This window comes from Xiphophorus hellerii, chromosome 23, assembly GCF_003331165.1.
Source record: "Xiphophorus hellerii strain 12219 chromosome 23, Xiphophorus_hellerii-4.1, whole genome shotgun sequence".
Classification (NCBI taxonomy): domain Eukaryota; kingdom Metazoa; phylum Chordata; class Actinopteri; order Cyprinodontiformes; family Poeciliidae; genus Xiphophorus; species Xiphophorus hellerii.
The window spans coordinates 1,079,647-1,201,320 of NC_045694.1; the positions used below are offsets into that span (position 1 = coordinate 1,079,647).

The 121,674-nt window shown below is 41.0% G+C and overlaps 4 protein-coding genes across 4 annotated transcripts; 1 reads left to right on the forward strand and 3 right to left on the reverse strand.

Annotated features, from left to right (window-relative positions):
- The first annotated feature begins 7,666 nt into the window (after positions 1-7,666).
- Positions 7,667-70,196, forward strand: fgfrl1a (fibroblast growth factor receptor like 1a). The gene is made up of 8 exons (XM_032555598.1): positions 7,667-7,952; positions 9,769-9,867; positions 29,150-29,422; positions 52,836-52,913; positions 63,661-63,954; positions 66,638-66,810; positions 66,881-67,061; positions 67,328-70,196. The coding sequence occupies exons 2-8, from the start codon at positions 9,804-9,806 to the stop codon at positions 67,717-67,719; spliced, it is 1,455 nt and encodes a 484-aa protein (XP_032411489.1). The 5' UTR covers positions 7,667-7,952; positions 9,769-9,803; the 3' UTR covers positions 67,720-70,196.
- Positions 70,197-75,789: 5,593 nt separating this feature from the next.
- rnf212 (ring finger protein 212) lies at positions 75,790-84,750 on the reverse strand. Its single transcript, XM_032554452.1, has 11 exons — positions 84,531-84,750; positions 84,380-84,454; positions 84,212-84,268; positions 83,967-84,025; positions 83,834-83,893; positions 79,354-79,412; positions 78,268-78,328; positions 77,919-77,961; positions 76,888-76,942; positions 76,541-76,610; positions 75,790-76,299 (listed from the first exon to the last, which is right to left on the reverse strand). Exons 1-11 carry the CDS (start codon positions 84,645-84,647, stop codon positions 76,179-76,181), a joined length of 777 nt encoding a protein of 258 aa, XP_032410343.1. The 5' UTR covers positions 84,648-84,750; the 3' UTR covers positions 75,790-76,178.
- A 4,202-nt stretch (positions 84,751-88,952) lies between these two features.
- LOC116714113 (transmembrane emp24 domain-containing protein 11) lies at positions 88,953-92,492 on the reverse strand. The gene is made up of 5 exons (XM_032554441.1): positions 92,334-92,492; positions 90,596-90,687; positions 89,570-89,695; positions 89,335-89,481; positions 88,953-89,253 (listed from the first exon to the last, which is right to left on the reverse strand). Exons 1-5 carry the CDS (start codon positions 92,461-92,463, stop codon positions 89,104-89,106), a joined length of 645 nt encoding a protein of 214 aa, XP_032410332.1. The 5' UTR covers positions 92,464-92,492; the 3' UTR covers positions 88,953-89,103.
- A 604-nt stretch (positions 92,493-93,096) lies between these two features.
- spon2b (spondin 2b, extracellular matrix protein) lies at positions 93,097-102,505 on the reverse strand. The gene is made up of 6 exons (XM_032555762.1): positions 102,382-102,505; positions 100,184-100,449; positions 99,208-99,431; positions 97,663-97,854; positions 96,510-96,696; positions 93,097-93,793 (listed from the first exon to the last, which is right to left on the reverse strand). The coding sequence occupies exons 2-6, from the start codon at positions 100,416-100,418 to the stop codon at positions 93,615-93,617; spliced, it is 1,017 nt and encodes a 338-aa protein (XP_032411653.1). The 5' UTR covers positions 100,419-100,449; positions 102,382-102,505; the 3' UTR covers positions 93,097-93,614.
- Positions 102,506-121,674: the final 19,169 nt, after the last annotated feature.

Sequence of the window (121,674 nt, forward strand, 5' to 3'; positions counted from 1 at the left end):
TGAACTGAAATAAAAATTGATCTGTATGTAGGCCTGTCACGATAGCAAATTTTGCTGAACGATTAATTGTCTCAAAAATTATTGCGATAAACGATAATATTGTTTGAAGACCTTTTAACACTGATTTAATGGAAATGACGTAATAATGCATGTGATTTCCTGCCAAAGATAGATACACTTTATTTTCAAAAGAATATTTAACACTGGAGCTGATAAACAAAATAAACAAAACAACCAAAAATAAAAATAAAATGGATTCTCAGTCTCCATTAACAAAAAATGTACTGGAAAAAAAACTAAACAACATAAAGCCAAAGTGGAAATAAATACTGCATTCAACCAAAAGAGTGCAGATTATGAAGTCTGTATATTATGTTGCCCTTCAGTAATAATTAGCTTTAAATAGAGAAGATGGGCACATCGACTACCTGATGCAATAATTCACACTACATGATTTTTTGCTCCTATTTTTCCCCTTAAGACAATCTTAGATCGTTGATCTTTCTAAGATTGTGTGGTGTGTTAAGGTAGATCTTCGTTGCCGCTCTGATCTAAATCAGGATTTTTCCCCGACTGGGATCTTTAACGCAACCTGTTGAATGTGACAGGCAGCCAATCAGAAAGCGCGGATTCTCCTTAGCGCTTTCTGAGGGGAAATTACGGAGGGGAATCCCAAACAGCTGACACGGCGCAACCCGAAGTCCAGCGGACATTGGAGATGATATGTGGAAACAATATTAATGTTTATTCAACATGCAAAGAATATAGAAATGACAAGGGGAGGAGTTGGAGCGAAATTGCTACCGCAGTTGATAAACCCGGCAACGTTTCGTAAATAGGTTCTAATGATTTTCATTCAGTCAGGACTTTACGCTGACACTAGCCACATGCATTGCAGGTAGATTGTAGTAAAGCATTGATTAATGCCTGGTTTTAAAATTAGTTAACTGGACTTGTAGCCATTATTTTGTGCCCATTGTTGGACACCACATGGCCGAACCGAACCCGGTCCGGAACCGTTATACCTAGGATTTCTGTCGGCTCATGTTTGGTCTGTCAGGTTTTGAAAATGGGCCGACAATCGGCCGACAGCTCTAAGATCGGGTCGTCTGCGCTGGGCTTTACACTAAGGAAATGAGGTCAGAGGTCAGTGGAGAGCACCGGAGTTGAGCCTTTTTTCATTCAGTGTCATCAACAGAAAGAGAAAAAGGCCGGAAGAGACGATAATGCCGATAATTAAAATGACGTCGATAGTTTTAATTTATCGTACGATTAACTGCTTTATAGTTTATCGCGACAGGCCTATCTGTATTTAATAAAAATTGATCAAAACAGAAACAGAAATGAAACTAAATTCTCCCAATAGATTGAAAAAACACGATTTGTGTCTGAAACAAGTCAAATAATGTCTTCAGTTGGTTTCCTGGTTGTGACGCCTCTGTCGTCAGGGAAATAATCAAGGATTGAAACTTTAATGTTAAATAAATTAAACCAGAGAGTCGTGACCTGAAACGCTAATAAAGATCAACTTTGGGTTTATTACAGAGTTTCTGTTTCTGTGTTTGGTTACTGAACGTCCCTGATGACCTTTATTTTTTATTTTTTTGATCTTTTAACTTATTGATTCATCATCCTGAGTGAGTTTATTATTTTGGCTTTATGACTCGGGTTTAATGTAAACTGATACAGTGAGTCAGAGAACAGACTGTTTCCTACTTATCAAAATGAAAACAGCTCAGCGTCCAAATTAGCCCATAAAAGCAAAACGCAGCAGAACCCTGAAAGTACGAGAGGAGAAACTGGTCCGGGTCGGGCAGCCCGGCACAAACAGAATAAAATTAACGGCTTTCCATACGGGAACACGCGCATACCTGCAGGACTTCCTGTGGACCTGCAGGCCGATAAATTCAGCACCGAGAAACTGAAGCTGGGAGTGGAAATAACAGATAAAGCTGAATTTACTGTTCGATCAACAGACCAGGTCCAGAAACGACAAAAACATCGACTCCTCCGAGGGAATTCAGCTTCTGGAGCGAAGAAGAAACAGATTTTATTTGCTTAAGATCAAACCTCCATCAGCAAACCGTTTGAAAAGGTGAAGAACAGAAACAAACAGGAGTTAGAGGCCATGAAGCGATGCGGCCAGAGGTCGTGACCCCGTGAGCGAGTTTCGACCAGCGCAGGGCGAAGGACGAGGTGATGAGGTCATGGTGAGAGGAGATCAGGAAACCATTTTCCTCACATTACCTCACAGGAAAAACCATCATAACGCTAAAACAACTTCTCAGAATGAGAAACACACACACACACACACACACACACACGGCGCTCTAAATACTTTGACTATGCAGGAAGAACTCAAACAGTGAAAATCAAACTTTAACTTTAAGTTCCAATCAAAATATTTACGTTCAACAAAAACTAAAGTTTAAATCTGAACCAGAGAGGAAAATCAACCTCTGGTGACCTCTGACCTGGAAGAGGAACTTCATTTCTCACTACTGATTACTCTTTGAAATAGTTACTGATTACTTGATTTTTGTAAAGTAACTAAGTTACATTAATTGTTACTTTATTGGTAACTTTTCCAACTTGCTGGTTAGAATAAAACTCAATTTTTCCAAAATGTTTGATAAAAAAACTCAAACATTCTGAGATTAATCTTGAAAATATTCTTTAAAAACATAATAAAAACATTTAAAACATAAAACAAACATTAAAAATATAAAACTCAGAAACTTTCTATACAAAACATGGAAATTCCTGAATTTAAAAAGTCACAAATTTTCAAGAAAAATTCTCAGAAATGTTACGTTTAATGTCAAAGTTTTTAGAAAGGTCCAGGAAATTTCTGAACTTGAAAAGCTGAAAGTTTGTTGGAAAAAATCTCAATTTTCCAGAAAAAAGCTCGTAGATTTCTGAGCTTGAAACTTTCAGCAATTTCACAAGTTGAAGTTTTGGAATTGGAAAGGTTTTATTCTAGAAATTTTCTAAGATTATTTTCAAAATTTCAGTTTTTTCTAATAAGTTTTTGACTTTTGAAGATTAATCAGAAATTTTCCAGAAAAGAAGATGGAAATTTCGCATTTGGAAAAGTCAAAAATCTGTGAGGAAATTGACGTAGAAACTTTTAGATTAATCAACATTTCTGGGGTTTTGGCAGAAATGTATTCCTCGTCTTTTCCAGGTTTTGGACTTTGCGGGCCGTTTTTCCGTCGCTGCTTTGGTACATTTTTCTGATTCTTCACTGAATGACTCCAAAATCTGTGGAACGGCTAAAAACTCCTGCATGGAAACGTCTCGCCACGTTTATTCAGATCGGTTCATTCTGGATGTTTCATTCTAAGCTCCTCATTCTGTCTGCTTCAGACATTTAACCGAACAAATTAATCGATGTATTTCACTGATTTCTAGTCGATAAAGCGACAGAACTCGGAGTTCACATGTGATCGTCTCCCATTAAATGTATCATTCGGTTCTGATTCTGTTTTCCTTCTGCTCCATTAAAATAAGATTTATTTTATCCGCGGAACACGGCCGGCCCGCCGTCGCCGACCGATTTCATGCATGTGTGTGTTTGGGATGAGAGAGAAACTGCTGGAAGTAACGGACTGGGGGAACTGCAGAGCGCAGCTGCGTGTCGCTCGCAGCCGTTTCCCATTATCAGCGCCAAAAGCAGCTTGTTAAAAACAACCAAACGCAAACCGCAGTTTTCAAAATGACAGAATTCCTTCATAAATCGGCTGGAGGTGAGACAGAAAACAGGCAGCAAGCAGGAAACAGTTATGATACGATACAGGAAAAAACGCACATTTATGCTCCAAAACACCCAAAACAAAAGAAACATGAATTTATACTCTGGAAAATTTACATTTATACTGAGGAACGGGAAAAAACGGGGAAAACCAGATATTTACAGTAAAACGCTGCTAAACTGTCATCAGAAGTAGAAAAATCAAACTGCAGATGATGATGGGAGGAATATGAAGAATATTTCACTTTAAAGTAAATGGATTATTTGAATTAAAGATGAATCATTTTTATGTTATCACCGTTCAGTGATTTTTAACTTTCCTAACTTGAAATTAATTTTTTTTGCCCAGAAAGTTTATGAGATAAAACTTATTTTTTTCTTTGCAGATAAAAGTTAAATCTTCTCTGAATCCTCCAGACGTCCTCTGAGGATTCACGTCACAAGATGGCGCCGTTGGAAACAGCAACAATCTGCACTGATGCTATTCTGTGAGAAATATTGATTATTGCTTCAGCAGCTCCTGTTTCACCATGAACCCGATTTACCGCCAGGATTCAGACCAACAGGAGGGATTAGGATTATTTACAGCCCGCTGATAATCCGCCTGTTCTCAGATTAAAGATCAGCTTGGAGGAAAAACGGAGAAATTAAAACAAAAGTCAAAATTCTGAGGAAAAAAGGAAAAAAATCTCAGACAAAAGCCAAAATTATATTTTTTTATCTTCTTCCATATTTATTAATATTAACGATAAAAATAAATCAGATTTTAGCAAAAACAGAGAAATGAGCCTGAAGAGCTGCTGGTTCAATTCCCCACAGCGACAGAGAGAGAACTGTGTGTGTGTGTGTGTGTGTGTGTGTGTGCGCGCGCGCGTGTGTGTAAACTGTAATCACTGTCAGCTGCTGCAGCCAGGCTGCCTCTTCATGCAACATTTACTGTTTGATACAAAGATGAAGCATCTGAGGCCGGTCCAGAGCAGAACCACCAGACCACAGACACACACACACACACACACACACCCACACACACACACACACTCTCTCTCTCCATGAATAATTCTGTTTTGCTTTGCGGGGAAATTGCTGCTCTTTGGCCATAATTGTTTGAAAACTGGCAGCTAATTCTGACCTTTTGAAAACAAAGTCTGCAGATTAAATGTGACGTTTTGCTGCTCCTGCAGAATATAAACGCCTCCAAACCTAATCCAGAAAACGATCCGCGCCGCCTCTGCCCTGCCGACCCCAGAATAAAACGTTTTGCTTTTGATTTCTCCAAGCAGAGGAGGGAAATCTGAGAAAACACTCAGAGTTTTGGACATTTCTGAGCTCCAAAAGTCAAAAATCTGCAATAAAAAACTCAAAAATGTTGAGATTAAAGTTGGACACTTTCTAGAAAAAACTTTGAATTTTCTGATTTCAAAAAGTCTAAAATTTGTGGGGAAAAAAAACTAAAAAATGTTTCAGTTTTAATGCAAACTGTATTATTATGAAACATGTTGGTGGCAGAATCTTGATGTGGGAAAGACGGATGGAGCAAAGTCCAGGAGAATCCTAGAAAAGAGTTTTGGGTGAGAAGATGCACGTGCACACCACACTTTTCAGATTCTTATTTTAAAACATTTCTATTCTTTCTACTTTGTGAGTTTGTTCTATTTTTTGTCCACAAAATCCTAATAAATTCCTTTAAAAAGAATCTTAAAAAGTTGGAGGCTGGAGTTTCTGCCCTGCTGTAGCATAATTAGAGTTTAATTAAACAGAAATAGAACAAAAGTATTCAGTATTTTCCTCAAAATATTCAGTATTTTCCTCAAAATATTCAGTATTTTCATCAAAATATTCAGTATTTTCAGCAGTCATTTAATGCGGTCCTCTGCCGCCATCTGGTGGTGAAAGTGGAGATCGACATAATTTCAGTTGAATCCTAGGCGCCATTTTTTCGTTTTTTTAAAATCCCAAATAAGTTTTTCAATTTGAGAAAAGTTACAAAAAATCCTTCATAAACTAAAAAAAAGCAAACAGAAATAATTTTGGTAATTATAACTGAGATAAAACAAGGAAGAAATTTTTCTGATTTAACTTCTGACAGTGAAAAAAAAAATCTCACTGTAAATAAAACCCATTTAGAGTTTAAAAACTTCACCAAACCTTATTAAAAACAGGTTATAATTCTTGATAAATATCTACTAAGTTATTTTTTTAAATTATTTTTATTGAAAAACATCATATTTCTGCAAAAAAGAGGACGATTCATGTTCCTAATATTAAAGCAAATAGTTTCCAACTTAATGAGAAAATAAATTGATAATAGTGATTCTTTGAATGTTTTTCTGATGTGGAATTTTACTCTCCTTTTTCTAAATAAACTGAAAATCTGAATTCATTATTATATCTGAAGCATAATTTGGTTATTTTTGTTTTACTCAATGTTTTTAGGGACCAGGCTGAAGGTCAAACAGTCACCAGATGTCCTGGGTCAGTTCAGTCACAATCTCCACTGAAAATATGTTTTGATCAATAAACCTACTTTATTTTTATTAATTTGTTAATAAAATCCATTTAATTAATGAGTTGATTAAACATGTTGTGTTAATTTTACATAAATATTCCAGTAACTTAGACTTAGACTGACTTTATTGTCATTTTGCATGCACAGGGTGTATACAAAACGAAATTTCGTTGCATACGGCTCAGAACAATGTTTTGAGGTTCCAATGTTATGGGGTTACTCCAGAATAAAATAAAATACAATATAAAATATAAATATAAATATAAGTATAAAATATAAAGTGCAGGAATGACAGTAAAATAGAAGTTATTTAGTTATGTATATGTGCAAGGTATAGCTTCTAATAATTCGAATTAAATTAAATTAAACGTAAAAGAAAATATTTTCTATTTACATTTTCTTTAAAAAATACAAAAAGATATTTTAAGATGCTTATTTTTTAATACTTTGTCATTATCATTATTCTACCAATAAAGAAAACTACATGAGGGTTTGTGCACCAAACATTTCAAAATGGACTTAAATTCATATTAATGGATTAGTTTCAATTTAAAATGTAATTATTCGGATGGAAAAATAAGGATTTTGTGATATTTCCAGTTTCTCAAACAGTTACTTCTATTTTGCAAAAGAAACGAAAACAAGGCCCGTTGTAGCTGCGCGTCATGTAACAGCTACGAAGCGCCACCAGGTGGCAGTATAGCGCTGTTACCTGGACCTAGCCGTGCGCTTTTACCGTAGAAAGAAAGGAAGAAAGAAAGAAGGAATAATTTTAAGCATTCATTTCTCTTAACTTTGATTTTCTGCTTACATAAAATGAAAACACATTTAAGATTTCAATATTACACCAATAAAAAAAGCAGTAAACAAAAAACAAAACAATAAAAAATCAGGCGGATATTAGTTCAGAAATAGCCATTTTTCTGTCGGTATATTGAAAGTATAAAGTATCAAAAGTATGGAAAAATGTAAAAGTAAAATTATAAATAAAGAAGTTAGGAAAATAATTATGGAATTAATTTTCAGTATCAAAGAGCACCAATAAATAAACATAATATACTAATTAAACCCACTAAATAGCATTAATTTTCACAGAAGTTAAATTGTTTTTCTTATTTTAGCTCATAAAATAATAATAATGATTTTAATGAATAATCTTGCCTTTACTTTAATAACAGAATGTCCCTTTAATAACTCCTGTCTGACGTGCTCCGCTGCAGTACTCGCATCTAATTTATTAATTTTAGTTTAGTTAATTTTTTCCTCCCGAACAGCTTCAAATTCGTCCTCCATCTTCCTGCTCTCTGATTGGTCGGCTCTCTGATTGAGCCGCTCCCTGATTGGCGGAAAGTTCCGGGCTGAGGCGGGTCTCTCCACGGACTTTTGTTTTCTCGCCTGCGGCTGAAATTTGGACGGTGCGGATCTGCTGGAGGCGGTTTGGACTCTTGGTTCCGCTGTTTGGTTGTGGATACATGAGGAGTTCGGTTCCGTTCTGGTTCCGTTCTGGTTCTGTGAGTGTTTCTGGGCCTCTGCCTGCTCTCTGTGAGCGCTTTCCGCTCGGACTGTCATTGAGAAAGTCCACATGTTGGCTGGCTGGAGACACTTTCTGCATCTTTTTCCATCTGGAAATCTGATTTGTTTGGAGGAGTTTGTTGGAGGTCAAAGTTTCTGCTCTGCTCGGATAAATTTACAGTAAGTCTGACTTTATTTTAAATATATTAAGCAGATTAAGCCTCATTTTTGTGTATAATCTCCATGAAACCAACTTTGTTTATTGTAAATAAAGATTGTACACATTTGTCCTAATGAAATTCTAATTTGAAAAGTTTCCCAGACATCTAAATGTCCTCTATTATCTGTCAGACCAATAAAGAAACTATAATCTAAACGTTTATTTAGTCCTGATTGAAAATAACAGTGAGAGAACCTGGACAACAGGCTGGTAAAAATCGGTACCGACACCGGATCTCCTCTAAGTTATGGGTGAGAATTTATGTTGCATAAAGATTAAAAGTGTCTGCTGTAAGGAGAGCCATGTGGACGGGATAAATCTGCTACTTCCAGAACATCTGGGCGATTTATCTCCGTAATAAACCCATCAGCCTCTTCTGACCGGACTTTTAAAACCCTTTAAAACCTTCAACTTCTGAAGCTTTACTTTTTACTCTTTATACTTTTACTATTACAAGAAAAAGAAGCTAAAACGTGACACAACTGATAACCGTTTATTTATTTAAAACGGTGGGTGGGAAAAAATTACTTTTATTACAGTTATGCTATAAAATTTAGCTACACAGAAAACATTTAGTTGTTGTCCATCAGGAAACATGTTTATTGTTCATAATTTATTGTTTATTGAATATATTCTGCTTCTATCCTTTTATTAGCTGCACTAGTCTGCAGGCTGCTGCTTTACAAAACTGATTAAAAAAATGAATCTAACATGTCAGCTTCTTTTCCGCTGCAGGAAATCTGCTTTTAACTAACATCTTACTTTAGTTTTAAGGGAAAGAAAATCATGAAAGGGATAAATATGTTCTACAGTAGAAATGATTCATTTTGATAGAAGTTATGCTAAAAAAGCACAAAAATGACTCCATAACAAAATAATGTTCCTCTCAGGTCACTGATGTTATTCCTTGCAGAAATGAAAAGAGGAAAAACATTTTTAGTAAGCTAAGCAATAATGTTAGCTCTGCTAATGCTAAACTGCTAAAACATAGAGATATGAGCAAAAGCTAACATTTAACCGCTAGACATGTAAAAAATTAGCAGAAGCAAATGATAAACCAATAAACACATTAAAAAAATTACAAAAGTACACAAAAATTTAGCAGAAGCTAAAACTAAACTGCTAAGCAAAGAAATTAGCTGAATCTAGCATTAAACCGCTAAACATGTAAGAAACCGCTAACGCAATAGCGTCACATATAAAGTATCATATGCTCACATCAAATCTCAAAACACGTAAAAAAAATAAGCAGAAGCAAATAATAAACACATTTAAAATATTAGCGGACGCTAACGCTAACCAGGACGACGTCTGTCTCTCATCTTCGTGTGTGAAACTCACTAACAGCAAAGTCCTCGGATTCTTATTATTACTTTAACGTCGTATTAACTGATGACAAACATTTGATGTCACATAAAGTTCATCCGTCTCATGAAAATGAGGAACATTTTATGGCAATAACTGGTTAAAAATGGCGGCCGGCTAAATGCCTGTCACATAGAAACCATCCGAACTGAGGGGTTAGCATGCTAATTTTGATGATTATATTCAGACCTGGTCGATTTTTACAGTAACGTGCTGCAGGCTTTAGGAAGAGGAACCGTGTGAATGTTTTACCTGGTTCATTTTGTAAATCGCAGCGGGTCTGGAGGTTTTAGTTCCGGTTCTCTGAGTTCGGGTCAAAGTCCGGAGGTCAACGCGGAAGATGACCTTTTCTTGGATCAGGATGTCGTTTCTCTGCATCAGTATGAACTTCTGCGTCTTCCTGCCGTCCAGGTCACCTCACCTCGCCTCTTCTCCGTAAAAACAAAATGGAGGTTCTGCGGATTGGTCTGCTGCTGCTGGAGGTGATGATGATGTCATCGGCGGCCAGAGGTGAGTCCGCCGCAGGACATGAACACGGAGACACTTCACCGGGAAGACAGACGGTCTGCGTAGTTCTGCTGTCTAACCTGATTACTTCTTACCCGCTGAGCCAGTGGGAGCATGTAGACATTTAAAGGGCCGGTATCAGATTTCCATCATATCATAAAGTTTTTCCCTCATCAAAAACAAACCTGGAGGTTTGCTTTGATTCTTTCATGTTTGAGAAATTGTTTAATCTCCATGGCAACCATTCACCTGCTAAATGTCTGGGTGGACCTAACCCCGCCTTAGAGCGCAACTCCTCCCCCACTCAGCTCCTTCAGACTAGCCAGCAGGAATTAGCAAGCAGCTAATTGCTGTTCGGTTCGATTTTCTGCCTCCTGCATGATCTGCAGCTGAAACAGAGGACAACAGCGTCAGGCATCAAGGCATCAGCATCTGGTGGAGTGTCAGCGTCAGGTGGAGCATCAGGCGGAGCGTCAGGTGGAGCGTCAGGCGGAGCGTCAGGCGTCAGGCGGAGCGTCAGCGTCAGGCGTCAGGTGGAGCGTCAGGCGGAGCGTCAGGCGTCAGGCGGAGCGTCAGGCGGAGCGTCATGCGTCAGGCGGAGCGTCAGGCGGAGCGTCAGGCGTCAGGTGGAGCGTCAGGTGGAGCGTCAGGCGGAGCGTCAGGTGGAGCGTCAGGTGGAGCATCATGCGGAGCGTGAGGCGTCAGGTGGAGCGTCAGGTGGAGCGCCAGGCGGAGCGTCAGGCGGAGCGTCAGGCGTCAGGTGGAGCGTCAGGCGTCAGGCGGAGCGTCAGGCGTCAGGTGGAGCATCATGCGGAGCGTGAGGCGTCAGGTGGAGCGTTAGGTGGAGCGTCAGGCGGAGCGTCAGGCGTCAGGCGGAGCGTCAGGCGTCAGGGGGAGCGTCAGGCGGAGCGTCAGACGGAGCGTCAGGCATCAGGCGGAGCGTCAGGCGTCAGGTGGAGCGTCAGGCGGAGCGTCAGGCGGAGCGTCAGGCGTCAGGTGGAGCATCATGCGGAGCGTGAGGCGTCAGGTGGAGCGTTAGGTGGAGCGTCAGGCGGAGCGTCAGGCGTCAGGCGGAGCGTCAGGCGGAGCGTGAGGCGTCAGGTGGAGCGTTAGGTGGAGCGTCAGGCGGAGCGTCAGGCGGAGCGTCAGGCGTCAGGCGGAGCGTCAGGCGTCAGGTGGAGCATCATGCGGAGCGTGAGGCGTCAGGTGGAGCGTCAGGCGGAGCGTCAGGCGGAGCGTCAGGCGTCAGGTGGAGCGTCAGGCGGAGCGTCAGGTGGAGCGTCAGGGGGAGCGTCAGGCGGAGCGTCAGGCGTCAGGTGGAGCGTCAGGCGGAGCGTCAGGCGGAGCGTCAGGCGTCAGGTGGAGCGTCAGGCGGAGCGTCAGGCGTCAGGCGGAGCGTCAGGCGTCAGACGGAGCGTCAGGCGTCAGGCGGAGCGTCAGGTGGAGTGTCAGGTGGAGCATCATGCGGAGCGTGAGGCGTCAGGCGGAGCGTCAGGCGTCAGGCGGAGCGTCAGGCGGAGCGTCATGCGTCAGGCGGAGCGTCAGGCGGAGCGTCAGGCGTCAGGTGGAGCGTCAGGCGGAGCGTCAGGTGGAGCGTCAGGTGGAGCATCAGGTGGAGTGTCAGGCGTCAGGTGGCGCATCATGCGGAGCGTGAGGCGTCAGGTGGAGCGCCAGGCGGAGCGTCAGGCGTCAGGCGGAGCGTCAGGCGTCAGGCGGAGCGTCAGGCGTCAGGCGGAGCGTCAGGCGTCAGGGGGAGCGTCAGGCGGAGCGTCAGGCGGAGCGTCAGGTGGAGCGTCAGGCGTCAGGCGGAGCGTCAGGCGTCAGGCGGAGCGTCAGGCGGAGCGTCAGGTGGAGCGTCAGGCGTCAGGCGGAGCGTCAGGCGTCAGGTGGAGCATCAGGCGGAGCATCAGGCGTCAGGCGGAGCGTCAGGCGTCAGGTGGAGTGTCAGGTGGAGCATCATGCGGAGCGTGAGGCGTCAGGTGGAGCGTTAGGTGGAGCGTCAGGCGGAGCGTCAGGCGTCAGGCGGAGCGTCAGGCATCAGGTGGAGCGTCAGGTGGAGCGTCAGGCGGAGCGTCAGGCGGAGCGTCAGGTGGAGCGTCAGGTGGAGCATCAGGTGGAGTGTCAGGCGTCAGGTGGAGCATCATGCGGAGCGTGAGGCGTCAGGTGGAGCGTCAGGTGGAGCGCCAGGCGGAGCGTCAGGCGTCAGGCGGAGCGTCAGCGTCAGGCGGAGCGTCAGGCGTCAGGTGGAGCGTCAGGCGGAGCGTCAGGCGTCAGGTGGAGCGTCAGGCGGAGCGTCAGGCGGAGCGTCAGGCGTCAGGTGGAGCGTCAGGCGGAGCGTCAGGCGTCAGGTGGAGCGTCAGGCGGAGCGTCAGGCGTCAGGTGGAGCGTCAGGCGGAGCGTCAGGCGGAGCGTCAGGGGGAGCGTCAGGCGGAGCGTCAGGCGTCAGGTGGAGCGTCAGGCGTCAGGCGGAGCGTCAGGCGTCAGGTGGAGCGTCAGGCGGAGCGTCAGGCGGAGCGTCAGGCGGAGCATCAGGTGGAGTGTCAGGTGGAGCATCATGCGGAGCGTGAGGCGTCAGGTGGAGCGTCAGGTGGAGCGTCAGGCGGAGCGTCAGGCGTCAGGCGGAGCATCAGGCGGAGCGTCAGGCGGAGCGTCATGCGTCAGGCGGAGCGTCAGGCGTCAGGTGGAGCGTCAGGCGGAGCGTCAGGTGGAGCATCAGGTGGAGTGTCAGGCGTCAGGTGGAGCATCATGCGGAGCGTGAGGCGTCAGGTGGAGCGTCAGGTGGAGCGTCAGGCGGAGCGTCAGGCGTCAGGCGGAGCGTCAGGCGTCAGGCGGAGCGTCAGGCGGAGCATCAGGCGTCAGGCGGAGCGTCAGGCGTCAGGTGGAGCGTCAGGTGGAGCGTCAGGTGGAGCGCCAGGCGGAGCGTCAGGCGGAGCGTCAGGCGTCAGGCGGAGCGTCAGGCGTCAGGCGGAGCGTCAGGCGGAGCATCAGGCGTCAGGCGGAGCGTCAGGCGTCAGGTGGAGCGTCAGGCGTCAGGCGGAGCGTCAGGCGGAGCGTCAGGCGGAGCGTCAGGCGTCAGGGGGAGCGTCAGGCGGAGCGTCAGGTGGAGTGTCAGGTGGAGCATCATGCGGAGCGTGAGGCGTCAGGTGGAGCGTTAGGTGGAGCGTCAGGCGGAGCGTGGAGCGTCAGGCGGAGCGTCAGGCGTCAGGCGGAGCGTCAGGCGGAGCGTCAGGCAGACTTTTGAGAAATGTGCCATTCAACAATCTGAAACTGAAGGCAGCACTAGTTGTGCATCTAAGTTTGTTTTGCACTAACACAGATTTCAGCCGTTTCTGATTTCTCATCATGTTGGTTTTTATATCTGTTTCATTCTTTCACTCTGTTCTGATCTTCATCTGTTTCCTCTGTTTATCTTTGCTGATAAAGAAAATATGGAGAAAAATGAATCAAAGCCAACAGATTCCTGCAGATTTTAGTTTCTTTTTTCCAGATTTAACGTTGCGTTCAGGATCAGCGCGTCCATTTGAGTTTAATTTATGAAGCCAAACAAAAGTTAGAAATTTAGAAAATGTATTTTTGAAAAATTTGTTTTGTAGTGATTCTGATTCCAGTCGTTTCTCCGTTTCTGTTTTTACACTCTGCATATCAGTAGAACATTTAACCAGCCGGTTGAACTAGCAGCTCTGATTTCTCACACATAATGTATAATTATTGTTACTAAAATACTCAAGCTGATGAAAAATGTTGCCAAATATTCAGAAATATTTTCATTTCACAATAAAATGATGATTTTGTTTTTAAAATAGTTACTGAGCTCCACAGTAAATCCTGTTTTTACCCAAATAAAGACTTTGATCTCTTTGAAGTACAGATTTAAAATCTCTCTGATCCTCATCTCAGTCAGATGATTAATTATTGATTGATGAATTGGAAAGTTTTAGTTTTCTGTCTGGCTGACAATGGAGGACATGTCGACTCGACGAACTGCAGACCGACGCTCCGAACGACGAACAAACGAACAAACGACGAACGTCAGGAAACGCCTTCTGCTGTAAATTCCCTCCGACGCGCCGGAGGTGTCGCTCTGCTGCTGCCACAGGGGTCAGAGGTCATTTTAGCTAACAGATAGCTCCTCCCTTCAGCGGGTTGGGTTAGGGTTAGGCGGACCAGAGCCGGGTCGAGTCGAGGCGGTCTCTGATTGGTTCTGTTCTGTTTCGCTCGTACCGAATTGAGGCTTCAGTCGGATCCGGTTCGACTTTTTGAGTCTGGGCCCAACATGGCCGCCCTGAACGGGACGCAGCGTGGGACGGAGCGGTCCGTCTTCATGCTGTCGGATGTCCCGGTGCGTCTGAACCAGACGGTTCTGCTCCTGCTGCCTTCCTGTTTTACCGCCGCCGTCACAGTTTTACTGCCCTGCTAACGCTGCCTCCTATAGACCCGTTTAGGCCGAGTCCCTGTTTGCTCTGGCTCCACTAATGGGGCCGTCAGGGTCGTCTGGCTCTGCGGGGGGCCGCCGATGTTTGCACAGCAGGAAGAAAAGCAGTGGAGGAGATAACACCACCGATGACTTTAACCTCTTCAGCTCTGAGAAACCTCCTCCATCCAGATGTTATCAGACCGGCTGCTGAAAACTTTCTTTTCTCACTTTGATTTGACCCGTCATCACTAAAATCAATATGAACAAATTATTGACTCAAAATTAACTCCTATATTTTGCTGAAAAGTTACTTTTAAGTTAGTTTTGTTTGATTTGAAGTGTATTTAGACTAGGCCTGTCGCGATAAACGATAAATCAATTAATCGTACGATAAATTAAAACTATCGACGTCATTTTAATTATCAGCATTATCGTCTCTTCCGGCCTTTTTCTCTTTCTGTTGATGACACCGAATGAAAAAAGGCTCAACTCCGGTGCTCTCCACTGACTCCTCCCTTCCTCATTTCCTTAGTGTAAAGCCCAGCGCAGACGACACGATCTTAGAGCTGTCGGCCGATTGTCGGCCCATTTTCAAAACCTGACAGACCACACATTAGCCGACAGAAATCCTAGGTATAACGGTTCGATCGGGTTCGGTTCGGCCATGTGGTGTCCAACAATGGGCACAAAATAATGGCTACAAGTTCAGTGAACTAATTTTAAAACCAGGCATTAATCAATGCTTTACTACAATCTACCTGCAATGCATGTGGCTAGTGTCAGCGTAAAGTCCTGACCGAATGAAAATCATTAGAACCTATTTACGAAAAGTTACCGGGTTTATCAACTGCGGTAGCAATTTCGCTCCAACTCCTCCTCTTGTCATTTCTATATTCTTTGCATGTTGAATAAACATTAATGTTGTTTCCACATATCATCTCCAATGTCCACTGGACTTCGGGTTGCGCCGTGTCAGCTGTTTGGGATTCCCCTCCGTAATTTACCCTCAGAAAGCATAGAGGAGAATCCCCGCTTTCTGATTGGCTGCCTGTCACATTCAACAGGCTGCGTTAAAGATCCCAGTCAGGAAAAAATCCTGATTTAGATCAGAGCGGAAACGAAGATCTACCATAACACACCACACAATCTTAGAAAGATCAACGATTTAAGATTGTTGTAAGGGGAAAAATAGGAGCAAAAAATCATGTAGTGTGAACTATTGCATCAGGTAGTCGATGTGCCCATCTTCTCTATTTAAATCTAATTATTACTGAAGGGCAACATAATATACAGACTTCATAATCTGCACTCTTTTGGTTGAATGCAGTATTTATTTCCACTTTGGCTTTATGTTGTTTAGTTTTTTTTTCCAGTACATTTTTTGTTAATGGAGACTGAGAATCCATTTTATTTTTGTTTTTGGTTGTTTTGTTTATTTTGTTTATCAGCTCCAGTGTTAAATATTCTTTTGAAAATAAAGTGTATCTATCTTTGGCAGGAAATCGCATGCATTATTACGTCATTTCCATTAAATCAGTGTAAAAAGGTCTTCAAACAATATTATCGTTTATCGCAATAATTTTTGAGACAATTAATCGCTGAGCAAAATTTGCTATCGTGACAGGCCTAACTTAGACGTTTGCAATAGTAAGAAGAGAAATTTGTTCCAACATTTTTAGAACAAAGAACATGTTCAAAAAATTTTAATTAGAAAAAAAAAGCATTTCACATTGACCAATAGAAATGCATCTTCTGGCTGGGACTTCAGAGGAAGTCCCGCCCCCAAAGGTGTGAAACGGAATCAGGAAAACGCGATTTAAAAAAACATAAAAATCCATTAGTAAAACCTTAAAAATGTTTTTAATTATTTAAAACTGAAATCTGGTTAAAAAATAATAATAATAATAATAATTAGAAAAAATAGCAAACTTTATAAATGAGGTTCAAGTACTCCCCAAACATTGTAAAATACTAAATGTATTTATTGTTATCACAAAATGTTCAAAGTTTCATTGTTAAAATGCATTTCTTTCCATGCGTTTGTTTCTTGCAATAATATTGGCACCAATTTCTCTCCATACAAAGAAATTAGACGTGAATACTTGGTAAGATTTTGTGTCTTTGCAGTGTCGCTCGTCCATTTTATGAACCTGCAGCACATTTAATCCTTAAAATGGAGTTTACAGATTTCAAACATCCATATTTAGTCAGCAGGAATATTAAAGGAGGTTTGGAGGCAATTCCTGCTGCTTGTAATTCATCAGTATCACGTTTCTCCGCCTTCGTCCCGACATGTTCAGAATACTGCGATGCATTTTTCCGTTTACTGTTTTTCAGAACCAAACCTGAGATTCATGAGTCTCATCATGAAGAGAACAGTCGGTCTGCCGGTCGGTCGGTCTGCCAATCGATCGATTGGCCGGTCTGCCGGGTTGTTTCGCTCCGTCTTTATTCTGAGGTTCATCAGAAGGACTGAAGTGGTTCGGAGCAGGGGTGTCCAAACGGCGGTCCAGGGGCCACTAGGGGTCCTCTGCAGGACTTTGGGCGGCCGCTGGCCTCAGAGACTTCCTTCTTTTAGAGAAAACTTTTTTACAGAAAATATTTCTGCATTTATCTTAAATTACTTTCACTCAAAAGAAATAAAACAATCAACCCCAGAGTTTTGAAACTTGTCCTGTGCTAGCGTCTTCTGCTACGATGATTTACTGATCCGCTTTCTGGAGAAATATGACTTTTTGTTGATTTCAATAAAATACATTTTTCAGTTTATTATTGAGCAGAGAAAATAAAAATGCAACAACAAACAGTTTTATTCATGTCTAAAAATCAATCAATCTACAGTCAGAGGCCAGAATCGACCATTAAAAAAAAAAAGTATTTATTTTGGGTTTGTATTATTTATTTCCTGGTTTATTTCAGCTGCCACCGTCATGCAGACGTCTCTGACAAGACAGAAATAAAAAGACGCTGAATTAAAAAACACTCTAAAAAATAAAAGTCCGCAAAATACATAGAGTGGCTTTACAAAATAAAAGTAGAACACCATTCTAATAAATAAATAATAATAAATTAATGAAATGAATAAATAAAACTGATTTATAAAATAAGCTACTCATTTAATAAAACATTTTGTGGACGTTTATTTATTTGGAGTATTTAATTTGGAGAAAAGTTTTTAAAAAATGACAGAAAAATAAACTCAGAAATTTAATTATTATTTATTAAAACTTTATTAATTTATTAATTCATTTAAATTTTAATAAAAAAACTCGTAGATAAAGAGATTAATCAACATTTTGCACTTTGATGCGTTTCTTTGGGTCCAAGAAAATCCAGAAAACAAGATAAAAACGGGGAAAATATAGAAACTCCTTCATTTCCCATTTCAGACTAAAATCCGTTTATTTTTCCCTGTTGGAGATTTTTTTGTTGGATAAACCGGATCAGAGCTGCGGGTCCAACGGGCTTTTTTATAATTAATTACTTTAAAATTCATGTAGATCTCAGAGTCCTGAAGGTAAAGAGATGAAATCCTGGAAGAAGCAGAAAAACCCAAATAAAAGTCAACAGAACCGGATGAACAGAACCGGATAAACAGAACCGGAGGAACAGAACCGGATAAACAGAACCGGAGGAACAGAACCAGAGGAACAGAACCGGATAAACAGAACCGGAGGAACAGAACCGGATAAACAGAACCGGAGGAACAGAACCGGAGGAACAGAACCAGAGGAACAGAACCGGAGGAACAGAACCAGATAAACAGAACCAGAGGAACAGAACCGGATAAACAGAACCGCAGGAACAGAACCGGATAAACAGAACCGCAGGAACAGAACCAGAGGAACAGAACCGGATAAACAGAACCGCAGGAACAGAACCAGAGGAACAGAACCGGATAAACAGAACCGCAGGAACAGAACCAGAGGAACAGAACCGGAGGAACAGAACCGGAGGCCATGGGTCCGGCAGCTGTCCGTCTTGGCGTTGTGTGAGAGTTCTGTGAGAAATGTGAGTTGGGTCCAACCAGCTGCTAACTTTTCCCTTCACAATAAGAGCTCAAAATCAGCGTCTAACAGCTGTTTCTGTTGCTACGGAAACGCCACCACTTCCTTTGTTTCTTTAACTTTATCAATCTGCGCTCACTGAACGTTATTTAATTTGGATTAAAAACATTTAAGATGCTCTGGGAGGGTTGACGTTTAATTTGATGTTTTATTATCTTAAGAGTTTTAAATATTTTCCTGGCTGTTGGCTAATCTGCATTTCAGTTTGTATTTCGTTTATTTTAATCCAAAGCAGCATTGATGTGTTTGTAAAAGCTGTTTTTATCGGTTTATTTGGATTGAAAACACAGCGTTTAATATTGTAAAGATGGACTGATCCCTCTGCCGGGTCTGATTTTCCTTTAACAACTTAAAAAAATCTTTAATAGCTTCCCTGAATACTATGCTAATGTAGCACTTTAGCATTAAATTTAGCCAAATGCCACTTTGGTTTAGCACTTTATTATTAGCTTATGCTAAATACCATGTTTGTGTGGCACTTTAGCCTTAGCTTAGCCCAAATGTGATGTTGATATAGCACTTTAGCATTAGCCTGGCTATATTTACAATTAGTGCTTGAGAATTAGCACAGCTAACGTTTTAGCTAGCGGTGTCCTCCACTGGTTCCAACCAGCTGTGTTCAATGTGATGTTTGAGTTAAATCCATTTTAGCGATTAATAAATCTTCCTGTTTTTGAACATTGAAGTTTTAGAAAATCTAGATTTTTTAAACCACTTTGAACTACAGAAACAGGATTTCTGTAGTTCAAATGAAAAAAAACAGTTTTTCAAAATATTTTCTATCGTCTTATTTATTTGTAAGAAAATGTGATTTGTTATAAAGAAATGTGTGATTTTAATTTTCTTACTTTCCCCAACGTGAAGAAGTTGTTTGGCTGTGAAAGTGTCTGATTTCATGACTTTATGAAATAATTCCCCGTCTGAGGAGCGGACGCACGGCGGACGCTACGAAGTTTCGCTCTGACTTGATTACTGGAAATAAATCGAAAAGCAACAGAGGAAAGCATGGCCGACGTTTCTGGCATTTTTTCCCAAAGCGAGAAGCCAAACACTGACCAGATCTGTAAAAGGTTATAAAAACAGATACCGGGTCCGATCTCCAGTGAAAGCGGGGGACGCTAATCCCTCGCTATGCTAACGTGTAGCTGGAAGGCCAGCAGACCAGTAAGCTGCGTTAATCATTCCTGCTGCTCGACCCTTCACACCGCCGGCTCAGCGTTCTGATTATCAGAGTAATCCCTGAGTTGTGCTGGCACCGTCGTCACGCTGGGACACAACAGGCCTTTTCTCTGCATCTAATTAGCATCGCTACCTACAAGGCTAATGCTTTCTGCTAATACTCTCTGCTAAAGGTTTTTGCTAATGCTCTCTGGGATTTAACCGCTCAGCTGCAGGGAAGGGACAGAAATCTTGAGAAGAGTTTGAATCAACCCAGTTTCAGAAAAGAAACTGGATTGATTCAGAACGACGAGAATCGTTTAAACTGGACCAGATTGATCTCTTCTCTGATTGGTTGAGCTTCCATGATGTCACCCCACGAGGAAATGAGTTTCAGGTGAAACAATAAAATGTATTCACTGGTCATCTATCCGTCAATCAATCAGTCAATCAATCAATCATGGACTCATATGTTAATTTAAAGACTTCCATCTTTAAATCTCTCCCAGCGTTTCTCCGTCCGTTTCTCGTCAGACGCTGAAATTCTTGTCTGTTATCTGCTGGACGTCTTGCTCTCTCTCACTCTGTGGCAGCCTGAATTTCTCTGACTTCTTTTCTAAACACAGAGAGTCTTCTTCTCTCAGTAGCAGCTTCTGCACTGAAGAGTGTCGACAGCGCTGCCTGGTGGCCAGACGGTGTAGTTCAATCACTGGTCATTCTGAAGTTTGATTTAGTGTGAAATAAATTATTTCTGAATACTCTGAGGAATATTTTACAGCTGTTATATAAACAGGACTCATGTTGTTCACTGCAAAACACTAAATATTACCAGGTAGTTTTGGTCTGTTGTCTCATTATGTTATGTTTTCTTAGTGCTCTTGAAAAACATAACTTAAGAACAACTTTTCTGCCAGGAAAAGGAGCTTATTTTAAGTAAATTATTTCAATCTTAGTGTAATAAGATATTTGCAGTAGAAACCTGACCAAAAATACTTTTATGTTTTTGCAGAGTTGGAATAGAAATGTCGTCCATCAGAGTTTACTGCAGAGGAATAAATGAAGGTAGTAAAACAGAGGCTGATTCCTCGGTTGTTTCCGTCGGTTTCCAGGAGCGTTCAGGTCGGAGTGAACGATAAACAAGGTCATTCAAGGTCACATCTGCTTAAAAACAATCCAGGTTTCTGTTGGTTTCTGTGTTAGCATGTGATAGAGGAGCTGCTGTCGCCTCATTCAGGCTCAGAGACGCTGATGACAGGAAATGAAGAAAACTGACAGGAAGTTCCTACCGTACCTGAGCCTGAAGCTGATTGGTTATTATTTAGCTGTTTTATGGTTTTCCTGTAAATAATATGCGGAAACAAACTAACATTAGCATGCTAACCACTCAGGTTGGAGGTTTTTCATATTTCCCAACAGCCACTTGAATTTCAGGATGACTGACCTTTCTCAAGATGGCTGCCGTTTTGAGCCTTTTAAGTCAGTCACTGGTGTAAAATGTTCCCCATTTTTGTGACTTAATGAATTTATGTCTCATCATGTTTTCCTCTTTGCTTGTCATGTTCATAAAACTTTAAAGTGATGAAATGCAACAGAATCAGAAACTGAAGACTGTTAGCGAGTCTCAGACCAGGAAGGAGATGAAGATGAGAAACGGTCGACCTAATGGTTAGCGTTAGCTTCCATTTATTGTTTTATGTGTTTAACGGTTTAGCGTTAGCTTTTCTAATCTTTTTTTGGTTTGGTGGTTTAGTATTAGCATCTGCAGATTTTTTTTAATGGGGGTTTAGTATTATTTTTTATGTTTATTGCTTTAGCATTAGCTTTAGATAGTTTATTTTCTGGCTAGTGGTTTAGCGTTAGCTTCTGGTAATTCTTTTGTGTTTTGCCGCTTAGTGTTAGCTTTTGCTAATATTTTTATGTATTTAGTGGTTTAGCGTTAGCATAGCACACAGGTGTCAAACTCCAGGCCTCGAGGGCCGCAGTCCTGCAGTTTTTAGATGTGCCACAGGTACAAAACACTGGAATGAAATGGTTTAATTACCTCCTCCTTGTGTAGATCAGTTCTCCAGAGCCTTGCTAATGACCTAATTATTCTATTCAGGTGTGGTGCAGCAGAGGCACATCTAAAAGTTGCAGGACACCGGCCCTTGAGGACTGGAGTTTGACACCCCTGGCATAGCAGAAAGGACATATTCATGGAGGATTTCCCTGCTTCTTCATTGAGAGATATTTGAGATTAAATGAGCATGTGGATTAGCATGTCACACTCACTCACACACACACACACACACACACCCACACACACAGGAGACTAAGACAGTGACCAGAGCTGAACAAATGGACTTAGTCACGGCTGAAGATTGGTGTGGAATGTGGGAGTGGGGCACGTGTGCGCATGTGTGTGTGTGCGGGTGTGTGTGCATGTGGGGGTGTGCATGTGTGTGTGTGTGTGTGTGGGTGTGTGCATGCCTGGAATGTTTGACTCCCCACCCAGTGAACCAGAACACTCGCTGGTGGAGGAGGAGGAAGTACAGGAAGAGGAGGATCGAGATGGAGATTTTATTTTTGTTTCAGGTTTGAATTTTTTCTCAGCATCAGTTAAAGAGGAAACGTAATTAAAACCAATTAAATAAAAAATTTATCAGTTTCAGGTATGAATATTTGTAATACAGAGGCTGATAAAGTAGATTTCTGATGAATTAGTCAAATAAGTGAAATAAATTAACCCTGCAGCTTCTTTCTTTAAGCTTGAACACAAAAAGTGAATCATATTTTACAAAACCCAACTGGAAGAAATGGGAACAAACTCCCAGTTTCCTCTGGTCTGAATCCACAGAAAAATATTTGGAAGAAAACAGTTTAAATCTAATCCTGAAGTAAAAACTTAATACGATAAACCAAAATGGTTCAACATTTTATTGATTTATATTTAGGGTTCCTTGTGAACACGCTGCTAAATGCGCCGAGAAATGACTTACAGTTACAGAAAAACCATTTATCCACGGCCCTCGGTGGCTATGCTAACTAGCCTTAGCATTCAAAACATGCTACTCTAGCTGCAGCGCTACAGAGAGCGAAGGACCCGCCTCCTTGCTTTATTGGTTGTTTCTAGTTATCCTTTGGAAAAAGAATAACAGATTTCAGAAAGAATCAAATTTCTGAGATTTTCATTCTGATACCAAACTGACACAGTTTCAACAAATATTTTTTATTAAAGCTACAAACTGTAAAAAAAACATTAAAAGGGGAATAAACATGTTCTGATGTCATCATGACAATCTGATCTCTGATTAGTGCGTCTCTATAATCCGCCTCATGCGTGTGGCGGTGTTGCAGTTAAATATTCCCCTAGAAACGATGATTGAGTCGCTTCCTCATCTGTATAGTGACTCCCAAACACCAAATATCCTCCTCTGTGTGTGTGTGGGTGTGTGTGTGTGTGTGTGTGTGTGCGTGTTTGTGTGTGTGTGGGGGGGTGTGTGTGTGTGTGTTATCAGTGTTAATGAGTAACAGCGTCGGCTGCTTATCTAAACAGGTAGCGGTTTCTGCTGCGGTCATTTTGACTGGAAACCAGTGGAACCACAGAACCCAGTGGTGTGTGGTTCAGTGGGTTCCTGCCAGAGGTGTGACCAAGTCACTGTGTTGCAAGTCTCAAGTAAGTCTCAAGTCTCTGTCCTCAAGTCCGAGTCAAGTCTCAAGTAAAAACAGGCAAAAGTCGAGTCATGTCTCAAGTCAGGAACCTTTAATTTCAAGTCATTTCGAGTCGTTTTTATTTATTTATTTTTAATAATTTGCAATTATACATAAAATTCAAATATTAGACCATTTGCTCTTTTTAAAATATGTATTTGAGGTTCATTTGTGATCCTCTTATTCATCTGGTATTCTTCAAATCTGTCAGAAGTAAACAGATGTCAGAAAATAAATTACCGCCTTTCATGAATTACATTTGACTTTAGTTTACTCCTTCTATTCATAAATAAACATCAACACTACAACAATCATAGTTTTCAAAAAATAAAATAAGTATAAATGAAGTTATCACAAGTAAACTCAGGAAGGTCTGGTGCATTTATTTTTCTGCTTTTATTTCTAAGTATGTTAGTTTCAGTCCTCCGTAAATATGGGACAGATATTCTAAACACAAAATTTATTTGGGACAGTCACTGTATTTGGTCTTTTTTTTTTTTTTTTTCCCCCAGCAAAGCTATACTACTTGGAAATGGGTTCTGTGCGACATGTGACAGTCACGCCGGTCAGTGCATTAAGTCAAAAACAGTTGACTTAATGCACTGACTGCAGTAAACAATATATTGTCAATATAATTTCCCAACGTAGATGTCTTCAAATACACCAACCATCCTTAGATGATACTAGACCCGGCTCATCATCATGATGGGACAGAGAGACTCTGTTCCCTGTGTTCAGGTCCAGAATCTGCTTTCTGTTCCGGAGCCCCGCTCACTATCCACCGGCTTCCTGAGCTAACACGGTGCACATTATTTGTGGAGGCATTTGAAGGACCGGATTTATGGTAAATAATCACCAATTTAACCCGGAGTACACATGCTAACACGAAGTTAGCTAAAGTCAGCTATCTTACAGCAAAAGAAAAGTGCCACCTACCGATCTTTGTGAAGCTTCAAATGCCGGACAAAGTTGGACGTCGTGGCATCTCCATCCGATATTCTCTTCTTGCATGTTTTACAAGTTGCAGTTCGTTTTTTAGTCGAAAGTTCATAACCTACGTAGCCAAAAGAAATTACTCGCGGAAGCATATTCGAGCGGTTATTTCGTATTTCGTTCCCTGAGCTCTGTAGCTTTGCCGCGTTTTTTTAAACGTCCAAATCCTGTTAATTTGATTGGTTGTGCTGCAGCTACGTACACATACATACATAAGGAGAGAGGAAAACCATAGTGACGGTCTGCGCATATTGATACGGAATGAGTGAAATTAATTAATGACGCCACTTTATAAATAATGTGTTTTAAATTTTAAGACTTTGAGTAAAAAATATCAAGTCTTTTCAAGTAAACAGCTTCAAGTCGAGTCAAGTCCCAAGTCAATGGCATGAAAGTCAAAGTCAAGTCCGAGTCTTTGAGCATTTTTTCAAGTCAAGTCTCAAGTCATGATTTTAACGACTTGAGTCTGACTCGAGTCCAAGTCATGTGACTCGAGTCCCCACCTCTGGTTCCTGCTGAGACGGATCCACAGCTGGTGACTGAAAACCCAATCTGACCCGGCTCAGGTTTCCTCAGCACCTGCTGGTCCACATGCAGCCGGACCAGAAGCGGCATGTTTGGTTAGCAGCATGCTAGCAGCGCTAGTCCGTTAGCTAGCTATTTAAGCTAATACCAGTTTAGCTTCGGACGCTTTGATTCGGTTTCTGCATCTTTGCTTCCTGTTTTTTCCTTAATCAGTGTCAGGATTTTCAGAAGTTGAAAAAAAAAATCTTCTCTCTGAAACCTTCAAACATTTATTTCTGTAAATGTTCCAAGATATTGCAAAAAGAAATAAACGTTTATTTGGCTTTCAGGGTGGAATAATAAACTAAAGAGGAATAAATCCTTCATATCAGCCTGTTTAGAAAAGTAAGAATAGTTTAAAATTGTTAGAATATAAATAGAACAGAGGAAATTAAGAATAAAAAAAATAAAGACAAATACAAAAAATTTAAAACAAATAAAATTCTCACAATGGCAATGCAAAAATATTAAAACAAATTCTTACTGTAAATCAAGAAAAGATTATAGAAAAAATAGGAAAAAAATCTTGTAAAAAAGAAAAAGGAATAAAATCCTAATAAAGAATGATAATGAAAAGAAAAATTCAGAATTTCTATAAAATAAAGGAAAAAGAAAAACTTCCTATTAGAGAAAAGTAAATAAAAATAAAATTAATTTAGAAAATTCTTACTCTAAAAATCAAATAAATAAATTAAAAGAAATTATTTGGTTTTTCCAAAGAAAACAAAAAAAATGCATAAAAAAATATTTCTAGGGATGAAAGAAAAAGTAAAAAAAAAAATTTAAATAAAAAAAAACAATAAAATACTTTATGTACAAATAAAATGAAAAGAAATAAAAGTATATATAAACTGACAGACAAAAAGACAACATAAGAAAATTGTAAATATAAAATCTTAATGAAATAAAGAAAAAAATTCTATAAAAAATCAAGAGAAAAAGTGTTGCTATAAGAGAAATAATCTGCCAACAGAACTAGAACTTTTTATTCCAAATTAAGAAATTATTCACTTAAACCAGCTCCTGTTTCAGAAATGTTACTTTAAATTCAATCATGAAGTTATTCTGTGCTCTTAATTTGAAAAGTGAGCGAGGTGTTTGGGTCTTGTTTGGGTCTTGTTGGTCTGGTTTGGGTCTTGGTGGTCTGGTTTGGGTCTTGGTGGTTTTGTTTGGGTCTTGTTTCGGTCTGGGTGGTTTTGTTGGTCTTCTTTGGGTCTTGTTTGGGTCTTGTTGGTCTTCTGGTCTTGTTTGGGTCTTGTTCTGGTCTTGGTGGTCTTGTTTGGGTCTTGTTGGTCTTCTTCGGGTCTTGTTTGGGTCTTGTTGGTTTTGTTGGGGTCTTGTTCTGGTCTTGGTGGTCTTCTTCTGGTCTTATTTGGGTCTTGTTCTGGTCTTGGTGGTCTTGTTAGGCCTTGTTTGGGTCTTGTTTGGGTCTTGTTGGTCTGGTTCGGGCCGTCCGGGGTTTTTCCTCCAGGTAGACGGCGCCAGGTGCTGCAGAGAGAAGAAAAGAAACGTCGAACAATAAAACCAGCAATTACAGCTGCTGCAGAAGAGGAGCTCAGAGAACATTCACATTTCTCCCCCAGTGTTTTCCTGAAACATGGTGACCAGGCTTCGCGTGTCGGTGAGAGTTCTCAGAACTGAGCGGTCCGGGCTGCACGGGTTGGGTTGCAGAACCAGCCACTCAGCAGATTCCTCCAAGTTTTTCTGGCTGCTGTGTATTTTTCTTTTCTGAGTGTTTGAGAAGCAAGAGAGAAAGTGAGACAAGCGTGAGTGTGTGTGTGTGTGTGTGTGTGTGTGTGTGTGTGTGTGTGTGTGTGTGTGTGTGCGTGTGTGTGTGTGTTGCAGCCTCAGGCCCAGTGTAAACTGTCAGGTTGGAGGAACAAGCAGCAGTTGACCTGCTGACAGACTGGAAGTGAGAGGTCAGGGTTACAACGTGTTGGAGTCGGCCTGAGGGTGGCGCTGTAGCCGGCGGCCGTCTCGCTGCGTCTGTCGCCTCCGGCTGCAGGAAGGAGGCGCTGGTTCTGGAACCCGAACCGCTCGGTGAACGAAAACACGACAAACTGAAACCGCTGCAAGTTTCTCTTTAATTATGGGACGATTTAATAAACATTGGGATTACAGCCGGGTGGCTAAGTTGACAAATAATCAAATATTCTGATGATTAATCGGCGAACCGGACAAGAAAGTCTGGTACATTCTGCTAAACCACTTCAGCATTCTTTATGCAATATTAGAAACACATTCAAAATGTAAATAAACAAATAATTTAGTTGGAAAGTAAACATTTTATTGACTAAATTTCAATGACATTTCATTATTTTTGTGAACTTTGATGTTTTGTAGTAAAAGATGCATCTGCAGCTAAAAGTGTGAAAAACTTAAACTGATTAATAGTTGGATGGATTTCAACTCTTTGCTCTTTCAGCTAGTCTGAGTCTGTTTACTTCAGTGAGCGATTAATTGATGACAAAGTTGGTTGACAATTATTTTAATAATCAATTAATCACTATTAATCGTTTCAGCCCTAAGCAAAGATCTCAACAGAAATTCAGAACCTTCTTCAAACTGTTTCAGATCACTTTAATAATGATTCACACACACACACACACACACACACACACACACACGCCTGCACACGCACACCCACACACACACACTCACACCTTCAGCCTCCATCCCAGCTATGTCCCGCTGTTAGCTCCTCTCCATCAAAAGCATTCCTCGGCTCTCCCCTCGCGCTCCGTCTGGCCCTGCTGCCAACAGCAACACCAGGCCGGGCCTCCAGAACCAGAACCAGCCGACTGAAGGAGTGGAGGAACGTTTGGATCTTTAAAAACCTTCAGGGTTTCTCTGTTCTCCCAAAGTGAAAAAAATCATAAAATAACAAATGAGCTTTCAGCTTTAATCTGAAGGACAAGGTGCCTCCAGTTTTCTGTTGGCTTATGACATCATACTTGGTATGACATCATAAACTCTAACAGAGCTCAAGGGGAAACTGGCCCAGAGCATGACAGATCCTCCACCATGCATGACGGTGGAGGATTGGATGAAATGCAGAGGAGCAGTTGCTTTTAGGACGAGGTTTCTCTTCCATACAGAACCAGACAGAAGTTCTGTGATTGGTCAGAAATGGGGAAGTGAGCGTGGCTTATGCAAAAAGGAACGGCGCAGTGGGTCGGTTCGGACCAGTGGGTCGGTTCTGGCCTGCGCTGGGATTTGAACTGGGATTTCCCTGCAGGTGTCTTTTGTTCCGTTGTTTTCAGGACGGTTTCCTCCCGGTGACCTCGGTATTGTTCCCAGCTGAGCCGCTGTAACGGGTCAGGCTGCCCGGTCCGGCAGCTAGCGGACTGCCGGTTCTGTCTCGCCTCCCTCCGGTTTCCTCCTCGTCGTTTCCTCCCACCTTTCCTCTCCATCCGCCCGCTTTGTTTCTGCAGTCTCACCGTCCGGCTGCTGCTGCATTATAACGAAACCTTTTCTTTTCAAAAACAATCAATAACTTATTAAAGGAAAATCCTCCGTTTGCCAAAACACGTTTGAAAATGTAGTTTGTTTTTTTACTCTGTAATATTTGACAATAATTTAAGCTTTTTAGACTAATTTTAATAGTGAATTGAACTCGGGTGGCACAGAGACTGTTGGAAAGTTGTGGGTTTGATTCCTGCTGTCACATATTGATGAGCTCAAAGCAGAGGTGAGGATGTGCGGCTCAGCCGTATTAATGGTTAGCGTTAGCTTCTGCTGATTTTAAAACGTGTTTAGCATTAGCTCCCACTAATTGTTTAGAGTTTACTTCTGTTAATACTCTTACGAATTAAGGGGTTTTGAGTTAGCTTCCAGTAAATGTTGTGCGTGTTTACGGGTTCAGTTATCAGAGGTAATATTTTTGTTTAGTGTTAGCTTCCGCTAATACTTTTTGTGTTGTTAGCATTACCTTGCTGTAATTCTTTTCGGTTTTATTTTTTGTTTGGTGGTTAGTAATTTTCGGGTTAGCAGTGCCCAATAACGACTGCTGATTATTTCAAAACACATATTCGCTGTTACAACCATGGCGGCCATTTTGCAAAATGTCCACCAGAAAAAGAAAAAACAAAAATCACAAGATCAAAAAATATGATTTCTACAGTTCAAAATATGTAAGCTATGATTTGACACTAAACACGTTTGTCTAACTGGTGATTTTAGAGCAAAAATTATTTTGCTACTATGACAACCATGGTGGCCATCTTGAAATATCCAAAAAATAATCTGTAAACATGATTTCTGCGGGTCCAGTTATGTATGAATTGACAGCAAATGTATTCCTCAGTGATAAATGTATTTTTAGAACCATTTTGAAAATTGGCGTCCATCTTGAATTTTCCTCAGCGGCTAAGGTGTTTTTGTTCTTCTTCTGCTGCAGGTCCTCCCAGGGTGGCGGGGAAGGTGGCCCATCGTCAGAGCGTCCGTCTGGGTCGCACGGCCAAGCTCCCGTGCCCCGTGGAGGGCGACCCGCCGCCGCTCATGATGTGGACCAAAGATGGCCGACACATCCACAGCGGCTGGACCCGGTTCCGCGTGCTGCAGCACGGCCTGCGCATCAAGGAAATGGAGACGGAGGACGCCGGCACCTACGTCTGCAAGGCCACCAACGGCTTTGGCAGCGTCAACATCAACTACACGCTGATTGTCATCGGTGAGCGCAAAGCCAGTTATGATTTCAGATGAAACGGAGGAGCTGGTTTACGTTTTCATCAACAAATCGCTGAGATTGTTGAGACGTTTTAATCATTTTATTCTTTGAGATCCTTGAGTAGTGGCAGCTCATCGTTTTGTTTTAACTTTTCTTTTAAATATATTTTTCTTGCCTCACATTTGCTGAGTCCTGCAGAATTTGGTCTGTTGTTCTCTGGGTGCGAGTTTGAGATCATTTCCATCATGTAGCTGCTGGTTTTCAGGATTTTCTTCGATTTACACAACGCGCCAGCATCTGACTCACAGCATGATGCTGCCACCACCAAGCTGGACGCTGAGGTCTGAAAGCCTCACAGCGATATTAAAAATAAAACCTCAGGTCTTTTCATACCAGGTCTGATTTCTGATTTTAATCTATTTTTTTCTTGCTTTCTTGTTTAAAAATTAAATTACAAATGCCAAAAATATTTTCCAAAAAGAGGATTTTATTTTGATCATCCTGTCTTTGCGTTTCGTGATTAAATTGGAAAGACTGAGCTCGTTTTAATTGATCATAGTTAATTGATTATTAAAGCTGTAAAGAGGATGAGCTAACGCTGTAAAGAGGCTAAGCTAACGCTGTAAAGAGGCTAAGCTAACACAGTTTGGGGGCTGTTGCATGTTTTGGCTAACAGCCTGGACCCGTCTCTGTAGTTCTGTAGAGTTCTGCTCCGGCCCGTTGCCGTGTCGACAGCTCCGGCACAGGTGTGTTTTCTTTTCTGTCGCTGCCTTAAATAGCCGCTACCCTGAACCCACGTCCATGTAAACAAAATACCTGCAGAAGGACATTGTGTCAGCGGACCGCCGCAGTGTGTGGGCGTGTGTGTGTGTGTGTGTGTGTGTGCGTGGGTGTGTGTGTGTGTGTCGGGTTTCAGCCAGCAGAGAGATTAGAGCTGTGAAGCGTCCCCCAGAATCAGAGCGAAGCATCTCCGGCGGTTCTTCAAACGCAGCAGGAAAACGCTGCGGCAGGAAGACATTCGGCCGCCGTTCCTCTGTTCTCCAGGCTTTATTTGACCCGACGGCGGCGTGATGAACTTTGTGTTTCAGTGTGAGACAGAATGATTGAGGTGATGTACATGTAAACGTTTGGAGCAGAGAGCGGTGAGGTGGCGCGGCGCCAGCAGATGATCTGCTTTCATGCAGGGCAGTAATCAGAATCGGTATGTGATTCAAAGCTTCATCGGCGCTGAACTGAACTTCAAAGCCGCGCTGCCACACAGACGGAGGGAACAGCTGCCGCTGAGGTCATCCAGGCAGCTGCCACCCCCCCACAGCCTCGTTCACTGTCCCTTTCATTCACACACACACACACGCCTACACACACACACCCTGCTGGTGTCGGTGGGCGGAGCCTGAAACAAGCAGCAGGTTTTATTAAACGGAAATATTCGCAACAGAAACAAAAATCTATCACCTGTTGGACACCAACAGCCGCAGAGATGAAGACGCGACCCGAGTTTTCATCGTCTGTCATTTTGACCAACATGGCCAAAAAAAATCCAAATGACTTTCATCCGCCAGTATTTAAAGGGCCAGTACCTCATAAAAAATACTGGTTATAAATTTTTCCCTCATCAGAAACAAACCTGCTTTGACTTTTTCATGTTTGAGAAATCCTTCAGTCTCCATGGCAACCATCCAGCTGCAAAACTCCTGGGTGGATTTAGCCCCGCCTTCAGTCGCAGCTCCTCCCCCACCCTTCTCCTTCAGACTAGCCAGCAGCAATTAGCAAGCAGCTGCTGAGCTGCTGCTCAGAGCAACGCTGGTAAAAACGTTAAAGGGTTAATAAAGAAGCCATGTTGGGACGACTTCCTGGAGGCGGAGCTTCAGAAACAGCAGGAGGTTCTTAAAGAGACGGAGGCCCAATTTGAAGGCTTTAAATCAGGAAGTTAAACTTCTTTTCAGTCATATAATATTCATATCATTTTTATAACTACTTTTATAACAGGATTGTGTTATAAAATGACTATATGCCTGGAAAACACAGAATCCTCCCCCTTTAAAATAACAATATAAACATTTTCAGTTTCATCCGCAGTGATATGAACCATTTCCTGTGGCAACAGAAACAACAGCAACGGAGACATGAAACCTGAGAACTTCCTCCTGGTCGGACGGACCCGAATGATTCTCCTTCCTGAGATTTAATGAAATAGTTTCTGATGAATCGACGCTCTGATGATCCACTGCAGTTAAAACGCCTCTGCAGATAAAAGTTTTAGTCCAAATTATTGACCGTTGACATTTGTCTGGTTCACTTCTGTTCCCAACCCTTAAGGAAGCAAGGTGCATTCTGGGAAAAAAAGACATGACAGTAGAGAGGAGGAAAGGCTGTTCATGAAGGAAGGATGGATAAACATTAAGATGGTGGTGACTTCCCTCCTCCTGTGGCCGCCTGCTGCGCTGCACTGCCCCCTGTTGGTCCTGACGTGTTTTGCTCTCACATGAAACATCAGGCTCTCTGGTCCCGACCCGACCCGACCGTATCCAGAACCGTCGTCCTCTCCCTCCTCGTTCTGTTTAATTTGTTTGAATATTTCCATAGTTTCCTGTTTTTCCCAGTCGTGTCGCCGTTCCTCTGATAGCTTCGTGTGATTCCAGGTTGGCTAAGCTATCGGACTCCTGCTGTTTGTGAGGCAGCGGTGTTAGCATATTTGTTAGCATGTTTGTTGGCATGTTTGTGTTCATCTGAAACTCTGAGCGTTTTCACTGGACAAACTGAGCCACCAGCAGAGGCAAGTTACTAAATCAGGTTTCCTCCTCCTGATATTATTGTATGTTGTCATGGTTACTGAACATCCAGACTCGTTGGAGCTGTTCCCTCTAGGAAAGGAGTGTCTAAACTTTTTTAAATATTACTTTTAAAATCTAAAATCACCAAGAATGTGATTATTTTTCAACCTTGTGAATAAACAAACTATGAACTGTTTTAACAAAATAATCAGATTTTTTTTAAAGGAACATCATCATAGATCCAAAACTTCAAACAGTTTTTGCTCCTTCAAAATAAAAATCCTTCAGTTTGCAAGGAAACCAGATCATCACTTTGTGTTGCATCTGACATTTTTATAAGTAGATTTAAGGGATATTTTTGTCCTATGTATTCTTGAATTGTGGTTTGGAGACCGTGCAGAACCAGCCCGTGGGCCGTAAATGGCCCCCGCGCCTCACTTTGAACACCTTTATTCCAGAGTGAAGGAAATTTGCTGTAAAAAGCAGCTTCTTGGAGCTGATTGTAGGCCTAAAGATGCAGCTTTATGAGTGATTTCTCCCTGTAATGTGGAACATCCGGGTTGGAAAATTAAAAGGGAAACATGCTAGAGCCCCAGTTAGGATCCAATATGGCCGCCGTTCCAACATTAATCAGAATAACAGCTGTTGAAAATTAAAAATCTGCTTTTATTGGTCATAGTGGTTAATCTGGTTATAAACCACAACAATCATCAAATCCCAGTTTTATGAAACTAAAATCTCAACACAGTTAAACTCAGATCTGAAGTTTATGACTTTAAATGATCATTTACTTCTTTATGAGACGGATTCAAGTTCACTAACTCTGTTTCAGTTAATGTCCGCTCCAAAAGCAGGAAGTGGACTACAGCGCAGGGCATTCTGGGTAAATTCAACAAAAACACTCACTAGCATTAGCAGGAGAAGTAACTTGTGATTTTGTTTGTTTTTTTTTTGTCAAAGACTAAAGAGAAATCCTCCAACCGCTAAAATCTGACGCCTCCATCTTGTTTCCATCTGGTGAAGAAGGAAGTTGCTCTCAGTGTCTTCAGAGGTTTTTGTGTCGTTTCCTTCAGTGGTTCTTGGTGCAGCGCCCCCACATGCCAGGAGGGGAACAGGTTGGTTTGACTCAGAACCACAACAGCTGGAGAAGTTCTGGTTCCAGTAGAACCGGGTCTACAGGACCATCAGATGAAAAAACACTTTAAGTTTCTCACTCATTGACAGCAAAACGATCTGATTCCAGGAACAAAACGATTTATTTGTTTTACATCGGACCTATGTTGGTATTTGTTGAAAATTCACCAATTTTGTCATTTTTCTGCAGAGAATATATGAAATATTTGAAAGAAATGCTAGCAAGCACGTTATTGGCTAGCGTTTGCAAAGCAGCCAATCCAGGAGCAGCAATCATTTCTCTTTTTGCCCATAAACTGAATATAAACTGAATTATGTGTTTTGTACCTGAGTGAGTTCAGAATCTACAGATTAAGAGATTAAATGTGATGTTTAAATCATGCTAACACCCTGAAGTAGCACAGCTCAGGTTAGCATGCTGTTAGCATAACGTTCTGTGCTTGCTAAATAATTAGCTTAGCTTTTGTTTTAGAGCTGGTGGGAAGCAAACCATGCTCCTCTTTATGCCAGTTTTCTTCTGCATGTGTGGAGCTGCAGCTGTTTTCCTGCCAGCAGCGCAGCGTCGGATCAGGTTGCAGCGCCGCCGCGCGTCGTCCCTGCGCTCCTCCTGGTTCCTCCGCCACTCTGCAGGTTTTAATTGAGATGTCTACCGCCTCAACTGGGAGGATGTGGAGGTGGCCCAGGGTTTTAGCTCACACACACACACGCACACACACATGCAGAGCATGAATCTCAAATAAGCCGCTGTCAGTCAGCCTGGCCGCCTGCTCAGGTTTCGCTCTGCAGCGTCTCGCTAATCGTAGAAAAATGCGTGCAGAGAACCTGGAGGTCAGAATCATTTTATAATTATTTACACATTATGAAAGTTTTATTCCAATGCAAATAAAGAAAGTTGCTCTTTAACCAAGTGTTGTGAGCATTAACATCATTTTAGGGCTATTTGTAATTTAGAAGCAGAATGAAAGAAAAACAGGTTCGAGTTGCTTTGGCAGAAACAAAAATCTTCTTAAATATAAAAATAATCCATCCATTTCTAGCTATTTTATTTACCTATTGTATTTAGTTTAATTGGATTAAATAAAAACCAAAGCTGCTGACGTGTGAGCAGAGCATCATAAGCACGCAAACATGAGCAAACAAAGAACAGTTCTCACTAACTGACTCGTTCGAAGGAATCAAATCTCTTGTAAACGACGATCCTGATGTTTTCTTTCCACCGATTCTTCAGTTGTTCCTGGTTTTAACTGATCCATTATTATTTTTAAACACAACAGTTTGATAAGCTAATTAAACTCGTCAAACTTTTAGCTCAAGTTTCGGTAAATTAGCGGTTTCTTACATGCAGTACCGTGTGGGCCAGTAGGGGGCGGTCTGGCCATTCTCCTCTTTATTTTGAAATTCCCCGGATCTGAACTTCAGTTCTCTTCCGATTCTGGGCCAAGTTTATCACCTGTGGACGTTTTGCTCAAAGGTTGGAAAGGATTTTAGTGAAAAACATTTTGCTAATTTTATGACTTTATTCTTGTAATTAAGCCAAAATCCTCAGATCGGGTCGTATACTGCAAAATATTTCCTGTTTTCATTCAAATCGGATTTTATTTTTTAGCCGTCTCGCTCTTATTTTGGGGTATGAAGGTAAAGCAAGATGAGCACAAATCCAGGCCACACTTTTCAGATTTTTCTCGTCTGCTCTAAATATTTACTATTTAGAGCAGATGTGAATATTTTAGCAACTTTTGGCCGCTCTGCTTCATGTTGCCGCTGGATGTAAAAGTGTGTGGGTGTGTGTGTGTGTGTGTGTGATGATGGATGTCCAGATGGGAGAGACAGAATCGGAGTCAAGTTTCCAGAGTTGTTTTCTGGCTGATAAACACACAGATGTGTATCTTTCTTTGCTTTTTCATATCAACAAGAACGACAAGAAAATATTTGTCCTTTTGTTCACACACACACACACACACACGCCCACACACACACGCCCACACACACACACACACACACACACACTGCTGGGCCTCTGTCTGTCCCACATCCTCTGGTTCTGCCTGGTTTCACCTCCAGCAGGATGATAAACGATAAACGAAGGAGGATTTAGTTTTTTAGTTTTTCTCCCTGCAGTCGTCAGCAGATCCAGAATAAAACCGGCAGGTAGAAAGTTGCTGTTGCTGAACAAAGGAGCGATTCTTACCTGACACACAGGTGGTCTCTGGAAAACCATCAGATTTTTTTCACATTTGTTGTTTTTTTTCAGATTTCTTCATCTTTCATTTTGTTTTTTAGTTTTGTGTCTCATCATCTTTCAGCTCCTCATTTTTCCCTCCTTCATGCTTCACTGGCTGTGTGTGTGTTTTCTCTGTGTGTGTGTGTTTTCTCTGTGTGTGTGTGTGTTTTCTGAATTGCGAGGCGAGTTGAGCTCTAGCAGACCCTAATGGCTCTTAAATACCCGCGGCTCGCTGGATGCCATCTGTCAGTCAGCAGGCCGTCCTCTGGAGGCACCGCTGCTGCAGCGCCGCTGCACCACCGTGCGCCGCTGCACCACCGCGCGCCGCTGCACCACCGCGCCGCGCCAACTCACGCTCGACAGGAAGTTCATAACGAACAGACCTGAGGCGCCATTTCTACCGTCAGACAAACTTTCACCACTTTCCACCTTTATAGTCAAGATACAGCAACTTTAATGCAACATCATCCAGGCTTTAATTGAGCTTTTTCAAAATAAACGTCTGAAAAGTGCGGCATGCTTTTTTATTAAAGCCCCCTTGAGGTCAAGTTCAGTCATACTGGATCAGTTTTCAAGTTTTTCTTGGTCTGAACTTTGGCTAGGCCGGGGCTCGTCAACCTTTAATAACAGTAGCTAGCTTTTATAGCGGCAGCTAATAGCAGCGAGAGCTAATAGCAGCGGGAGCTAATAGCAGCAGGAGCTAATAGCAGCGGGAGCTAAACTACCACAGCGATCACTTATTAATAATCACAAAATAAAATTGGAGCCTGAAAACATAAAATTGAGACCGACTGAATGTTCTGCTCTTTGTGGGGGAAATGTTTGACTTTTTTTGGTGTTGAATCCTAGAGGAGGTGTCAGTCGGTTGCCATGACAACGAGTCTGCCTGTGGCGTAGCCTAACAGAAAGTGAGGAAAAGGAGAATACAAGTGGTTTGGATTCGTTCTTAGATGTTTTTTCTGCGTTATTTTGGCCTTTACTGAGGCTCTGCGCTGATTTCATGTCTACGTCTCCAGGTTTCATGTAGCTAACGGTTCCACCGCTACGGATGGACAGGAAAGCAGAGACTTTTTGTCTACACATCAGGAATCGCAGGTTCAGGATGACGGGTTTTTTTCTCTTTTTTTAGCATTAGCTTCCTTTAATTCTCTTGTGTGTTAGCAGCTTAGCATTAGCTTAGGGTCATTTTTATGTTCTTAGCGGTTTGACGTTAGCTTCTGAAAATGTTTTCATGTGCTTAGCTGTTTTGAGTTAGCTTTCTCTAATTCTTTCAGGTTTTTAGCAATGTCAGAAATTACTTTGCAATGACGACCATGGCGGCCATTTTGAAAAATTAATCATTAGATATGATTTCCATCTGAGGAGAAGCAGAATGACGCTGAGCTGTTACCGGCTCGGCCCAGAAGAAAAGCTGCAGCGCCTCCTGCTGGCTGCTCCCTCTGGAGGCCATCAGGGTCGGCCGGGTTAGACCTGAGGAGGCAGCGGCCGACCGAGGAGTTTCTCATTCGGGTTGGGATTTGTCACTGGCCCCGCCGGCTCCATTGTCCCTCTGTAACGCCCTCCCCTCCCCCACCCGTTGCTGAATGGACCCGAGTGCGGCGGAGGGCAGAACCGAGCCCAGCAATTAGTGAAGACATGTTTGAAGAGAGCAGAAAGTTCTCTTTTGAAGTTTTAGAAACTTTTGTTTTGCTGCGGCTCCATCATCAAAGCTGACGGCCGGTCCTTCAGCACACAGTGCCCCTCCTCATCCTCCTCTTCCTCTTCTTCCTCGCTCACCGTCCCGCCGTCTTTTCATGTCTCTTCCCATTCGCTGCTCTCCTCCACAACGAGGCAATCGAGCGTGAAAAGCCCAGAATCTTCTGCAGATGCTTTGATGAGGAAACAGAAACGCTGCAGGTTTTGATTTTCATAAAAACTTTATTTTTTGTTTAAGGCACTGTTGTTGCTCCATATCTCAGCTGCGTTTTGATAAATGACTTTCTCACCTGAAACCATTTGCAGAAATGTTCACTTGTTTCGATCTTTTGTTTCACATTTTTCACAAAAACAAATTTAAATCTTATTATTAAAACTGGAAACAGAGGAAATAATTTAAAACATTTTCACTAAAAACAAATAAAAAGTGCAGCATTTATCTGTTAAAATGCTCTGAGTGAGAACTCATCTACATCTAACATCTACAGCTCACTCATCTGATAGCGTCACTTTACTGCAGGATTCAGGTCTGAACTTTGACTAGGCCACTCCAAACCATGAACCTGCTCTGTCCAAACTTTTTGTCACGTTTGCCAAAATAATTGAATCAAAAAGACCTGAGAGACAAAAATGTCCTCAACCAATAAGTGCAACATTTTATTTCAACAAATAAAGTCAATTATTCTCGATCCAAAAGTTGAAGAAGATTCAACAAGTTCACTTTTTTAAAAGTTACTTTGCATTTTTTTAGTGGAAAAAAAGAATTAAATAATTTCTGATCAATAAGATTTTTTCCTTGATGTAAATTTATCAAATTAATTAAAAGCAGATTTGGGTCCAGAAAAGTTTTATTTTGAAAGTTTCTGATTGAGAAAATAGAAACTCTGTTTACGTCAAACATCTGCGACGCATCAGAGCCATTATAGATGGAAAAAATTATATAAAAAATTAATTTCCACTTAACAACTCAGAAATTTGAGATTAATCTCAGAAATAAAATAAAAAACGTGGAAATTTCCAACGCCAAAAAATTCTGTTTTTTGTTCTTCTGAGATTAATCTCAAAGTTTCTGAATTATTACTAGAAAATTTTCATTGTCTGAAACCTTCCACGTTTATTTTTCTGGAAAATTAGAAATTTTTCAAACTCAAAAATGTCCTTGTTTTTTCTAGAAAAGTTCAGAGACAAATCTTAAAGTTTTTTATTTTTTCAAACAATTTTTTGACTTTTGGAGTTCAGACGATTCTGAGTTTTTCTAGGTCATTTTTTAAATAGTTTGGCAGAAAATTATTCCAGTTTTTTTCTATCTGCAGTGACTCTAATATCAACACGGTAAAACTTGCATCACTCTTGAACTGAAGCAAAGGGCTACATTCAACGTAGGGGCCACTAATGGCCCTCAGACCACACTTTGGACCCCCCTGACCTAAACCATCCCATAATGTTCTCCACCAGTCTCTTCTGCAGCCTCCAGCAGGTTTTCCTCCTGCATATTCCCACAGCATGATGCTGCCACCACCATGCTCCAGCATCACAACAAGTAACAACAACACATGTTGGTTTGTCTTATTTAAAACAAGAAAATGATTTTAAAAGCATTTTATTGTGAAGCATCAGGTGTGTGTGCTTGTGTGTGGGTGTGTGTGTGTGTGTGTGTGTGTGCGTGCTTGTACTCACATGCAGAATGTTGCTGCATTCCTGCGCGTTATGTTTCACATAAGTGTATTCACGGTATGTTTTGCTGTGTTTCAGGGTAAAGTGTGTGTGCGTGTGTGTGTGTGTGTGTGGGGGTGCGCGTGTGTGTGTGTGTGTGTGTGTGTGTGAGACAGTTTCTTGTGCAAACAGAACGATGGTTTTGCGGTGCCTCTGCTATCAGGCTGAAGTTTGATCAGAATGACAGCTCGCTGAAAACCAATATACGTGCAGAAACCCCCGCCACACACACACACACACACTGTCTTATTTGTCTTTTTAACACTTATCATTTCTCCATTTAGTCACTTTTTGTGCTTTAAGACGTAAACTCCTCTGCGGGTTTCGAACATGTGGGATCAGCTGATCGTCCTCACCGCTTTCCATCCGACAGAAATGTTTCAGATCGTTTCTCTGATGCAGAAACGACCAACGTTTGTTGGCTGGAAGCTGCTGAGGATACAGCAGCTGGCGCACAGTTTAAGAGACAGAACCTGAGCTCTGATTGGCCAATCAGAAAGAAGCTGAGCTCTGATTGGCCAATCAGAAAGAAGCTGAGCTCTGATTGGCTGAGCTCAGCTTGGAGTGTTTGATGAGGTTTGTATTTCAGAAATCAGTAATGGAAAGTCTTTTTTGCATCACACCAGTCATGTGATCAACTACAGGAAGTTACTACTGGCGGAAACACTGAAACACATGACAGGAAGTGGTAGAATTATTATTCACATGGAGGATTTTAATTGTGTTTCTTATTTAGTGTCAACACAAGTTGTTTTTGCCACATTAGTGAAATATTGACAACGTTTTGCTCATATTTGTAAAGTAAACAGATTCCAAAGGAAGTCATGGATAGAGATATTTCAGCTTTTATTTTATATTAGTTTATTAGTTTTACAGCCTGGATACTCCAGTTAATGATTACTTGATTACTAAACTACCTGATGATTATTTTTGATTAATCACGATTAATCTGATTAATTGTTTCAGCCTAACTGTAAATAAAAAGCAGATGTGAATTTGTTGCATGTTGCAAAGTGTAAACCTGCGCGGTAATGTTGCGCCCTGCGTGTGTGAGCTGCAGCCGCCATGTTTCTGAGGGAAAGATGGCGGTCGTTGGGTTGAAGCGGCGCAGCTGCACGGTGTGATGAGCTGTTTTACTTTGCTGTAAATTGTCGTTCATCAAAGGGAGTCTATCAGCTGCCACGCGGCGCGGCGGCCAGGCGGCGCGGCGGCCAGGCGGCGCGGCGGCCAGGCGGCGCGGCTTTGAACCTCAGCAGACAAAGACAGACATGCAGCAAGTAAACATGAGGAGCTCACACCAACAGGTTGAAGAAACAACTTGGAGAGCAGAAAAACTTTATGAAAAAGTTTCTTCCTGTTGCAAAAAATGAATGAAACCTGTCAGATGGTAACGGGGTCATGTGGGGTCAAACGGGGACTGAATCAGTAGACGTTTAACCGGAGGATCATTTGGTACGCGGAGCCATGATGGAGAGTTGAAAGTGGGATCCGAGGCCGGCGGTTTGTGTTTCAAAGGCGGCGCGTGGCGATGAATGTGAGAGATTTGTCAGTTCAGCGAAGTGAGTGGCGCCTTGATGTTGGCTAGAGTTACAGCAACGCCGCATGCACAGGTAGAAATGCTCTGAGACACACACACCTCAAGGCAGCTACAGGAAATTCAATGTTTCACATTCTTTCACATTCAGTCTAGGGAGACGACTTTAGCGCATTCATTTAGATTGACTAATGACGTGTTAATAATAGTTGTTAAATAAATAAATATCAGGGGTTGTTTTTTGTTTTTTAAATAAAACTGTTTGAAGTTGGTCAACTATCTCAGTCTGCATATGGAGAGCTCTGCATTACAAACCTCTGCAGTTTGAAATTAAGACTAATTTAGTACAAAGTTGACATTTTACACCACTTTAGCTCCTTAAGTTAGCTGTTAGCATTGCTGTCACAGTAATAAATCAGGAGTTTCTGTATTTCTAATATTCTGTTCCTTCCCCCTGAGGTGTTAAACGGAGAATTACTTCACCCTAAATGGAGCCAGAGCGTTCGCAGGTTGTCTGCAGCGGGTTAAAATGTAGCTTTGTTTTTCTCAACCTTCCTGTTAGCTGCTGTAAATCTCGCTCTCTCCGGCCCTGAATGAGCCACAGTCCAGCTGCTCATGCTAGCTGCAGCTTCTTGCGCCTCTCTGCTTCGTCTGACTTCATCTTAAACAGGAAGCAGCCGAATCTGAGCCGTCTTCAGTCAGCAGCAACTTCCACACCAATCCGTGTTATAAACCGAACCTGCTGAGTGTTTCGCTTTCACTGATTGGGAAAAGGTTGGATTCCTGAGTTCATGATCTTCAATTGACAATCGAGCTGAAAAACACCTGATTCTGGTTAACAAATGATTTCCTGGCGTTTCTCAGTTGAAAACAACCTCAGGATGAGTCAACAGTCTCTGAAACATGGCAGAAAACATCGAGTCGTGCTGTGAGATGTTTGCTGCGTGACAGGAAGTCTTTCTTTAGCAGCATGTGTGGAGCGTCTGTCTGCAGCATTAGCCTCGCAGCGCTGCAGACAACCTGCGAACGCAGCAGTGTGACTCGCTCTGGCTCCATTTAGGGTGAAGTAATTTTCTGAATCATTTCTGACCTTGACTCGCCTCCCGATGGCCGTCGCCTGACCCATCCAGGATGGGAAACCGCCAGCGTAGCGCAGCTCCTGGCATTTATCTCTTTTATTCTCCCTCTCTTCCCCAAAATATTCCTGTAGATTAATAATAATGAATAGAGAATAATAATAAAGCAAATTAGAATGATTTCTAGTGTTTCAAAGTGTTACTAGAGCGATTCCTGATTCCTGTACTTTGCATGACGTTATGAGAAGAAGAGGCTTTTTGAGCATGAAGTTTTCCCTCTGTCATCAGATTTGCATGGAAAGCAAATTAAAAGTTTTTAAAAATCTGGTTTGAACTTGTCAGCGTGAACTCAACCTGCTTCACTCTCAGGTTTTCTTAAATGTCCTTATAAGGATTCCTGGCTGCGGCGAGACGAGCTTCATACCTGGTAAAAACCCAGATCTGAAGCCGGACGGATAGAAACTTCTCATCTTCCTCCTCAGTGTGACGCCGCATCATTCAGTTCCCGAAAGCATGTGTAAAAGCGTGTGTGTGTACGGAGTAAAAACAGCAGGTTGCTTTTGTTCATGACTGTACAGTCAGCCTCCGCCCTCATGCCTCACACACACACGCACGCACACACACACCCACACGCCCCCCCCCCCCCCCCCCCCCCCCCCCCACCCCACCCCCCACACACACACACACACACAGGTGGCTGTAATTAGCGTATAAAGCCCATTCATGGCTGAGGATCAAACCTGCGTGCCGCTCGGCTTCAGGAAATACAAAGCTCTGTTCAAAGTTGGATTCACACACTCGGTCGCTCGCTTTCAGCTTCGCTCTTTATTTCTCTTTCTTTGTTTTGGTTGCGATGATTGCATGAAGAAAGGTTTCCCCGTAAACGGTTTTTTGTTTAGTCTGTGAGTGAAACGGGCCTCTGTTCTGCTGCCTGCAGGAACTAACCAAGTGCTCCATGTTTATTCCTGAGAGCGGAGAGAAAACACGGGATTATGGGTTAAAACCCTCAGCTTATCCAATCACACCGCTTGTATTTTTGCAGCCGTGTTGCAGATCTGTTTCTGTTGGAGACGCTGAGCTTTTCAGTGCAGCAGGTTACTGTACAAATCTGAGTTGATTCAATGTCAGAATGACAGATATTTTTCAACATGGCTGCCTTTTTTAGCCGTTTAAACCAGTTATTGTCATAAAATGTTTTCATGACTTAGATAAAATAAATGTCACATCATATTTTTGACTTTGGAATAGTATTACTGAGGACTTTACTGGTCCCAGACCAGTAAAGTCAACTACAGTAGGTGGAGATGAGAAAGACAGTTGTGTTAATGGTTATTGTTAGCTTCTGCTAATTTGTCATGAGTTTAGTGATTTAGCTGTAGTTTCTTCTTAATTTTGTTTTTAACGTTAGCTTAAAGTAATATTTTAGCTTCTGCTATTATTTTATATGTTTAACATTAGCATCTGCAAATTTGTTATGTGTTCAGTGGTTTAGTGTTAACTTACATTAATTTTCTATTTGTTTAGTGTGTTAGCTTAGCTTCTGCTAATATTTTTATGTTTCTAGCATCAGCTTCCTGTCATTTTCTATGTGGCTAGCTTAGCATTAGCAGAACTAAGATTCTTGTTTAGTGAGATAGTGGTTAGTAAACTTAACGTTTTGGTTAGCTGCTCCCACAACTGACAATAACTACAGCAGCTGATTTGTGTGCAAACATATATTCCCCAGTACAACCATGGCGGCCATTTTGAAAAATGTCCACCGGAAACAGAAAAGAAGAAATTAAGAAAATGTATATGATTTCTATAGTTCAAAATATGTAGGCTATGATTTCAAACCAAACACATCCATCTAATTTAGCTAATTTTTTTATTCCACAACAGCATTGGTGGCCATCTTGAATTTGTTGGTTGCTGCTGATCAGTGCTGGTCAGCTGGCTGAAAGAAGGCTCCTATATGTTTCAACATTGAGCTGCTTGGAAGTGAGTCTGGTTTGGAGAAACGTGGAAATCACAGCAGCTGGCTCGATTCAGGGAAAACTTCCACATTTAGACGCTTTTCCACATCAAACATTTCACTTTTGAGGATTTCTTAAATCGGTGTGGGTAGAGCATGATTTAATTAAGCCAGTTAGTCATTCAGAAATCAAAGAGCTCCATTTTATTCAGCTGTTCTTGCTTCTAAACTTCACATTTCTAAATGTCAGTAGAAGGTTTTGTATTTGTTTTGTTTAAATATTGTTGCTTCTGTTTACAGAGACGTTTAAAAATGTTCATAACAGGATTTATTTCTTAGAAAAATAAAGAACAAAATTATTTTTGCTTTTCAGAAGTTATAAGAGTTGAAACAATTATATTTGTTTCTTTATTCTTATGTTTGTTGAATTTTTTCAGTATTTGTTTAGAAAAATTCAAATGTCTATTTGAATTTTTGGATTTTCAAAAGTTGGGAATGAATCATGTTTCTGTCTTTTTGTTGAAAACTTTCTGACATGAATAAAATAATGTCCATAAAACTTACAATTTCTTGAGATTAATTAAGATAATTTGTAATTAAAGAACCAACATTGTGGTGCAGAGGTGAAGCACAACCCACACATGGAGGCCTCTGTCCCGTCGCAGGTTCGATTCCCGGCCTGGTGACGTCTTCCTCCTTCTCTCATTACCTGTTTTCCTGTCAGTCAAATAAAAGCCACTGAGCCAATAAAACCTTAAACAAAAAAAACATTGTAAAGCTGTAAAAAAAAAAATCTTATTTTTTAGAGTTGACTTTAACTTAGAAATAAAATATGCAGGTTTAATAAGCTTAATAATAATCAGTGCTGATTAATTCTTAGTTTTAAATATAAAGTTTTAAATATATAATTGTTCAAGCCCGTTCATTTCAATCAGTTAAAATGCATGAAATTATCCGATTTTTATTTTTGCAGCAGAAAGTCATTTCAGTGGTACTTAGCATTAGCATCTGCTAATGTTTTTGTACTTAGCATTAGCATCTGCTAATTTGTTATAAATGCAGTGGTTTATTGTTAGCTTCCACTCATTTTTTTGTTTGGTGGTTTGAATTAAGTTCTGGTATTTTATTTTATACGTTTAGCAGTTTAGCGTTAGCTTTTGCTATATTTTTCTATGTGTTTAGCATTAGCTTATTTTTGTATGTGTTTAGTGGTTTAGAGCTAAGATTATATCATAGCAAATTAGTGTTTACTGAAAAATAACTTTTTCAGCTATTATAAAAATGCATGTTAAATAAGCTTAATAATATAAAAACCTAATTAAATAAGTGGGGCAGCATGTAGTTTTAGTTTCTCAACTCATTTTTAGTTTAATATAGTTGCTAAAGACACTTAAGTCAACTATAATCTGATATAATCTGACAGTCATCAGATGTATTTTCCAGTGTAATTCTGGTTTTGGAGAATATTGGCGTTGGATCCTCTGACTGAAACGTGATGCATCGTCTTGTTTTCCCATCCCTACTCACCTTGAAGCTCTCGCAGAGAGGAACTCTGGGTAATCAGTCGCATGTGATTCACTGTGTGTGCGTGCATGAGCGCGATTTGCTCATTCTGTCGGTTTTCTTGACCAAATAAGCCGGAAAGCTGGAAGAGGCCCCGGGGCCGAGCGTTGCCGTGTGTTGTTCATATTTCAGAGCCGGAGCCCAGAACGGCACGTCGTGTAATCACATTTGTAAATAGCATCGTAAAGTTCTCCTCGTAAATGCTTGTTGTTTTCCTGGCGCTCCTCGGGGCGGTGGGCGGGGCTACAGGTGTGCGTGTGTGTGTGTGTGTAAGACGTGTTAATGAGCTCACATGTTCCACAAAGCGGGTTGAGCGTTTTTCACTCGGAAACTGTTTCTGTGTGACGGATTCATGTTTAAATGGAGCTGGAAGATGTCATCGCCCGACTCGCCTCTTTAACACGTCCACTCAGTAAATCCGCGGCGCTCGCCGCTCTGGGCGGCCGCCGGTAATAAATCTCTGGCCCTGATCCAGTCCGCCGCCTCTTGACCTCTCTGAAAGGCCGTCACATCCAGACTTGTTCGCTCTTTCTCTCTGTCACCGGCGCTTTCAGCGTCTCTCCCTCACGCTGGTAATGGCTTCCATACGGCGGGGCGGGAGGGCCGGCCGGCCCGCGGGACCCGGGGGTCCAGATGTGGACCGCGCTCCAACACGCGTCCGGACAATCTGACGGCTTTAGGGAATGCAAACTTTTCCATGTGGAGCTCGTTTGGGAACAGATGGTGTTTACATTTTTATTGAGAAGGCTGTTTAGATGTTGTGTAATTGTTTACAGAAAGGAAATCTGTTGGATTGGAGATTAAGGGGGATTTATACCCCAGATTTCCTTCTAAAAATCCCAATACTTCCTCATAAAGTCACAATAATGTTCAGTTATCAAGTGGAAAGCCAGAAACATCTGATGTTGATGAAGGAGAATGTTTCACTTTGTTTTACTGCTGATGTAGGTAGAAAACAAAGGAGTAAATTTCCACCAAATAGTTGGAAAAGTCAAACATTTACTAGAAAAACTCAGAGACTGAGGTTAATCTCAGACATTTTACAGAAACAGATGTGATTTTGAGTTTGGAAAGTCAAAACATTTCCTAGGGAAACAAAATCTGAAATTTTCTTTTTTTAAAACCCTGCAAATTTCTGAGTTTGAAAAGTTGAAAATTAGCTGGAAAACTCAAAATTTTGAGATCGATCACGGAAACTTTTGAGAAAAAAAGAACATTTATCAGATTACTCAAAATCTGAGTTTTTTGGGGTAAATTTACTCATCTTTTTCCCATTTTTCCTAAAATCGCTCTGATACTCCGTCGTAGAAAACAACATATTTAAAGAAGTTTTACGGTAATTTCACTCTTGATTTTCTGACAATCCAAACTTTCTGCTGATTCTTTTATTTTGAAAGTTTCTACATTCTTTAAAGTTTTTTGTTGTTTTTTTTTACACCCCTCCAGGGGGTCTTTTTGTGGGCTCTAGAGTCCCTTTTTACGAAGTAGGCTTACAGGAAAGGGGGAAGGAGAGGAGGGAAGACATGCGGTAAACGTCGCCTGGTCCGGGAGTCGAACCCACGACGGCCGCGTCGAGGACTTGAGGCCTCCAAATGTGGGTCGCGCTAACCACTACGCCACCACGGCACGCCCGAAAGTTTCTACATCCTACATAATAATCCGAGAATAATCCAAGTTAAGCCAGAAATTAAGCCAGAACTCTGCAAAATAAGTAAAAAAATCTTCCTTGTGTAAATCAGGTCTCCATGTTAGCTTTAGCTTCACAAACAAACCTTCAAAATGTCTCTTTTTTGCTAAGGTTGATTGTAATACAGCAGGATCCACAAACATCTTTCATATTTATAGTTTTCAAGCTTAAATTTGTTGAAAAAGTCTTAAATTTGAGCTGTAAAACCTGCATGTTGTAAAATTAACTTCAGCTTTAAGCGACGGTTGATTCCTGGTCATGAGAATCGATCTGTAACGTTTACTAGCTCAGGTTTGGAAGGTTTTTATTTTAACCTTTATCTCACCAGGATACAAACTGGCTCAGATTAAAAGCCTTTTCTCTGAGGGAGTCGTGGCCAACAGGCAGCAACAAAACAACACAGAAAACACACAGTTAAAAGAAAATGTCAAGCTATAAAAACAAGTACGTGTCATTGAATCTAACTCAAGAGCTTTTAGTTTGGATGTAAAAGCATTAAATGAGATCAATTCAGTCAGTCCCAGTTTCTTTTAGCAAGTTCCAAGAAGAGGGCGTTCTCATAGATATAGAGAACATAGACATAACAAGAAAACAGCTGATTTATCTTCATATCTTTGCTTAGCAGTTTGGTGGAGCTACAGCTGGAAAATAAATCAATAATATATACTGCAATAATCACGTGATAGTATCAATAGATCGTATGTGTCAGGATATTCAATATAGGGAATATTCAGTGAAGCCCGATCCAGAACCGCACAGCATTCTGGGAGATGTAGGCAGAGGAAAAACTATCAATGTGAGCTAAGCTAGCCGGTAGCATCAGCTGACTCACTAATGTTTCGGTTGCCTAGCAACAACCTGCTGAGTAGCTTGTGCAGCAGCAGTTTCAGGTTTTGGAAAAAAGCCTGATAACTTTTTTTAATTAAAGATAAAAAAACAAGAGCGTGAAGAGAAAGATATTAAAAAACCCTGAATCAATTACTATCAATATGTACTGATATGAAACGTGGCTGTAGTGATAAGTTTTTCAGCCATATTGTCCAGCCGTAGCGGTTTATGACAGCCGCGCTGTGTGATGGTCCAAACCTTCCTGAACGGGAGGAAAGCAGGAAACGGCGCGTCGCCTTGCAGCCAGAAACATTCTGGATCGTTCCAGATCCCACAATAACAGAAACCACACAGAGCGGCTTTCATTGTTTCCATGCTGTAATTGGATGATGGAGTTATAATGACAGTGTGTGTTTTGGTAGGGGGTCGGTGCTCCGACAGGCCGAGCCGCTGCTGAAGGACAAATGGTGTTTACTCTGCTGGTCAGGCTGGAGGATGGATCCAGAAGAGCCACCGGCCTCTCCGCTGCAGGAGTTCAACTTTTAACGCTTTATTCTCCCCAAACGTCAGCGGTTCGTCAGACCTGGACCAGTTCTTTACCCCAAAACAAAAACCAGCAAGAATTAAGTCTCTGTTGATGACAAAGAAACTTTTAAAGATGAATGAACAGGGAAGAAGCTGATTGGTGGTTGGGGTTGATCAAACGTCCAATCAGGTTCAGTTTTTATCATCTTTGTTAGAGTTTTCTTTAAAACTCCATTTAAGCCAGGCGCTAAATCTGCATGTAAACAATATTTTTCTGCCAGAACCTGGATGATAAAAGCCTCCAGGCTCCGTTTTGGTCTCAGCTGGAGACTTTTAATTTCTGAGACTTTATCATTCATTTCATTTGTTGTTTCGTTTTATTTTGAATATTTAAAATGTCTTCCACTTCCTGTGGCAAATGTTCGCTAGAATTTAAAGTTTATAGACATGTTGCATGGAAATTTCGCAGATGTGCACATGCGGCGACACAGACTCGTTGCCATAGCAACCGTCAACAACAATGGCACTATTTCAGGATTCATCAACAAAAAACATTCAGACATTTCCCACACAAAGAGCAGAACATTCAGTCCATTACAGTTTTATGTTTTCAGGCTGGATGTTTATTTTTTATGATTATTATTAAGTGATCACTGTGGTAGATTAGCTACCAGTGCTATTAACTACCAGTGCTATTAGCTAAGCTAACACTGTGGCGGTCGATCAGCTCATCAACACCTGCTCCACTGATGATCCGTCAGAGTTGGTGTTTTTTCATTTTTTAGCTGAACTGAAACACGTAAAATTTGACATCACATCTACATGTTAACTGTTGCCAAAGTCAAGCTAGCATACCTGAGCTACTTCCCTCACCCTCACTATTTTTTTTAAGAGTTTTTCTTGACATTGATATCTACACTGCCTAGCCAAAAAAAAAGTCGCCACCTGGATTTAACTAAGCAAATAGGTACAAGCCTCCTATTGGATAAGTGCTGCATAGGCAATTATCTTTCAGCTGGCAACAAGTTATTTAACCCCAGCTGATGCAATGAGTAACTCCTCATTTCTTAAACAACCATGGCAAAAGACACATCCTGTGGTCGTGGAAAAGACGTTAGTCTGTTTAAGAAGGGTCAAATCATTGGCATGCATCAAGCAGAGAAAACATCTAAGGAGATTGCAGAAACTACTAGAATTGGGTTAAGAACTGTCCAACGCATCATTAAAAACTGGAAGGATGGTGGGGAACCATTGTCTTCCAGGAAGAAATGTGGTCGGAAAAAAATCCTGAATGATCGTGATCGGCGATTACTTAAACGTTTGGTCAAATCAAATGGAAGAAAAACAACAGCAGAACTCAGGAGTATGTTTAATTGTGAACGCAAAAGCATTTCCACACGCACAATGCGAAGGGAACTCAAGGGGTTGGGATTGAACAGCTGTGTAGCCGTAAGAAAACCTCTAATCAGTAAGGCTAACCAGAAAAAAAGACTTCAGTTTGCTAGGGAGCATAAAGATTGGACTCTGGAGGAATGGAAGAGGGTCATGTGGTCTGATGAGTCCAGATTTACCCTGTTCCAGAGTGATGGGCGCATCAGGGTAAGAAGAGAGGCAGGTGAAGTGATGCACCCATCATGCCTAGTGCCTACTGTACAAGCCTGTGGGGGCAGTGCTATGATCTGGGGTTGCTGCAGTTGGTCAGGTCTAGGTTCAGCGACATTGTGTGCCCAAAGAATGAGGTCAGCTGACTACCTGAATATACTGAATGACCAGGTTATTCCATCAATGGATTTTGTCTTCCCAAATGGAACGGGCATATTCCAAGATGACAATGCCAGGATTCATGGGGCTCACATTGTGAAAGAGTGGTTCAGGGAGCATGAGACATCTTTTTCACACATGGATTGGCCACCACAGAGTCCAGACCTTAACCCCATTGAGAATCTTTGGGATGTGCTGGAGAAGGCTTTGCGCAGTGGTCAGACTCTCCCATCATCAATACAAGATCTTGGTGAAAGATTAATGCAACACTGGATGGAAATAAATCTTGTGACACTGCAGAAGCTTATTGAAACAATGCCACAGCGAATGCGGCTGTAATCAAAGCTAAAGGCGGTCCAACAAAATATTAGAGAGTGTGACCATTTTTTGGTGGCGACTTGTTTTTTGGCCAGGCAGTGTAGTTGTCTTAGTGTTGTTAATTAGTAGCAAAGCACTGTGTCCCTTTTTCTTTTATATATCGCACGTGAATTTAAGATTTGGTAAGTTATGTTGACAAGTTGACAACACCAGTGCTAGTTATCGTCGGTTAGCAGTTTCTTGACCTCCAGCAGGAAGCTGAAGACGTGGCGTCTCACTGCAGGGGCTCTATTGATCTTTGACAATCTCACATTATTGTTACTTGAAAATAGCCCCAAAACAACAATATCACCGTTTATTGCTGTGACCTCTGGGATGATTTATCGTCCAGAAATATCCAGAACTACACACAGATCTGGTTCTGATCCCGGTAAAAGCTTGTGCATCTTTTTCAGCTGCAGTCATGTATATCCAGAGCTAAATCCTGTGTGTCAGTGTTAAACCTTGGAGGAACCGGAGCCTCTTTGGATCCAAACGGACTCCTGTGAACGGGACAGCTGGGACTTGTATTTCTGGCTTCTCTCTGCAGACCTGAAAGCAAATATAAGGAGAGGTTACACAAACACGCTGCCTTCCACATGCGGCCGTGAATCTGTGAGACTCAGCGTGGCGTAAAGCCGGGCAGGAGAGAGGAAGGCGAGGGACGCTGGAACGAGGCAGAAACCGAGCAGAAAGATGGAAAGCCCCAATAAAACGTTAAAATCTGGAGCTAAACGCCACAAACTGAACCTGGAGCCGGGCGAGCCGCGCTGCCAACACCAGGAAACGTCTCAACTTAGAGATTTCTGCAGTTTGTTCCGAGTTCTCACTGAAGCAAAACCAGCAACCATTTGTTGTATTAATGAATGTGGATGCTATTACTGAGAGTTTATGAGAGGTTTATTAAAAACAGCTGAGAGGAGGAAGAAATCTGTGCTCTGTCTGAAGCTGAGCCTCAAACCCAACTGTCAGGTTTTATCCCAACCACCAAACGTTTGGGAAGAGTCAGCAGAGCTGGAAGACATGTTGAAGTCCGACCGTTCATCCAACCGTTCATCCAACCTTCCATCCAACCTTCCATCCATTAACATCTTATTATTGAACTTCTACATTGTCATCATTTCTGCTGTTTTCTCTGTAAACTGAATTATTTTCTTTTCTGTGTGGAGGATCTCTGGCTGATCTGGTTTACAGTCGATCCTGAGGGGGGAAGGGGTTCGCTAGCGGGGATTTCCTTTGACTTCTATTCATTTCTACATCCTGACTCTAATCCTAACCAGCCAAAACTCAATTCACACCTTAGTCCTAAATCTGACCCCTGACCCAAAAACAGCGTTTCCCCTTGTGGGGCCCAGGTCCGGTCTCACAAGGAGCAGTGGGTCCCCACAACGTAGTGTGTGTCAGGAAAATGGTCCCCACAAGGTATTAGAAGCAAACACACACACACACACACAACGCGGGGCTTCAAACAGCGGCCCTCCTCAGAAGTCGCCGTTCGTGCGGCGGCACCGAGGGACCAAAGAGGTAGAGAGGAAGGCGGTTTGCCGGGAATGCTGGGAGCCGAGCGATGCAGGACACATGCAGCCCCTCATGCGACGCCACGTCCTGCAGTAACTTATAGTGACCCCTCTGGCAGGACGGGAGCCACGCGGGCCGCAGGATGCTATTAATATTGGTCCTCACCAACCAACAGAGCTCCTTCAATACGACAGATTAACTCACTTCATGTCTGTTTGGAGCTAAAATGGAGAAAATTTAGTGGAAAGAAAACCCAACGCTCCTGTGGCGAGTGAAGGGTTGGTGGTGACACTTTGCATTAATTTTAAAGCTTTCATCACAGAAACGCTGCAGGAGGTTTGATCTGGTCCAAAGGTCAGAGGAGAAGTACCTGACCCCACCTGACCTCACCTGACCTACCCTAACCCTAACCTGACCTCACCTGACATCAAATGACCTGATTTGATTCTTTTAAGCCAATAAAATTTTCCCATCAACATGACATCAGAAACTGAGACTTTGCTGTTACCTGGTCTCACACCAGCTAATCACGCCAGTCATTAACTGGAAGGAGACTTAATGGTTAGTGTTAGCATTGCTAATTTTTTATGCTTTTAGCAGTTTAGCCTTAGATTCTGCAGATTTTTTTATGTTTAGCGGTTTAGCACTAACGTGTTAATTTTAAAATTTGTTTAGCGGTTTAATGTTAGCGTCTGCTAATGTTTTTAGGTGTTCAGTGGGTTAGCATTAGCTTCTGATAGTTTGTAATGTGTTTAGCATTAACTCCTAATTTTTTTTATGTGTTTAGCAGTTAGCATCAACTTCCAGCATCTATTTATGTTTTAACAACCAAAGATCACCACATAAATGGTTTTAAAATGATAAAGAAGCCTCCTTTTAGAAAGGACGACACATTAAAACTCTGTATTTCAGCATTTTAAATGTTTCCTGATTGTTTTTGGTTTGACATAAAGAAAAAATGAAAATAAAGTTCATTTTTTTGCATTTTGTTTAATTTTATGTGCAACAAGTGGATTTTACCATATGAAAGTTAAAAATCAGAGAATATTTAGTCGCTTCTGTCTTTCTGCCACCAGATGACTCCAGTTTGAGGAACGGAGAAGGCGAACCCGCCGGCGGCTCCATGCAGCCCCCAGACCTGGCTGGGAAACCGGGTAAAAGCTCATTAATTCTTCACATTAATGTGGAAACATTGTAAAAACTCAGTCATTATTAATATTGACATAAAACCGAACAATGACAGGCAGTCAGGATTCTGAGTCTGAGGAAATGTTGAGTTTTGCACAAAAACACCAAAACTGATCAAAGTAATAAACTGGACTTTCTCTGCTGACTCAGCAGGTTCTAATAGTTTTGAGTTTTTAATTCTTGTTTAGTTTTAATTTGTTGTGACTTTTGGTTAATTCAGTTTGTTTAAATTAGTTTTTAGAGTGCGTTTGCTAGTTTTTGTTTTTTAAATATTGTTTGGTGTTAAATAAAGACAATAACAAAATGACATTAGACCTACTTAATTAATTAATTTGGAATCTTTTGACAAACTAAAATTTAGTTAACTAGAAAAAATCATGTTGAATTAAGAAGCTTATCAGTTGATTTAAGGCAAATTTTAGCTGTTAAAGTAACAAAATTGGTTTATGTTGAGTAAAAACAGCTAAATAAGTTCAGAGTTTGTCAGACTAACATGAACTAACTTTTCAATCTGGTTAATTTATTAATGTTATTTTAGATAAAAGTCTTAAATTCAGGTTAGTATTTCTTTTTTGCTTTCCATTAACAAAATAAAGTCATGTGGTAAGTTTTTGAGTGTAATTTCAGTTTAGTCTTTACGAGTTTGACTTTTTTCATAGTTTGGTTCATTTTAGATGCAGAATTGAAAAAGGTCAACGGATTGTGATCATGTTTATATCGATTGGTTAAACAGAAGATACTCATTTTGAAAAAATGTATTTAATATTTGTTGATCCACCAGCTGTTTCTGGTGTTTTATTCCGACTTTTACTGTTTTATCTTCAGCACATCAGTTCGAAAGGCTAATAAATAGATTCAGAAACGAAGGACGTCATCCATAAATTCAGTATGTTTGAGTTTCATAAACGTCCAGTTAGTTTGTTTCTTTCCTTCGGTTAAAACATTTTTCTCCGTTTGGTGAATTAGTTTTAGTTTGCTGTAACCTCTGGGCTCAGGTTGAGGCTTTGGAGCGTCTCCAGCATCATTCATCCTCCTGATGGATGATGCTGTAACTGAAGGTCCAACAGGAACAGAACCAGAGCCAACTTTCTCTCTGCAGCTACCCGGAGGAACCCAGGCTTACATAAGCTCTCAGCTCCTATTAACACAGCAATCACTACTAACAGGAGCACCGAGGTCCAGGTTCTGTTGGACTGGAGTCTGGTTCTTTTCTGCTCTACGCTCTTCCTGCAGCGCTGGGAATAATGTCACGGTTCCTTCCTGACTGAAACCCGAATCCTTTGCTTACTTCACATTACCTTTAAATGCTAAATGAAATGAGAAAATGTAAATCTGTGAAACAATTAATCGGATTAATAATGATTAATCAATTTTTTAAAAATATATTTAAAATATAGAAAAAAATAACTGCAGTAACAACTTTTGTATCCAATTATTTATCAGTTAATCAACAAATGAATCCCCAAATCAGCCCAACACTGCATTCATGTAAAGTGCAGCAGCAGCAGCATGTTATTATTTTTTAGCTGCAGATGCATTTTATGCTACAAACATTATGCATTCACTGAAGGAATCTCATTTTTTATTTAAAAAAATGAATGGAATAATTTATTTGCATCTTTTAATGTCTTTCTAACATTGTACAAAATAAGCTTAAGTTACATGAAAATCTGCAGAAAGTGGCATTTTATATTATCTATTCTTTTGACGATTAATCATCAGAATAATCGATTAATCGTCAGGAAAACTCAGCTGAATATTTGATTACTGATATATTCTAACAGAAGCATCTCCACCAGCTCCTCTGTGATATCATTTAATTGCTTCATTCTGCAGAGTTTGAGGATTATTTGTGGGTTCTGCAGCAGAGATCGGACATCTTGCTGCGTCTCGGACCTCTTCTCCATCCCAGCATGTTCTCGTCCATCAGTGGGCGCTGCAGGCAGTAATGTGTTTCAGCCTGGCCTTTCCCCTGGAGACGCTCTGAATAGTTTCTGTCCTCCAGGGTTTTTTCCTCTGAACTTTGGTCCGTCTGAAATGAGCTCACATCCAGGAAACCCAGCAGTCTTTCTGCACCGACTTGCTTTATAGCTTCCTGCTTTTCTAAAACAGCTTCAGGTTTCGTTCCTCCATGTTTCGTGGCTGACAGCGGCTCTCTAAGGTACCGTCAAACCGTCCGCTGGGGCCGTTCGGACCGTGGTGCAGCCTGAGGTCATCTGCGTCCAGCAGGAAGACTCGGAGCGGCGCGGATGTTTCAACAAACTGAAAAATAAAACCGAGAGCCTCAAACCGTTCACTCTGGATAAAACTGAACCTTTGGCTGTTCCCAGTCTGGACTTTGACTAGACACACCTCCAACAGGTTTAGATTTTTCTTTGCACAACATTTCAGACTCAGGTTGGATGGAGAACATGTGAGATTCTCACCTGGACTTTGACTAGACCAGGGGTCAGCAACCTTTTCTACTCAAAGAGCCATTTGGGACCGCCTCCCAATAAAAAGAAAGCACTTGGAGCCACAACCCATTTTGACGTCATATATATAAAACCTATATGCTATGTACAAAAATCGATACTATGTTGCGTTTATGAAATCAACGAACTGCTGCAGAGAACACAAAATTTTATTTCTGCATGTAACAAAACGCATTTTACACTTTGTTGATGCTCAATTTCAAACAAAATACCCTCTGTCTATTTGGGTCTTTGTATTTAAGAAATAAAAATCGAAACTTACCCAACCAGCACTGAAGGAAACATAGAAACAGAATGCAGTCACCTGTCCTCCTCTTATTCAGGAGATAAAAATCAAAACTTATCCAAATATTATCCACCGGCACTGAACCAACCAAGAAAACCAAAAAATGCGCAGTCTGCTTCTGTGTCCCGTAGTTCGGATCCCTCTAGGGGACATGGGGAAGTTTTTTCTTTTGCGTTCCCTCGCAAAACTTTTGCGTTCCCTCGCAATACTGTACTGGTCAGTTATGCAGCATAATTGAATCCTGTAGCCTTTCTTACGGTGGGCGCCGTACTTTCTGCTTTAATATAAGGTTATGTGAGGTTTTTCCATGAATGTTAGTATCTTTTTGTGAAATATCTGAAGTTTTATATCTTTCTTTAGGATAGAAAGGCACCACAAACCTACGATATAAACAGAAACCTTCCGTAAGTAAGAAATAAAAATACATCCTAATTTGGACTATTTCTGAGTTATTATGGCGGGTAATAAATCATCTGACAGTTTTGATTGTGTCTCTGTTGTTCTAGTCTGAATGGTTTAAAGAGCTGCTTTCAGTGCCGCTCCATCTCAGCCTTAACAGACATAAACATGCAGGAAAAAATAAATCGATTTTCAATCAGTGTTTTGCACCAAACAGTTTTTATTATTAACAAGTTTTTATTATTAAAAACACGACAAACTAATGATGGTAAAGGGCCGCACTGGGTTAACTCGGGGAATCTCATCTGTCCGTTTATCAATCAAGTCCAGATCATTTCTTTGTTCTGTCACAATTATCGATTTATTCCATTTTGATGATCAGGCTCCAAACTTTGCAAGGACTGACCGCCCCGCTCACCGCTTCCTCATACACACAAAGCCAGCAGGTCAGTATCCTTCCCATTCACACCTGGTGACGTCACTCCCACGTCGACACACCTAAGTGTCAAAGCCGCTGCTCCTGTCATATCAATAATTACTTATTTCATTCATATGGCTCTTACAGAGCCTCAGTGAAAACTTGTTTATTATTATTAACTGTTTGGTGCAAAACACTGATTGAAAATCGATTTATTTTTTCCTGCATGTTTATGTCTGTTAAGGCTGAGATGGAGCGGCACTGAAAGCAGCTCTTTAAACCATTCAGACTAGAACAACAGAGACACAATCAAAACTGTCAGATGATTTATTACCCGCCATAATAACTCAGAAATAGTCCAAATTAGGATGTATTTTTATTTCTTTCCTACTTACGGAAGGTTTCTGTTTATATCGTAGGTTTGTGGTGCCTTTCTATCCTAAAGAAAGATATAAAACTTCAGATATTTCACAAAAAGATACTAACATTCATGGAAAAACCTCACATAACCTTATATTAAAGCAGAAAGTACGGCGCCCACCGTAAGAAAGGCTTACAGTGTTAAATTATGCTGCATAACTGACCAGTACAGTATTGCGAGGGAACGCAAAAGAAAAAAACTCCCCATGTCCCCTAGGGGGCGCCGTACGCTTCAGCATCAGCTCAGAAACAACCTTTTTTCTCTCCTCTCCCTCGGGATATTTTTTAGTGTTTGCTCTTGAAATGTCTTTCAACATTTGACTTCTTGTTGTTTGCCAGTCTGTCGCCACATATTAAGCAGAAGGTGAACCAGTTTCATCAGCGGTGAAAGCAAAATGATCTGTCCACGTAGCATTAAATGTTCTGCCATCTTCACAATGTTTCCTTTTCTTGGATTTATTCATGATGTATCTTCCAGGCAAGGATCAAAAAGTCAATAAATCAGTGCGCTAAAAAAACGCGGTCTGCCAGACATGTGGGGTTCGCCAGGAAAGCCTGTCGCACATCGGCGGACATGACGTATATTTTGGGTGCTAAAAATGTTCAAAACTTTTGTTACAAGTTTACCATAATCTTCAGATTTAGACATTTATTTTAAAATTATTTTAATTTATAATTTTTTAATGATTTAATTTTAATAAAATATTCTATTTCCCAAAGTCACTGGGAGCCACAACAGAAGGATGAAAGAGCCACACGTGGCTCCGGAGCCATCGGTTGCCGACCCCTGGACTAGACCATGGGTCTTGAGGGTTATCAGTAGCAGGAGTTTGAAACAATCGTGCAAACAATTTTCATTTCAAAGACGGAGCTGCTCACGTCAACTCAAAGCTTTTTTCTCATTAAAACAACTTTTCTCTTCTACTTTTAGGATGTTAATTTGGTTAAAACGTGTCTTTATTCTGATCATTTTATGACTGTTTTCTCAGAATTAAACAAGATTCTCGTAGCCTGACCCTGAAGGAGATCCTTTCTGAAATAAGACATTTTGAAAATATTTCATTTACAATTTATTTAAGAAAAACAATCAATTATAATCAGAAATTGGATCTGCTATGAAAAAAATCTGAAATTTTGTTGTAAGCCAAATAGCCGAGCCCTAGACCTTAACACTGCAGATTTTCCTTATGATATATTTTTAATGTTAAATATTTTTTTAAAAATGTAATCTACCATTTTTCTGAAATATAAGTGAAAATAATTCAATGAAATGTTATTTTCCACACTCATCCTTCTGGTTGGCTGCCAGTTAAATTTATCAAGCTACAGCATAGCAACTAAAACCAGGAGATACACTGAAAAAACTAAATCTGACCAAGTATTTTTTAATGCAAACATCTTGGTAAACTTGAAATAAGCAAAACTAAATTACATGTAGCTTTTCAGAGTGAAATGGACACTTGTTTTAACTAAATAAAAATATATAATAGATAAATATATGATATAATCTGCAGTGTACTTTTTAATCAATATTAAGGAATTACTGACTTAAGCTCCGATATTTTGCTGAAAAGTGACTTATAACCTAGTTTTGTCTTATTTCTAGTGTACTAAGGTATTTAGGAAACCAAACCAAAAATACTTGTTATGGTTTTGAGTTTTTGCTGTGAATGAGGTAATATTTATGCTAAATGGATGTAATAATCAGTGAATAGTGAATAAAAGTGAGAAAAAGAACGATGTTAGAAACAACAACTTGCTGCTTATAAAACTAAAAGTTTGGCAAAACATTACGACTCATTTTAGGAGAGGGAAATATTAAAGTGCAAAAACTGAAAACTGGTTGTGATTTGTTTGAAGAAGGAGGTTTTATGTGTTTTTAGACAAATACAAATTATGCATAATGTTTTACAGAAGCACTTCTCTGGTTTTCTCCAAGTCAGACAATTTATGAAACCGACGGTCCCCACCATAAAAAGAAATCTATTTCTTTTTACAACTAATGATCCTAAATTGTCTAACAACTCAAAGGCTCAGAACCTTTTGGGAAACAGATGAGGATCTCAGCAGTGAAACACGGTCAGAGACTTTTCAACGTTTTGTCAAACAATTCAAACAAATTGTTTGTTTTTGGTTTATCTGGCAGACTGAAGACTCCAGTCCGCTTTAACCCGACTCCAGTCCGTTTTTTTTTGTTTGTTTGTTTTTTTTACCCCTCCAGGGGGTCTTTTGTGGCTCTAGTGTCCTTATATGACAGCAGGCTGACAGGAAACAGGGAAGGAGAGGGGGGAAGACATGCGGCAAATGTCGTCGGGAGTCGAACCTGCGACGGCCGCGTCGAGGACTCAAGGCCTCCAAATACGGGTCGCGCTAACCGCTACGCCATCACGGCACGCCCACTCCAGTTCATTTCAACCTGACTCCAGTCCGCTTTAACCCGACTCCAGTTCGTTTCAACCCGACTCCAGTCCGCTTGCATAGAAAATCCGGTTCGTTTGGGGAGTTGTGAATCCATAATCAAACCAAAGAACTGAACTCGGTTTGAATACATATGTGAATGCTGGAGAACGCTCCAGGAAATGGACTACAGAGCAGGGCATTCTGGGTAAAAACAACCAAGACAAATACTCTATCCTAGGGCTAGTGGGAGAAATGACTTGATTAATCAATAACTAAACTAGTTTTTGATTATTTTAATAATTGATTAATCACGATTAACCACAATTAACGATTACTCTGATTAATCATTTCGACTCTAAGATAAATATGTTGTACAATTGATTAATTTCTTTTCTGAATATATTTTTGTATCTTTTTTGAGTCAGGTTACTGCAGTTAACAATTAATTACTAAAAAAGTTGACAATTACTTTAATAAACGATTAATCTGATTAATCTTTCCAGCCCTAAAATGTGATTAATTGGTTTAAAATTTGTGTTGGTCGTGTTATTGTGTTGAGTGGAAGGTGAACTTCAGGAGTCTCTCTCTCTGTTTCTCTCTCTCTCTCTCTCTCTCTCTCTCTCTCTCTCTGTTTCTCTCTCTCTCTCTCTCTGTTTCTCTCTCTCTCTGTTTCTCTCTCTCTCTCTCTCTCTCTGTCTCTCTCTCTCTCTCTCTCTCTCTCTGTTTTTCTCTCTCTCTGTTTCTCTCTCTCTCTCTCTCTGTTTCTCTCTCTCTCTCTGTCTCTCTCTCTCTGTTTTTCTCTCTCTCTGTCTCTCTCTCTGTTTCTCTCTCTCTGTTTCTCTCTCTCTCCCCCCCGGTCAGTAGGGGGCAGCAGTATTTTATCCTGTGAAGTGTGGCCCCTGACGTGGCCCCTGAGACCCAGGACAAGCTGCCCTTTGGCTCGCTCTTCCTCTCACCTCCCTCTCTCTGCTTCGCCCAGATCCTCTGTTTCTCATCTCCTTCACATTTTACATTTTTACTGTTTTGTTTCAGTTTTTCTCTTCTGTGTTGGATTTAATCGTGTTTTACCCTCAAAATGAACTTTATTCATGTTTTTCCTGACGTAGTTTGTTTCCTTGGTTTATTATTTCTCCCTCTCTCTGCAGTAATTTCCAGTTTTCACCAGTTGGGAGTCTTGCATCTCTTCCTCCGGTTCTGCAGGATTTATTGACTCAGGCTGGTCACAGTTCAGTTCTGGTCCAGTAGCTTTTCCCAGACAAAGGCGAAACTTAAAAGTCCTCCCTGCATGTTTGCTTTGTCGTCCTGCCCGGCTCCGAGCCGCTCGTCGGAGGCCGAACTCCGCTGAGTAATCTCCGTCACATAACTCTTGTCCGGGTTTGTTTACCTAGCGCTGCAGCAACAGTGGCGTCTGCAGAAAGAGACGCAGCAGTTTGGGCTGATTTATTCTCCCGGCTGATGGCTATCTGCTGCGGCTGGGACGTGAGGGCCATAAAATCAAGCGCTCCTGTGAGTGATTTCCTCTCCTCTCGGCCTACTGGATCGTTTTCCCGCTTTGATCTGGTTTTACTGATGGCTTTTCACTGAGGACGGTTTGTGTTCAACAGATCCTGGGGTTCAGATACGACCAGGTCGCAGTTCAACCGTTTCACGTTTTTATTTATGTACATAACAAACTTTGCTTGTCATTCTGTGCTTTAAAGGCATGAATTCATGTTTACTTGAAGCTAAATGATGCAAATTACAGTCAGTTAGATAAAGTGAGAAATGATTCTGTGACTTTGGATTCAAGATTTTCTGACCCAGAAATGTTTTTTTCAAACGTTGAACATTATTTTTGGCTCCTTTGAGGTTCCGTAGAGAACAACCAGCACCATGAACATTAACTCAGTTTGAAGTGAAAGTTGTTTCTGGAAACGCCTGAAGAGTCGCAGATTTATCCCACACTTTGTGTTTTTGTTTTGGAAAAGTTTTTCTCTCTGTTATGGACGACTTTATGTTTTGCAATGTGACAAAATGTGGGAAAGTTTAGAGTGTTACCATAAATATTCTTATTAATTCGCCCGACCGGCTGTGAGTCCGTCCAGCTCAGATCGACAGTGATCTCCTCTACTTTTGCTGTTTTATTTATTTCCTTTTCTGTCTTCACATTTTGTTGCTATTACTTTTATTTTTCAAATAATGTCCTTTGTACTCCTTTTTTGATGTTTTAATTTTCTTTTTAATCTCTTTTTTCCTTTATATTTTATTTTTTACACTTTTCTTATTTCTTTTTTCGTTTTGCTTTGTTTTCTTCATTTCTATTTTATTTCTTTACTTTCTTCTTTAAATTACATTTTCTTATTAATTTTTTCCCATTTTTTATTGAAATAAGAAAAGTTAAATAAAAGAATACATTTCTTTTTGAATTTTACTTTTTATATTTATTTTTCTCCATTTTCCTTTTTATTTCTCTTTCAGTTTTTTTCTTTCTTTTTAAATCTTCCTTTTTCTTTATTTATTAATTTTTCTTTTTATTCCTCTTTCCATTTGTCATGTGTTTTTTATTATTTTATTCCTTTTCCTTCCTCTGTCTCTTCGTTCATATCGGTGGTGTGTTTGTCGTCGGTCCCTCGTCCTTCGCTGCATCATTTCCCTCCTAACGTCTCGGCTGGTTTGACGCCGTCAGTAATTCATTCGTCATGTTGTCATATTTTCGTGGAGTCACGTGTCAGGATGATGCAACCGAACCCTTTTTGACTCCAGCGATGTCTGCTGATGTTTTTGGACTCGGATTAAAATGAACTTCAAACCGGCGGATTTCACGCCGCACAAAGACGAGCTCACGCAACAGCAGCGACTCTTCCAGAGCGGAAAATGAGTTTCTGATCGCAGCTGCTGCAGAAACAAAAGCTCCAAAGAAAACAAGATGACGATTCACGAAGCAGAAAATCTGACTGACGGACGTTTTTCCTCCCAGTTGCAGCAGCTTCTGCAGCTGGAAACAAACCAGTAGCTTCTTCCACGTCTCTGTTTGCTGACAGAGTTATTAGTTTGATGAAATCTGCAATGTAGTGACGTTCCACCGACTTCCTTTCCGATCCAATACGGAGTAAAATTCAAACAATATCGATCCGATGTTTTGTACAAAAACACCAAATGTGCTTTTAAAATAACGAAAAAATATTGTAATTCAAAATATGGCTTCATAAAGAACAGATCACTCTATTGTTTTCATTTTACTACAGCCAGGGTAAGTTAACAACAAACAATCATAGAAATCTGACAAAATGCTATGCAAACTAAAAAACAAAGAAAATCAGTAAAGTAATAATCTACTGAAATAAATACCTGTTTAATTATTAAGACTTACAGTAAAATGAAAGCGTGACTTCTTCTGTATCTGCATTTGATTTACAAATGTGTGCAAAACTTTGATTCATGTAAAACAAATTGGGCTGCACAGTGGCGCAGTTGGTAGCACTGTTGCCTTGCAGCAAGAAGGTCCTGGGTTCGATTCCCGGCCGGGGTCTTTCTGCATGGAGTTTGCATGTTCTCCCTGTGCATGCGTGGGTTCTCTCCGGGTACTCTGGCTTCCTCCCACAGTCCAAAAACTGACTGTTAGGTTAATTGGTCTATCTAAATTCTCCCTAGGTGTGTGTGTGTGCATGGTTGTTTGTCCTGTATGTCTCTGTGTTGCCCTGCGACAGACTGGCGACCTGTCCAGGTGACCCCGCCTCTCGCCCGGAACGTAGCTGGAGGGGCACCAGCAACCCTCCCGACCCCATTAGGGACTAAGGGTGAACAGAAAATGGACAGAAATGGATGGATGGGAAAACAAATTAAATTTCACAGCTGCGGTGTTTGAATATCTGTTCACTCAATAAGTCATTAAAATCAGGTACTTCCTGTCGTCTCCTTTGTCATTTCTGCCAGTAGTAACATCCTGTTGTTGATGCAATTCAGCTGAAAAAGAAAAACACCTCATCCTCAAAAAATTTTAGTGAGTTTTTTAAATTGCTGTGTATCCATTAAGCAAATTTATTTTGTATTTCCACTTTCTGCAGTTTCATGGTGAATGGAAACGCAGCAGCAACATGAGCGCCATTACTCACTTTACCAGGCGGAAGAGAAAGTAGTTCCCTTCAGCCTGTCTTGTTTTGGAAAAATCTCAATAATTTGACATTATTTTGCTTAGATACATCATCTCAAATGGCTGAAGTGTTGAAAGTACTGATATTGATTTGAGAATTGATTTTAAGCGTATCAGAGGTATTGATTAAGCCACTCTTCCCTGTCGTGAAGTTAAAATTTGTCCTCTTGTCCCGTTGTGTCTGCAGTTCGTCCTCGTTTCACCGAGCCGGCGAAGATGAGGCGGCGCGTCATCGAGCGGCCGGTGGGCAGCTCGGTGCGGCTGAAGTGCACGGCGAGCGGGAACCCGCACCCGGACATCGTGTGGCTGAAGGACAGCAAGCCGCTGGCGGAGGAGGACGGCGGCGCCGGCGGAGAGAAGAAGAAGAAGAGATGGACGCTGAGCCTGAAGAACCTGGCGCCGGAGCACAGCGGGAAGTACACCTGCCACGTCTCCAACCGCGCCGGACAGATCAACGCCACCTACAAGGTGGAGGTCATACGTAAGTCCGGACACTCACAGTTAAAGGGGCGGGCCAGAGTCATTAAAGGTCATGCTAACGCTAACATTTGTCATTTTAACGGGGTTTGCGTCTCATTGCAGCATTTTCATGTTTTAAAAAGAAACTTTCTTTCTCTAACGAGACATAAAACTAGTCTCATTATGAGGAGAAACGTTTTGCATCATAATGAGATCCTGAATTTGTTTCCATCACTGACAGTTAAACGTCATTTGACTGAATTAGTCCTGCTGCAATAAGCAATAAATCAATTAATGATGAATTAAAACCAGCCCAATAATTTATATTTGCATGATTTATTGTTTTTCTCTTTCTTCTAAAAACTGGATGATAAAAATTCTCAGTCTGGTGTTTTGGTCTCAACTAAACATTTTTTAAAGGATAATTTTGTTTACAGAAACTTCATAATTCATTTTATTTGTTGTTTCAGTTATTTTGTTTATTTATTTTGGGTATTTAAAAGGTCTTCCAGTTTCAGTTTTAAATATTCATTAGAATTTAAAGTTTATTGATCTTCTTGCATTATTATGCCATTTCCATTATGTGACTGCAAAATGGTCTCAAAACAACAATATCATCATTTATCGGAATAACGTCTGGGACAATTAATTGTCCAGAAACATCTTTTACCCTGACAGGTCCAGTCATGTTTCCTTCAGTTGTTGCTTTTTATATCAATATGACTTGAATCCACCTTTAAATTGGGCCTCTGTCTCTTTAAAAACTCCTGCTCTTCCTTTATTCTCGTGAAAAATCTAAAAATTGTAGCTTGATGTCAATATTCCATCATACAGCTGACCTGAGTTCAAAGTCCAAATAGTAGTTACATAAAGTTTAATGGGTTTTTAAGTCAGAAAAGATCAACAGGCGTGCATACTTTCCCATGATACTGAATATTTCTGAGCCGTTTTTCTTAAATGGAAATTTAACAAATGGTTTTTGTTAAGCAGAGGATAGGAGGTTTTAAATGTGTTTTTCTTCCAGTGTTGGTAGGAATGCTCTGCGGCGTTTCTCCAGCCAGAGGTTTTGTCTAAAAAAGGTTGTGTTGTAATGTTCTCAGTGAAGGCGAAGAGTCGAGCTCGTTGATGCATTAGCTTTTGTTGGACGGCTGCAGGAGCCGCCGATGATTTACCGTCGCTCAGTTCGCTCAACGTGTGTCTGTGTCAAACCAAAGGTTACATCTCTGTTGAGGCTTTCACTTCACTTCGAGCATCTGCTCTGCATTACACTACAGCTGTAGGCTTCCTCACACACACACCCCACACACACACACACACACGCACACACAGATTAGAGAGGACATAAATCAATCGGCTGCTTGCTGATGTCAGATGAGACATTTCGTCCTTCAGACGGCCGTAAGTCATGAACCAGCTCTTCCAACCGATCGAGAAAAAGAAAGAAGAGAAACTTTCTGCAAGTGGAGTCGTTTTAACCCGACTCCAGTCCGCTTCGACCCGACTCCAGTCCGCTTCGACCCGACTCCAGTCCACTTCGACCCGACTCCAGTCCGCTTCGACCCGACTCCAGTCCGCTTCGACCCGACTCCAGTCCACTTCGACCCGACTCCAGTCCGCTTCGACCCGACTCCAGTCCACTTCGACCCGACTCCAGTCCGCTTCGACCCGACTCCAGTCCGCTTCGACCCGACTCCAGTCCACTTCGACCCGACTCCAGTCCGCTTCGACCCGACTCCAGTCCGCTTCGACCCGACTCCAGTCCACTTCGACCCGACTCCAGTCCGCTTCGACCCGACTCCAGTCCGCTTCGACCCGACTCCAGTCCGCTTCGACCCGACTCCAGTCCGCTTCGACCCGACTCCAGTCCGCTTCGACCCGACTCCAGAGTCGCTTCGACCCGACTCCAGTCGCTTCGACCCGACTCCAGTCCGCTTTGACCCGACTCCAGTCCGCTTCGACCCGACTCCAGTCCGCTTCGACCCGACTCCAGTCGCATCGACCCGACTCCAGTCCGCTTCGACCCGACTCCAGTCCGCTTCGACCCGACTCCAGTCCGCTTCGACCCTACTCCAGTCCGCTTTGACCCGACTCCAGTCCGCTTCGACCCTACTCCAGTCCGCTTTAACCCGTCAATGTGAGCTAAGCTAGCTGCTAGCATCAACTAACTCACAGATTCTATGGTTGCCTAGCAACAACCTGCTGGGTAACAGGCAGTTTCGGCCCCCCACCCTCTCTTTGGTTACCTAGCAACAGCCTGTTGAGTAACTTGCGCAGCAGCAGTTTCAAGTTTCCAAAATTAAAACTGATTAAAAATAAAGAAAGGTGTAAAGGTTTTCTACCAAAAACTGATGTTTTGGTCTCAACTAAACGTTTTGATGAAAGAGACTAAATAATTCATTTTATTTGTTGTTTCTGTTTTTTTGTTTATTTATTTTAGATATTTAAAATGTCTTCCGGTTCCAGTGTTAAATATTTATTAGAATTGAAAGTTTATTGAGACTATTATATTACTGGAAAATAGTGGCAAAATGTCAATATTATCATAATAATTAACAATAATTAATGACAATAATGGATTTTAGTTATAGTGTACTTTATATATCTTGATCTCCAGTGGAAAAACCAAAACAAAAGAACATGTTTATCTGAGAGCATGGCCTAGTCAAAGCCCGGTGGTGTTGCTAACGGTCTCGGTGTGTCTCCAGAGCGGACCATCTCCAAGCCGGTTCTGACCGGAACCCACCCGGTCAACACCACCGTGGATTACGGCGGAACCACGTCCTTCCAGTGTAAGGTCCGCAGCGACGTGAAGCCGGTCATCCAGTGGCTGAAACGGGTCGAACCCGGAGACGAGGCCCGCTTCAACTCCACCATAGAGGTCAGAGGTCACGCCGCGCACACACAGGGCTCCAGTTCTGGATCTGACCCCTCCTCCCCGCCTCCTGCAGGCCGGAGACCAGCGCTTCGTGGTTCTGCCCACCGGGGAGGTCTGGTCCCGACCCGACGGGTCGTACCTGAACAAGCTGCTGATCAGCCGGGCCCAGCAGGACGACGCCGGCATGTACATCTGCCTGGGAGCCAACAGCAAGGGCTACAGCTTCAGGAGCGCCTACCTCACCGTGCTGCCAGGTCAGAGGTCAGGGGTCAGAGAGGCGGGATGGACCAACTGTTAGCCCATCCATCCACTCATCCATCCCGCTGACCTCTGACCTCTGTAGGAATATTTTCATAGTTTCATACATTAATGGTTTCTTAGTCTTAAAGGGATTTTAATCTCTTTTTTTTATGTAAAATCTGAATCATTTAAAGGAAAACCTGGAATTTTCTCAGTTTAAAACTTTTGGACGACCAATTTTCCGTTTATTAAAATAAATTTCCATGTTTCTGTCCTGCAGACAGGAAGTCCCAGCCCAGCTCCGTTCCCATGGTAACGCCCCCCGGCCTGCCCTGGCCCGTCATCATCGGCATCCCGGCGGGCGTGGCCTTCATCCTGGGCACCGCCCTCCTCTGGTTCTACCAATCAAAACGCAGCTGCAGCGGCTCCGCCTCCTCCGCGCTGCCCGCCGCATCGCGCCGGGAACGGGCCGGCCCGCCGCCGCCGCCGCCCCCCGCTGCGCCGCCCACGGGCTCGGACAAAGACTCGCTGACGTACGAGGAATACGCAGCGGCGCATCAGCAGCTGCTGCTGGCGCCGAAGCTCTACCCCAAGGTCTACACGGACATACACACACACACACACTCACACGTCAACGGCAAGGTGCACCAGCACATTCACTACCAGTGTTAGCAGACGCAGCTAACAGCACGCCACGAACTGCAGCAGGTAGAGACAGGAAGTCCTTTGCTTCAACCAAAGTCTGACCCGGTTCATACGAGCTTCCAGAACCGGGTCGCAGTGACTGCAGCAGCAGCTGCAGCAGCAGTGTTGGCGCTGCTTCGTCCTTCGCCAACATCAACCCGACTGCAGCGACTCTGGAGCCTCAAACTCTAAAAGTGTTTGCAGTTCATTAACTTTAAAAACACAGATAAAAAATGTTTCACTTCTTTTGGACTTATTCTTTGTGAATTGTAAACATAGACATGCCACACTTTTCAGATTTTTAAACTGTAAAACTGCTGAAATAATTTTATTCCCACTTTCTGTTGATTTTTCTCATAAAATCTTAATAAAAAGAGTTTTTAACATTGCAAAGTGAAGGTTAAGTCCAAAAGGTGTGAAAAGTTTGACCAGATTATCTGATGAGTTTAAAGTTAAATTTAACTCCTTTAAAGGTTAAAGTTAACTGTTATAGTAGTTGACTTTTACAACACAGATAAAAAAAACTCCTTCAAGTTTTCACACGTTTGGATTTTTTCTGCATTTTTCAAAGTTACATATTTCTTATTTTTTATTAAGATTTGATGAGAGAATCAACATAAAATGGAAATAAATTGATATAAATTGAAGATTTAATCTTTTCACTTTTCAGATCCTGATGTGTGAAAAATGTTTCCTGGTTATTTTCCACTTCCTGTGGCTCTGGAGACGATTGGAGGAAAACTGTTTTTGTGATCATAATGGATTCATTTCTCAGGCGAAACGTAGCTGAGCCAAAACAAACCGATGAGTGATGTCACTTCCTGCTCCCGTTGAGCTGAGGTGATGATGTCATCAGTTACATTTAAACAGGGAAACGTTTTAGCATCGCTAGCTAACTTTGTTTAAAGTGAAATGAAATCTTGAAGTTCTGCTTCAGTGAAAACGAATAATTTAGATTATATTAAAAATAAAACAGGTTTAAACGTTTCGTTTAGGCATCCATCTCACTTGGTGCCAAAATAATCATAATCCAATAAATAAACATTTGTTACATGGAAACATGCGATAGATTAAATTTTAATAAACAAATAAAAATATATGAACAAAAGATGTTACAATTTGTCAAAATTTTCCTGTTGTGCAAAACATCATGTAATAAGTTAAAGGTCCCATAGTTCGTTAAAAATATATAAATAAATATTCAAATAATATTTATTTCATGTTTAATATTATTGTTTTAAACAAAATTCAAATAAATGCATAAAAAACTAATTTTATGATTCAATATTTTCCAGAATAATTAAAATGTATTAACTGAAATCATCAGTATTGTAAATTAATGTCAACAGTAAATGTTGCTCATATGATAAACCCTAAAGTTTGATTGGTTACAACGGCTGAACTGCCGACCAATCAGCTTCTCTAACGCAGCATTAGCCCCGCCCACTGAAACAAAATGCTGAGAACCTGAAACAATTCAATGTTTTTAAAGTATATTTCAGTCACATATATTTTTATTAAACCACTTAAATAAACATGTATTTATGTACAATATTTTGGTGTTTTTGGCTCTTAATAATAATAATAATAATAATAATAATAATAATAACGTTACATTTTAAACGATGCGACCGGCTTTGAGTCGGGGGAAATTTCTCCAGAAAAATCTGAAAAATGTTTTGCTGTGAACCTCAGAGGAAATCGTTCGGTACCTTCAGGTTTTTGCACAAATCTTCACAATAAAGAAGGATAATGTAAAAATATATATATTTTTATAAATAATGCATATAGTACTGTTTGTTTGTTTGTTATCTCTAATATGTTATCAGCATCTCTACAGCCGCTGTGAATTAATTTATCCGTCTCTGCTGCCATTTCAACCCATTTAGTGAATAATAATAAACGCTTTGACTGCATCTAAACGTTACATTTCTTCTCCTGTGGGACGTTTCTGTTTTTATTTAAAGTAAAATAGATTATCAGGATCATTTTCATTGAAAATGTTTTTATTTTCTTTTAATGAATAGTTGTCCAAAAACAATAATTAGTTTTTCCATCATGTTGCAAACTGTGTTTATGTGAACCGACCACTAATGTACATGAAATATCATTAATATTATACATCTACTTTATATTTCTTTAAACAGTTCAGAAGTTTTAGCATCGGGATAAAAAATACTGAAAAAAGGAAAGTGTGTTTTTAATTTATTTCCTGTTATTTTCCATATAACTGGGCATTATTACTGCATGAATGGATTTCTGTTAGTCATAATGGAAGCTATGTAGCAAAAGCTACAATCATGATATTGTAAGATAATGTATATGTGCTGAGAAAATATACAAGTTTTATTGATTATCTTCACAATGACAATCCTGTACAGATGTTGGTAGTTTAGATTGAAAACTGTTTCCTGTATCGTTATAATCATGTTGTTGGTGCCATTAAAACATGAAATCATGTTCCACTTCTTTATTCAGATGCATTTTTTAAAACTGCATGAATTACTTTTAGGATGTTTTTATCTCAAATCTGATCAAACAAATACAGCTAAAAAACTCAGAATATTCCAGTTTTATTTAAAATGTTCAACAAAATGAGCGACAGGCTGGAAAAACGGACCGGAAGGAAAAAAGACTTTCTCCAGATGTGAAACGTGGAATCGACACGGAGCGAGTTGATCTGGAAACGCGGCAGGAAGGAGAGAAAACAGGGATGAAATGAAAAGAGGAGAGGAAAAATGGAAAAAAAGAGAAAGAAAACAGGTTGGGAAAGAGCAAGAGGAAAAAGAGAAACGATTTCAAAAAAGTGAATCAAGAGAACAAAGGAAAGAATAGAGAGGGGAAAAACTAAGAGAAAAGAAAAAGGAAAATTGGAAGAAAAAAAGGAAAAGAGAGAAAATGAAAAGATAAATTCGTCTGTTTTCAGTCTGGTTGGTTTTTTGTTTCTTGATTCTCAGTGTCTGACTGAGGATGATGAGGAAAACCAGGAGGAAGAGGCGAGGCGCTGAAAGATGTGATGAGTTCACAGAACATGGGCAGAGGTCAGAGGTCAACAGGGTGAACGAGTCAGAGACAAACGGAGAGCAGACCTCTCCTGTTCTGTCATGACCTTCAGTTCCTAAAGTTTTCAGGGAAAAAATCAAATATTCTGATTTCTGGCCCGGGTCTCAGCGATACCGGTCCAAAACCTGATGACAGTTAAATCCAAAAAACAGCATTTTAATCCATAAAGAATATGAATTTTTCTATAGCCAGGCTGTTTTAGCAGACAATCGTATGAAATGACAAAATGGTGTTGCAAACTAAAATAATACTAATAATAGTAATTACTGAAATTGTTTAATTAAAAACTAGTTTTTAAAAAAAATCTGCATTTCCTTTACAAATGTGCGTAAAACTTTGATTTTCCACAAAAAAATTGCTTTGTGTCCATTAAATAAGAAATGTAATTAAAACCACACGTGAATAAGTTTGTTCACGCGATAAGTCATTAAAATCCATTAACATACTACTTCCTTTCGTCGTCATTTCCGCCAGCAGTAACATCCTGTGTTTGATCACATGACTCCTGTGAATTTCTATACAGCCGAAAGAAACGCATCATCCGCACAAAACGTGAGTTTTTTTAATTGGCGTGTTTTTATAAATTTATTTTTGTAACTCCAATCTGCGGCATACTCACTTAACCAGGCGGAAGAAAAAGTAGTTCCCACCAAACCGTCTCTTTTAGGAAATATCTTAATAATTTAACGTACTCTTGTTAAGATACATTATGTCAAATGACTTAAGTATTGAAAGTATTGATCCCTGTATTTGAGAATCAATTTCAGAGCATAAATCGATATTTACGTGTCTGGATGAAGATTCCAGATTCCTGCGCGCCTGAGTCAACAGCAGCTGCGACGAAGGGAAGAAAGAGCCTTTTAACTTCAACGAAAAGGAGCGCCCAGGTGAAAGGAGTCAATGACCATGAAACACACACACACACACACCCCTCTGCTCAGAGAGACGCCGACGCACGCTCACCTGCAGCACACATGCAGATGAGAACAAGCGGACACCTGGCTGCTGTGTTTGCATTCCTCTCCCTCTAATCATCCTCCACTCCGCTGCCACAAAACCTCCATTAAAACCTGCAAAACAAAAACACAAAGCGAGGCAGCGGGCGGCTTCCACCGGGAGAAACAAAGAGACGCGGCTGAGAGGAAGGAAGCCCCGGCCTTTAAAGCCCGTACCGCCCGCAGCAGAACCGCGACAGGAGCCTCCTAATCTGCGGTTGTCTTCTCCCGCCACATCCTGCCAGGTTTGGGTCTGGCTGAGAGGAAGTAGCGGCTATGCTAGCTCAGCCAGGGAGTCCAAACTTTCTGCCACATGGGCCAAAATTATAGCTCTAAAAATGTTTTGTTTGGTCTGTTCATTTTAGATATGTGATCACATTTTAATTTATTAGCTAGGTTTATCATACTGAGTGGATAAAGTCAATATAAGTAAGCATGCTGGTGATTCCATAAATAAATAGCTAACGTTAGCATTTTGGCTAATCTTAGTTTATATGTCTTTTGTCTACTGAATGGATTAAGTAAATAAATATGCTAGTAAAAACCCACATCTTATTGGCAGTGTCACCATGCTAGTCGCTCTTGCATGCCAAGGATAGCCCCCATGCTAACGTTAACCCAACACTTGTAGTTAGCATTTGAGCTAACTTTTGATATATTAACCAAATTTTGCACAATGAATGGATTAGGCAAATGTAAGTGAACATGCTTGCGATACTGCACATGCTGCTAACTACATTTTAGCTAACCATAGCATTGATGCTAATTTTCAGTATCATAACACTGGATTCCAACTGACATGCACACTTTGGCAGGCGGTTTAAAGTCTTTAAGAAATGTTCTAGTTTTGTATTAAAAATGTCATCCAGTGTTAAATGTTCATTAGAATTTAAAGTTTGGTCTCAAAACAACAATATTATCGTTTAGCACAGGGGTGTCCAAACTTTTTGCCGCATTGGCCAAAACTGAAGTCTCAACAGTCTGTTGTGTCATCTAATAAATAATTTAGATTTAGTAGCTATGTTTAAACTGCTCAATGAATTAAGTCAATATAAATAAACATGCTGGTTATTCCACACGTTTAATCTAACTTTAGCATTTTGGCTAATTTTAGTTTATACAGTAATGTTTCATCCTGAGTGGAGTAAGTCTGTTAGCTCCGACGGTGGCAACATGCCGGTAATGGTCCCTAAAAGCTGCAGTGTTTTATAATGAAATCTTTTTTTACTCATTTGTTAAAATTATTGTTGTGACACTTTGAACACTCGTCATCCTCCTCCACCACAGCATGATGCTGCCACCATCACGTTTTATAAAGTTGTTTGTTCTCCGAGCCTTCACAGAAGCGCTGCAGTTAAAGTCAAATTAAACTGCAGCTGCATCCTCTTTTTGTACTCAATAGTTTTATTACTTTGACTTGGACTTGTTAAGTGTGAACACAAAGTGTTTCTGCTAGAGCTAATTAACTTTATTTGCTCTTTTCACATAGAAGTCATTCTGCCAGTGGATAAATGGGAACACAGAGTTCCAGTTTGAAATGACTGGAAAGAAAAAGAAAAGCTCAGGTTGAAGCTCTGTTATCTTTAAATATATTGAACAAAATAATCTGTTTGTTCTGTTAACAATAAGAAGCAAACAAACGTTTTGTGGGGCTACGGCCACCCAGCCAAACTGCAGGGTTGTTTTTGATCAGGAAGAAACTTCAGAACATGATGGAAGGCTAAGAACGGTTAATTTTACACGATACCGGCCCTTTAAGAAGACTAGAGCAGATCAGGAGGATCCTTCACTCACCGATAGATTGAAACTGAAATCACTTTGGATTGTTGAGAGATGTTAAAGAACTGACATTATTTCAATGGTTTGTTTTAAACTAACATTATGAAGTAAATCTGACCTTCATTGGCTGCAGTTTAAACATCATCATCACTTTGAGTGTTAGACTTCATACGTGATGAAGATCCCAGATGACGCCGTCGGCTCAGGCTGCAGCCGCTAACAGATAAATAGCTCCAGTGTGAAATCATTTAGTTCGTGTCATGTCCTGTCTGAAGGGATTACACCTCCAAAGGTACGAGGCTGAAATGCAGAGCGACAAAATGTGAAGTCTGGATCAGATTAAGAGGGAGGCTTCTTTCTCCCCTCACACACACACACACACAGAGGCGAACAGCAGAGGACAGTCTGTGGGAACACGCTGCCGAATAATTACGGCTGACATCAGAACAGTTTGCTTTAGCTCTCTGAAGTAGCAGAGCTCATTTGTACGGCCTGCAGCGACGCATGTGAGGCTGCAGGAGAGAAAGTTTAAAAACCCGTTATTCCTTATTACCAACATGAGGAAAAGATTACGCTGATTTAAACGTCTCCACTCGGTGTGACACATTAGCAGTGGGTTTTTATTTTTTACAAATGTGAGCAAAACTTTGACAATATTCAGCTAATGTTGAAAAAACACAATTTCACAATTGCAGTGTTTCCATTAAATAAGAAATGCAATTAAAATCACGTTTGTTCACACAGTAAATCATTAAAAACACGCTGCGCCATCTTCCTCTAACCACTTCCTGCCGTCTCCTCTTTGTGGTTTCTGCCAGTAGTAACTTTATGCAGTGTGTAATTGGTCACATAATTTGTGTGATGCAAAAAGTTGCTTCCATTGTAGTTTTGCAAAATAAGCCAGAACGTGTTGTGTCCATTAAGTGACTTTATTGTTGTAATTTATTTCGTTTTTCTGTCCTACAGTCAGTGGAAACGCAGATCTGACAACTCAGCCGCCTTTTTTTTTAAAAAAACAGGAAACGGCTTCAGATCTCACTGGAGCGCTGAAGAGGATCAGCTCCAGAGACTCGGCACAAAAACCTCCCAAACTGAGTGCAGTAAAAGGCTGAGAGTTGCGTGCGCCGGTCCAGAACACACACACAGCCACACCTGAGCCGCCTTCAATAGGCGTTATTCAGCAGCCTGACAGCCGGGACAATGGCGCCGACCGCGGCGGTCCGCTGAGGAGGAACCGACCTGCCTGAACACATCGGGCCGCCGAGGCTTTCCGTGCCACCGTGACTTCAGGTGATATCCGGTTTCTGAGTGGATACACTCCCTTTGTCTTCACTTGCAGCTGTTTTGTAACAGGTTTGAGGTGAAATAACAAGTTGGCGAAACGCATCCGGCACGCCTGGACTCCGGCTGACGGCGCTCAGACGGATTCCTTCAGACAGGATGAGGGAATGTTATTGCAGGATCTTTCAGCCAAACGTTTACATGTCATCGTCTTTTGTGCGCCAACTAATTCCAGCTCAGCTTTGCAGATGAAACGGTTCCGAGTGCAGTGCAGGAAGCGCCACGTATCTAAACCCCAACATCCCATAAACATGAAGCAAAAACTGTTTTTCAGTAAGCCATTTAAAAAGTTTTCAGAAATAAAAAGCTCTTAGGGCCACAAATCCAGTTTAAAAGTCACTCAACAATTCAAACAATTAAATTTACCAATATCTATCATCGATTAATACTTCTGGTGTCAAATTGGTCATAATTGGTCTCACAGAAATCATATTTACTGATTATTTTTAAATGTTTCATGATGGCCACCATGTGGTTGTTGTGAATTTGTCTGGTGTTACTTCATACCCTGCAAACTTTGAACCATAGAAATCACATGTTCCCTTTTCCTGGTGCACATTTTTAGAAATGGCTGCTTTGGTTGTAATAGAGATTAAATGTTTGCACTAAGATCAACATTAGTTATTGCCAGTGGTGGGCACAGCTAACTAAAAAATTAGCTTCACTAACTCTAGTTTGCTAAACAAGAATATTAGCTCCACAAACGCTAAATCTCTGAAAATAAAATGCTAGTGGAAACAAATGCTAAACTGCTAAACACCTAAAAAAAAGTTAGCAGAAGCTAATGCTAAACTACTCGACATAAAAATATTCAGCTAACAATAAGCACATACAAAAAAATTAGCTGAAGCTAACACTAAGCCGCTAAACAAACAAAAAATATCAGAATCTAAGCACATTAAAAATTAGCAGAAGCTAACACTACACCACTATTTTATTAGCGGCTAACGCTAAACATAAAAACATATTTTGAAAATGCTAATGCTAGACTGATCCGCACATAAAATAATCAGCAGAAGCTAATGCTAACCGGCTCAGTCTGCGTTCATCTTCATTTCCTCCGGTTGACAATGGATGAGTCTGTTTAGTTTGCAGAATATTTAAAGTGGCCATATTTAGCCATTTCACTCAGAGACGCTGAACTCGTTTACCAATTTATTTCATTTACAGTTTGACAGTAAAGAGCAGTTTGTCTCTCATTGCATGCTGGGTTTAAGCTGCACATTTAACACCTTCATGTGCATCACCAGTCGTATCCAACCAGAAGCGTTAAGGAGGAGGGAACCCCAGGAAGGACGCAGAGTGACTGAAGGAGGACGAAGCTTTGAACTGAGGCGACTTCCAGGCTGAACTCTGACTGTACGACTCCGGAGTGGAGGGAGAAAAACGGCTGGAAAACAACAGAAACGATCCTGTTACTCTGAATTTACAACAAAGTCCTCATTTTTCAGAAGCACAAAGAATTAATACCAGATGCAAGATGTAACATCCTTCAGAAAAATATCAGTTGATCTGCTAAAATGTCTTACAAGGCTCAACAAGCAGTTTTAAATAGTAAGACCTTAAACATAAGGATAGATTTTGTATCCATCTGAAGTGATAATTGTGGAGATGAGAGTGAAGCGTTTCACCTGACGGTGGCTGAGTGTGCAGAGTGGGAGGTCAGTGGGTTCTGGCTGTAGGACCAGTGGGTGGCGGGTCCTGAACAAAACCAGACAAATCCACAGTTCATGAGTAAAAAACAACAGATGAAGGTTCTTCAGTCCACTGAAACATCGACCCCATGAAGGAGCAGATGGTGTTAATTTACTGATTTATAGTTAGAAATTAATATTAATGTTTTTAGGAAGAGAACCTAAAAATCCCTCCACTAATCTTTCCATTGAATTTTGGAGAAGCGCTAACTCAGCAGTGTTCTGTGGTTGTGTTGGATTTGACCCAGAACATGTTGAGCTGTTCGGGTCTGAAACCGACTCACCTGGTCGTCCCTCTGGCAGCGCCTTCATCACCGACAGTCTGGGCGCAGAAACGGGCTGAAGCAGAGTCACAGAATCGTTACCTCAGCCTCACTTCCTGCTTCCTTCATGTAAACTTCAGGGCAAGATTCACCCTAAGGCAGGGCTGTCCAAACAGCGGCCCGGGGCCATTTGTGGCCCTCGGACTGATCCTGTGTGGCCCCCAACCGCAATTCAAAACTGGTGCAAATTTGGCCCCAGCTGCAGATTTGTGATCAGGGTAAAAAAATGTTTTACATTTTTTAATGCAGGAAAATGTAAAGTACAATAGAAAGTATTCATGGTTTTATAACCAAATTTGAACAAAACTTAAAACTAAGTTTATCCAGAGACTTTTACTGAAAATCCAACTTTGCTGCAACAAAATCAGCTTTTATTGTCTCTGAAACTTTGATAAATAGCAAATGTTTGGAAACAAAGTGACACAAATCCTGTTTTTATCGCTGAAAATAAATGTATTCAGTGAAGCCCAGAAGAAACTGAAAACCAGATGTTTTTCTTTTAATGTTTTCAGAAAACATGAAAAATCTGCTGCAGCGTCTCCTGGCCAAAAGTAGTAAATTTCTGCCAAAGAATTTAGAAATTTTGAGCTTTTTCTCATTAACTTTCCAGGAAAAATAAGGAAATATGCTGAAAAAAAAAATTCAAATTTTAAATTAATATCAGAAATTTTCTAGAAAAAACATCGAAATGCCAGAGTTTTCAAATGTTGAAGATTTTCTTTTGAAAATGTAAAAGTTTTCTATAAAATTTCTGAGATGAATCATTTTTGATAGAAATCTGCTCCTTTTCTTCTATGAAGGCCGTCATAAAAATCCCTTTTAAGTTTTGGATCTACAGAAAATATCAGGATAATTTATTTGCTCTATTCTAGGTGTTTTTTTCTGGCCTGCTATTGGTTTTGAGTTTACAATTTTTCCCCACATGCCATAAAGTTTGGACACCCTGCCCTCAGAGATGGGCTTTAACAGTGAAGTAAAGTAAAGACACCCACTTTCCTGAACAGACTCCTTTCTTCCAGCTCCAGGCTTTGGCTGCTGCCACACAGGAAGGCACACTTCATTAGTTCAGCTGCTGAACGCCGCGCCGCTGTCATCACCGCTTCCTTTAACCACAAGCTTTCAGCAAAAGCAACATTTATTCTGCCCAAAGTGAGAAACCCTGAAACTCAAAGCTGGATCAGTGGAGCGAAGCAGAACGCTGTTCATGCTGAAAGCTACAGCCTTTTGTTTCACATGTGTAGAAATTATTCTTATTCTACTGACACTAATTAAACACCAGTTATAATTTATCAGACATGAAACATGAGGTTTTATATCAAACATGGAGACAAAAACACTCACATGTTGGTGGCTGAAGCGTGACGCGGGAGGAACACGGGAGACTCGTATGGAATCTGAAGCACTAAATACAAACAGAAAATAACAATTAGACAGAAAATAGAAAACTTCTGAGGAAGATTAAAATCAGAAGTTTTGAGAATTAAAGCATAAATAATTCAAACTAAAGATTTAAAGTTTACGTCTGTCATGTCATGGTTCCCAAAAGTGTTTCCTATTTAGAAAAATGCTAAAGTTAAGATGCTAATGTTAGCTTAATATATGAGCTAGCACTAGCATGTTGCTTAACACTGACCTTATCAATTCAGTTTATGTTTAGCTTATAAATCAAATTTGGATAAAATGCTAAGTTTAGCTATAAAGCTAACATTAGCAATGAGGGCTATCACTAGCATGTTGACCCAAAGTCTGTTGTATGGAAATAATAATGTAAAAGCTAAAATGCTAATCTTAGCCCATATGCTAACAGTAGCATCATTACGCTGGTGCATGCTAGCATTGAGCCGCGTTAAGAGAGTCGGATTAATAAATAATGAAGAGGTGGAGAATAACAACTATGTTTGGGTTTTCTTCATCATTTCCTCATTTATATCCGTTTATGTCTTGCCATATTTTGTTCAGTATTTATTGTTTCTTTCTGCATTTGGCTCGTTTTCAAACCCCAACAGGCCAATTAAAGTGCAAAACTATTCACACACCTTAAACTTCAGTGAATATTATTTTATTTTGGTTATTTTGATCATTTTCAGGTGAAAATAAATTTGGTTTCTCTTACAAAGTGTTGAAAAGACGTGAGTTGAGTTTTCCTCCTCTGAGCAGTTCTGCCCGGTCGGTAATGGATAAAATGATTAAAACTATTTATGCTGTTTTATTTTATTTTGTTCAAACTGGCTGCACATTCACTCATCTTTAAATGACCAAATGACATCAGAATCTGATGATAACTTTATGCAGAACATCTTAATCCTGGTACATTTATAGTCTCATAACTGACAGTAAATAACATGGAATATCTTCTGTTTTTCTTTTACGACGTTGAGTCATTAAACATTTTAATGAATTTTAGTGTTTGGGTGTAGCAAAGTTCACCTGATTTGTTTCCATGCGGGGTGTGAGGACTGCTGCTGATTTGAGACGGAGCTTTTAAACTGCAGAAAAAACAAAATATTCATTTATTAAACCGCAAAATTATTGATTTGAATCCAACAATAAAAGGCAGTTTAGATTGAAACTTTCCACTGCAAAATGTAGTTTATACTTTAAAAACCGTCTAAAACTTTAAAACTATAATTATATTTTTCTTTTATTTGCAGCTTAAATTATTTCTGTATAATCCAGTTTTGGTTGATGCCTGTTGACTGAAACAGTTCAGGCATTAGTGAGTCAGGAGCGCCACCTAGTGGAGAGCGAAGCGTATTTCACTGCATTTATGTTTGCAGAATCTCAAGAGGAAAATAAAGATTTTACAGAACAGAGCAGATAAACAGCACAAGTTTTCATCAAATACATAGCAAATATAACAGAAATAATAAAAACATCTTGGGAATATTCAGGTGTAAAAGTAGAAAAATAACAGATGAAAGAAGGAGGATTAATAAAAATAAGAAAACTGAACATTAAGAAGAAATTTCCAGTATACAGAAAATAAAATAAATACTGCAGAGTTATTAAAAACAAACCCAGCTTCACAGAAATGTCTAACTAAGATGGATAGTTTTCTAGATTCTTACTGTAGGAGACGAGTTTAAAAAATGAAACAGTATGTCTGAATATCCATCCATCCATCTTCTTCCGCTTATCCGAGGTCGGGTCGCGGGGGTAGCAGCTTCAGAAGGGAGGCCCAGACTTCCCTCTCCCCGGCCACTTCTTCCAGCTCTTCCGGGGGAATCCCGAGGCGTTCCCAGGCCAGCCGAGAGACATAGTCCCTCCAGCGTGTCCTGGGTCTCCCCCGGGGCCTCCTCCCGGTGGGACGTGCCCGGAACACCTCACCAGGGAGGCGTCCAGGAGGCATCCTGACCAGATGCCCGAGCCACCTCAACTGGCTCCTCTCGATGTGAAGGAGCAGCGGCTCTACTCTGAGTCCCTCCCGGATGACTGAGCTTCTCACCCTATCTCTAAGGGAGAGCCCAGCCACCCTACGGAGAAAACCCATTTCGGCCGTTTGTATCCGCGATCTCGTTCTTTCGGTCACGACCCAAAGCTCATGACCATAGATGAGGGTGGGAACGTAGATCGACCGGTAAATCGAGAGCTTGGCTTTATGGCTCAGCTCTCTCTTCACCACGACGGACCGGTACAGCGCCCGCTTGACGGCAGACGCTGCGCCAATCCGCCTGTCGATCTCCCGCTCCCTTCTTCCCCCATTCGTGAGCAAGATCCCGAGATACTTAAACTCCTCCACTTGGGGCAGGACACCCCCCCTGACCCGGAGAAGGCACTCTACCCTTTTCCGGCTCAAGACCATGGCCTCGGATTTGGAGGCACTGATCCCCATCCCGGCCGCTTCACACTCGGCTGCGAACCGCTCCAGCGAGAGCTGCAGATCACGACCTGATGAAGCCAGAAGGACCACATCGTCTGCAAAAAGCAGAGATGAGATCCTAAGGGCACCAAATCGGATCCCCTCAACACCTTGGCTGTGCCTAGAAATTCTGTCCATGAAAGTGATGAACAGAATCGGTGACAAAAGGCAGCCCTGGCAGAGTCCAACTCTCACCGGAAACGAACCCGACTTACTGCCGGCAATGCGGACCAGACTCTGACACCGGTCATACAGGGACCTGACAGCCCGTATCAAAGGGCCCGGTGTCCCATACTCCCGGAGAACCCCCCACAGGGCTCCCCGAGGGACACGGTCGAACGCCTTCTCCAAGTCCACAAAACACATGTAGACTGGTTGGGCGAACTCCCATGCACCCTCCAGGACCCTGCCGAGGGTGTAGAGCTGGTCCAGTGTTCCACGACCAGGACGAAAACCACACTGCTCTTCCTGAATCTGAGGTTCGACTATCCGACGGACCCTCCTCTCCAGGACCCCTGAATAGACCTTGCCAGGGAGGCTTAAGAGTGTGACCCCTCTATAATTGGAGCACACCCTCCGGTCCCCCTTTTTGAACAGGGGGACCACCACCCCAGTCTGCCAATCCAGGGGAACTGCCCCCGATGTCCATGCAATATTGCAGAGTCGCATCAGCCAACACAACCCTACAACATCCAGAGCCTTAAGGAACTCCGGGCGGATCTCATCCACCCCCGGAGCCTTGCCACCGAGGAGCTTCTCAACCACCTCAGCGACCTCGTCCCCAGAGATTGGAGAGCCCAACCCAGAGTCCCCAGGCTCAGCTTCTTCGATGGAAGGCATGTTGGTGGGATTGAGGAGGTCTTCGAAGTACTCTGCCCACCGGCCCACAACGTCCCGAGTAGAGGTCAGCAGCACACCATCCCCACTATAAACAGTGTTGGTGCCGTACTGCTTCCCCCCCCGAGGCGCCGGATGGTGGACCAGAATCGCCTCGAAGCCGTATGGAAGTCTTTCTCCATGGCCTCTCCAAACTCCTCCCACTCCCGAGTTTTTGCCTCAGCAACCACCCAAGCCGCATGCCGCTTCGCCTGCCGGTACCCATCAGCTGCTTCCGGAGTCCCACAGGCCAAAAAGGCCCAGTAGGACTCTTTCTTCAGCCTGACGGCATCCCTCACCGAAGGTGTCCACCAACGGGTTCGAGGGTTGCCGCCGCGACAGGCACCGACAACCTTGAAGCCACAGCTCCGATCGGCCGCCTTGACAATGGAGGCACGGAACATGGTCCACTCAGACTCCATGTCCCCCACCTCCCCCGGGACGTGTTCGAAATTTTGCCGGAGATGGGAGTTAAAGCTCCGTCTCACAGGGGATTCCGCCAGACGTTCCCAGCAGACCCTCACAACACGTTTGGGCCTGCCAGGTCTGACCGGCTTCCTCCCCCACCACCGGAGCCAACTCACCACCAGGTAGTGGTCAGTGGACAGCTCCGCACCTCTCTTCACCCGAGTGTCCAAGACATACGGCCGCAGATCCGATGAAACAATGACAAAGTCGATCATCGAACTGCGGCCTAGGGTGTCCTGGTGCCAAGTGCACATATGGACACCCTTATGCCTGAACATGGTGTTCGTTATGGACAATCCATGACGAGCACAGAAGTCCAACAACAGAACACCGCTCGAGTTCAGATCGGGGGGGCCGTTCCTCCCAACCACGCCCCTCCAGGTCTCACTGTCATTGCCCACGTGAGTGTTGAAGTCCCCCAGCAGAACAAGGGAGTCCCCAGGAGGGGCACTCTCCAGTACCCCCTCTAAGGACTCCAAAAAGGGTGGGTAATCTGAACTGTCGTTCGGCCCATAAGCACAAATGACAGTCAGGACCCGTCCCTCCACCCATAGGCGGAGGGAGGCTACCCTCTCGTTCACCGGAGGAAACCCCAACGTACAGGCGCCGAGATGGGGAGCAACAAGTATGCCCACTCCTGCCCAACGCCTCTCACCTTGGGCAACTCCAGAGTGGAAGTATGTCCAGCCCCTCTCAAGGAGACTGGTTCCAGAACCAGAGCCATGCGTCGAGGTGAGACCGACTATTTCTAGCCGGAACCTCTCGACCTCACACACTAGCTCCGGCTCCTTCCCCACCAGAGAGGTGACATTCCACGTCCCAAGAGCTTCTGCAACCGAGGATCGGACCGCCAGGGTCCCCTCCCTCTGCCGCCACCCATCCCACACTGCACCCGACCCCTTTGGCCCCTCTCACGGGTGGTAGGCCCATGGGAGGGGGGACCCATGTTTCCTCTTCGGGCTGAGCCCGGCCGGGCTCCATGGGTAAAAGCCCGGCCACCAGGCGCTCGCCATCGTGCCCCCCCTCCAGGCCTGGCTCCAGAGTGGGGCCCCGGTGACCCGCGTCCGGGCGAGGGAACGCCAAGTCCAATGTTTTTATTCATCATTGGGGTCTTCGGGCTGCGCTTTGTCTGGTCCCTCACCTAGGACCTGTCTGCCTTGGGTGACCCTACCAGGGGCATGAAGCCCCAGACAGCATAGCTCCTAGGATCATTGGGGCACTCAAACCCCTCCACCACGATAAGGTGGCAGTATGTCTGAATATCTGCATAAAAACTGTTTTTAACATGAGTGTGTAAATGTTTAGCAGGATTTGTGGCTCCAGCAGATCAGGAGAATTTTCACTTTCAATCAAGACAAAAATCTTCTTACAGTAAATATGATCAGATTAAAAGACAAAGTAATTATCTTTTTAAATTCTGAAAATCAGGAATCCTGCACCTAATCTGATTTTCATTAATTTATGAAACTTTGCTTATTTTTTGTTGCTGAGAATATAATTGTTTTTTAATGAGGCAAACCTACCAAATCCTTTTTAAGTTTCACATCTGCAATGATTTACACACTTCTTTCTTACTTTCAACAAACCTATTTGTTGCTGAAAACATAAATAAAGTAAAGTATAATTTTGGGCCATTTTAACTTTAAAATTGACGGTAATGTTGATAATCTGAGTAATAACTCTGGATTAAACGAGCCGGCTGACCTGTGGTGCTGGAGAGACTTTTCCAGCTTAGCAATGTAAGCCCTCTGATCATTCAGCTTCCTTTAAAAACAAAACAGGAAATTAAACATCTGAAAACTCCAATGTGGTGCATGAAGCTACAGTTTTTACTCACTTCCCCATCTGCTGCATTTCTTGCTTTATAGTGACCAACATGTCTTCTAGTTTATGGTTCTGTAAACGCAGCAAAACGGCAGAATTATCGGTTTTTGATCATCACAAGAAAAAATAAAGTCTGTAAATGTTTAAAGCTGGTGGGAAGAGCCTAAAAACAAATGCACACCACACTTTTCAGAAATTAAACAGTGGGTTATTTACCTAACAACTATCTGTTGGCTGTAAAGTGACAAAGTCTCTCACCTTTTGCTTGTAGTAATTGAGCAACCTCTTCTGATGTCGGGCCTGAAACGCCACAACCTGGAAGGAAACAACGTGAAATCTGCAAGAATAACCTAAAATAATTTCATTAAACACATCTGGGGACAGTTATCACAGGATAGTTTGTAATAAATGTGGAACTGTGCAAACTTTGCTGATCTCTGTCAGATGTCTGGTTGCCACAACGCCGATGTCAGAAAACAAAGCCTTCACGTCTGAGCTGCTCTGAAAACATGAACACATGAAACTGAAGGTGAAAACAGCAGAAACTCGAATCCATGTGGGAATAAAATGTTCTTACTTTGTCAGAAAGAGGAGAAACCTGGCACTGGCTGCTGCATATCAAACACCGGCCATGGCTGCCTGGAAGAGAGCCGCCGAACATTTCTGACACCGCAACGTTTTCATTCTGCGCCATCAGGAAAAAACCCAACCTAACATGAAGAGTCCTGATATTTACTGTAGATCCAACACTGGAAGGAGTTTTATCAGGGCCTTTGTAGACAGAAAAAGGAGTAAATTTCCACCAAAAAACACCAAAATGTTCTTGAAAAAATTTCTAAAAGTTTTCAACATTTCTGAAATTCAGAAATGTCCACGTTTTTTTTATAGAAAATGTCTGATTGATATCAGTCTAAAAAATTTTTTTTTTCCTAGAAAATTTCAATTTTTTAAAATTCCTCTAAAACATTCAGGGTTTTTTTTTTTGGCAGAAATGTCCTACTTTTCTTACAATGGCTTTAATACGCCGCAGAAGATTCTAGTCTTCAGTGTCTTTTGGGTTTGATTGTGTAAATTTATTTTCAGAAATAATTTGTGTCACTTTGTTTCCACATGTTTGCTATATTTAGCCAAGTTTCAGAGACAATAACAGCTTATTTTGTTGCAGCACAGTTGGTTTTTCAGTAAAAGTCTCTGGATAAACTTGGTTTTATCTTTTGTTAAAACTTTGTTATAAAACCATGAATACTTTCCGCTGTACTTTACTTTCTCCTGTGTAGGAAAATTGTGTTGATAACAGTTTTTACCCTGACTACAAATTAAAAGTCTCCATCTGCATCTACAGGCCAAATTTGTATCAGTTTGATTTGTAGTTGGGGGCCGCACAGAATCAGTCCAATGGCCACAAATGGCCCCCGAGCCGCACTTCGGACACCCCTGCGTTAAGATAAAGTGATGCTGAGGAAGACACCCAGAGAACCAAAATGAATAATTTGGGTTTATCAGATTGAATAAAGCAGAAGCTCCATCAGTTGTTCCTGTTTTTAGACGTTTCATGAAAAAAGCTGAAATATTTCTTCTCCTAAATAAATAAATGCTGTTCGATAAGATTTGTTTAATAAGGAAAAGACAAAAACAAAGAACAGATCTCAATAGAAAATGTGTTTCTGCAGTTCCGCTGTGTGACCAGCAGATGTCGCTGTCCGCTCAGACTTTACTGAATCATTTAGGCTTCTTAGTAAAAGTTTAGGGACAAAATAATACCATAAAAACCCAAACTTTGATTTGCTGTGGATTTTCTCCAGTTTATAAAGATAAAATGATGCATATATATTTAAGATCTTTGGTAGAGAGAACTACGCTGTCTGTAGAAAAACCAAGCCTCATTCAGGATTTCTCAAACTGTGGTTCTCGGACCACTGGTGGTCCGCATGGAAACGACCGTTTATTTGCTACAGTTAGCTTACCAAAGGATTGCGTTTAAAAACAATAATGAATAAGAGGCTGAAGACCAGCTAACTCACAAGAAAAGCTGAAGATACGGTGGAAAGAAAACAGACAGGATTACTGATGATCGGAGGAATTCATGTCTGCAGGAATATGTTTCAGTTTCAGGGGAAACACTGAAATTTGATTAGTTTACAACGCTATTGTGATACACAGCATTTAAAAAAACTGGATGATAAAGTCTTCAGTCTGGTGCTTTGGTCTCTACTAAACCTTTTTTGAAAAATAATCTTGTTTATAGAGACTAAATAATTCATCATATTTGTTGTTTTGTTTATTTATTTTGAATATTTAAAATGTCTTCCAGTTACAGTGTTAAATGTTAACATTTAAAGTTTATTGTTCTTTGAGAATGTGTTTTTGCATTATTATGGAATTACCATTGTAAAACTTAAACATGGTCTAAAAGCAACAATATTATTGTTTATAAATTGTTTATCGTCCAACCTGTTATTATGACAGCCATTTTCATTAGGATGAACAAAGAAGACAACAATAATAAGTGTGTTAAGAGACGAATATTTTTATTTAAAGTTGTATATATTAAGATGTTGTGTTATTGTGGAGGTCTGTGTGTCTTTGTTAAATGGCTGGAAAAGTTTGAAAACACTGTTAAAGATGGATATGTGAACCATTTTAACTGATTCCCCCTAAAATAGTCTGGAAAAGTGTTTTAAGATTCATTGATCTGCTTCACCATGATGCATCCACCACCATATTTCACACTAGGTAACTGTTCTGAGGTCTGAAAACTTCAATTTAACTCATCTAAACTTATGATTTGACTCTGTGACCAAACTGCCCAATTGTCTTCATCTTAATCCAGCCAGAATTACAGTATGTACTGTACATCAACTGCTGACATCAATCATTAAAAGCCTGAAAGGGGATGCAAACTTTTGACCAGACTGGCAGGGTCGTGAAAAGCAAAGTGTAAGTATTGAAGGTGTTTTCTACCTTTCTGATAGCAGACACTACAGATGACATGGCCGCAGGACGTCACTGCCAGTTTGCGCTCAGGACTTGGGCAAAGAAAGCAGGAATTGCAGCAGACCCAGTAGGACATTTGAAGACCTGATATTGAATAAAATTAATGAAAAATCATTTTAGTTATTGCTTTTATTTGTTGTCGCACTTATTGTTTCAGGCTACGTTAATGAGAGCGGAACATTTAAAAATAATCAGCTAATGTTCAGATTGCTTCTAGGTGAAGCTAAATGCTAAGTTAGCATAACGCTGGCTAACATAACAACATAATACAACAAAAATAATTATCAGTAAATATATTTAAGACTAGTTACCAGCCAGATGTTTATCAGTTTGTGAAATAAAAACCCTACTGGATCCTTCAGTTTAACTGTTCCATCCTTCCTGTTTTAAGTTTCATTCAACAGGAAGTTCGTCGTCTTCTTCTTCAGTGAAGCTAATTAGCATCGTTAGCATAATTAGGAAGTCCGTTAGTAGCTAGCTCATTAAAACTGTTACCATTCTTATCGGAAAACGCTTTTATCCCCACCTTTGGGTGAGTAGCTAAGTAATATTAGATAAAATGTGTTCAATTAGCGTGTATTTTATATTTATCAGGTATTTCGCTGTTAAATGTTTTAAATTTGGTCTCGGTGTAAATTAGATGCATTAGCTCACCGTTAGCCGCAGCAGTGTGGATTCAACTAGAAGGTTATGTGGCTATTTAAAGGACTATTGCAGTTCTGTTCAGGCGTTTGCATGCAACCAACACGAATCGAACGTGTATCGTTTATTTTTTACCATATTATTAGAAATTCTGGGCTTATAAGTTCTAATTATTTGTTTTTGAACAGTTCTTTTTCATAACGGTCTGATCTGGTGATACGACTGCAAGGCATTTGCAGAACGAGTTTGAATTACTACTGGCATTTCACTTTATCAGCGATTCCTGGTGAGGTAAGCAAACCTCGCTGGCAAGCATGGTAGTGGCTGCATTATGCTGTGTGTTTCTTTTCCTACAAGTGATCCTGGTGCTTTGGACAAAGTGTGTTTAATACTAAAGTCAGAGGACAACTTCTTAATTCACTAACCTTTACTCATATCAAGTATGAGATGGTGAAATTAAGAAAGGAACCTTTTTTAATCTCAGCAACGCTAAGCTAGGGGTGTCCAAAGTGCAGCCCAGGGGCCATTTGTGGCCCCCAACTTCAGTTAAAAATGATTCAAATTTGGCCTGTAGATGCAGACGAAGACTTTTAATTTGTAATGAAGGTAAAAATTGTTACCAACATAACTTTCTGTTACACAGAAGAATTCTGTGTAACAGAAAGTATTCCTGTTTTTATAACCAAGTTTATCCAGAGACTTCTAGTGAAAAACCAACGTTGCTGCAGCAAAATCAGCTTTTATCCTTTCTGAAACTTGGCTAAATATAGCAAATGCTTGGAAACAAAGTGACACAAATCCTGTTTTTATCACTGAAAATGAATTTATTTAGTTGAGCCCAAAAGCAACAGAAAACTAGATGGTTTTCTTCTAATACAGCAAACATGCAGAATCTGCTACAGCGTATTAGGACCAGTGGAGAAAAAAAAGTAGTAAACTTCTGCCTAAAAATCTCAGAAACTTTCCAGAAAAAAATAAAAGTTTTAGATCAATAGCAGAAATCTGTTTACTATTCTTTTTGGTAATTTCTGAATTTCAAATGTCCAGATATTTCTTTTGAAAATTTCAAAGTTTTCTGGAAAATTTCTGAGATTAATCACAAAATTTCAGAGTTTTTATCAGAAATTTACTCTTTTTTTTCTATCTGCAAAGGCCCTAATAAACTGTTGTAAAACTCCCTTTAATTTTGGGATAAACATGATATGATAAACATCAGGATACTTTATTTACTCGATTTTCTGTTGATTTTTTATCCTGCGGTTACTTTTGAGTTTACAATTTTGGCCCGCATGGCAAAAAGTTTGTACACCTGTGTATTTTATATTCAAAAGTCCTGTGAAATGAAACATTTAAAAAAAAGAGAGAAACATTTAATTTGTTAAACCTTCCTTTATTTTTCAGGCTTTCTTTTATTACCCGTGCAGAGTTGTGAATCAGGTCAGATATCATGTTTAATTATTGTTTCCCAGTCCTGACACGATGTTTGTGCCGTACAGATCGGGGAGACGACGACATCAGACCAGTTTCTTGGCGATGAAAAAGTCTTGGAGTCGTTTGATCTGCCAGAAACCAACAGAGAGCAGGATGGAGGTTTGGATCACCGCCCACCACAACACCTTGCTGTTGGTTTCCTCACTGATCTGACGGAAAATCTCCTCTTTTTCCTGAACCAAGACAAAGACCCAGACGTCCACATCAGTTTAGGTGTTTCCTTGTCATTCCTGGTGAATGTGAGGTAGATGTACCCGGTTGTACTCCTGCTGCCTGGTGATGTACATCATCTGGCTGGTCAGGTGTTGCAGATTGCTCTCCAGAATCTGCAGGTTGTCTTTGGTCCGGTCCATGTTGGGCTCTACCGAGTGCTCTCCCATCTGAACGTCCAAATGCAGCTTCTGTGGAACAAAGTGGTGAAAACCCCCAGAGTGCATTGCTCTTCTGTTCGGTTTGTGATTATTGTCTGTGTTTCTCCACAGGTCTCACCAGCCTTTCTCCAGCGAACACAGAGAACCTGGTGGAGTTGGTTTGGAAGCACAGGTGGTGCTGGCCGGAGGCGTGAGCTGTGAAGGTGAATTTACCAAATACTCCGTAGCGTTTGGACAACTGAACCTGAAGAGGGAAGAAAATAAACGTAAATCAGGGGTGTCCAAACTTTTTGCTATGTGGGCCAAAATTGTAGATTCAAAAGTAATCACAGTCCAAAACACCCAGCCTGAAATCAAGCAAATAAGGCGTAATAATAATAATGAGATTAACTACATTTAAATCAAAAACTCTGACATTTTGTGATTCATCTCATAAATTTTTTAGAAAAATTTTCAACATTTCAAATTTAAAAATTTTGAAGGTTTTTTGTAGGATATTTCTGAGATCATTTTAAAAATGTCAGATTTTTTTGCCAGAAATTTACTACGTTTTTTTCTCCACTGCAGCAGATCCTGCATGTTTGCTGTATTAGAAGAAAAACATCTGGTTTTCAGTTTCTTTTGGGCTCAACTGAATACATTTATGTTCAGTGATAATAACAGGATTTGTGTCACTTTGTTTCCAAACGTTTACTATATTTATCAAAGTTTCAGGAAGGATAAAAGCTGATTTTGTTGCAGCAACGTTGGTTTCTCAGTAAAAGTCTCTGAATTAACGTGGTTAAAACTTTGCTATAAAACCTTGAATACTTTCTGCTGTTCTTTACATCTTCCTGTGTAAATAAATATGTTGGTAACAATTTTTGCCCTGATTACAAATTAAACGCCTCCATCTGCGTCTACGGGCCAAATTTGTAACATTTTTGATTTATAATTGGGGGGCCGCACAGAATCAGTCCAAGGGCCACAAATGGCCCACGAGCCACACTTTGGACATCTGACTTAAATTACTTATTTATGCGTAGCTTTTCTTTGAAACACCTTGTGACTGGAACGTTTTCCCTGAAAATGTTCTCTGGTTGCTCAGAATCAGATCTAGCAGCTGTTATTTGTGTTTCAACACCAGTGAGGATTTCCTGCGTACTTCCTGGTTTGGGTCTCTGACGGTAACCGTGACGCCGAGGTGAGGCGAGTGGCTGAACGACGTGACGTCCCACGGCTCAAGGAAGAAGTTTCCTGCAGGTGGGAGACACACAGCAGCTCAGCTTCATCCGGTCGGAAACCCCAATAAAAACCTGCCTGGGTTTTAGATATTTAAATTCACTGCTTAGACTTTAAATATGTCTGGGTAGAAGGATACATTTGTGCTGCAGATGTGAAAAAACAGAAATAAAACCAAAATGTATATTTTTATTTACAGAATTTAGAGAAATTGGATTTATTTTATTAATTTTACTGTTTTAAGGGTGTTGAAAGTGGGAGCCGGGGCCATTCGCGGCCCCTGGACTGATTTTTTTGGGGGGACCAGAAATGCCATATTAAACACAAAGTGATCATGTGGTTTCTTCCTGTCGTCATGGTAACTGGATCACTGACTTGTACTCTAAAGAACAACTTGGTGAACAAAACCTGCTTTTAATCGCTGTTTTAAAACTCATTTCCAACGTAAACGGACCTGGACTCTGTTTGTAATCCTGAGAAAACAATAAACAAAATGGATGCCTTACATTTAACAAGGAAAACACACAAAACCATTTAAGGTACAATCCTGTTCCTACAGAAAATCTGATGACTTTTATTTGATTAATTAAATCTGTTTGTTGTTGAGAAGAGAGAAAAAAATCACATTCTTGATCATTTTAGTTTCTAAAAGTATTTTTGTGGCCCAGACTTTGTTGTAAATCATATTAATTCTTCAGAATTATTGTAGATGATGATGGTTGTTGGCAGTAAAGATCTGCTGTAGCAGTCTGTATTGCAGTGAATTTGAAGAAGCCTCTGACTGAAGATGCTTTGTTTTTCTAAAACGTTCATGGTGGTTTTCTTGACTTTATGTAAAACATAAATCCTTTTTTAGTTCCTCTCCTCTGATTTATGATTTCATTAAAAGCGAGTGATTTCACTCTGAATAACTAAATATTGTTTCTCTATAGATGTCAGTGTGGGAAATGATTGTTAGGCTCATTTTAGTGTTGTTGCCGGCGCCATCTTCTTTGCTGCTGTGTGTTGGGGAAGCAGCATCAGAGCCAGCGACTCTAATAGACTGGACAAAATCATCAGGAAAGCTGGCTCTGTACTGGGACTAAGGCTGGAGTCCCTGGAGTTCCAGGGACTCCAGCCTTAAGAACCTGAAGAAGGTTCTGTCTATTATGGACAATAAACAGCACCCTCTCCACCACATAGTGGACAGACAGCGGAGCACCTTCTCACATAGGCTGCTCCAGCTCCGCTGTCGTAGGGACAGATACAGGAAATCCTTCCTGCCACATGCCATCTCACTGTACAATAAAAGCTAAATCATTGTTCTGCACTAATCAGTCCGATTTTGCACAACTGCACTGTGGCACACTGGCTGTACATATATTTACATATACATACTGTTTCTGCATTTTTTGAATCTTTGCAAGGACTGCTCTAAGCTGCTTTTTATATTAACAGCATTTTATATTTTATTTTTATTTTTATTTTGTCTACAATTGCTACTCAGTGGTGGTTGTTGTGTGTCTTGTCTCTATGCTGCTGTAACTGCGAAATAATTTCCCTGCTGGGATGAATAAAGTAATTCTATTCTATTCTATTCTATTTTTGGAGCAGAAACAGCTGAAAATCTTTTTTTAATCTCAGATTAAAGCGGTTTGGAGGATTTGGTGTGCGTGCCTCACCTGTCACCAAGGTGTCCTCAGGAATCTCCTCTATGATGCATTTTTGCTCCTGCTCTCCCAGATCGAAGTACATGGCAGCGGCCGGCGGCAGGCAGCCCAGGAGTAGGAGAACGACCCGATGGAAATCCATCCTGAATTCTGCAGAGTTTCACCGTTCAGACTGAGGAACGTCGTCAGTGTGGTGAGTTTACAGCCCAGAGGCGGTTTGAGCCTGAGAAACCTGCAGCTGCTGCGCACTGTGACCAGTCTTTATCGCTGCCTGTGATTGGATTATCTGAGAGCCAATAGAAAAGCTGCAGCACACATTCAAATGTCTGAAGCTCATCATGGATCCTGGGGCTAAAACAAATTATTTAGCAGCGCATACATTTTATGATGCACAACTCTGAGACTTCAATCTAGTTTTTCTCTGGACTAATTTATAGATTTATTTATAGATGAACATGTTTCCATGTGCACACTTCTTATTTTATTTATTCAGCCATTTATTTACATTTAATCATATTTAAATTATATTTAATTGCATATTAATTAGTAGTTTTCTCTTAGGGATCAATATTCTATTTTCTATTCACACTGCAGAGTCAGAAATAATAACTGAGGTCATTTTACTGAATTTGACTCTAATTACATGAACTTTTCTGTTTCATGTCATCTTTATATCCATTTGATTATTTACTTGTATTTTTTCCAAACAGAAGCAGTTAGCTTATAGTTCAGCAACAAATCAATCACAGTCAGAATGAATAACAATAAAAACTCATTTCATTTTTTACTTTCCCACTTTATTAACTTTAGTAGCTGCATCTGTTACAATTTTTTACTGTGTCATATAAAGCTGTTTTAGATTTGTCTCAGTAACGTAGAGGAATACAGTTTCTAACGTTCAGATTCGTTATGCTGTACAGAACAGGTTAAAATCCTGTCAATAAATATAAACAACAGAAACACAGAATGTCTGTAAAACATGGCAGCTCTGTCTGGGTTCATTTTGGGTCAAATGTTATTTAACAGGGTTTAAATTTTTGTCTTCCTGTCGGCCGGTTTGATCATGAAAACTGAAGCGGTGTCTACTGGCTTGTTTGCCAGAACTACACCCGTTTGGAGCTGAAACCGATCTTAAACCTGACTCGGATCCGACCCAGTTGATCCACGAACAGACTGGGATTAAACCGCGGACCGTTTGTGGTTCTTGGAGCGTCTGTGCCCGGTCCTTCCTTTCCTGGTTTTCTTCTCCTTCCTCCTCCTCCTCTCCTTCCTCCCCCTCCTGTCCTTGCCTAGTCATAAGCAGTTGTCCGGGAAGCACTTCCTCTCCTCGTCCAGCAGGGGGCAGGCCGCTCCGTTGTTGGCGGGGTGCATGATGACGTAGCGGGTGCGGTGCTGCACACCTGAGTCGCCACACTTCCCTTTGCACAAACCCCAGGGTGACCAGGGGGACACTTCGCAGTCCAGAGGGGTATCTGCAGAGGCAGAGGGGCAATAAACACATGAAACACCCCAAACGTCGTCCCCACAACGCGTTCACTCAAAGCAAAGAACAATGTCTGAGAAAACAACAACCTTACAGCTGATATTGGAGTGAGAAAAAGCAAATGGAGCAACAAAATGTAGTTGCAGAATCAAACTGCCGGATGATAAACGATAATATTGTTGTTTTTACACAATTTTGAAGTAACGGCATAATAATTTAAGAACACATTCAGAAAAATGAATAAACTTTAACTTAAAGTAGAAGAATAATATCAGCCTTCATTGTCCTGCAAAGTGGAAACTCAGACGTTACAGATATATATGATAATAAATGTTACTGGACGATAAATTGGGCCAGAAATTATTACGATAAACGATAATATTGTTATTTTCAGACAATTTTCAAATAAAAGTAAAAACACATCAGAGATCAATAAATGTAAATTATAATGAACATTTAACACTAGACCTCGAAGATTTTAAATACACAAAATAAACAAAACAACAATAACAAATAAAATAAATTACGAATCTCTGTAAACAAAATGATTCCTCAAAAATAATTTAGTTGTGACCAAAGCACCAGACTGAAACTTTATCATTCAGTTTTTGGTTGATAGAAAAAAACGCTAAATTACGTAAATTATTGAGTTTGTTTTAATTGATCGTGTGATTAATTGATTTATTGCTTGTTGCGTCAGGCCAATGCACCGATTACAGTTTTCTGGCTGATTACCAATCTTTAAAAAGCCTGACCGTCTCCGATTTTGGACGATAACTGATTTCTTTATCTGAAATGTTTCTAATTTTGGCAGGAAAGTTGCTGAGTTGGCAGCAGTGGGGTGAATGTCGTTAACTACAACCAGTAAAATGAATCATAAACTAAATCATCCTTCAAAACAAGGTTTGGTTGAGACCACAGCACCAGACTGAAAACTTTGATTATCCCGTTTTTGGTAGGAAGAGAGAAGCGATAAATGGAAATAATCCGTTTTAATTTATGGTGCGTTGAAATGATTTTACTGCGATAATCCCCGGCCTCTTGTGACTGGCAGTGATCGAGCTGCTTGATTTCACCTTCATTCGTTGATGAAAGTGATGGAAAAACTTCTGTTTTCGTCATTTCTTCTGCCTGTAAACTGGAGGAAAGGCCTCACATAGAGCCTGCTTTTGGTTTTGTACTCCGCTCTGCTGCCTGATGCGACCAGGTTTCCCGCTGATTCGTATCGCAGTCGTGGGTTAGAGTGGAAAAGCAGAAGGCCTGGAGGCGGGCGGAAGCTGCTGAGTTTAACATTTCCTTCATGCATTAACGGGAAGCAGCAGGATGAGCTGATAAAATACTGCAGAGATGCAAACCGACGGGCTTTATGTCTCTGATAAAGCCGGTGCAGGTCAAAGGTCATGTTTTAGGAATGACGTTAGCAGAGATGCTACGGACGAGTGGAAGTGAAGGATAAACAGACGGATGGAGCCCTGGGAATCGGGGCAGGAAACCCCAACAACTTCTTGGACGCTGTGTTGTTTGTTGTTGTGTTGTCATGGGAACCGGCTTGTATTTAGTGATGCTGACTCAAACCTTCTGTGTCACAGTGAACTATAAAACCGGTTCAGGTCCATTTAGAGGTTCTGAGTTTGGTTTCAGATGTTTTTACTCTTTTTACCAACTTGTTCCTCTATAATTGACTCTTAATGGCCGCCATGTGTCAGCAGAGCAGATGGCGACTGGTCCGGTTCAACCTGTGCACCGTCATCTCTGCTGTAAATAATTAGTCCAGCCGTCGTTTTTATCCACCGGAGAGCAGATGTGGCCGCAATGCCCCGCTCTCTGCTGGATTCTCAGGTTTCTGCTGGCATGTGATTGGGTTTCAGAGCCTGAAATGTTTTCCAAATGTTTGCATGAGTCAGAACGGCCAGGAGCCGAGGCTGGGTTTGGGTTTTTACATTTTTGTTTATTTGGGTTTAAAATATTTCTATGCTAATCCCTCAGGTTGCATGTTTTTCATATTTGGCATCAGTCACTTGAAATTTAGGATGATGACATTTTTCAAGATGGCTGCCCTTTAAAATCCTTTTTAAACCAATTATTTCCATAAAATGTTACAAATTTTCATGACTTTGATTAACTTTTGGTCACATCACCTTCTTTTAACTTTGGTTATCCCATTTCTGCAACTTTACAGTAATAATATGTAGCAAAATCTTTGCTGTTAGCGAGTCTCAGACCAGTCAGAGATAAGAGATAAAACCAGAGACAGTTAGCATTAATGGCTAGCATTAATGTTAGCATTAATGGTTAGCGTTAATGTTAGCATTAATGGTTAGCATTAATGGTTAGAGTTAATGGTTAACGTTAATGTTAGCATTAATGGTTAGAGTTAATGTTAGCGTTAGCTTATGCTTTTTTATGTCTTTAGTGGTTTAGCTTTAGCTTTTGGTCATTTTTGATGTACTTTGTTGTTTAGCATTAGCTTCCCCTATTTCTTTCATATTTAGCAGTTTAGTTTTAGCATCTGCTAATTTTTGAATTTAGTGGTTTAGCATTAGCTAAGATTCTTGTTTAGCAAAATAGTGGTTATATAAATAATATATTTATAATATAAATAATTGGTTTATATTTTTGCCATATGCAGAAATGGCTTCCACTGCATTTTACCTAATAAATCTCCATAAATGTGTTTAAAGCATCAGAGGAATATTCGGTCTTACTGATCAGCTTGTCTTCGATCTCGTTCCCCGTTGGCAGCAGGTTGGACTGCGTGGGCTCCAGCGGCAGGCTGATGATTTGATTCGTTTTCTTGATTTTTGTCAGCATGACCTTGGCGATCGGCGGTAAATGCTTCAGGCGGGGATAGAAGAAGGAGTTGGCCGGGTGGCTCGGGAAGGACGAGGTGATCTGGGCAAAATGACACAGTATGAATCCCAGAGGTGTTTTCGTCACATGGGCCAAAAATATAGACTCAAAAGTAATCACAGGCCAAAACAACCGACTTAAAATCAAGCAAATAAATTATCCAGATATTTAGAGTAGAACCAAAACTTGAAAGAGATTCTTTCAAGAAGAAAAGGAGTAAATTTCCACCGAAAACTCAGAAATTTCGTGATTAATCTCAGAAATGTTATAGAAAACTTTTCAAAATAAAATTTTCAGCATTGACATTTTTCAGAATTTTCAAAATTATTCAGAATAATTCAGAAATTGTTCTGAATTCAAAACTTCAGAATAATAGAAATTTTGTAGAAAAAATTCTATTATTAATTTAAAATTTGTATTTTTTTTTAGAAACGTTCTGAGTTTTTTGGCAGAAGTTTACTCCTTTTCCTTCCCTCCATTGGCCCTGAGACGCTGCAGCAGATTTTTCATGTTTGCTGTAAAGCATCTAGTTTTCAGTTTCTTTTGGGCTTGATTGAATAAATTTATTTTCAGTAATAAAAACAGGATTTGGGTCTCTTTGTTTCAATATTTATTTAAGTTTAAGAAAGAATAAAAGCTGATTTTGTTGCAGCAAAGTCGGCTTTTCAGTAGAGACTGATTAAACTTGGTTTTAGTTTTTCTTAAAACTTGGTTATAAAAACACAAATACTTTGTGTTGTACTTTATGTTTTCCTGTGTCAAGAAATTATGTTGTAACTATTTTTACCTTCATTACAAATGAAAAGTCTCCAAATTTGTATCAGTTTTGAATTGCAGCTGGGGACCGCACAGAGTCAGTTCAAGGGCCACAAATGGCCCTGGGCCGCTCTTTGGACACCCCTGCCCTGTCCTGATCTTTTAGTCTGTAGTTTTCACCAAAGCAGAATAAGAAGCAGCAGAAGTTAAGTGAGACGGCGTCTGATGGATGCGCCGCTGCTCTCGGCTCACCTGCATGATTCTGTCCTGCGGGATCGTCTCAAAGTTTGGGGAGGAGAAGGTGAATCCGCTGTCCGTTCCCGCGTCGTACGGGAACAGCTCCAGCGTCACTTTGTCCTTCCAGCGGTCGCCGTCACACAGATCCACGCCGTCCACGCCCACGAACCAGTCCGGGCTCGGAACCAGCCGCACCATGAACGACAGCTGCCACAGAAAGAGGTGAGGGCGCAAAGTGGAGCAACAAAACAACGACCGACATCACAGCTGGGCTCAACTCAGGTTTCAACCGTTTCAGTTTGGATTTTCTGAGAAAGGAGCCACAGAACGGAACCGGTGGTCCAGTAACCTCCAGTTTTGGATCCGGCCGCATGTTAAAGTCTCATTCTGCAGCGACGTGCAAACAGCTGGACAAGAACGGCGCTGGGAAGACATTTATAACCGGAAGACTCCAGTCTGCAGTTCTTTAGAGGGTTCCCAGTCCTCCCAGTTTGAATCGATTCAAAATGATCAAAAATCTAATTTAACCTGCTTAACTATTTAAAATTGTATTTTGAATTATTCTTATAATTCAAATCTAGGCAGCTGGACTAGTCTGGACTTTGACTAGGCCATTCTGACCCATCCCATAGCATCTCTGCCTGGTTGTCCAGAACCAGAACAGCTGCAGATGAAGGCCCCGTTTCAAGGCCCTGTGAAACTTTCATTTTCACTAGAAATGGTTGTGGTGTAAACGGCCTAAATGACACTCAACTGGACTTTGGTTCTGAATTAGGAGACTGCTCTAGATTTCATTTAGGTTTATTGGAATAAAGAAAACTAAACATAAGTATAAACCACTTTTTAGTATAACGTAATGCAGATTAATTGATGGTGTGCTCAGTGGCAGCCATGTTGCCTTGCAGGAAATTGATAATTGATGATGCAGACTGGGAGACGGTTGCTTTAAGGCACAGGTGTCAAACTCCAGTCCTGGAGGGCCGCTGCCCTGTAGCTTTTAGATGAGCCTCTGCTGCAGCACCTGAACAGAATAATTAGGTCATTAAGGCTCTGAGAACTGAGCTACACAAGGAGGAGGTGATGAAGCCGTTTCTTTCCAGTGTTTTGTACCTGTGGCACAAATAAAACCTGCAGGACAGCGACTGGAGGCCTGGAGTTTGACTCCCCTGCTTTATGCTTAGCGCTAGCTTACTCAATGTTGTTTATGTTCTGCGGTTTAGCTTTAGCTTGTGGTAATTTGTGTTTCTAGTGGTTTAGCATTAGCTTCTGCTAATTCTTTTCTATTCAGGGTTTTAATAAAGTCCCACCATTAGTCTATAATTATGTTCATTTTTAAAATTAGGAAGAAATATGCAAAAAAGATTTTTCTTGTTTCTGTTGAACAAAGCAGAAATCAGGATGTTACATTGAGTATTTCCTCGGTAAATGTTTGCTGTGAAATTTTTGGGCGCTGCTAAAGTCATCCTGACACCAGCTTGCTGTGTTTGCTGACCCGTCGGGTGAAGAGTTCTCACGCACTCGGTGACCAGCCTGAAAGCCGGCGGTTGTGGGGAGACTTACATAGGAGTGCCTGGCAAACACCTCAAACTCGGCGTCCATCTGGCCCGAGCCTCCCACGACAGCAGGAGCGGAGAGGATCCCATAAACGCTCTGGATCCGCTCGCCGGCCGTCTCCACTTCCTTCATGATTGTCCAGGCCTCGCCTTTTTCCGCAAACTCCCTCACTCCGTTGCTGGCAAACTCATTACTTTGCCACATGTGGTAGTCGGAGCTGTGGGTCACCCCTGGAGCGCAGAGAGGAGGAAACTGAGGATTTGTATAATTGGTGCAACAAGTTTAGACTTTACGTACATCCATAAAGGTCAATGAATAAACTGTTTCTGCTGTTTTAATAATCAATCAGTGCCTCAAAATCAATCAAATTTTATTTGTATAGCACATTTCAAAGTGCTTTACATCATACACACAAAGTCATGCAACATAGAATCAACAATCAAAACATTACATTAAGTCGTAAAATTTGTAATTGATCATGTTTCAGATGCGACTCTAAACAGGTGGGTGTTTAATCGAGATTTAAAGAAAGTCAGTGTTTCAGCTGTTTTACAGTTTTCTGGAAGTTTGTTCCAGATTTGTGGTGCATAGAAGCTGAATTCTCCTTCAGGCCTTAAAATGTCTTTCATTAGTTTTAAAAAATGTAATTTGGCCTTAAATACGTTAATCACGGGACTTCTGTTTGGCTAAGGCTAACGTGTGAGTAGCAATAAGCTACCGCTAACTAGCTGCTAATTTACCTTTGCTAGTTAATTAGCTTTTCTTCAAATTTCTTGACAGCTGGCTGGATGACGTTTGTCTTTGCGACTGTCTCACTTCTGTTGCCAAACCATATGAGGCTAGATGATTTCTGTGACAATAACGCGTCTTAAATTTGATTTCTTGAGACCTGCAGATACCTGAACTCAAATTATTTTCTTCTGGACTTTTCAGTTTTCATATTTGATGCCAGTAATCATCAGAGTGTGGAGTATGTTTTTACCGATCAGGTTGGACCACTGTGCAGGCGGGCGGTAGACAGGATACTGCTTAGGAAAAGCTGCCTGGGTCCATTTCCCTGTGAAGGTGAGTCTGTAGTGGGCTGTTTCTGACGCCGTGCACATGGGGACGTCCGTTGGGACCGGCATCGACCCAACGGCGGGGAGGAGAGCTAGCATCAGGACAAGCAGGTGACGTAGGGCGTCAGAGAAGGAGGGAGTCTTCCTGCTGGCTTCCATGATGGGTTCGGGTTGGAGATGGAGTGATGGTCTGAAAAATACAAAACACTTAGTGGAGAAAATGCCTTTCAGTCTAACTCAGACGCATTGGCTCTTATTGCTGCTGTTTCACAAATTCAGTGGCACCTAAAGAGAAGGGATTTTGTTTTTGATGTTGAGTTTGTGTTTTTATGCGTTCTGTGAAGTGAAATAGACCAGTGCCTTTCAGTTCTTACTAAACCAATCAAAGCTTCCCTACTCAACGTAGACAGGTGAAGATCTGTACACACACCTCCACATTTCTACCTTTTACTGCTTTATTTTACTCAAACTGTCACGTCAGCTTGTTGTTCTTTCTATAGTTAAGTATTCCATGAATTATGACAGCAAATAATCATACAAACATTCAGATTTCATGTTTAATTTAATCCTGTATACACTATCTTGTTTTTGTTCCGATTCTGACTCTTAAACCTGAATAACTCAGAGACCGCCTGCTGGTGGATATTCTTCACTGGAGTCACATAAATCTCTTTCCTTACAGTAGACTGAATAGTTTCTAGAAAGTGACTGTAAATAACCGTCAAAGTGGGAACGAAATGTTTCCAATAAGTGATGTAAGTACCAAACATCACGAACGAAGAATAATCCATTTTGTACACGTACTCGCCTGTTTCATGTCAGTCTGAACAATCCAATTCCGATTTTTCACCAAAACCAATCCAACCGTATCTGATAGTTGTCAAAGTGTCTGCAGTCAAAACTCGTTGCTGTTAGCTGGGATTTATCAGCTTCCTTCGTCTGCTGACCATCCAGTGACCGCGGCGGCAGCCATCTTTACTGCTTTGGGTGGCGTCTACGTTCTTCGTGTTGGGGTCGTAAACCGTTCACACAGAAGTCTGTTTGCGGTTGCTTTTAATTAGTAGCATGAGCGATCACGCAAAAAATAGGATTTCAGCAAGGAATCGTGACCTGCTGAGTGAACGTAGCTCATGTTAAACACGAAACACCGAGAAGCCTCTGGTTTCATCTTTCTAACACCTACTCTGCATTTCTGACTCCTTTCTCCTGCTGGTTTTACAACACTTAGCAACTTGGAACATGATCAAAGCAACTTGCCTGACATCGCTGGGGACCCGAACATGGAGCTGAACGGATTGACTCACATGTCCCAACTGCCCCATTAGCGACTTTAACTTTTTACTGCCGTGGCTTCTCACGGGTAGGCGATAGCTACCGTGATAGACGACGGGTAGGCGATAGCTACCGTGATAGACGACGGGTAGGCGATAGCTACCGTGATAGACGACGGGTAGGCAGTAGCTACCGTGATAGACGACGGGTAGGCGATAGCTACCGTGATAGACGATGGGTAGGCAGTAGCTACCGTGATAGACGACGGGTAGGCAGTAGTTACCGTGATAGACGACGGGTAGGCAGTAGTTACCGTGATAGACGACGGGTAGGCAGTAGTTACCGTGATAGACGACGGGTAGGCGACAGCTACTGTGATAGATAGGTAGGCGATAGCTAGAGCTACGGTTCCTGTTCCCTGCTATGGGACTTTACGGTGGTTTGAAGAGAAATTTGAGTCTTCCTCCTGAACCGTGAAGGCAGTGGAGAACTTTTCAGAAAGTAGTCCTCAGCTATAATCACCTATCAGTTTGAGAGTTCATGCGTTCAGCTAGACACAGATACATAATTACACCTTGATTCATAAAACTGCAAAGACTTTTCATCAACCAAGCAGTTTAATCTACAACATCCATGATTTTCCTCTGATTATCTGGTTGCTTTCTGTCTCTTCTCTTACTAGGTCACCACAGAGAATCATCCATCTCCGTTTGCTTTCTGTCTTGCTCTGTTCACCTTAAGCATGCCGGTATGTTTGCATGCAGGTCTAACAGCCTCCCATCGGTAACAGACCCAGTCTTTAGTTTGATTAGGCTGTGTTAGCACCAGGTGAAGGTGAGGAGATACTCACTGGTTCCAGCAGCGGATGATTGGAGAGGAGAGCTGGAGGAGGGGCGGGGAGCAGCGGTCCTGGCTGTCGGGATGAGTGACTGCAAGGATCCAAACTCCTTTCTCGCCTATTTATGTCTTCCAGGAGGTTCGCCTCCTCCTGCTCCCTCCCTCCTCTACCCTGTGTTCCTCAGTGATGTCCCTGCCCCCTTCATGCTCCCTGACTTTGGCTCTGTCTCTTGCTCTCTGCTGCTCCGTATAATTGGACATTTTAATGTCCAATCTGCTGGGATAATGTTCCCAGCAGATTGGGGAATTTAAGCCAGTTTGCTTTGAGGCTTTTTGAGTCATTTCACAGTTTGACTTTGTCGATCTCTGAACCACAAGATAAGATCGATGAGGCTGAAAGTCTCTCATGGTCAGCTTTAGATGGGACTTCAGCAGAGGCTTTTTGGTGTTTTCTGTTCTGGAGATATTTGAACATAAAGTCTTTTAAGGTTTCCGTTGGTACCTGATTGCCAATGTCAGAAACCTTCCTCACAGAACAAATGACCCATAAAGTAACTATTTCTGAAGGCCTTTGAACAGCCTCTTTGATTGTCGCCTTGTGGTGGTTTTGGAGACTCGTTGACCTGTACATGCAACTCTTTGCTGCCATTCTCCAGCAGTGAGCTTTGGAGATGTTTCTGTTTCTATTACCATTATCCTTACTGTCAATGGTGACAAACTGGTGGCCGTCCAGTTGCCAGTGCACGCCGTATTTACACCCAGTTAAATGGGATGTCATAGGCGACTGTCTTCACATTCCTAGAAACTCTTGTTCACCTAAAAAAGCAAAGAAAAAATGTTTTAGACTATGGAGGTACCAACAATTACACTGATTTCAAATGACGTCATTGTTGCCTGGATGTTCAGACAAAGAAAAGCACAAACACCTGAAGGGCGTGTAACGTCCCATTCATTTCAATATTCTGCGCTCAGTGTGGAGCAACTTGAACGATGGCTGAGCGGCAGCCTTGGTTGAAGGTTGTTTTTTTTTTTTACTGACGATGTGGTAGCTAGCCTTTGCTAGCACTAAGTTATCTGGGCCTATGTTGCCAAATTCCTGTAAAAATATTGATTCATCAATGCTTTGCAGATAATTTTTCAAGTTAAATATCAATTTGTAAAAGCCAGTAAATCGATTAGCTCTCCTGTCATTCCAAGGTGATAAACATTGTCACTATACCAGCTGGGTGTCATAAAACACTTCTTCATCTGGAGTGTATTTGTGGTTGGCAATCAACTGTTGGTGGTCATTCAGTGGTACATATCAATAATCTAAACCAGCTGTTCAGATGTACAGATGTTTCCCCAACACAAGCTTACTGCTCCTGTTCGTCCAAAACTAAAATGGCCACAGTGCGCTGCTCTAAATTTTGTAGTTTGATGTGATTTGCGATCAGTGAAATTGAGCTATTGGTAGTTTGTTCTTAGAGTGAAGGATGCTTTAGCTGTAGTTTGTTCATATAATCTGGATCTGGTGTCCAGTCACTCGTTTTGAACACAGAGGAAGGAAGTATGTTTCGTTTCTCATCAGTTTTGTTGATCCTACTGTTTACTACAAGGTTAGGGAATACGACCAGTTTTGGATAACTTCACTGCCCACTTTATACGCTCTAATTCGTGTCAGAAAAACAAACTTAGCCGCATAGCATCATATGAAGAACATTTCAGCAGTTTCCTTCAAATCTACTTCACAACTGGATTGAATTAAGTGACTCTAAGCGATTTTAGAACGTTGCGGTGTCCTTCTGTTGTCAGACATTACAAGGCAGCCGAGGGGAATGGAAAATACCAAAGTCTCTGGCTGTGCCATACGCTTTGGGCTAACGTGGCTTTTCTCCTGAAACTTGATCAGGATTGTTTCAGACAATATAGAAGAAGTTTACAGTTGGTGAAGCAGAGCTAGGAGCTTCTCCTCAACACACAGCTGTTACCAACAGTCAGGGTTTCCTTTGACTAGGCCACACAAACCAGTCACACAGTGAGAGATAATAACTGCCAAATGTACAGATTTTACCTTAAAGTCTGGAAATACGTTGATACATAAAATATGTATTGTCCCTCAATAAGAATCTGTAGTTTCGTTTCTGTTGGTTCTGTCGAGATGCAAGGGAGGACTAAGCAAATTTCTCTTTATATTACAGTGGCTGCATTACACCACAGCAAAGGGAAAATAATGCCAATAAATCAATATCATGATAGACATGTGATCAATATCAATAGATAATACATCTGATTGAATATTCAATATGTATAATACTCACTGAAAGCAAAGAGTTTAGCTGCTCTGTCTCTCATGGCTAGCTAGGCAAGGTTGGAAGCATCGACTCATCGCTCATTCCTTGGTTACCTAGCAACTCACTCATTCCTTGGTTACCTAACAACTCACTCATTCTGTGGTTACCTAGCAACTCACTCATTCTATGGTTACCTAGCAACAACCTGTTGAGTAAATTGGGCAGCAGCGGTTTAAGGTTTCCCGTTGAATGACAGCTGCGGATAAAACAGAAAAGGATCTGGCCTCCAGTTTGCTGGATTTCAAATATTTAAAACAAAACTAATCAATAATTATAGATATCGATTGATAGGAAACGCTTATATTGTGGTAAGTTTTTCCAATCCTGTAAAATATCAATCAGCCAAGTTTATTTATGTAGCACATTTCAGGAACACAGTTCAAAGTGCTTTACGTCATAAAAGAAATCAACTCAGAAAACCAGCAAACATTACATTTTGTCATCGTTACACATCAAATATGTCGTTAAATGTTTCATTCATCATGATTCAAATCAACACTCAGCAGGTGAGTTTTTAGTCTAGCTTTAAATAAATATCGATAGTTGTACATTAACTTATTATGGCATCATCATCTGGAATTTCCCAAATTAATTAAAGATGCACAGTCATCTTGGTGTATGAAAACTTCTGACATTTGGCAACATGAAATAATTTAATTAATCCTAACTGAGCTACAAGTTTATCCTGAGTTAGCATCAGCCTGGGGCCGACATGTTTCTGTAAATGTCTGTTTCTGTTTGGGCTGCTGGAGGTGACGAGCCGCCCTCCCCTCATGTAAACACCAATATGTCATCAGGCTGAATCAGCTAATGGCCGCCACATGGCCGCGCTCCCCACACAAACAAACCCAAACTCCTCCAGTCAGCCTGTCTTCACTCGGCTGCCCTTCGTTCCCAACATTAATTGCTTCGCTCTGCGTATTCCAGCCAGAAGGAGGGAAATTAACTCATCACCGCCGCCTTTGCAGAACAGAGGTGCACTGTGTTCGGTTTTATCGAGGGGAATAAATCTGTGTTCCTGAACACCTGGTTTACTCGCTCACTTCAGACTTATCCTGCAACCGTCACTCTTTTACTGTCGCGACCTTTTAATTCATTCTTCAGGAAACAGATGAAATCCAGTTTTTATTTCGTACTGGAAAAAATAAGACCCTATTAATTATGACTAGGAGTAACTTTGCTTAGATAAGAGTCCTTTCCTGCATTTTAGATCAGATTTATGATCAGTCTAAATCTTCCATCTGACAGTTTCTCACCTTTGAAACAACCACAGCTGGACAGAGAACCCAGAAATTATACTTAAACTAAGAGTAGCAGTACTACGACATATTTTTATTAAAGTCTACTCAAGTACTAACTGATCAAATTATCAATCATTAAATTTTAAATAATTACATAATCAAGCGGACCAAAATATCAAGTTAAGTGGAAAAGTTGGTATTTTAATGACAATAATTCATATAAGCAACAAAAATAAGAAAATCAGGCAAAAGAAACTTTTTCCAAATCAGTTTCTTTAAATAAAAAACTTATGAAACTTTAACAGGTGTGTGTCTGTGTCTGGTGAAATTTTACTCAAGTAAGAGAAGAAATACTTCAAAATAAAATCACTCCAGTAAAAGTAAAAAGTACAGCTTAATAAAAATAAATTTTTTCAAAAACGTCACTGAAGTCGATGTAATTGAGTAAATGTAAGTAGTTAATACCCCAAACACATCACTCAGTGTTCAGTTTGCTGTGCTGTTCTGTTATAACTTACATGAAATTTACTTTTTCGCTGCTCCTTACAAGTGAACATTTCCATCCTCCAGTAACTTTTGGTTAAATCTGTTCTTTAATCAGCCTCTTCCTTCATTAGAGTATATTTTTATTTCTAAAGACACAGCAGCATCTGTGCCGTATGTGAGAAACCCACTTAGAGTAATATAAACCCAAATCAAGTTTTTTTTTGCAGATAAACTGTTTACATGCGTTTTAAAAGTGCCATTTTCTCTGCAAAGTGTGACTTTTTCACTTAAAATTGTTCTGCAAAATTTGGCCTACAACTGTCTCTGTGCTGCTCAGAATTATTCACACTTGTGGAAAATTTGGGTTTAATTGCACCAACATGTGATATTAATTTATTACAGCTCAGTGCTAAAGATTAGGGTGATGGCAGAGAGGCCTTCCAACCTGAAAGACTCAGAAGATAAGTTGTCAAAATGTCAGTGCAAACAATGTAAAACCATGGTCTTTGTGTTAGAATGTCCTAGTCAAAGTTGAGGCCTAAATCCAACTGAGAGTGTGATGCAGGAGCTGAACATTAGTGTCCAATCTGACTGAGCTGGAGCTAATCTGCAAGGAAGAAAGGACAACACAGGTAGAGATAGGTTGCATGTTGTTTACATCTGGGAATTTCACGCCAGAGCAAAATGTTTGGAGGCAAAAAGACGATTATTTTACTTCCAGTACATAGCCGGGCTTCTGCGGTGGGACCGCTAACAAAACGAGACCTGGAGATGTAGAAATCCTTAATTCAGTGCAGCAAAGGCAAAGAAAACGTAGAAAAATCACTGAAGAATGACTCAAAACCACTCATGAGTTTCTCTTGGTGTCCGCTACGCTACATACAGGCCCCGTTACCATAGTGACTGACTGACAACAACCCCACTAGTGTGTCTGGATTCAACACCAAAAAGCATACAAACGTTTCCCACACAGAGCAGAACATCCAGTCCGTTCCAGTTCCGTGTTTTCAGGCTTGAAGTTGATTTTGGGATTACCAATAAGTGATCGCTGTGATAGATTAGCTACCCCTGCTATTAGCTAACCAGGGGTTGGGTCGCCTTTTTGTTTTTATTTTAACTGTCTGAACCAAAACACACCAAATTCCTCATCACATCTACATGTTAAGGTTCTCAGAGTCAAGCTAGCATAGCTGAGTTACTTTCCTCTCCGTCGTTATTTTTTTTAAGTGAAAACTTTTTCATGACCTTGTTATCTAGTTGTCATAGTGTTGACTATTAGTAGCAAAGCTCTGCATCCCTTTCTCTTTTAAATACATTTAAGATTTATATTGACAACTTAGCAGCTAAAACCAAAGCTAGTCATCGTCGGCTGGCAACTTTTTGCGTGTTTTCTGCTTTGTGTTGGTTTGTCACAAAAAAATCCCATAAGATGCACTGAAGCTGGTGGTCGGACACATAAAGGAGCAAAACTCAAGTGTAATGTGGAAAAACCACAGATTTAATTTGTGGTTGATTTCATCTTTAATGTGATGTATTCAGTTTTATTAGTAAAATGTACATTTTGGTCCTATTTAAAGTGATTTAAATACCTGAGGAATGTGAAGTAAAAGATAAACTGCAGAGTGTGTCATGCGTCTGCCGTGGCGCTGTGGGAGTGGAGGATGTGGCAACGCGCTGCGGTTCGGAGGTTTGAGGTCCGTTTGCCTTTAATATGCCCCAGACTTAATGTAGAGCTCATGCATCTCTGCAAACGGTTGTCACGGTTGTTTAGAGAAGACTTAAAACAAAAGTAGGAGTTTGAGACAGAGAACACTGCCATCCTGTCCCAGAAGTACATTTTTGACATTATTATTCTTTTTTCGTCATTAGGCAAGGCTGATTTATCTTTATAGCATAATAAAGTCATTTAAAGTGCTTTTAAAGAAGATAAAAGAGCAGAGAAAGACATTAAAAACACAAATACATTAAAACAATACTTCAGCATCACAACAAACCAGAAATAATCTAATTTAAAAAGAATAAATAGACAGTAATGTGTTCGGTCCTGATTTAAGCCAGCTGTTTCTGCTCATCTCGGGTTTCCAGGGAGTTGCTTTAAAAGTTAAAGAGCCCAGAAACTAGAAATCTGTTTCCATTACAGATAGAAGTAATGTCGATAAAACGCATTTTACTATTTCCTTTTCCATTACATAAGAAATGCAGTTAAAGTCACACATGAATACGCTTGTTCACGCTAAAAGTCACTAAAATTTATAGCAGCAACTTTTAAATGAGAATAATTCAGCCAATCAAAGGAGACCTCTGCGTCTTATTCATCGCCTACTTGGGAGCGGTTACCTGCATTGGGGAAACAGTAGTTGGTTGGTTTGTAGTTGGTTTCCGAATGACAGCTTAACTTTGTGAGCTGAAGGAGGCTGGGAGACCCCTGGTGGAGGCAGCCGGTACTGCCAAGCTGCTGGGTACGAGCTAGCATGATGGGAAGAGTGTTTCCACTGCAGTTTGTGAAAAGTATCAACTTCGATATGGCTAGCACAAAAATGTATCAAAAAACGTGATTTTTTTCAAAATTGGTGTGTTTCTATTTAGCGGTATTATTTTTGTTATTCCAGTTTTATGGTCAGTGTTTCCTCCGGTTTGGTTCTGGTTCGAGGAACACCGAGGGATCCACGTGGTTCCTACCTGTAACTTTCACCCCAACAGCATCCCGTTCTTCACAGCGGACTGGTTTGATCTGCTCCGTTTTCCTGGTATAAGTCAGGACTGCAGCAGCAGCATCTTCAATGAGTTGATGTTTCAAAAACACCAGTCAAAGTTCAAGCCTCCAGTTTGTCTTTAATATTTTAAAGTCAAAGTTCAAGCCTCCAGTTTGTCTTTAATATTTTAAAGTCAAAGTTCAAGCCTCCAGTTTGTCTTTAATATTTTATTTGGAAGGTTTCAAACTGGTCATCTGTGCAGCAGCTTTTCTGTCTTTATGTCTGTTTAGCAGCTGGATGGTATAAAACATGATCAGAGCAGCAAGTTCTGCAGAACAATCACTCAGTGTGTGTTTAATAACCCTGATGTCAATCAGTCAGATTTAACCTATCAGGCTGCTACATATGCCAAACATATCTGTTTGTACGGTTGTCCAGGCCTGTATTGTCCATTTTACACGTGATTTTTCTCATTCAGAGGAAGAGTTGAAGTTTATATTTAGGTGATTAAAAGTCTCAGTATTAACTCTGTCCTGCAGTTTAGCCCAACTTGCTGTTTTCAACTTGTCTACAGAGGAAATAGTTTTTATTGCTGCATCTAAACAATATCTAGAGGTCATTTAGAGTCACTTTGATTTGATCAGAGGTTCTGATTTCTATTATTTTATAGGAGCTGTGTGGCCCAAACCAGAACAAAAGTAATAAAAATCTAATTCCTCATGAGATTTGAACCATTTTGACCCCATATCTCCTTAAAGCTGCAGTATGTAACTTTTACAAATATGTTTTTTCCATATTCACTAAAACTGTCGCTATGCTGTGACAGTTTGATACGAGACAGGTAATGTCAGTGTCAGGAGACTGATGTTTGTCCACATTATCTTTCTTATTCTGTCACAACACATGCTGCAACTTTAAACCTTTAAAATACAAAGAAAAAGTAACTGATAAGCTGAGGTTTGGATACAGACGTAGAGATGGAGTTTGTAAACAGATGGAGTCAGGCAGCTAGAGGTCAGAGGTCGATCTGCCTCACACTGGAAGGACATCAGGGCAGGTCTGTGTCCTTCAGTGATGATTCAGAGACTTAATGTAACTTAGAATAAATTTCTCATAAATTTGTTTGGTGGCTAACCCGGCTGGACCCGGTTGGTTTTTGCTGAACCTTGAAAATGAGTTAAGTCTTTTAATGAGGAACAGTGTGTCATTTCCAGGCGATATTATCCGAAGCAGATTTACAGCTTGGAGTCTTCATTGTTATCCTGCTGCAAAGCTTTAAAAGAGAAGTGACGAACACGGCTGAACCCGGTGCTTTCTGCTGCCGCGCCTTCTGGGCCACTCAGGACCTTCCTGCTCGTTTAATAAACATGTCTGCTGCTGTCACAGATATGAATTCATGAACAGAAGGGGTCTTTGATAAACACTGGCCGGTCTTCCTGTCCACCCACCATCAGGAGCTCCCCACGGGCGACTTACAATCATTTCCCCCGATTTCCGGACTGATTCCCTGCACTGTGTGGGAGCGCTCCGGGAGCACGTGCCTCATTTGCTCATTTCTGTGTGTTGGTGTTGAAACGGTAGTCCAGCCACTGGTTTGGCTCAAGCTCTGCTCGGGGTAATAATGGGCCAGTCCAGAGACTGAAACGTTAGACTGCAATTCTAACGTCTATATATCTTAGGTCTGTCAGCTTTAACGCACGCGATTAATCTGAAATGAAAAAGTCTAAAACAAAATGGCTTCCTTTAAACCTTTCTGAAAGTAAAAACCTGGAAAACTGAGAATCTTTATGTTTGAGACAATTAAACCGTTTTTAAAGATTTTTTGAAAACGTGAATGCAGTGGCGGTTTTTGATATGGGCAGTCACCCAGGGCGGCATCAGGAGGGGCGGGGCGCACTCAAAAACTAGAAAATCAAATTTATCCGTCAGCTGCCCCAAAACAAGTTTGCTTCTACGTATGAAAGAACCTCGACTGTGTGCAAATTTATATTTCAAGTTCATTTGTTAAAAACGGTTTTAAAAAATTTATTAGCTTTTTTTATTTTGCAATTTTATAAAACTTCATGCAACAATTGGATGGCAGCGTAAGTTGAGGATAAGAGTGGCTAAACTCCAAATCAGATTGTTTTCCATATAAACTGTTCAGGTTGGACTTTACCTTTTGTTGCTGTGCATTTTGTAATGTTTCTGTGTAAACTTGTTTAAATCTACAGTAGTTAGCCTAAAACCATCTCAGTGCTGCTCTCTGTGGGTTGAACGGTGGAACTGCAGGTGAATTTTCCTATTGGTTCCAGCGACGTGGTTTATATAAAAGCTCCTCCCTCTGTGTTTCCAGGCTCCGCCCACTTTGGTCTAATTTATAAACCAAGTCTGTGGGCGGGGCTTTACGTTCACATCGGGTTTATTTCCACTTCAATCATATTCGTCAACATGGACTTGGTTTACTTTCGGTTTTAAAGACGCGCTAACTGGACAGGAAAATGCAGAAGAATTGAGTCTTAACGTGTCTGAGCTTCCTGACAGTCATTATTTCAGGCCTCCTGTTTGACCTCCAGAAAACAGAAAACTGCTGGATCTGCCGGAGTTGGATGAGTGAGCCATCGATCATCTAAACCCACCACAGTCAGACCAGCGAATATGAGACGTCACGGCCGAAGCGGTTAATCTGAGATTCATGGATCCGCCGCCGAGTCAGCTGTACTGCCTCCGACCCGGTTCCCCAAACCCGGTTCAGTTCAGACCTCAGAGTTTCAGCTCAGCCTGGCTGTGTGGGCGGAGAGGCGGTCTGTGCAGATCCATTCAGTTTCTTCATGCTGACATCAGCAGAATAAAGTGTCAACAACGTCAGGCTGCTGTAAACTTTCAGTTTTCTGGAACTGGAGGAAAGTCGAGCAGCTTTGTCTCGTTTCTGTTCAGTCAAAATGGAAATAAAATGTTACAAAAGCTAAAATCAAAATAAAGTTACAACAGTAAAACCAACTGATATTAAGAGAAATATTTAATCTTTTCAGTGAATTTAAGTTTAAAATGTTTAGTTTTTAAATCTAATTAGTAAAGTTATGGTCACATTTAAAGGAAGCACTAGACTTATTAAAGGAAAATATATTTTGGCTCTGCTAGTGTAGCATAGTGCTATGAAGATATTTAAAGTGTTGGTTAAAGCATAAATATTTGTATTTTCATTTGAGAATGGCGGCTATTTTTCAAGATGGCCGTTGTTTATGTCTCTCGTGGTAATGTGAGCTTCTGCAAATTTTTTATGTCTCATAGTTTAGCATTAGCTTCCATATTGTTTTTGTCTAGCAGTTTAGCATTAGCGTAGCTCAGATTTCTTTGAGTGAATTTGTGGTTTGAGTAGCTAATTCTTTGGGCATCTGTGCCCACCTCCGGTCACAACATTTTGGAAAATGTCCACCAGAAAAAGGAAACACGAGATGTAGAAAATATTTATGGTTCCTATGTTTCAATACATGTAGACTATATTTGACAGCAAACGCATTCATCAAATTGAATTTTTCTGCACCAAATTCTTGACTATCTCTAAATATTTAACTATTTTGACTGTTTTTGTCAGATCAACTCCAGTGTCACCTCCGATGCACCCAGTCGTTTTGTTTTTGTCTTTTTCTTTAAAGTCTCTGTTCCTCTCGGACCCAATGCAGCGAGCTCCCCTCCTGTTTTTCCCATCATGCTCTCCTCCCACCCTGTGGTAAGGCGGTGAACCCCCGGCCAGAGGAATAAAGGACATGATTTACAAGGCTTCTTCGTAAAAAGAAAGAACTTTTCCAGCGAAGTGGTCCTTCTCTACAGCATAGCTTCAACTCTTTACATTCTGTCTAGAAATATAGAGGTCACAGAACGCTGCTGTCCAATTTTGTCAGGTTGCAAAAGTGCCAAAATTTATTTGAGCTGGAGAGGAAGGCGGTGATAAAGCTGGTTCTGGTTTCCTCCACATGTGTTCGGCTGAGGCGTCTGGACTGAGTCTGACGGATCAGAACCAGGGAGGAAGTGGGAGCAACTATTCAGCATGAAAGCTCAAGGCTGACACATTGTAACGCTGCTTTAAGAGAAACTATGGGATGCCGAGCTGTAATGAAACGAAGGCTGAGTTTCTGTTAGCCACGACTTCAGCAGAACTTCACTTTTTTATTGTCTGTCATTTTGACTGACAATTTTTTAAAAATCCCTCATTGTCATTTTATAGAAATGTTTTTCACTTTAACTTTAAACTTTTGAATATTTTTTTTACTTTTGTCTCCATAAATTATGAAAATGAATAACAAAAAGAAGATATACAGTATAAGGTTCATGTAAACATTTCAGCACATGGGTATGGATCTGGCCAACGGTCCGTTTGACCTGCGGTTATTTGGTTCTGTTTGTATGGTGCAATATTAGTGCCAATATTAAGATTATTGTGCTACTTCCTGTATGTAGAGGCTATATCCGTTCTGATGCTACTGATCTCATTAATGATAGACCAACAACTGAGCGGCCAGTGCTGGAAAATGGAGGAGTGTACTAGCTAGCGTTAGCATTGGAGAGGCTGGTGATTAGCATGTCTATGCTAGTCATCCATGGGATTGTCTACTTCCTCTGCTGTCCATTAGCACAAATAGGCTAGTGTTAACCTTGGATAAGCTAACTGTCAGCATGCATGCATAGGCTAACTGCTAGCAGGCTAGTCACCCACTGGATTGCCTACTTTGTTGTCCATTAGCACAAATAGACCAGGGTTAGCCTTTAATAAGCTAACTGCTAGCATGCCTTGGTTAGTCGCCCACTGGATTTTCTACTTTCTCTGTTGTCCATTAGCTTAGCTAGGCTAGTTACTAGCGTGCCTGGGGTGGTCACCCAGGACATAGAGGTTTTCTGTTTTTGTTTTATTTTAGTCATATTTAAATATTTCAGACAGTATTGTTAATATTAGACAAAGATGACCTGAATAAAAACAAAAGTCACTTTTCAAGTCATTAATTAATTTATCAAAGGAAATAATCTGTTCAACTCCATCTGGTCCCTGTGAAAAACTAATCAGACCTAAATCTACCTAATTGATGAGCTCCTAAAGATGTATTGGGTTATGGAGTATTTATTGGTGAATCAAGCAGTCCAACGGTCAAAGAATGTATGTAGGAGTCGCCTTTCTAGTGTTACTTTGCTGCGTTGTGAGAAATGCAGACTCTGCTACTGAGTCAAAATGATCCGAGCCGGGCTCATAAAGCTCGCTGCTGGAATCACGAGGCTTTATCTGCGCCTGGTGTCAAAACAAACCCCAAACAGCCGTAAACTTTATTCCACTCGCCTCTCCACAACAGAGTGGAGCTATAGGTTGAAAACAGGATTCAAAGCACATCTGACTGAATATTCAGATCCATTATTTTCATTCACGGTCTGCTGACAGTGGAAATTTAACCACGGCAAAAACCCACTAGGTTCATTAAACTGGTTCAAGCTCGGTTACCACTGGAGCACGCATACCAGTCCAGGACACATCCTGACGATGCTAGGCTTCACTTAGCAACGCCTGGTCAAATACAACAGCTTGTTAGAGTTTAGCATCTGTCTGGTATTAGAATTGCCTTTAATGGGCATTTTACTGCAGAACTGCAGCTTATGTCATAGTGATGTCATAGTTTTCCCATCTTTCACAAAACACATTGGATTGTTTAGGTTACTGGTGGGTTACTTATTCAAATCAATTCAGTTTATTTATCTAGTAGTGGTGCAACTCAACTTAAAGTTTTAGTCAAATTAACTGCAGGATCTCTGATGAATCAAAACTATATGTCAAAAAATTATCATTTGATGATGCTGAATTATTGAATAAATGGACATAAAGATACAGTTTGTAAACTAAAAACAAGGTAAGAAAATCCAGTTCCTGGTGTGTTTATTCCAAGTTGGTAGAAAAACAGTGACTGTGTTTCCATTACAAATGTGCTCAAATCGTTGTCTATATTCCGCTAAGGTAAAAAAAAAAGAAAGCACAATATTGCAGTTGCTGTGTTTCCATTCAATAAAACGTTAAATTAGAGTCGCATGTAAATAAGATTCTTCAGACAATAAGTCATTAAAATCACGGCGTCGGATGGAAACAGCTGCACCAGTCAGGCGTTGATGGCTGCGTGCGGCTGCGTGCGCGGCGTTTTGTGGAAATTGTAGTTGGTGATATTCCAGAGGAGATTTGAATTCAACACTTTGGATGAACTGTGATGAAAGCTTTGGTTAGCCAGCTGCACATTGTCCAAACAACAAACAGTTGTCTTTTCCATCAGATCGGACTCAGAAATTAACCTCCAGTGGACCGAGAGATGTTGCGTCATCATCCACCACTGTTGTTGGCGGATGTTGCCTGATTTACGGGTGTACCAGAAACACACAAATACAAAGGTTCCTACGCTGTACTTTGGGTAAAAGGAAAAAAAACTGATTAATTGCATTAAAATCTATGTAATTAATCCAAATCAAATGATTAAAAGACATAAAAATATCCTTTTTAATTAACACCAGAAAGTGAGAAAAATCTCATTTTAAATTCTAATCTGTTCCAACGTGTTGAGTGGTGGGACACTGGGGAGCAGTAGGAGAACGTAGCAGAGCCTAAATCAGAATAACTATGTTTTACTCATTAAATAACTTACATGTATTAATTTTACTTACATTTATTCATTATCTGGTCATTTAGTACATTTATTTGTGTTTTGGATTACTAGAAAATTACCAGAGTTGTAAAAATTGATAAAATATTGCAAGTAAAATATGTTGAAAAACACAACAGAATAAGAGGTCAGTTCTCTGTTTGCTGCTCCCCAAACTGAATTTCTCTTCTGACTCGTCAAATTAGGATTTTTAATTTCATCAGAAGAGTGAAAGTAGGTTAATCTTTTCATTTTCCTTTCTGGTAAAAGTCCTTACAGTCGGCTAAGCACAGAGACGCTGAGGGTAATGAGAACAAGGATTTTATCCGACCTGCTGCTTTAGTGGTTTTACTACGTCTTCCTGGAAAGGTTCGCCTTGGCTTTTAACAGATTCAGAGGATTCCAGCAAACCGTCAGTTATTTAACAGAATGTGCTAAAATAATCAGTCCTGCACACAGAGTGGCTTCGTCTGGCTCCACGGCCACTTTTACAGCTGGTTTCAGGAGTCAAGATGACGATTATTACCAAGATCGCAGCAAAAACGCAAAATACAGAGATACTTATGACTACATGAAAACTGATCGACTAAATGCTAACATGTTTCAACTTTAAACTTTCAGTTCTTACATCCTGTAATCTGAATTTACTGATAGTTCAGTAGACCCGGTTCTACTGGAACCAGAACTCCATCATCTGCTCCACCTCCAGCTGCTGTGGTTCTGACCCAAACCAACCTGCTCCCCTCCTGGCCTGTGGGGGCGCTGCACCAAGAACCACTGAAGGAAACAACACAAAAACCTTTGAAGACTCTGAGAGCAACTTCCTTCTTCACCAGATGGAAACAAGATGGAGGCGTCAGATTTTAGCAGCTGGAGGATTTCTCTTTAGTCTTTGGCTAAAGACCAGGAGCCATTTCTGCTGCTAGCGCTAGGCTAGTGTTGAAGAGGAAAGTTATTATGTTAGCTTAAATTTTGGAAAAAGCATGGCTCTCCTTTTCCTCCTGTTAGCCGGGTCACGAGCGGATGTCATCACGGCTGCAAAAGTACGGCGAAACAGAATGACGTCACAGATCACAGAGTTTAATCTCATACAAAGCAATCGACAACAAAGCTGCAGAGATACAGAGATATGCATTTTCTCATGAAAATAAAAACACACAAGGGAAGACAGACGAACACAAAACATATAAGACAGACAAAGGCGCCCTCGTGGAGAAAAGATGAAAAAAAACTCTCTCAGCCCCTCTCCGGTGCTGCCCTGAAATTTTAACCAAAGAGGCGTTTCCCTATTTAATATATGCAAAGAAGGCGTTCTGCTCTTCGACCAATTAGAACTCCCTCAGGCCCCCAAAGAAAGTTGTGACTTCCTGATTTATAGCAAAGGTGTCTGTTTTTTTATCTAAGCAAAGGCGGACCACTTCGTGCCCATCGCTGCCTGATACGGAAGATCCCTGGCGCCAAACGTCCTAAGATGAGATTTCACAGACACCTCCGTAGTCCCCACTTCCATTGGAATGCAAATTTATTGCTCTAGTGTGGGGGAGGCAAAGGGCCCTGCTCTGTCTGCTTACCGCATCTCAGACGAGACCTGTTCCAAATAAGAGTATTGTATATAACTGTTACACATGTCGTAGATTAACTGTATTAAGCGCCAACAAATAATCATTTTCCTTTACACTAGCACATTAGCTTTGGCTGTATTTACCCAGAATGCCCTGTGCTGTAGTCCACTTCCTGCTTTTGGTCTCCGGTCCGCTTGGCGTTCACATTCAAACTGAACCAGAGTTCACCAACCAAACCAGACAGAGGTTTGGTTTTTATGTATTCACACGATTCACTTTGGGTTTTTATGTAAACACTTTTAATTGCCTTGATGCTGAAAATGTGCTTTATGAATAAAACTGCATTATCTTTACCGTATTCTCTGAGCCAAAATCATCGTTAGCAGACATAAAGTCTTGGAGGATCTCACTCTGTGAGATGGATCTTTGTGAAATGTCGTCACCTTATTAAATAACTACCCAAGTCATTTTTTGCCGACAGCAAAAAAAATCCCCACCTCTTTCTTTCCTAAAGATATTTTGTGCAAAAATCATTTAGCAAAATTTTTTTATTTTTGGCCAAAAAAATAAGTCATTATTATAGGCCAGTTTAGGAAGGTGATGATGGGAGTTTCTGAATGAGGGACAGAAAATGTTGAATTTTAGATGTGCGTGTGTCAGGAAAACCTCTATAAATTATAGAAGTGCTTCGTGTTTGGCAGCGTTTTGATTCTGTTTCGCTGCTTAGTGGGGAACATTCAGTTTTTCCATCTTTTTAAATGTGCCTGTTGCTATGCTGTCATGTTCTGATGTGAAACCATCAATGAAAGCTTTAGCAGGTCTTTTCTCACCTTCTCCTTTAGGACGCTGCGTCTTCATTACAAATGAATTTTGGCGATTCTCCGCTAACGTCGAAAAAACACAATTTTACAACTTCAGTGTTTGTATTAAATAAGAAACAAAATTAAAATCACATGTGAATATGTTTGTTAAAAAACATGCCGCTCCATCATCCACCAACTACTTCCTGTTGTCGTTTTCTTCTGCATTTCCGTCAGAAGTAATCATTCTGTTGTTGATCACATGACTTGTGTAATGCGAAGAAAAAGGTTTCCACTTTATCAGCTAAATACACAAATTTTAATTCAGTCAGAAACAAAAAATGTGAGTTTTTTCGAAATTGGTTTGTTTCCATTGGGCAAATTTATTTTCATGATTTTAATTTTATGGTCAATGGAGACGCAGCAGGATTCCCGTCAGAGCGGATCTTTGCTCATTTGAACTTTTCTTGTTTTAACAAACGAACGGATCGAATCGAAGGGAGAAGATTCTGTGGAAAAGCTTCAAACTGAAGCGATGTCCTGTGTCTGTCCTGCTCTGTGATTGTTGGAACGTCCCTGATTCTGGAAGAGAAATCTGCTGCTTTTAAATCCATCCAGTTGTCCGGCTTTGATTCACATGAGTTACAGGACATGAAGTGACGGCGGAGGATGTGAGATTGCCATGAAAACCTTAAATCCTGAACCTCAGAGGGAGAAAACGACACGTTATATCACAGGTCACAGAGGGAAAAACAGTAAAAAAAACTACATGAGACTGTCATAGCAACAGTCTTCAGTCAGAGTCTTCTTCAGATCTGTTGCAAGACTGACTGCTGCTGGAGCTGCCATCCACAATAACTATTTAAAGGTAAATCAGCCTGGTTCCCGTCTGTCATGTTGTCGATTTTCTTCCTTTACGCTTTGCACATATTCCTCAGTTTGGGAAATGAAAGTCTGTATGACTGCAGTCAGCAAGTAGTTTGAACATGTCTGAAAAGAAAAGGTTGAAAATTGCAAAGTTTTTCCTTTATTTTTAATTTTGAACCCACACAAACCTTTGAAAGCAGGGCTGATCTGTGTTTTTTACAGGATTTAAAGTATTTCTACAAAAGATTTCTAATTTTAAACGCTAAGTATATTTCAATATCCTGTCAAATATAATATCAGATATTTTTTTCTACAAATTGTTTTTCTACAAACCGTGCTCTCTTGAAAATAAATGAGCAGTTGAAAAGATTATTTTTGGGGTGCAAATGACCCTAATCCTTTGACAGATTGTGATTTTTCTGAATGAAAATATGAGGCTCAACGCTGCAGATTGTCAAAGCAGACATATCTTGTAATACAGCAGAAAGAGAAAGCCAGATATTTCCAAGAACGGACAGCTGTTTTTTTATTTTTCATGCTGCAGCGGGCTTTGACTGGTCCCTGCAGACCTAAACGTCATATTAATTTGCTTGCAGGTTCAGGATGATGTCAGAATTAAAATGTGATGAAAAGTTGAAAAACAGGCAAAGCTGCAGCAGATTTCCTCACAGCGTAAATGTTGCATAACAACACATGCAGAGGAATAACCTAAATCCCCGGGAGGATTTAGGTAAACGATGCTTTAATTCTTATAACGAAGCGTCGGTCACAGAAACGATCAAAAGCAGTGAAAACACAAAACATGTTGCAGTGATTCAATACAATAAGGACACATTACTGTTATTTAAAACTCTGATTAAAAGAAATGTCCAACTGAGTACCGTGATTTAAAACATGTACATGATGTTCATGGATAAACTATTTATTATATGTCTTTTTTTCATGCTTGGATGATAAACAAGCCTCCGGTCACTAGGTGGCAGCAGTGCACAAACTATTTAACATCAGAAGAAGTCGCCTCGCCAGCTAATGGAGGAGGAGAGATGGGGACGTTTGTGATGGTGAAAGAAAAATAGCGGCAGAAAAAGATCAGGAAATAAAACAAAACCTAAATAATCCTTCGGTTTGCTGTGAACGCAGAACATTTAGCTCGTTTCGCCTCTTCTATTAAGCCAACACAAAAAATTACAAAGTTATTTACTGTTTTCAGAAGGAATAAGCACGTAAACAATGCTTACAATTTAAAGAAGTTTTACATCCTATGTTCACTTTTTATTTTGAGCAGAATGATTTTTGCAGATGGATGGCAGAACATGGTTGTGAGATCAGGTGCAGATTTGTTTTAATTGGTTTTAGGATTTATAACATAATGACTAGAAAAAGCTCTATTTCTTTGATTATATGAACATGTTTAGAAAAAATATATTTAAAACATTTAATTTTTTTAACTTGACACATATATGATGCATTATTTAATAGAAAAACAAATAAATCTAGATGGACAAATGTAAAAATAAATGTCTGCAGTAACGTGATTGTAAATTTTTACACTTTAATCCAACTTCAGTCCATTTGCTAGAAAGTCTGGTTCGTTTGGGGAGATATGAATGCTAATCGAACTCTGATGCTAACCAAAAAGCAAACTGTGGCCCACCAAGCCTCTGTCTGGGTTCGGTTGAAGTGAACTCTGGTTCCATTCTATGCATAGGGCAGGGCATTCTGGGTAAATTCAACCAAAACAAACACAAGCTTTAGCCTAGCGCTAGCAGCAGATATGGCTCCTGGTCTTCAGCCAAAGACTAAAGAGAAATCCTCCAACCGCTAAAATCTGACGCCTCCATTTAGTTTCCATTTGGTGAAACAGGAAGTTGCTCTCAGTGTCATCAGAGGTTTTTGTGTCGTTTCCTTCAGTGGTTCTTGGTGCAGCGCCCCCACAGGCCAGGAGGGGAACAGGTTGCTCAGAGGGTTCGGTTGGTTTGGCTGAAAATAGGACAAATGTCATAGTTTTGTTCCCAATTGAACCGTATCTACTGGACTATCAGATGAGAAAACACCAAAGTGTTTGTCTTTGTTGATTAAATTGAATCTAGTGATCCTGAAATGCATTCAACAAAACAGGGAAGTTCTGGTCATTCCGGTACCGTCTTTGGGATTTCATTAAATGGACTTTAAACCAAAGGAGCGATATGACGGAAACTGTGACTGGATTAAAATCTGGTATACTTTGATTTAGGCAGCTGGTTGCGCCTGGTGAAGGTATCAGTTCATCACAGTAAGAAAATACATTCCTGCCTGATGTGACTCAACTGAGGGTAATTATTATGCAAATATTTGATATTAAATAAGTTTTGCATTGATGGTTTTGGTTTGAAACAATTAGTGAAGTTGATTCAAAATGCCACATCATTTCACTGTTGAAGCTGATTTAAACCAGAGGTCAACGCTTCATGAAACTGGATTTAAATGAATCTAACCAACACAGCAGAGAAAACACCAAAGTAGAAGCTAGCAGCTCCAAGTAGCTTTCATTAAAGTCATCCAAATAAATAGCTATTTTACTTTTTAAGGCTACGAACTTGAGATTTATTATTTAAATTCAGATTGATGGACATCCAGAGGCTCTGACCCTTACATCACGGAGCGGGGGACACGGCGTACCGACTCTGAACCGGAGAGAAACAGA

What these genes read in the sequence shown, in the direction of transcription:
- LOC116714113 (XM_032554441.1), bottom strand. Translation starts at nt 92,463, where the DNA reads ATGGATTTCCATCGGGTCGTTCTCCTACTCCTGGGCTGCCTGCCGCCG. An exon ending in TGAGGACACCTTGGTGACAG is followed by an intron (nt 90,688 to 92,333) that starts GTGAGGCACGCA and finishes TCCCACCTGCAG; the next exon opens with GAAACTTCTTCCTTGAGCCG. An exon ending in TCAGAGACCCAAACCAGGAA is followed by an intron (nt 89,696 to 90,595) that starts GTACGCAGGAAA and finishes TTCCCTCTTCAG; the next exon opens with GTTCAGTTGTCCAAACGCTA.
- spon2b (XM_032555762.1), bottom strand. Translation starts at nt 100,418, where the DNA reads ATGGAAGCCAGCAGGAAGACTCCCTCCTTCTCTGACGCCCTACGTCAC. An exon ending in ACAGTGGTCCAACCTGATCG is followed by an intron (nt 99,432 to 100,183) that starts GTAAAAACATAC and finishes TCTGCGCTCCAG; the next exon opens with GGGTGACCCACAGCTCCGAC. An exon ending in TGTTTGCCAGGCACTCCTAT is followed by an intron (nt 97,855 to 99,207) that starts GTAAGTCTCCCC and finishes TTTCTGTGGCAG; the next exon opens with CTGTCGTTCATGGTGCGGCT.
- rnf212 (XM_032554452.1), bottom strand. Translation starts at nt 84,647, where the DNA reads ATGGCGCAGAATGAAAACGTTGCGGTGTCAGAAATGTTCGGCGGCTCT. An exon ending in TCAATTACTACAAGCAAAAG is followed by an intron (nt 84,026 to 84,211) that starts GTGAGAGACTTT and finishes CTGCGTTTACAG; the next exon opens with AACCATAAACTAGAAGACAT. An exon ending in GCTGCCAGAGGGACGACCAG is followed by an intron (nt 76,611 to 76,887) that starts GTGAGTCGGTTT and finishes GGTTTTGTTCAG; the next exon opens with GACCCGCCACCCACTGGTCC.
- fgfrl1a (XM_032555598.1), top strand. Translation starts at nt 9,804, where the DNA reads ATGGAGGTTCTGCGGATTGGTCTGCTGCTGCTGGAGGTGATGATGATG. An exon ending in CTACACGCTGATTGTCATCG is followed by an intron (nt 29,423 to 52,835) that starts GTGAGCGCAAAG and finishes TTCTGCCACCAG; the next exon opens with ATGACTCCAGTTTGAGGAAC. An exon ending in AGACCTGGCTGGGAAACCGG is followed by an intron (nt 52,914 to 63,660) that starts GTAAAAGCTCAT and finishes TTGTGTCTGCAG; the next exon opens with TTCGTCCTCGTTTCACCGAG.